Here is a 144,179-nt window from a genome sequence, read left to right as displayed (position 1 = left end):
AGCTCAGTGTCTGGTGAATAGTCCATCTTTTTCAGTTAATTTTCCTACAGAGCTGCCCCCAGAAAGCTTGCTCATGTCTAAAAGGTTCTTGAAGGTTGCTTTTAATTTCCACTGTTGATGAAACCACTTTTGGCAATCAAAGACTTCCTACAGATAAAGACCTAAAGGCACTCTTAAAGATACAAAAATGCTTCATGGCAGTAACTGCAAATACTGCTGAGCATTTCTGTATTTGGGGAAGAGTGAGATAATGTGAGAAAGTTAGGATGGCATTTGCATACATATGGTTAAGTTAATACTTGCCATAATTATCTTTTCCAGGCATAAAAATTTTTTACATAGTATATATTACATTTAGGCATAGTATGACGTGTTCAAATATTTTGGGGATATGGAAGAAACACGTACAAATAAATAAATTATAAATCCTATATTTAGTATTATTTCACATTCAAATTTCATGCTGTGGTTTTTCTATATTTACATCAAGAAATATAGGTACTTATGTACACACACATATGTCAAAGGAAAAATGTCCAAATATGTATACCTCTTAGCTACAGTTTCCGCCAAACACTTTATAAATATCCTGAAGTTACATTGTGCAAAATGTTTAAACAAAGAATCATTTCCCTCTTTTGGAAGACAAAAATTAGGAATTGAAATTCTCCTGTTAAAAAAGTGTAGTAGCACTTTCTTATTGCTGAGCTTTGCTTAGAATGTATTCTCTCTCCTAGTCAAGAGTTTGGTAATTATTGCCTCCTAGTTATTTAAATACAATGAAGCATTGTTTAGATGTCTCATCATCTAAAAGTAGAAACATTGTGAGGAAATTTGAGTTTTGTGTGATTTGTAATAAAACATATTTTGTAATAATAAAATTATAAATTAAAATATGGTAAGTTCATAATTTTTAGACTTTTTTTCAATATTACTTTCAGAGCCAGAATGTGTAAGATGGTCATATTTACTGTGTCATTAATATTAGGATAATCAAAGAGCTTATATTAAGATGAACAGAGTTTAGATTAATTAATTTAGAGTTAACTATATATGTGTGTGAAGATATATATATATATGTACGTATCACTCAATCACAGGAAATATCTCACATGGGAAATCATCTACATAGTGGATAGAATCATTTAAATTTGTCCAGAGCACTGTTGATAGGAATCCTTTTCTGCATTTCTTGTGTCCTTTCTACGTCAAAGGGGATGGGGAGCACTATCCTATTTCCCACGTCACACTGAATTCATTTCCCTTAAATTTGTCTGTTTCACACCACTAAATGATTTGTTGAGTGCCTCCTGTCTGCACAACATTATGCTGATGCTAGAGCCTGTATCCCTCCCTTGCATCTCCTAGCACTTAAAACAGTGCCTAGCACATAGCAGGATTCAAAAAATATTTATTGAAAAAAGTATAAACGAATAGGCGATGAAACAGGAAATTAGACAGAAGGAACAGACATGTTTTCTGAATTCTGAGTTATCTAATTACATGTCCTGATTTTAGAATTGGAAAATGATTGTGGCTCAACTGCTAGTAATAAATGACTTTGGACCTCGGGAGAGGACTTATGCATACCTGCATACACCTCTTGCAGCCTACATCTGGATGGTATGGGGAGAAGGCTGTGCTTTGTATGCAAGTTTCAGCTTCTTATTTAACTGAATTTTCTTTTTCTAAGGCAGAGTGGAGACCCAAGCTACAGGGACCATGACAAGCATTTGTTCCTTCTGAATTTCTGTACTAGTCAGGAATCTTAGTTTAATGCGATAAAGGTTTATTTCTTGCTCCCTTCATAGTCCACTGCAGGCCTCTGGGGCGGAAGGCTCTCTGCACACTGCTATCGAGGGGCCACGCTCCTTCTATATGTCTCTCCCCTGAAGCCTTGAAGTGCTCAATGGATTCCTCTCTACCCAGCTGGGTAATGAGCAAAGACAGAGAACATGAAACGTGGCGTGAAAGTGTTCAGAGGTCAGATCTGGAAGTGGAGTTCATCAGTTTCAGTCACTCTCCGTTGGCCAGCAGCCCCATCCACCTGCAAAGGCTTTAAGAAATGAGTATTGCAGGGTGCCCAGGAAGAAGAGGAAAAGCATGGCTGCCAGATACGTACTAACATTCTCTGTCACAATTGGCAACATTCCAAGGTGGAACTGTACATTTAGGAGAACTACCAAATCTTCACGAGGTTTAGGGGTTTCTTTTAATAATATTTATTTGTCTTTACTAAGCTTAGAAAGAAAAAGGAGAGGAAAGAGTAAGGAGAAAAAATATACAAACTGTCTATTGGCAAATGAGAGCTGATTTTTCTCTTCCCTGATGAAATAAACATTGATCCTAAAATCCTTGGGAAGAGGATAGACATTAGACTTACATAGACTGCTGGAAGGAAGTTCTCCATAGGTTTATAGCTATGAAAAAACGACAAAGTAGTTTATAATATGTAAGTGTTTATAATGAATCATACATATGAGTATATGTGTGTGAATATATATCTATATCTATCTCTCTATCTATATCCACACACATCCCTATACTTCCTCCTAGGAGTGGGCGTACTTCTCGTCTTACTTAAGGAACCTAAGTGCAATGGATATTTTCCACATTAGGAATCAGCAGTTGGAGTGGGAGCTTTAACTCCCACTCAAAAGCAGTTCTTTACTCCCTTCCATTCTGGTGCAAGCTCTCCACAAAGACTAACATTTCTCTTTGAATTCCTTTTCCTTTTTTCTGTGGAAGAATGTGTCCCCTGGAGGCATTCTCACAGGGTTAGAGTAACAGCCGGAATGTCTCCCCATTGCCTTTGGAAGGCCCTTGAAATCTCAAAGGCGAGCAGAGTCAACAGAGAGGTTTTGTTGCCTCTGGTTCAGTGATCTCATCCTTGCTTTGGGCAGGCCATGGTGATAGGAGGAGTTTAAGCAGGCAGGTGGTGGTGAAAGTTTTCTAGCACCGGACAGCTAGGAGAGAATTAGGTAGAATGTCATCTGCAAATAAATCAATGCAACATTTGCCTAATATATGACATGTCTCTTTATAAGGGTTCCCTCAGATGTTGCATGGTTTTATTCTAAAATTGTATCATTCATTTTCAGAAATTTCGTCTTATAATTCATTTTTAACTTTTATTATTTCTCCTATAGTTTTCCAGAACTTGTATTTATTATAATTTAACCTGTAAAAATAACGAGCTATGTAATACCAAAAATGATTCAAATAATCCTTTTAATTAGTTTGCAATATATTTGCTTTCTTTTTCTTCTTTTGGTTATAACCAAATTTCAAGGTTTAACTCTAACCAAATTCAATGTGGAATAAAAGGATATGCTAAGAAGTGTTTATTTATTCGTGTGTGTTTTCATATAGGTGAAGTCATAAAAGACTATTAATACTAGATACTCTAGTAAAAACCCAAACATCTCTTAAATCAAAGCTATTGAGTTATTATCAAGTTGATCTGAAATTATCTCACTATAAAATTTAATGCAATATATATACTTTAAGCATATTATAAATACTTAAAATAACATTTATAAATATATTCAATGAAATAAAAATAGCCTATTATGTGATCTAATGAAAAATAAATTTATAGTTCATCTTATATAGGACAATTACAAATTAGTTATTAAATTCCCTATAGAGGGGCCAGCCCAGTGGTGCAGCAGTTAAGTTCCCATGTTCTGCTTTGGTGGCCTGGAGTTTGCCAGTTCAGATCCCGGGTGTGGACGTACACACCGCTTGTTAAGCCCTACCACGGTAGGCATCCCACATATAAAGTAGAGAAAGATGGGCACAGATGTTAGCTCAGGGCCAGTCTTCCTCAGCAAAAAAAAGAGGAGGATTGGAGGCAGATGTCATCTTAGGGCTAATCTTTCTCAAAAAAAAAAGAAAAGGGAAAATATTCACCTCAGAAACCATTTTATCACCTTTTCTAAGTTTGAATGACACATCTATTTACATAATATTAAATATATTAACTAAATATATTAAATATAATATATTCTAAATATAAATATATTTAATAACTATAAAAGAGCTATTATGAATTTATCCCATTTATTCATTCATCAAACATTTATCAATACCCTATTATATTCTAAGTATTATACAGTTATAATTTAGAAAATGACATGTTGATAACTATTATGTAGTATAGTTGCATTTTATAGTGTTCAGAGAATTTTCTTGTATAGTATCTTATTTGAGTTTCAGAACAACCAAGTGGATTTCTTAAAGAAAAATTCTGGGACCAAAATCTATGATTCTTTCCTCTGGTATGTCAGTCTGGGCTGACTGTCTATTGAAAAACCCCAAATTTTAGAACATTTCATACAAGTAATCTTCCAGTTAGACAATATTATTTAGACCATAGTTCTTCTTTCACTTGTCTAGACAATAAGTTTTATGGATTTGAGACAGGATGGGGTTAAATAATACCACTCCTACCAGCTGGTTTAAGTTAATCGCAAAATCTGTCTTCTACTATATACTATACGGTATCACAAAAGTTTCATCAGGTGGCAAGTAGATGAGAAACAGTTTCAGAGTTCATTTGCTGCTTCAATATCCATAGCATGCAGTAGCAGAAAGAACACTAAGCTTGAAATCAGGTGGCCTGGATTTGAGTCCCCTGACACTTACCAGCCACAGTATTGGGCAAGTCACTTGATCAGTTTCCACCTCTGTGAAAAAGGTTGTTTCTGTCAATGATAATGATGGTGGTGCTAGTGATGATGATAGGCTAATAATTATTGAGAGCTTACTATCTGAAGTCCTTCACCTTGATGCTTAAAATGTATCTCATTTAATAAAACATTGCATAATGATTTTGCGAGTATGTATATCATATACATATGTAAGTGCATTTTGACACACATAGATCCAATGTCACTATATCCGAAGGTGTAGTAGAAAAAAAAGTATTGATGTGTAAAGTTTATATAAAAAGACAAAAGGTCCAGAATACCTGACATGATATTGAAGGAGAGTAACAAAGTCAAAGGACTAACACTACTCAACTTCCAGACTTACTATAAGGCCACAGTAATCAAGGTAGTGAGGTATTGGTGACAGGAAAGACAAATAAATCAAAGGAATGGAAGAGAGAGCCCAGAAAGAGACCCACATAAATACAGTCAACTGGTCTTCAACAAAGGAGCACAGTGATACAACAGAGCAGAAACAGTCTTTTCAACAAATGGTGCTGGAACAACTGGACATCCACATGCAAAAAAAAAAAAAAATTACAAAATTCACAAAAATTAACTCAAAATGAATCACACAGCTAAATGTAAAAGGCAAAACTATAAAACTCCTAGAAGATAACATCCGAGAAGATCTAGACGACCTTGGGTACGGCGATAACTTTAGATACGACACCAAAAGCGTGATTCATGAAAGAAAGAATTGACAAGCTGGACTTCGTCATAATTAAAAACTTCTCCTCTGTGAAAGACACTGTCAAAAGAATAAGACAGGCCACAGACTGTGAGAAGATATTTTCAAAAGACACCCCTAAAAGAAATATTGACTTTTTTTCCTGATAAAGCGCTGTTATCCAAAATACACAAACTCAACAATACCATTCAAATAAAACTCAACAATAAGAAAACAAACAACCTAATTTAAAAATGGGCAAAAGACCTGAATAGATACCTCATGAGAGAACTTACATACAGATGGCAAATAAGTGTATGAAAAGATGCTCCACATTATATGTCATTAAGCAATTGCAAATTAAAACAACGAGATACAACTGTACACCTATTAGAATGGCCAAAATCCAGAACACTGACAAAACCAAACGCTGGTGAGGATGTGGAGCAACAGGAACTCGCATTCATGGCTGGTGAGAATGTAAAATGGTGCATCCACTTTTGGACTAGAGCACTACTAGAGTAGTAACAGTGGAAGTAGAGAGAAATGAATATATTTAAAACGTCTGTTGGAAGTAGAGTGAATAGGACTCGTTGCAGATAACATGTAGAGGGCATGGGGAAGGAAAATATCAAAAATAATGCCTAGGTATTTCTTAAGTAGATAGTTGGATGTGAGTCTGGTTCAGGCACAAGTTTGTCAATATACAGACATGTGGTTCACAGCAAGCACTGCCATCCTAGCAGGTGCGGAAATTTGATGGGAGCATTTCTCGGGTGTCACAATGATTGGGAGGTGCTACTGATTTGGTTGGTAGTGGCTGGGAATGCCAGATGATCTGTAGTGTGCATGACAGTTTAGCAAAACAAATTATTTTGCCATATCGTGCACAACTTTTCAATGTTTCCCTCAACCAAACACTCTATAAAGGTAAATTGGTAGTAGGTGATAATCCTGAAATCTTTCACAAAAAAGTTACTTTTTGTAAAGAAACTGCAAAATCCTTTTTTAATTGCAAATTTAATTTTAAGTTACTTTATGTAACTTGTTAAGCCCAATAATATATGAGAAGGTTGTTAGGGAGAGGGAACTTTAAATAAATAAAATGTCTGAAAATCGTGAAATAAGTTTACTCACTCTGTTTATTTGTCTACTCAATGTGCTATTGTATTTCCAACCGTATATTTAGCAGTAAGGGGTTCAGTGCTGTAGTGCGGCTGTTTAAATCCATGAGACCAGCTAACAGATGAACCTTACAACAGACTCACAACTGAATATCGTTTAAAAGGTGCAGTTGTATTAAGGAATTTCATTAATCAAATTTCTTAACGATATTTCATACCACTGCCAAGATAAGAAATCTACGATAGTGGAAATTACATGTGGAAATGTTATATTTGTTTTGGGCTGCCTGTGTTTCTCAGCTTTGCTCAGATTCTGCCCCCAGAGGCCTAACATAAACTTCTCTATCACCTCTTAAATTCCTGCTTCTTTTCAAATCTATCCTCTAGCCCCTGTTGCCTGTTGAACTGGAGTTCTGGGTCTCTTTGAGTGTAGAGACTAAAGGCATGCCTCCATTTGTGGCGGGATTTCAAGATAGGAAATATATTTGAGATTTTGAGATGCTTTATCACTACCCTGTACTAGGCAAAAACATAGAAATTATTTTGATAGTAAGAAAAAAGACACAGCTCCTTTATAGAACATCAAATTTTCATATTGCTTTCACTTCAATAGTCTGAAATTTATCTTGCCCAGTTTTCTTCCTTCCATTTGGGTTATTTCCTGCTTCTTCTTATCATATACAAATAAACTGTATTTATTATAACTTATTCTAAACTAGTTTTTATTCTCATGCCCATTTCCGCCTCTCTGTACTTTCATTTTCCTTTACTTCTTGTATGGAATGGCTTCAGATTTTATCACTTCTCTTAAATCCAAACATATTCATTATAAATAGGCACAGGCATTACCTATGCTATGTCTTCCAATAAATACACGCTTAAACATTTACATGTCATAATGGTTTATTTTATTTTAAATTAATTTCCTTTTATTTTTCTTTTATCTTTGAGTTAGTTACTATAGTGACTTTTTTTCTTATTCTGTCTGTGGGTCATTTATATCATCTATAAATTTCATGTGAGGATAGCAGAGAAGGCAGTGTTATAAAATATTTCATCTGATAGAAAGCATTAGGTCCAACAGGAATGACATCTACTGATAGATGTTATTTTAGCCATATTACTAAGTGAGATCATCCAGGAAATAGCCTAGCCAGGAAAGGGAAGAGGGCCTGGGATACTGCTCTAAGGCACACCAACACGCAGGTTTGGGGAAGAAGGAGAGGACCAGACAAAGTGATGGGGAGGAGCAGCCAATGAGGTAAGGAAAAAAACAGGAGATATTGGTGTAATGGAAGCCAAGAGGAAGGAGTGTCTCGAAAAGGAGACTGGGTTTGCTTTGCTAAAGCCTGCTGTAGAGTCACAGATGAAGAAAGAAGTATCCTCAGGATTTGTCAAGATGGAGGCTGTTGGTGATCTTAAAAGCAATTTCAATGGAATTGTGGGAAGGCCAGATTGGTGTCATGTGAACAGTTAATTGGAGGTAGAAGCAGAGAAAAAAAAAAAACCTCTTACAATTAAAATAAAAAGTGCATCCAGTGAGAATTTCAGAACAAGGGAAGAATCTTTTAAGATAAGAGATAGAACATGGAGAAAAGAAAAAAAAAGATTAAATTTTAACAGCTGAGTCTTTTGATTACAAATTTAGCTTATAAAGGAGAGTATGTTTGCTATATATATTAATTAAAATTTTGAAGGTAACACAATTTTAACGTCTGGTAAAATAGGCACAAATACCAAAATGGAAAGCTTGGAATTGAAATTAAAAAACAACCCAAAACCCTGGCACACAGAAGTCACTCAGAAGATATTTTTAAATGAATAAATGAATAAACAAATTATTTGTAATGTATTTCTGTTCTTTGGAAAGGATGTAAATCCTAAGGCTACTTTACATGTTTCCAGAGTTCCTGTTGGGACTGTATTTAACTTTACTGCTCAAAGAAAGGACAGAAAGTCTCCCGCTTTTCTCCTCCAAAGGAAATTATGTACTTGGTGGATATTTGATTAGCCATCTATGTAAACATCACAGCCTAAATATTAAAACATTACATAGAAAATCTATTTAAAACTGAGAGTGAGAAAAATATCTGATACTTCTTTTGTTTGAAGCACTTTGCTAACATTTTGTGTAAAATATTTTGTTTTTGTTATAACGATATAAAATACAAAATTCCAGGAGAATTTTTACCCAATGCGATTTTCTCTTTAGGCAGAATAATTCAAAATACAATGATAGAAATTGTCTTTCCTGGCAAAGCAGTTTCTGTTGATCATCACAGGGCAGCCGCAGGGGGAATGGCCTTTTTAAGACACATGTGTGCTTGAAGTTATTTGAATATGTAAAGCCAGGTCAGCTTGGAAAATGGAGGCTTAGATGAAAATTGATGGAGGTGGGAGCTTCTCCAAATGCTTTTGTCATATTTTGAAGACAATAATTCAAAAGCTAACATAGTAGGGAGCAACGTAAGTAGTTAAATAGGTAAATCTTTGTCAATAGAGGGTTTTCCTCTAAATGGTAATTATTGGAACACGTATTTCACAAGTCACTTTTTCCTAATACAAAGTAATTTATCAACAAAACAGTTTTAGTTAGGTCGCAGGGAAGCTTGTGCCTTATTTTAAGTTGTTTGTGTCATTTTCTTGGCCTGATCATAGTATTTACTGCTGGCTAGAGGTTGGTGGGGGTGGGAGGGTGGAGGTGAGAATTGAGCTGGATTCATGGTTCTGATGAGATTGTGCTTGTTACATCCTCATGGGAAGATCTTTAACATGTATGGCACTAAAGGTCTTTCAATCAAAATCATAAAATCTGTTCACTATTTGGCACACACTCCCAGGATTCTCCACATGGAAATGACCAGTTTATTTCCAAAAGGAATTTGACTTAGACTGTTTTTGTGTTAGTCCAATGAACTAGTTAAAGAGAAAATTATTTTTACAGAGAAGATTATAAACTCAAACATAGGGGAAAAAATTTCCTCAATGGCTAATTTGAAAAACTGTGATGAATGCTAAATACTTTTAAATATAATAATAGTAATTCTCATCTTATGTGTAGATCCTATAATAATTCAATTGTACTCTTTGCTAGATTTTACACACTTAAAAGCATCCTTACAATGTGCATTATCTCTTCTAACATTGGGGTTTCATGTGTCTCTTTTCCCATCCCTGAGATCACAGACATGTCATCCATCATTAGACATTCCTTGATCTGAAGAAGTTCTCCCCTTCTGTCCTGCTGTCTTTCTCTCTCCGAGGGGTACTATAGACTCCAGCATATAATGTACTACCTCTTGAAGAGTTCTTAATTTCAAGATCTCACATAATTGAAAATAAATTAGTTCCCTTCTTTAGCAATTTTTAAGCTTCAATTTTCTGCAGTTTAAGTTTGCTTATAATGAGTAATAGCTGTATTTATAAACACACTGGAGAATATAATCCATTCTATTTAGAATGGTAAATTATTTCTAAATTTATTCCAGAGACTGTGTTGATTCTTTTCTGCTCTGGGATAGAAGCATATTCCCTATGTTTTTTACGCTAGTGCTTGCAGTTTACGTTGAGATTTTCAAGTTCCATCCTCAGAGGTTGCTTTTTGGTTTCCCATGTTTGAAAAAGTGGTTTTTTTTTTTCTATCAGTAAAAATAAAAATCATCATTCAGTTTGAAGTTTTTCCTAGCAACCTCCACTGTTTTGACCGCACGTAGCAGGCGTTGCGTGAACGCAGGTCTCTGCAGTACTTGGAAAGACTTCCAGGTCCTGCTCCACCTCTTCACTTGATGGATAAGGAGACTAAGGTTCTGAGAAGTGAGCTGATTTCTTCAAGATCATAAGACTGGTTAATCGAAAGAGAATTTCACAAAATTAATTTCCAAAAAGAGTATGTTTTGTCACCTGAACAAAACCGCTGAAAATTTGATAAATGAAACAAAAGCATTTTAAACAAAATGAAAGTCATTCCATTATAGACACATACACTATTTTAGGAAGTAAGATTATTGCTAGTTCAAACATATTTATATGAGCTTGAAATTTTTATTTCAAGTAATCATGTCAACATTCTTTTCCTTCTAAAATTTTATAGGAGTAGTGGGCTAATTGTGTTCTTAAATATGCCTTTGGCTGCTTCTGCAGCAGAATCATTACGTAACAATCCTTACTCCAACTGTGATCAGATGGATGATCTTTGCCCACTTTACCGCACTTGGAAAATATGTTTATACTGAGTTCCCATGTTGCAGGACATTGATGACAGGCCTAGATGAAACTCAGAATAGCACTTCAATGAATTTGCTGCTGGCTATGAAGGAGTAGCCTTGAATTAAATGAAACATATTTTTGGTCTGACTGTGAATCAAGAGGAAAATTCTTACATGGGTGCTTACAGCTTAATTTAGTCTAAAAAAAGAATAAATTTCCAGGTACTCTCTGTATTATAAATTACCACTGCTACTTCTTTATTTCCATGCAACATGTAAATCACTTTGTTTTATGATTGAAATAGATGCTTTAGTATATAAATATTTCAGGTCTTGCTAGAGTATTTCAGAAATGCTCTTAAATGTAGAATTTCATAGAACACTAGCAAGTTGTGATTTAATCTTTAATAATGGTACAACTTAAATTGAATTCATCTAGTTGCTGAGTGGCCCAGTGCATCTTACACAGTTTTAGTATTCAGTGAGTAGTAATGTAAATTTTATTAAGCAAATGATCTCTGGGATGCAGAGTGCTGTCCATTATGGAAGCAGCATAAATCTGATAGCTACATGGACCAAGGGCAGAATCAGTAATGAAATATATGTATCAAGCCCTGAATAACTTTTTGAAATAAAATTTTAGAGTTTTTCAGCTTTATTCATGACTGGGAAATTTTACTGTATTAAGTTTAATGGACAAAGTATGAATGGAATAATAGCAAGCTATGTTACAGATGTGTTTTGAACAGTCAACAGTTTGAAAGAAAAACAGGAAACTAATGCTGATCAACTGCTGATGTCTGTAATTTTTTTTTTTTAACAAACAGGAAACATTGTAGTCAGTTTATTTGACCTGTCTTCTGTGTAGCACCACAGCTCTTAACTGCTTCATTCCCAGTTTTAGTCAAAGATATCATGTTGTCCCATCCAACTCTTCCACATTATGCTGTATCCATTTGATGGCTTGGTTTATTGTATTTCCACAACTCTTGACTATCTTTAGCTAGATCTTAAACATAAATATCATTATCATTTTAATGGGTTTATTGCTTAGATACTGGCAAATACACCTAAAGCCATTCAAAACACACAAGCAAAAACTACATTATTTAATGGTACTTAACAACCCTTAGCTGGATATATAGATGACATCTTACCATTTTAATCTTTTTCTAAAAGGACAAAAAATAAACTTTAAAACTTTCCTGCCATTTTCTTCAATTGCATTGGGACATTAATTAAAAACAGAAACCAATCTTTTTTTTTTAACAGCAACCTTGATAAAGCAGATAAAAGTGAATGCTAGGTAGTTTTTCAAATGTGTGTGTTTCTAATCTTGGTTTAGTCTATCTGTAGTGTACTTCCTCTGGAGACCATTACCAGAAGTGGCTAGCCTATGCACTTTAATCTTTCTAGTTTGTGAAATGGTATAACTGAACGTGAGATTAAGTCATTATATTATCCTATCTTCATACCAGCAATATCTCATGACAATTAACTTTGTACGTAAATAGCTTAAAAATTTAACCCTTTCGATGTAACTTTGGTTCAAAATTTCGGTAGGCTTTCCCATATATCAAGTATGAAATGTAATGAGTAATTTAATCTTGTCTAGTTTAATTTCTACTCATAGATATGTAGACGTATGTGGAGGATTAAACATATTCATAATTAACAATATTAGCTATAGGAAAATTGCAACTTATCTTTTATATTTCTGTTTCTTTGATTTATTGATATATCACTTTGAATAGATATCCTCAACTGTGGGTAGCTTAAACTGACCTTACAGAGATCTCGTCAAGATGCGGCATAAGCAGACTCTGAACTCATCTCCTCCCTCGAACACAACCAGGTTACAACTATTTTTTGAAAAATTACCCTGGATAGAAAACTGAAAACAGGATAAAAACAACCCCCACAACAAGGGACAGGCCTGACTAAGGTGGAAGAGGCAGAAATTTCTGCTGGAGAGAAAAAGTCACCTTTGGCAGCAGTGCAGTTTCTCAGCTGGCCAGGTGGGAGCCACCCTAAGGTATGCAGCCCTCCATGGAGGAATGAGGTCCGGAGCATGGGCAGATACTGCTATAAGCATCCTTCAGACTCAGCACAACTGAGACGAGGGTCTTACTATCTGGCTTCACTGGCTATTAACTGCAGCAGGGAATATCCCCAGAAAAGCTATTGAACAAAAGTCGAAACGACCAGGGTCTTAAAGGGCCCACACACAAACTCACCCATCTTAGCAAACTAAAATCACCAGAGAGAAGGCTGACTAGTCCTTTGGTAAAAAGAGACTCATCTGTTGGGCTCTGGGGGCATCTCAGTGGGAGGAGGGACCTCTCCAGGGACTGTGACATTGGTGGGGGCCATTGTTCTGGCCTGATCCAGGCTGCTGATGCAGACCCCAACTGACACCACTGGGGTTCTTCCCCTGGCCTGTTAGCCCAGGGGTCTGCCATGCCCACTAGAGCACAGATTCAATTCAGTTCAGCCAGGGCAGGCAGCCCACCCCAGGGACCTGCCCTGCCCAACCACAAGCCTTCAGGCTACTTGTCAGCCTGCATTGACTGGGTGCCTTGATCTTCTACAGGCAGGCAAGGGTGTCTGCCTCTGTGGGGCAGGGCCTGTTTGAGGACCAGGTGAACCATGGGGGACATTGGTGGAGAGGTGGGGGCCTCTGCAGCGTGGTGTCGGTGTACGCTACAGGAAGTTGAGAAGTGTGCATGGACCAGGACTGTGTTAATGGTGTGCGTGGTCCTGTTGGGGGTGAGGCTTATCAGTGGCAGAAGACCTGTGCTTCACAAATAGCCATAAAAAGGATCAGCCCCACCTTCCAAAGCCTGAAACAATTGAGTGCTCCCATGCCTAGGGCCAGCCCCACTCAGCTGCACTCTTAAGAGAACTGACAACAGCCTTGTAGGCCTGAGGCCTATAGCAACCATAAGTCCCTGAGCCTAGGAACCAGCTACACTGGGTACCTACCCAATTAACAGGAAAACTGAAACAGGAGTGTGCTGTTAGACTTTGTAGCTCAATGGTGCTGAGGCTCCCCAAACCAGATTTACAAACAGCTGGCCAGGGAAGAAAAGACTAGACTCCTTGGGTTCCTGCATTAAGAGCAACCCTGCCACAGCAGAAGGACACAAGTAGCCCACAAAGTCGTCACGCCTGGATCTTTTGGACTGGTGACAAGAGGGAAACACATTCCTGGGCCTCAAAAGGCATCTCTTACATAAGGCCACTTCTCCAAGATCAGGAGACATAGTTGACTCACCTAATACATAGAAATAAGCACAGAGAAAGAGGAATAACGAGGAGACAAAGGAATACATTCCAAGCAAGGGAACAGGACAAAACCCCAGAAAAAGGGCTAAACGAAACAGAATTAAGTGACCTACCTGACAAAGAGTTCAAACAAAATCTCATAAGGATGTTCACAGATATTAGGAGAAGCCTGGATGAACACAGTGAGCTCATCAGCAAAGACTGGAAAATAAAAAAAAAAAAATCAGAAATGAAGAATACAATACTGGAAATGAAAAAGTTCACTGGAGGGACTCAATAGCAGAGTAAAGGATACAGAAGAATGGACCAGCAAGCTAGATGAGAGACTAGAGGAAATCACCCAAGTAGAACATAAAAAAGAAAAAAGAATTAGACAGAATGAAAACAGTCTAAGTGAACTTTGGGACAATATCAAGCACACTAACATTTGTATTATAGGTGTCCAAGAAGGAGAAGAGAGAGACAAAGCAGAAGAAAATCTATTTGAAGAAATAATAGATGAAAATTTTCCTAATCTAAGGAAGGAAGCAGACATTCAAGTACAGGAAACACAGACAGCTCCAAACAAGATAAGCCCAAAGATGCCCACACCAAGACACATTATAATTAAAATGACCAAAATTAAAGATAAAGAGAGAATCCTAAAAGCAGCAAGACAAAGGCAACAAGTGACATACAGAGGAAAGCCCATAAGTCTATCAGTGGAGTTCTCAGTCGAAACCCTACAAGTGAGAAGAGAATGGCATGACGTAATTAAAGTGCTAAAAGGAAAAAACCAACAGCCAAGAATACTCTATCCATCAAAGTTGTCATTCAGAATCGAAGGAGAGATAAAGAGCTTCCAAGACAAGCAAAAATTAAAGGAGTTTATCACCAAGAAACCAGTTCTACAAGAAATGCTGAAGGGACTTATTTAAGTGGGAAAGCATGACCACAAATAGGGATAAAAAATTATCAAAACAAAATAATCCCTCCCCCCAAAAAAACCTAGGCAATAAAATCATTGGTAAAGGTAAAAATATAGTAAAGGTAGCAGATCAACCACCTGTGAAGGCAACATGAAGGTTAAAAGACAAAAGTCCTAAAATTGTCTATTTCAATGATAAGAGGGTAATGGATAGACACACACTAAAGAAGAGATTATATATGATTTCAGAAACATAAAATGTGGGGGAATGGGAGTGAAAAAGTAGAGCTTTTAGAAAGAGGTTAAGCTAAAGAGTCTATCAACTCAATATAGACTGTTATATACATAGAATATTATATAGGTTCCTCATGGTAATCACAAATCAGAAACCTATAATAAGTAAGCAAATAAGTAAGACAAAAGAAATCAAACATATTACTAAAGAAAGCCAAGAAATCACAACGGAAGAGAGCAAGAGAAAAAGAAAGAAACAAAGAAGAACTACTAAAATACCCAGGAAAAAAAGTAAAAAAATAGCAATAAATACATATTTATCAATAGCTACTTTAAATGTCAATGGACTAAATGCTCCAATTGAAAGGGATAGGGTGGCCAATTGGATAAAAAAGCAAGACGCATATATATGCTGCATACAAAAGACACACTTCAGACCTAAAGACACTCACAAACTGAAAGTGAAAGGATGGAAAAACATATTCCATGCAAATGGCAAAGAAAAGAAAGTGGGGTAGCAATACTTACTTCAGACAAAATAGACTTTAAAACAAAAACTGTAACAAGAGACAAAGAAGGGCACTACATAAGGATAAAGGGAACAATCTAACAAGAAGATATAACACTTCTAAATATCTATGCACCCAACATAGGACCACCTAAATATATAAAGCAATTATTAACGACATAAAAGGAGAAATAGACAGTAACACAATAATAGTAGGGGACTTTAACACTCCACTTACACCAATAGATAGGTCATCCAAACAGGAGAGCAATAAGGAAACATTGGCCTTAAACAACACATTTGACCAGATGGACTTAGTGGACATATATAGCACATTCCATCCAAAGCCACAGGATATACATTCTTTTCACATGCACATGGAACATTCTCCAGGAATGATCACATATTAGGACACAAAAGAAGTCTCAATAAATTTAAGATTGAAATAATACCATGCATCTTTTCTGACCACAAAGGTATGAAACTAGAAATCTACTACAGGGATAAAACCAGAAAAGCCACAAAAATGTGGAGATTAAACAAAATGCTACTGAACAATGATTGGACCAATGAAGAAATCAAAGGAGAAATCAAAAAATTCCTGGAGACAAATGAAAATGAAAATACAACATGCCAAAACCTAGCGGATACAGCAACAGCACTTCTAAGAGGGACGTTCATAGCAATTCAGGCCTACCTCAACAAAGAAGAAAGATCCCAAATAAACAATCTAACAGTGCATCTAAGGGTACTGAAAAAAGAACAAACAAATCCCAAAATTAGCAGAAGGAAGGAAATAATAAAAATCAGGGCAGAAATAAATGAAATAGAGACTAAAAAAACAATAAAAAAAATTAATGAAACCAAGAGCTGGTTCTTTGAAAAGATAAACAAAATTAACAAACCCTTAGCTAGACTCACCAAGAAAAAAAGAGAGAAGGCTCAAATAAATAAAATCAGAAATGAAAGAGGAAAAATTACAATGGACACCTCAGAAAGACAGAAGATAATAAGAGAATAGTATGAAAAGCTATATGCCAACAAATTGGATAATCTACAAGAAACGGATAAATTCTTAGAAACATACAAGCTTCCAAAATAGGACCAAGAAGAAGTAGAGAATTTGAATAGACCAATCACCAGTAAGGAGACTGAAACAGCAACCAAAAACCTCCCAAAAAATAAAAGTCCAGGACCAGATGGCTTCCCTGGTGAATTCTACCAAACATTCAAAGAAGACTTAACACTTATCCTTCTCAAACTCTTCCAAAAAATTGAAGAGGAGAGGAGGCTTCCTAACTCACTCTACAAAGCTAACATTATCCTGATACCAAAACCAGACAAGGACAACACGAAAAAAGAAAATTCCAGGCTGATATCATTGATGAACATTGATGCAAAAATCCTCAATAAAATACTAGCAAATTGAATACAACAATACATTAAAAAGATCATACATCATGATCAAGTGGGCTTCATTCCAGGGATGCAGGGATGGCTCAAATCTGCAAATCTATCAACGTGATACACCACATTAAGAAAATGAAGAATAAAAATCACATGATCATCTCACTAGATGCAGAGAAAGCATTTGACAAGATACAGCATCCATTTATGATAAAAACTCTAAATAAAATGCGTATAGAAGGAAAATACCTCAAGATAATAAAGGTCATATATGACAAACACACAGCAAATATCATTCTCAACAGAGAAAAACTGAAAGCTATCCCTCTAAGAACAGGAACCAGACAAGGATGCCCACTGTCACCACTCTTATTTAACACAGTGTTGGAGTCCTAGCCAGAGCAATCAGGCAAAAAAAAAAAAAAAAAAAAAAAAAAAGAAAGAAAAGGGATACATATTGGAAAAGAAGAATTGAAACTGTCACTCTTTGCAGATCACATGATTTCATATATATAAAACCCTAAAGAATCCACTAAAAATCTTTTAGAAATAATAAATGAATATAGTCAAGTCATAGGATACAAAATCAACATACAAAAATCAGTTGTGTTTCTATATACTAACAATGAAGTAGCAGAAAGAGAAATTAAGAGTACAATCCCACTTACAATCACAACAAAAAGAATAAAATGCCTAGGAATAAACTTAACCAAAGAGGTGAAAGATCTGTATCCCAAAAACTATAAAACATTGTTGAAAGAAATCGAAGAAGACACAAAGAAATGGAAAGATATTCCACGCTCTTGGATTGGAAGAATTAACATAGTTAAAATGTCCATACTTAATGAAGCAATCTACAGATTCAATGCAATCCCTATCAAAAGTCCAAAAACATTTTTCACAGAAATAGAACAAACAATCCTAAAATTTATATGGAACAACAAAAGACCCCAAATAGCCAAAGGATTCCTGAGAAAAAAGAACAAAGCTGGAGGTATCACACTCCCTGATTTCAAAATATACTACAAAGCCATAGTAACCAAAACAGCATGGTACTGGCACAAAAACAGACACACAGATCAATGGAACAGAATCGAGAGCCCAGAAATAAACCCACACATTTATGGACAGCTAATATTCAACAAGAGAGCCAAGAACATACAATGGAGAAAGGAGAGTCTCTTCAATAAATGGTGTTGGGAAAACTGGACAGCCACATGCAAAGGAATGAAAATAGACCATTCCCTTACACCATGCACAAAAATCGACTCAAAATGGATTAAAGACTTGAATGTAAGACCCGAAACCATGAGACTTCTAGAAGAAAACATAGCCAGTACGCTCTTTGACATCAGTCTGAGCAGCGTATTTTCAAGTCCCATGTCTGACCGGGCAAGGGAAACAAAAGAAAAAATGAATAAATGGGACTACATCAAACTAAAAAGCTTTTGCACAGCAAAGGAAACTATCAAAAAAACGAAAAGAAAACCTAACAATTGGGAGATGATATTTGCAAACCATATATCAGATATGGGGTTAATATCCAAAATATACAAAGAACTCATACATCTCAACAACAAAAAAAACCCCAACAACCCAATTAAAAAATGGGCAAAAGATCTGAACAGAGATTTCTCCAGAGAACATATATGGATGGCCAACAGGCATATGAAAAGATGCTCAACATCATTAGATATCAGGGAAATGCAAATCAAAACTACAATAAGGTATCACCTCACTCTGGTCAGAATGGCTATAATCAGCAAGACAGGAAACAACAAGTGTTGGAGAGGATGTGGAGAGACGAGAATCTTTGTACACTGCTGGTGGGAGTGCAAACTGGTACAGCCACTATGGAAAGCAGTATGGAGTATCCTCAGAAAATTAAGAATAGATCTACCATATGATCCATCTATCCCACTGCTGGGTATTTATCCAAAGAACCTGAAAACACAAATGCATAAAGATACATGCACCCCTATGTTCACGGCAGCATTATTCACAATAGCCAAGACTTGGAAGCAACCTAGGTGCCCATCAAGGGCCGAATGGATAAAGAAGATGTGGTATTTATACACAGTGGAATACTACTCAGCCATGAGAAATGATGAAATATGGCCATTTATGACAACATGGATGGTCCTTGAGGGAATTATGCTAAGTGAAATAAGTCAGAGGGAGAAAGTCAAATACTGTATGATCTCACTTGTAAGTAGAAGGTAAAAACAACGACAAACACATAACAACGGAGATTGGATTGGTGGTTACCATAAGGGAAGGGGGGGGAGGGGAGAGGGCAAAAGAGGCAATTAGGCTCACATGTGTGGTGATGGACTATAATTAGTTTTTGGCTGGTGAATATCATGTAATCTACACAGAATTCGAAATATATTGTGATGTACATCTGAAAGCTATATAATGTTATAATCCAATGTTACTGCAATAAAAACAAAAAACGGACCTTACAAAGGCCATCATTCATGCTGCATTACTAAAGCTGCAGACCTGATAATTTGTTCCAAACGTGACTAAAATGTTAGGAGCTTAACCAATAGTTTCTTGGAAGTTAGAAAGGACTCCAATAATCAGCCTCCATCTGAATTCAGAATGTCCCATCCTGTAAGAAAGATTACATATTCTGTTTATATATACTGAATACATTTATCTCCGCTTTCACATAAGAACTTTGGAAATAATCAATAGTAGTTATTATACTCATCATAAATATTTATTTAAGGTTGAACAATCCTGATTCTTCCAAGCTTTTCTCTATGACAATTTTTCTAGGATATCTTCATTCTAGTCATCCTTCTCTAGATAAATAATAGTTCAAAATTATGTTTCAAAACCCTTTCAAGGAAACTAAACTGTAAACAAATGCAGTATTTGTCATTTCCCTCTAGCTGTGGAATATAGTTCTCCCTTTAATTGAACAACCTATTGAAGTTTGAATTTTTTCCTTAATGTCCCCCTTGCATAAAAAAAACATGGCTCCTAAAACACTTAAATCCCAGTGTGACAAGACAGTCACATTATTTGATGTCATAGCAGATGTCTGTCCCCCATGTCACTTACTCAGGGAACATATTGAAAGTGGGGAATGGTGAACAAGATCATCCAAACTGTTCAAAGTTTATTTTCCTGCTCCATTACAAATTTGAACAAGGTTCCAATAAATGTCTGAATGCATGTTTCCTATCAAATGTGACACCCTGAGAAGCTGTTATGAAACAATGTACTCAATGCTTAAAACAAAATCAAAATTCCTCCAGGAATATGTGGTCCTTGTCCCATTTTAGTGAGGTAGTTTCTCTATAATTTCTATATCTCTCCACCAGAAATTTATCCTCCTTCTACTTCCCTCAGTCCCCTGTGTTTCATGGTAACCCTTTATTTCTTTTCCGGAGCCCCTTTCAAATTATCATTCCAACATAATAAAACAAGGAGGGGACTCTCTTTTTTTCAATGGGATTTTTCTAACTCTACATTTCCAAATCTTACACCATCACTTCTATCTCATGATTTGCATAATATTTATCTTAACACCTGACTAATCATTTTACCTTCTACTCTGTTTTTCCTCTAACCCTGATTTTGCATGTTAAACATACATGTTAAATACCTAGCTGAGGGGTAATGATGGTTAATTATAAACAATCTGCTACTTATCTTCCCTCCAAAAATCTCACTAAAATAAAAAATAGAGTTTTAATGTGGAAACCTATAAGAATAATGACGAGACTAGAGACAACTACAACTAAATTTGGAAGACAGAAAGCATATGGACAGATACTAATGCATTTAGCTTAGCAATCTGGGAAAAGTGAATCCTAATCTGTGGTGGAAAAGCTAAGAGATAGCCTAATATACATTACAAAATACCTCTCAAAAATTACGAATTTTCAATACCAGTTTTCTGTGAAAGTAAGTGTAAGGTGGACTAAAAAGGGGATGATCAGTTGAAAACTTCAGAAAGAGTTAAAACTATACTGCCATTAGAATAGCTAAAATTATAAATACAAATAACTCCAAACGTTGTCATGGATGCAAAGTACATATAAAATGGTCCAACCACTTTGGAAAACTGAGAATTTCTTAGAAATACAAGCATACACCTAGGTATTTATGCAAAAGAAATGACAGCATATATCCACACAAAGACCTGTATATGAACATTCACAGCAGCTTTATTCATAACAGCCAAAACCCAGAAAAAGCTCAAGAGTCCATCAGTAGGAGAACAGATAAGCTAAAGGAGATACATTTATACAATGGAATATTTCTCAGTAATAAAAGCAGCAAACTGCTGTAAATGTAAGAAAATGGATGAATCTCAAAATCATTATGCTGAAATAAAGGAGAAAGCGGCAAAAGACTACAAACTGTAGCTCATTTATATAAATTGCAAAACCATCTATAATAGTTGCCTGCAGTAATGACTGAAAGAGGGATTGGTTGCAAAGTGCCATGAGGAATCTTCTGTGAATGACGGATATATCTTGTATCCTGATTGTGGTCAAGAGATCATGGATGAATTCACTGTCAAAATTCATGGAATTTTACACTTTAAATAGATGTGGTTTATTATATGTCCATTATTCCTCAATGAAATTGATAAGCAAAAAAGTAATTTTGAAAAGAACAAAGAAACAATTAGAACCTCAGATCTTCTCAACCACTGCATGTTGCCAAAGGACTCATTTTCTTTTGTGTTAGCAAAATACTGAAGGTAAAGTAAGATAGGAGTGCTCTGGACTGGGTGATGCTAGACATGTTTGAGGGTGGGGTGTTCTTTTGAGTATAGGAGGATTAAGCAAACATTTACAGTAGTGAGTATTAATCCCCCAGCTTTCTCTCCAACTTAGTTTCTAGAACGACAGCAGCCAGGATTCCATCTTCTAGGTAGGCTATCAGAAGGTGAATATGTAGGGAATGTGCTCAGCCAAGAGGAACAACATGAACACACTTACATTTGTTTCCCATGGAAACGACAAAAACCGTAGTGAATGACTGAAACCAGCCCTATCTAGGGGCCCAATGGGCCCACTCTCCCACTTTTAAATATTATCAGACACTCGAGGATCACTAGCCATCTGTAAAAAGCCTCCAAATTAAAAGAGATCAAAGTAAACAAAGAAAGAAAGAAAAGAAAGAAACTTTTGGAAGTAGAGATTATGCATGGAAAAAGATTAAAATCCTTTATTGATACTCTTAGAGAAATAAGGTATTTTTTCATGAAAAAAGAACAAGGCTCCACAAAAATTCAACAAAACTGAAAATTGTGTAGAAATTTTAAAGATAAAGTTCAGGAAAACTCCTGCAAAGTAGAGAAATATGAACTAAGAAAAATAAAAGGGATGGAAAGTTAACAGAAAAAAATGAAAATGAGAGGAACAGTAAAGGAGATACAACATCCCAATAATAGAAGTGTCAGAAAGAGAGAATAATAAAAACTGAAGGGAGAAAACCATCAATTAAATAATTCATGAATATGTCTCACAACTGAAGGACATGGGTCAACAGAATGAAACAGGCCCACTGTGTGTTTAGCAAAATAGATGAAACATTGACCCATATCAAGGCACATTAACATGACATTTTAGAACACTGGGGGCAAAGATAAAATTCGACAAGCTTCCAGGAGGGGAAAAAACAATAATGGGTTACATGAAAAGGATCAGGAGTTAGAAAGGCTTCAGGCTGCTTAAGAACAGCTCTGGAAGCTAGCGACAGTGAAGCAATGTCTCAGTGAAGATTCTCAGGGGAAATTATTTGAAACCTAGGGCTTGATATCCAGCCAAATCATCAATCAAGGGTGATGGTAGAGACATGCATTAACTCCTTGTACCCTTCCTCAAAAAGCTACTATCAAATATGTTTCATTAAAACAAGGGTATGCACCAACGAAGATGGAGGCATGAGATACAGAAAATACAGAGGCAAGTAAAGGGGATCTTTGAGGTGGTGATAAAGGGGAAATCCCAGGGAGACAGCTGTGTACCAGGCATGAAGGAAAATTAGTCCAGAATAGGCAGGTCAGAGGTCCTCAGAACAGATGTTTCAAAGAATAAATGCATCGCTTAACTGATGAGCCCTAAGAGGAGATTTAGACAATTGGTAGAGAGTTTGGATTTGAATTAGTAAGTATACGAAAAAAACACACATCCAGAAGTAGGACAACTATTAACTCCAGAGGATGAAAAAATTGTTTAAGGAAGGAAAAACACTTTTAATGTCCAATATGGGTCAGAATATCATTTACTTATTCATAATTATGTAAACACTGATCTAATGAAAATTACATAAACTATATTAAGAGGATAGGAGAAGATTTTGTGTGTGTGTGTGTGTGTGTGTGAATGTGGGTGTGTGGTGTACATTTACGGTAAGAGCTGAGGGTATGAGAGGGAAAGAGAGCTAAAACTCAACTTTTCTAGAGTAGAAAATAAGTAGATAATACCCAAAATGGAACAAAAACTCAGGAGGTAGCAATATAATTCTCTACTTAAAGTATGAAAGTAGTATCAAAACAAGCAGCTAAAAGGGCTGAGAATGGTTGCCTCTATAGATGGGTAAACTGGAGAAAGAGGGCACAAGGAGTTAGTGTCTATTTTGTTATAAGCCTGAACGAACTGCTTGACTTTTCAAGATTTGTGTGTGCATATATGTTTGATAAAAACTAAAATGAAAGCAAATTTAAAAAATTAAATATTTTATCCTGGTTTCAGATTCCCCAACCATATGAAATTTCAATGCCTATCATCTCTACTCTACTTTAGCCATAGATCATCATATAATCACAATTTTTACTTGGCCATCAGGTGGGAAAAAGTATTTATTTTCAATGTTTTGATTCTAGATCTAAATACAAGATCACCCTTTTAACTTTTTATCTTGTATCACCTTCTAATATCTGAACTTATTTTATCCTCATTATGATTTACAGTACTTTCCTATCCTCTATCCCTCAGAGCTTTTCTGCCTTTTCTTGACTCCTTTATCACCCTAAGCTACATATTTGGCCATTTATTTTTGCTTCTGTAAGAGCCAAGGCTCCCTTATCTGCTTGAATTTTCTCTATTGTAAATCTCTAACTCCTCCACAGCTACCTTCTTGCTAGGTTCCAAAAGAAAAGAAGTATGGACTTGTCTACTAACTTATTTTGATTACCTATTCTATTCAATAGTCTTCAAAATACCAGTTTCATTCCTGTCATTCTCATACTCAACTGATAATTTTAATATCTCAACTTCTCATATTCAGTTGACAATTTCTCAACTTTCCTCCTTTTTCTATAAAAGTATCCCTAATGTTCCATCATTTTCTATGCAATAAAATATCCCTGACTTCTTTTTCTCCATTTTTTATTAGGACAGTTCCTTTTGTACTGTGTGGTGGGCAGAATTCTAATATGCCATCTCCCCAACTCCAGGGGTCCTGGTCCCTAGTGTGCACATGTCTTCTCTCAGTTATTCAATCATACATTAATTTAGGTACTTCTGTGAAGGGATTGTGCTGATGTGATGAAGTGTCTTTGGTCTTAAGTAGTTGATCTTAAGCTAAGGAGACTGTGTGTGGGGGTGGGAGGGTGGGTGGCTAACCTAGTCACATGACTCCTTTAAGAGGAGAGAGGTACCTCTAGCTGGTTGCAGAAGAGAAGTCAGAGATTCAAATCAACATAACTTGCTTCAAAATGGAAAGGGACACATGGCCAGGAATGCAGGTGACCTGTTGGGCCTCGGAGCAGCTCCTGTTAATAGCCAGCAAAGAAACAGGGGCATCATCTGTAAGGAACTGAATTCAGCCAAGAAATGAATGGGCTTCTCAGCTGATTGTTCCCCAGATGCTCAAGATGAGAGCTCAGCCCAGCTAAAATACTGACTTCAGCTTTGTGATACCCTGAGCAGACAGCCCAGCTACATCAGGCCAGACTTCTAACCTACAGAAGTGTTCGCTAATAAATGATCATTGTTTAAAGCTGCTAAATTTGTGATAATTTGTTAAACGGCAGTAGAAAACTAATACTTACTGTAAAATTACATTCTCTCTACTTTATTCTGAAATTTGCTCCAACTATGCTTCTGTTTTGTGTTTGCATGTTTAAACCCCATTTCTCTCTCCATGAGCTCCTTTTTTCTTTTTTCGACAATTTACATGTTGATATATTGAAAAATAAACCAATGAAACCAGTAAGATCATTTTGATATCCTATTCTATCAGTATATTATTCTGTCTTCTAATTTTACAACCAAGTTTCCTGTAAAATAAGCTACAGCCACTATCAACATTTTCTCCTTAATTCTTGCAAATAGAGAGCCAATGTCCTAAGAAGCATGAGTGATATTCTAATTGGCAAATCTTATTCTCTTTCTTTGCTCTCTCTATTTCTCTGCAATATTAGTTACTGGTTGACTCATCTGATCATCTTATCCTACATGATTCTCTCTCCACTTGTGTCAATGTGGGATTTTATATGCAGCAAACAATCTTTCAAAATTGAGGATCAAATAAAAACATTTTCATATCCCCCCAAAAAAACCCCCAAACAGAGAATTCATTGTTAGCAAACTAAAACTACAGTAAATGTTAAAAGGCATTTTTCAGACAGAAGGAATATGATATCAATTGGAAATGTGGGTTTCCACAAAGGAATTAAGAGCAGTGGAAATTTTAAAAATGTGGTAAGTATAAAGTAGGTTTCTTTTCCTTGCTTTCACTCACATTGAGTAATAACTGACTGTTTAAACTAGTAACAATGTATTGAGAAGTTCATAACATGTGTAGCAGCAGAATGTCTGACCAAAAGCACAAAGGGTGAGAGAAAAGGAATAGGAACAAATTGTTGACAGATTCTTATAGGTGAAGTGGGGTAAAATGACAAAAATGAAAATAAGTGCTAGGAAGAACATGGAAAAACTGGAAATCTCATACACAGTTAGTGTAAATGCAAAATGGAATTACCATTTTGGAAACACTTTGACGATTTCTTATAAATTAAAACATTCACTTACCCTGTAACCCATCAATTCCACTTCCAGATATTTACCAAAGAGAAATAAAACATACATCCACACAAAGAACTACAGGAAAATTTTCAGAGAAACTTCATTTGTAATAACCCCAGACTGGAGACACACAAATATCCATGACTGGGTGAACAGACGACAAATTGTGGCACACTGATGCAGTGGAATACCACTCAGCAACAAGACACAAACTACTGATCCATGCAACAACATAGATGGGTTTCAAAAGCATTATGGTAAGTCAAACAACCTAAACATAGAAGGCTGCATGCACTACGATTCCACTTATATGATGTTCTGGAAAAGTCTGGCAGGAAATTCTACAAGCAGAAACCACATCTGTCGTTGTCAGGAGCTGGGGACGGGGAACAGAGCATTGATTGTAAGGACTGAAATGTTTGGGGTAATAGAATGTTCTATATTTTTAATTATAGTAAACATTTGTCATTGAACCAAAGCTCATTGAACCAAAGCTCATTGAACCATATATTTTTAAAAGGAGCGTTTTATTGTATGTAAATTACACCTCAATAAACTTGACTTTAAAAATTATTTAATATATTCAGAAAGTGCACAATTCCACTTTTACTCATTGAGCCAAGAACTGTGACCCTATCAGCGCATTACTCTGGCCTGTCTAAATTTGTTACTAAAATTAGAAATGCAGAACCTTGAAATGAAAAGGTATTCAGAAAATTGCTTTTCCTACATTCTCTGAGGAGGGATCACAGTGCTGTCAAAAGCGTCATATGCCAGCATTATTACTAATATTGGACAAGGTATTATATAAAACCCATGGTTTTGTCTTTAGATTTCTACTTTCCAATATATTTACAAATATTGTGAGGTTTTTTCTTGTGGCATCAGGTATTGGTAGCGTATACTGGCACCTTATTTTTCAAAGTGATGTTGACATGTCTCTGATTATTTCATTTCGACTTCCTCTTTTGGAAGAACATGACTGCATTTTATTACAAATAAGGGAGGAGGGAGTTCAAGAAGAGAAAGAAAATGGGAGAACCATTTTTTCAGGATATGAACGCTGGCAATTAATTTTCCCAATGAAAAGGACAGATCCTTAGAAGTGCACAGATAAAAGAATCTCACTCATCTTCCTCCTGTAAACTAACAAAAGCAAACCAGCGTTTTAGCTCCGTGCTACCCTAAAGTCACAAATAAGAAGCATCTAGTGCTTTTGAAAGGTTAGCTCCTCACCTAAAAACATGGCTTCAGACCCTAAGAAAATCAGTTGTTTTCTTGAGCACATAGAATAGTCTTTCTAAATATATATCTTTGTGAATAAAACAAGGTAATGGCTCACTTCTCTCATATAAATTTCTGCTTAAGTCTCTTCCTCTTTGAAATATTTCCCAATTCATCTGACGTCACAGTACTTTAAAATTATTTTTTATTCATTTTCATGCCACTCTCCACTCTTGATTTATGTTCATTTAAAATGTAAAAACTAAATTCTAACTTATTTGATTTAACTTTTTGATAGTGATATTGGGTTGAACTAATTCTCCTTTTTAAATATGCATATATTCCTAGGGATCTAGTCTGTATTTTGTATATGGAACGTTGACTATTGTGATGTTTTAAATTATCATTATCTGGATTAGATAGTCCAGAAATAAAAAAGTATCCCTATTTAGGCTTCCTTATTTATCAAACGAGCAAAATTCAAAAACATTGTCTTCATGCAAACAGGATTTTCATCAGTCTTTAGCTGTCAAATTTCCATCCGTTTTTCAAAACAACTCTTGGCTTGTTTCAATCATATGTACATTCAAAGGCCTTATTATTCTGTCTTTAACATTCATCATACATTTTCTTTATTACATTGCAGAAATATGAAAATAAATGATCACCACATGTTGCTGCGTTTTCAAACCAATTGCCTCCTTGATTTGAATATTCAGTTAAATCGCTACATTTCAACATTTCATGCAAATAATCTTTTGATCAACTGAAAGAGTCTGCAGTGACTGATTCTATCACTTCACATCACTTTACCGCAAGAGAGGGGTTCCACACATGCAACTTTCGAGCATTAACCTCAGTCACTGCATCAGAAGATTTAAAGAAAACTGGGTTCTCTAATACAGGAAATAGATGGTTAATTAAAGATGATTTCTTCCATTGATTAAGCCATTCTTTACAGAGTAGTAGAAAACACAGTATTCTCTTGTCTCTCTATAATATTCACAGCAATATTTCTCTCCTCTCGAATTTTTAGCTTTGAACTCTTCCTCTGGAAGTATGGTATGTAGACAGTAAATGTTACGTGACTTTGAAATTACCAATACAACTAGTTTGGCTGGCACCTTGCTCCTCTGAATTAGAACTGTTTGAAATCCCAGAACCTTGTAGAGTCTCTACGGCTCACTCATTTGATTGCAGCCCAATTTTCCCTCCTACTCCTTTATCACACCCATCCTTATGCAATAGTCTCCAAAGTCAATGAGATTTTGGCCTTTGCACGCCAAAGCGAGTCTTTACACATTGTTCTCTTGTTTCTTGCTCTCAGATTGATGTTAAAACAAATATGTGCAAAGAAAATGAACCCAAGGCATCCAAAATATTGGTGGTGGTTGTTTTCCTCCAACTTCTACAATGTATTGCTTTTTCTTTTCTTTTTTCATGTAGTCACTTTGAGCTTGTGCTCAGCAGATATATTCCTAGGACATCTCCTGGAATAAATGGCTTTTTCATTATTTTAGACATGTATAGATTCACAATTCATAGCACTTTCTTTCACAGTCTTCAAGTTTTATAATCTGACTTTTGAAATAAGCTCCAATTCTAGTTTATTATTTTGCACATCAACACACTGTAAAAGATCATAACATTCCCTTTTAAATAGATAAAGGGAATAAATTATTCTCAATCCATCATTAAAGTCTAAAGTTCTTTCAGTAGTAAATATTTGAGAAACTACTTATGTGCAAAGCACTATGCAGCCTACAAAGAATTTTAAATGGTACCAGACTAGCTGGAAAATAAAATATGTACAAATAAAATAAAATAACCAGAAAGTAAGATAAAATTTGATAATAGTAAATGAGTTTACAGGCCAGAGAAAGATTTTGGCTGCCAAATTCTTACCACACTTGTCATTTCACCAACGTTACTAAAACCCTTGAAAATGTAAAATTGACTCAGGACTTGAGCTTGTTCTTCTTAAAAAAGAAAATCTATCCATGTTTTGTATTCCAATTGTGAGAAAGAACTTTATTACAGCAAAGGAACAGCCACAGGACTGAAACTGCTCCTTTATAATCTACTGAGATTCACAATGCCTACCATCTCAGAGGCAAAATGTGGGCATAACTCATGACCCTTTTCACTGGCCACATTTCTATAATAGAAGCCCGTGTCAATTACAGGCACCAAATTAGTAGGAGGGATAACCAGAACGGAGTCAGCAAGGCATACCTAACAATTTCAACTCCATTCCCAAACTATTTTTAAAATGTTTACAAGTAATTAGGCTCCTAGTTTTACCACACTTTACTCAACAAAATTCAAGACTAAATGTCCCAATCTCCATTTACAAACAAGTATGAACAGATATTAATAGAAATTTTTGCTAAATGTATAAGATTTCAGGTAAATTCTCCAATAAAAGCCTTGGAGAATTTTACTAAGAGACAACTACCCCTTTTAGAGCTCATCTCACATTTAAAGGACACATATGGTGTCACTATGTCACCAAGGGGGAGAAGTGTGGCTTTCCTGAGGATTACTTAAGCAGTTTTCTGAAGCATCCTGGTTTAAGTACACTAGGACATCATACCTTGGATTTTCATTTTTTCTCAACATTCTGCCAACTATTTTCCAATTTAAAATTCAAACTCTCTGTAAATTCTCATCGTCACTCTTTCTTCAATCTATGTTTTGGGTGTATCTTTGACAATCTTTATAATAATTCTACAATTGTACCCAACTCCTCCCTCTCATTTCTTACACTAGAAGCTCCTATTTTTATATTTCCCATATTTATCTATATATCTGTGACTTTGGGAAAGCTATTTAATCTTTCTGAGTTTTCTTTCATTTGCTAAAAAAATTAACTTAATAATCTCTAAACTACAAGGTTTGATGAAAATTAAGGAGTTAAATGAGATAACGCACTAAAAACCCTAAGCAGAAAACTTGGTCTGCATCTTACAAGCCAAACAATATTTTCTTAGTATCTTCTTTCTTGCTTTTATTTTTTCTTAGTTAGGATATTTTCTTTTATAATACATAATTTAAATTTACATTTCTCATTGGTGCAAAACAGAATCAGATCAACTAGGTTGCACTCCGAGTTCCCGTTTTATATTTCTCCTATTTCTTTATATGTCTGTGGCCTTATTTGTCTTACCTCCAACAACTAGGAATTCCAGAAGACCAGTATATTTAAAATAGGCTCGATTGTAGCCAGGGCTGGTCGGTGGCCACAGCCTCGGCTCCATCTGTTTCCAAAGGCCTTTGGTAGAGCTGGGTGTTGCTGACCTCCCCAGTTCCCAGAGGAAGGGAGGGGAGGAAGGACTGTCCAGCGCTTCTGTGGGATCATGGTCAAAGGCATATTCAGTTTCCACTGCTCACACCTGGCCTATCAGTCCTTCATAATCCTGATCTTTGCCAAGCGACCAGCTCAAAATTACCTCCTCCCGCCTCAGCAATAGTTTCCCAGCTACTAAGGCACTGATTTTAGCTGTGTGGGAAGAAAATGTGACCACATCTTAATTCCATAATAGATCAAAAGTGTTCCTCGGCCATGCTATGGCGGTGCAGTTGCCTTTTTCTTTCACAAGAAAGATGCAAGGCAGCGTGCTGTGTTCATGGGCTTCGTCCCATGGATTCCAAAGCTCTCTTTCGAGTAAGAATAAAAGCTCAAGTGTTTTTTTCTTTCTTTCTAAAGAGTTGCCATCTCATCCCATTCATTAAAGAATACTTGGTTTCATAGATTGAATCTAAAAATATGGACGCTTGCAAAGCATGAAACCTATTTATCCTGGTTAAATGATGGGATGCCACTGAAATTGAAGTGGTATTGTGCAAAGTTTTTGCTGGATGGTTGTGTTATTTATTTTATTTTGCATGCAGCTTCTGAGAAGTCTGAACAGTAGCAGTTTGTGATGTGGCAGTCACTCTTTCCAACAATGCTAAGAATTAGTCTTTTGTCCCCACACACGGACAGCAATGCAGTCTCTGTTCTGGTCCACACTGATGCTGTTGCCTATTTTCAACTGGGTTGATGACTACATTCCAGGCTCATGAAAACTAAGCACTGCTGTTAGGGTACAAACCCTGGGTTTTCCTCTTGGCTGACACTAAAAATAACCCACCAAATTTGTAATTTTCAAGATAATTTTGGCGTTGGTTTTCTAAGTGATGGCAGGCATCTGGACTATGTCTCCTAACCCTGACATTGCTTCAGGCACTATCTCTGAATCCATCAGCTCTTAGTTCGGACTAAATAAATTTATATTATATTAGTTTGGTTTAGCAGGAATGTGAAAAAAATTTGTGCAGATACTTTGAAGGGTACTCAGCATATAGTTTACCTAACTCTCATTTCATTTAGAAAATAATGTCTATATGAGTAGAATATATTAATTTACTGAATTATAACAGATTTTTCTTGTGCTTTAATACAGTATTTTATTTTCAGCTACTTGCCTTCTGCTTCAGACATAGAAAAAAGAAGTGTAGTTGAAAAGCAACTTAAGACATTTTAAGACTCTGCCAAATTTTCAAACTTTCATTCTCGTAGGGTGCTAACTATATGCACAGAAGGGTGAATAGTCTACCTTTGCCACCCTTGGGATCTTGTGACAACTGGGAAAGGTGATTTCCAGCAGTCCTGCAGCCTCAGCCCAGCAGAAGGACGGCATGTTGTTGAATAAGAAACTCAGAGCTTTTTCCTGGGAAGCGAGGGAGGCAACTGATGCAACTGGTAATTGCCTTCTGTCCCTGTGACCACAGTCTCTACATGGATATGCTCCTACCAGGTCGTGTATTTAGACTGTGGTGTCACATATTTAGACTGTGTGATTAGAACTGCTGGGGACAGGAGGGGAGAGCTACACAGCCATGGTCTCTCCCTCAAGACCTCACAAAAACCCTATTCCTGCCCTTGTTGGCCTGATGTTGACCTGGAACCTTTCAAGCTATCCATTTAATGTAATAGATACTTATGCCATTAACAAGGAAGGTCAAACTATACAAGAAATGAATTCGGAATTTCAACTTGGTCAGAGTGTGTCACGAAGGACAGAATGCCGTATTCTGACTTAAGGAAAGATTTATTATCTACAGAGAAATCTTCAGCAAGACTGAGAATTTCCTCCTTCAATAACTTCTGTCTCTCAGTAAGCTGGTCAAAGCACAGAAAATGATCATTCAGCATTTTATCAAACATTTAAATTACATTTTGTTGTATTTGGTAATGAATTCTGTGAGTAGGTTTATCAGTGTCTTTGTTTTCAAGTTATCTGGTGAAGAGTAACAAATATGGAGTGGGAACCATGACCCTCAGTCAGTCATTGATCCCCTCACTAAGTCAGAGAGAGATTGGTTAGAAAACCTCAATGCCAAGGTGAAGAAGATAAGTGGGAACAAAAGGGAATGATAAAAGGAGGAGAAAACAAGAAAAATACATACCATGTAGGAAGGATCTTCCTGGTGACATTTCTCTGCATAGGCTCGCTCATCACAACTGGGGGAAAGAAAGAGTACATTTGTCTTGCATTGGCTCCCTAAAGAGCAGTATAGATAGAGTGCATTTGCTTCTTAGGCAACTTGACAACAGAGAAAGTTTTATTATGTCCTTAAGTATGATGTATATTTCTCAGATTAATTAATAATATCAAGTTGTTTGTGTTAAGAATAAGAGTGCTGACCCAGCCCAGATGGCCTAGTGGTTAAAGTTAGGCACTCTCATTGCTTCGGTGGCCCAGGTTCATTTCCAGGTCATGAACCATACCACCCTGTATGTCAGTTCCATGTGGTGGCGGTGGTTCACGTAGAGGAACTAGAAGGACCTACAGCTAAGATATACAACCGTGCACTGGGGCTTTGGGGAGGGGGAGAAAAAAAGAGGAAGACTGGCAACAGATGTTAGCTCAGGGCAAATCTTTCCCTCAAAAAAAAAAACAACAGAAAAAGAATAAGAGTGCCACTGAAATGGCTGAGAATGAGTCAGGCCACTCAGGCCCTCTGGAGGGGATGTCTCAGTGGTAGTAACAGGCGCCGATCACCACTCACTGCACAGAGAAGACAAATGGAGGAAAGTGCTCTGCACTGTCCTTGGAATGGGCCTCACTGTGCATAAACTTACAGAGAAACGGCTGCTGACTGTTTATTATAAAATTACTGGAAAAATTAGAAGACTTCAGGGCATCTTCCAACCCTCCAAACAGGCTCAAGTGTGTTCTCTCAGCACTTCCTCCCACGCCCTGGTGGGCAGCACAAAAAATTCCAGCCAGGAGGATCTCAGTTATCCTCTAGACAGGATCTCTGAATAAAAAGCAAAAAGAAGGGAGGAAGGAAGAGAGAGAAAGGAGAAATAGAGTGGAAGAAGGATGGGAGTCAGAAGAGAAAGGGAAGGAATAGTAAGAAATCAACAAAGTTGAGACATTTTCTCTCTTCTGACTACAAGCAGGGGAGAAAGACAATTAGTTAAATCATCAAATCTCTCATTGAATAGAGGCCTCTCCATTGAAAACAGCTCGGTAGGAAGGAGAATTCTACATAGTATCAATTTTTTTTTTAACTAAATTCAAATCCCCAAGATGGCAACCTGATTATTTGGGGGCAGGGAAAGTGGCCTAGGCTTTGCTCTTTACAGAGACAACTGGAAAGGGTGATGCGCTGCCATGGACAGCTTTCAGACTAGTGGGCATGACATCAATGCCATCCATCCTCCGTCAGAACACCAGTGACTGGTTTAGACTGACATTAGATGCCAAATGTAGTCCAACCTTTCTTGAAAATTTCAATCCAGTTGGAAGGGTATATAAGATTTCTGACTTCTTAAAAAGACCCACAAATAGCATACACAGAGGGTCAAAATTCCAGGCACTCAACTCCGCAGACTCTACACATCCATCTTAAGGAACAGCCTCCTGACCAGGAAAGAATTATGATCTTTCCTGGGCCCAGAATCCTCTGCCCTACTTCTTCCTCAAATAAGAAGGCCCCTCTAAGTCAACATAGGAGAGCCACTTCTTTGATGTCATTTCCTAATTCCAGAGCAGAGATTTTGGCTTCCTCTGTGAGTCTCACAACATTTTGTAGAGGCATCATTACACCCTGGCCTCTTGACACTGACATTATTTTGTCCTCTGTCTCTCCTCTGGGCTCCTCTAGGCTAACACCTATGCCTATTGATCCTTTTAAAAATTGTTTCTTGTGCTTAGGCACTCAGTAATTTTTCTCAAAAATAATATGGTGAAAAAATTATTGCAGAGGCTTAGGAGATGCAGAGGGGAAAATATCAAGAGACTTTAGAGATTATCAGATAAAATTTACAGAATAGAAAGGAAGGGGAAGACGTAAATTAAGAGAGATGTAGTGGGAGTATGTTTAGGGAGAGGGGTAGGCATGTAGGTAAATGAAGCAGAAATAGGGAGGTTGAATGTGGGAAACACAGAACGAGCAATGTGTGCGAAGCTGAGAGATAATGTTGGGAAGGCTGTAACTTGAAACTGTGGGAATTAAGTCAAGAGGGAAAGTTGGTTACTTTGTGTGAGGAGGGACAAAAGAATTCATAGGAAAAACATTGAAGGTTACAGAAAAATGCTTGGTTTGAAATGGAGTCAATAGCAATGTACCGAACAAGACACTACTGGATATTGTGGGGCAATACCAATACATATAAGATCTAAAAATGCCTAACATTTTTACTAGGACTTTACAAAGTGATCAAAGGGTTTTTTGAAGATTATTTCATTTGGTCCTCATAATGACCCTATAAAGAAGGCAGAGAAATTATCACTTACCTTAATTCATAAATGAAGACATTGGCCCTGTTCTCAAGGAACTTACAACAAGTTGAAGTGAGAGAACACAAAGAATAGGAGTAAAAAGATAATGGCAAGCAATGGCAGGGGATGAATGAGAAGTGTCTTCTACCTTCACAACTGGGGGGCTGCTATCGGCATTTAGTTTAAAGAGGCCAGGATAGAGCCAAGCATCCTACAGAGCACGGAACAGCCCTCACCACGAAGACTCAGTCAGCCTCCAATGTCAATAGCGCCATGGTTGAGAAATCTCAGCGTCTGGAAATCCATTAAGGATATTTATTTAGACAAATTGTTTATAAAAGTAGATACTTTTGGTACACAAGCATTAGCTATTATTAGCACAAATTTCAAATGCTGTTCTTCACTTGGGTAACTGCTGCTTTCTTCCACTACCTAAATATCCATACATTAAAAAAGTCTTGTTCCAATAGGAACTAATTACTGCTTAAAATAACAAAATCCAAAATATCAGGCACTCTAGAGAATGAAAGAACCAGTTTCTTCAACAAACACATTACGTGGAAAATACACAAAAAGAGAGGGAGGAAAAACCTGTTGATTAGAAGAGACTGAGAGACATATCAACCATTTATAATGTATAAATTTTGTTTCAATTCTAATTTAAACAAAAACTTCCTTAAAAATTTATGAGACAATCAGAGAAACTGAACACTAAATGGACATTTGATAATATTATGGAGTTGTTGGTTTTTAGGTGCAATAATAATATAATAATATTACAGCATGCTGTAAAAAGAAACTATCTTTTAGCAAGATCTACTGAAATATTAATGGATAAAATGATACTTTATCTGGGATTTGTGGGAGGAAGTAAGGCCTGAGGTACATGAAAAGTAATTGGTCATGAGTTGATAATTTTGTTTTTTGGATTTCTTTGTGAGGGAGATTGTCCCTGAGGTAACATCTGTGCCCATCTTCCTCTATTTTGTATGTGGGATGCCTCCACAGCACGGCCTGATGAGCAGGTGTGCATGTCCACACCTAGGATCTGAACCTGCAAACCCCGGGCCACCGAAGTGGAGCATGCAAACTTAACCACTATGCCACTGGGCTGGCCCTGAGTTGATAATTTTTGAAGGTGGGTTGTGGGCAATACGGGTTTACTATACCAGCTTCCCTAATTTCGTGTTTGATATAATCACCAAAAATAGTTTTGAAAAAGCACTTTTACCCATATAGATGTCAAATTAATTTATCATAAAAGTAAGACTGCAGGGGCTGGTCCCGTGGCTGAGTGGTTAAGTTCATGCGCTCTGCTGCAGGCGGCCCAGTGTTTTGTTGGTTCGAATCCTGGGCGCGGACATGGCACTGCTCATCAAACCATGCTGAGGCAGCGTCCCACATGCCACAACTAGAAGGACCCACAACAAAGAACATACAACTATGTACTGGGGGGCTTGGGGAGAAAAAGGAAAAAAATAAAATCTTTAAAAAAAAAAAAAAGTAACACTGCAGTGCTGTGGGAAATGCATGGTTTTGTCAATAAATGGGGCCGCATCAACTGATTATGCATTTGGGGAAAAAAAAGTATTTTAACCTCTACTCACCCAAGTCACAAAAATCAACCAAAATTGACTGAGATCTAAGTGTGAAAGGTAAAACAATAACAGTTTTAGGTGAAAACACAGATGACCATCTTCATGACTTTGAAGTAGTCCAAGTTTTTTTAAACAAGGCACAAATAGCTTTAAACTAAAAAACAAAGATAGATTGATAACTTTTGTTCATCAAATAACAAAATTAACACCAAAGAAAGATATTTACAAAATATTTACCTACAAAAACTCTATCTAGACTATGTAGAGAACCCCTACAAAGCAACAAAGAAGAGACAGAAAACCTAATGGGAAAATGAGCAAAACACCTAAACAAGCAAGTCACATAAAAGATATCCAATTGGCCAATAAATATAGGAAAAGGTAGTCATATTTTCTGTTTATTGAGAAAATGCAAATTAAAACCACCGTGAAATGTCTCTACTACCTCATCAGAATTGCTGAGATGAAAAGATAAGACAATATCAGATGCTGGTGAGGATCTCTAGCAGCTGGAAGTTTCACACATTGCAGGCATGAGATATAAATTCGTACGTCTTAGGAAAGCCGTTTGGTAGCGCCCTCTAAAGTTGCATATATGCATACCATATCACCCATTACACCCAAATTCAATTCCTAGGGATGGACCCAACAGAAATGCATACACAAGCTTACCAAATTCCTGTACTAGAATGTTCAAAATTCTAGTGAAACCCTATATATCAATAAAATGAACTAATTAGAACTATAAGCAAAAAGTTATCCATCTCCCAAGCATGGTGTTGAACAGGAAGCCATACGCAACAAAGAAATACAATTTCTTATTAATAAAGTTTTTAAAGGCAGGCAAAACCAAGCTATGGTTTCAGAAGTCGATAGGAGGAGAACAGGAACTGGAGGTGGTGTCGGGGTTTTCCGAGATGCTGCCAATGCCCTCTTTCTTGGTTTAGGTGATGGTTACAGATGTGCATTCAGTTTCTGAAGATTTATCAGGTAATACATCTAATATATATGCATGTTTATATAAATATGTTATACTTAATAAAAACTTGCCTTAAAAACACTACTAGCTCTACTTTATGTTAAAGCTGAGAGCTTGCTATGGAGTAATTAAATATCCTAGAGGAAGTACTTGGTCGGTCAGTTCACAATAATATTTCTTATGATATTTCTGACAATGTGATGTGATGACAGAATAAATGTGTCCTTAAAAATAGAAAAACTAAATCATGATAAAAAAATCAAATATTACCACAGACTGATGACGGATATTAGTTTTGATATAATATCAAAGAAACTGGAATGAGAATTATTGTTGTATTTTCACAATTTTAAAGTAATATTTCCAAATAAAATGAATTGATCAAGATGTGCAAAGATGTACTTGATTAAACTATGTAATATCCTATGTAATTTGAAATATTAAAACCTGGAATATTTTTTCTTAACAAGTTCTTGCTAAAAACAAAGTAGGAAAGAAAATATTGTTATTGAAGTGGCATTTCCCATAAATGTCATTATTTACAAACTATGAATTACTCTTTTGGGGGGGAAGTAACACTTTGATATCTATCAGTTGGTTCTCAATAATATTTGTAATATCAGCAGTGTCTTATCATGGTGGGAGAACAAAGAAGTACACATTAAAAAGTATATCATTAAGAAATAATTTCTCTTTAGAAAAAGACTGATTTTCATAAAGCTATGCAATGGAAGGCACAACAGAGGGAAAAAGATTAAAATACATTGAGTGCTTATCGTGTCTTGGATTTAATTCTTGGCTCTGTACGTTTTCTCTTTTAATCCTCAAAACTATCCAGTGAGGTTGATAACATTGTCCTATTTTACAAATGAAGAAATTCAGTAAGTTGCCTAAATATGAAAAGACAGTAAATGGTTGGAATTTTAACCCAAGTTTGAATCGTGCAGGAGGGCATGATTAGTGTGGACCAGGATGAGTGAGGGTTTTTTTTAAGGTGGGCTTTTTGGCGAGGAAGATTGGCCCTGAGCTAACATCTGTTGCCAATCTTTCTTTCTTTTTTTCTCCTCCCCAAAGCCCCAGTACATAGTGTGCATTCTAGTTGTGAGCCCTTCCAGTTCTTCTATGTGGGATGCCACCACAGCATGGCTTGATGAGTGGTGTGTAGGTCCTTGCCCAGGATCCAAACCAGCGAACCCAGGGCCCCAAAGTGGAGCATGCGAACTTAACCACTACCCCACCAGGCCAGCTCCCCCAACAGTATTTTTATAACTATTGATTCTGAATTGGATCCCGAAGCATAGGTGATATTTAATTTTGGAGAGAAAATTTCAAAGTAGAAGTAGGAGTTACAAAATTAGATATAAGCTTTATTCATCTTATCATTTTTACGGCAGGGTGAAAAATAGTCCCCAAAGATGTCCAGGTCCCAATCTCTGGAATCTGTAATTGCTACCTTATACGGAAAAAGGGTGTGTGCAGATGAGATTTAAGTTAGAGATCTTGAGATGGAGAGATTATCCTGGGTAATCTGGGCGGACCCTAAATGTAATCACAAGTATGTTTCTAAGAGGGAGGCAGAGGAAGATTTCACACAGAAGAGCAGATGGCAATGTAATTAGGGAGGCAGAGGTTGGAGTGAGGCAGCCACAAGACTCTTTATTTCCCTCAAATACTGCTCAGGGAAGGCAGCTGTAAAGACAGAGCATAGGGCATGCAACAACAGCAAGAAATAACACAAAAGCCAGATGACAACCACAAACATCATGTGATCTCTCTCCCTGCCCTGGCTGCAAGGCGGGGAGGAGGCAGATTAGGGACTAAGCGGGGAAAGGCGAAGATGCCCATCAGGGTCCTGGTCCCTGTCCTCGCAGTTCTCCAGCTGGAGGCCGCAGGAGTTAGGAGAGGAGAAAAGGCTTTAACCTGGCTGAGAGATTCAACCTTTGGGGCTGACCTTTCTCGACACCTGAAAGTCTATGAACGTCTATGCAACTTGTCCAGGATTTTGTCTTGGGAGGGGAAGAAAAATGTGACAGTTTCTGTAAAGAAGCAATGGAGCAAGAATAAGGTTTGTTTATCAGCTTAACCTATTACAAAAAATTATTACTCTCAAATACCTCATTTAATTTGTGCAACACTGAGTGTAAAAAGTTACAAAGTGAGCAATGTTAAGTAACTCAAAGTCACACAGAAAGCAAAAAGTACTAAGAGCTATCATATGCTTTCTTAACCTGTTCTGTGCTTTGTTTCCAGCAGGGTGCTGAGGGCATTATGTACATTATCCCACGTAATCCTCACATAACCCACAAGAGAGATTGTTTATCTCCAGTTGGCAGATGAAGAAACATCCTTAAAGAAATTAAGCGAATGCTGACTGTCCATACTCTACGTCTATCTAACGCCAAAGAACATATGCTTTCTGCTTTGAAATGTGTGAAAAAAAGTTAGCCAAATTTGAACTTTCAGCAGAGAATGGTCATCCTTTGTCAATGGATAATCTTGATGAGATTTATAAAAGAAAAAGATTAGGACCTGTGAAAGACTATGTGAGGAAGACTTTATTTTATGACTTTCAGATAAAACGACATCAACTTTCATCTGGTTCTGTTTAAAAGGAAAACAATGCATTTATTTCAGACAGGGAAATTAATTTAAAGCCTTTTCATGGTTACCTGCAAGACTGCTACAGAGGTTTTGATACTGCTGCAACATGCTCCTGCAATTTACTTAAAAGACAAGTAAGGGCATTAATGTTCCAGCTGCAGGAAACTGGTGGGAATTGGATGATCCATCCTGCATAAATATCCTCCCCCTTAGATACAGGTCAATGCATCAATGCAAACGAGGAGGATTCTATGTGCAATCTGCAAGCCCCTGGACCCTTGTTGTTGGGGTGTAACTTGCTCGGAGAAGAGCTGGACTCCAGCTTTTCTGGGCTCCCACAGCAGTTCAGGGTTGAAGCAGCTGCTAATGAAGGCTTTGGAGAAAGCATTCCATGTGAATGGCATGAGCTACCCTCCACGTGGACGGAGAATGCCTGGGTATTTGCTACTTAGATAGGGAGCAGATGGGAGTTTAGAGGAGGGAGATTTGTCACAGTAGAGGTCTACTGCAAATGAAGTAACATTTTGTAGCAATACTACGACAGATTCATCCATTTTTATGACCCAGCAATATCGCAGTTAATTTGCCCACAGATAGTTTAGTGTGGAGTCAAACTACCAGCCACGGGATCAGAAGATACAGCTTACTATTCTGCTTTCCCCTTCCTAGCTGGGTGATTTTGACCAAGTAGTTTGTATTTTCTGAGTTTTAATCTTCTAAACTGAGGACAATATTGCATATTTTCTATAACTGTGAATAATTGCCACATCAGGTACAGATAGATTATTTTTTTGAATGATGATGTAGCTGTTAGTTCGATATTCTGTATCTTTCTGCAGAATGTTGCTTTTCTATTTCCCAAAACATGAGAAGAAAATGTAAATGTGACAAGATAAAGGGAAAGAAATGTCCTTGATGCATCAATGAAATGTGAATTCTGCCTGGGATATGATCACGCCTGAGGTGATCACAAGCTGCCTTGCTACATACTAAATTCTGCCGAGGAGGCTCCGTCAACGTTGATTTGCTTGTCTGCATTTGCACTACTTTTTTAATAGCAATTACTACACATATAGCATAATTTTTCCTCAATATGTCATACATGCCAGTTCTCCTTTCTAGCTAAATTGTTAATCTTTGAAGCCACGTACACTTGTTAGACTTCTCTCTTCCTGCTAGGTGCTAACGCAGTGCTAGGCACACAGAATTATGCAATAAATGTATCATTATCTAAGAAATAACTTTTGAGGAAAAGCAGTATATACAGAGGATAAGGGCAAAAGCTTTGACATTAGATAAATCTGGGTTTAAATTACAACCCTTCCATCTTCCGGACCTTAGATAAAATACAAAATCTAAACAACTCAGTTTTCTCATCACAAAGATGGGGATAATAATATCATCTAACTATTACTGTTACAATGAGGAGTAAGTAAGATAATGAGTATCAAGCTCTTAGCCAAGTGCCGGGCATTGATGTAGTTAAATGCCCAACAGATGTCGGATATACCTGCATTGCTTCTGCCAAATTTGGCAATGAGGAATGGCATGGTCCAGTTTCACAGTCTCTTTTTGCAGGAAGGAAAACTGAGGAAAAAAATGACTGAGACCCACCAAGATCAGATGGGAGATTAGAAGCAGTTTTAGGACTATAATCTCTTCTAATTCATGTTGTCTTCATTTTTTAATGATTTACTCACAACCATAGTCATAAAGATAAATGTTAACATTCAATTAAACTAGTACTTTTGAGCTCCTAATTTCTCTAGGAGTCTTGTATAACGAAAAAGAGGGTTGATAAGACATTATTTATCATCACTTGAGACTATTTGTTGGCAAGTAAGGAGCCATCGAAGATTCCTTGTCAACAAAATACCTTCCTACCTGCCATACCTCCTGAAATGTTATTATTAAAGAATTATCTATTTGAATTAAATAAACAATCTAAAGATCTATTAAGATGCAAGAATTGATTACAGGAGAAAAAGCTATATGTACAAGGGTTATCTGTCATTTACATTTGAAAGAACAAAGATAAAACTGGATCCATCAACTATATGGTCACTCCTGTTATGCTTGTCTATCTCTACTACTGGACAATGGGCATTTTTGAAGGCAGAGATCAAACTTCATTTATTTTCATACCATTTCTGACTCTTAGTGCCTTGGACCAAGTAAGAGATTAATTGTTGGATGAATTTTTTAATTGATATTTATTCAGCCCCTACTATGTGCAATTCACAGTGCTTGGTATTTTTCAGTACATCGTCTCTTTTAAATGTAACAATACTTTGAGGTAGCTATGATTTCCCCCCATTTACATGAGAGGAACCTGAGGCAGAGAGATGATAGACACCTTGTCTAAGCTTACACAACTAGCAAATGGAGGGGCCAGAATTTGAACCCTGGTCTTTCTCTTAAGAGGCAGTTCTTTCGGTACACCAAGAAAGGCCATAAAATCCAGAGAACCATGGACTGTTAGAGCTTGGAGAGATCTCCAAACAGCTCTCAATGAGTCCTATGAGTCTTGTTAGTGAATTATGAAGCCTGAGGATGGTTTTGGGGAACCCTCAATTTGCTGTTTTATGAGGTTTGGCCTCAGACTTGCTCCAAGACTCTGAGCCATTATTAACTGCCCTAATCACCCCAGGGCCAGGTACCAAACAACTTGGTATAGCCCCTATGCAACAGAACCAACTAGAATTGTTCAAAACAGCCAATCCTAAACCTGCTTACACTGTCTGGCCTATGCCTCCCCACAGAAACCTCAGTGCAGGCTCTTCCCACAGTTTCTCCTTCTCCCTCTGCCGCCTGACCAGCCCTGGCACTTTCCTGTACTCTCCTCTCCCTGGATGGAGTGTGCTCCCTCCTCTTGGGAACCACGAGTCACAAACTGTCTTTTCACTGGCGGTCATCTCCTGGTCTGTTGGTTTCACCATACCTGAATAATAACAAAACCTATTAAAACAGGAAGCTCAGCTTTCTTAAAGCAAAGGAATACGTTTATCACTCTCTTGCCCAGAAATGAGCAATGGCTCCCAATTTCCCAACAGACATGCTCCTAATTTTGACACCCTCCATTATCTGTCCCCATTTTCCTTTTCAACCTTAGAGCCAAGGTCCAACCAGGCCAGCCTATACTTGGTCCTCTGTGCAGTCTGAGGAGAGGAACAAAACCCAAACTAAGGCTTTAGCAAGGCATCCTAGAGATAACACATAGATTGAAACTTAGAGGGTGAGTACGATATGGCCATGTAGGGAAAGAAGGGTGGACCTGGCAGAACATAAGAACTGAGGGAGGAAGAAAGATATACACAGAAGACACAAACAGCTCAGTATTTCTAATGTGAACTAGGAAGCAGCAGAAAGGGAAATATAGGGAAAGGCCAGATCATGAATGACCTAGTATGACCTTCATATGACCTTGGCCCATATTCATAGGAAAAGGGTACCCATTGTAGAGTTTTATACATTAAAGTAACATGGTCAGATTGGCATTAGCTAGTTGTACTCTGGAGTTTTAATTAAACAGGGACAAGGCTAAATGCCATGAACTAGTTAGTAGTTATTTCAGGAAAAATATGTTATGACAAGTTATGTCATAAGTTATGACAAAGTTGTCAAGTGGGGTAATTGTCATAAGAATAGAGAAAATATGCTGATAGAAATAGACTCCTCTTTCAATAAACTTTTTTGAGATGCATTAGAGAGAGAGAGCAATAAAGTGGGATGCTGGGAAAGATTTTTTTGCCTGGGTGAGAACTCAGAGTGTTAGCACTGTGAAGCAAAATTCCAAAGGATGGAAAAGTTGGGAATAAAGTAAGAGACGGGAGGCACCTGCGGAAAAGGAGGAGCAAGAGGAAGAAATCAAGAGTATAGACTGGGCATTTTGAGCAGTAGTATTCACTCCCTCCAGAGGTTGTATGTTAATTGGTCTGAGGTGGACACTGGCATGGGGTATTTTTAAAAGGCTCCCCGGGTGGTCCGAATGTGCAGCCAGGCGGAGAGCCACTCGTGTAGTTTATTCAATTGTTATTTATTATCTACTGTGTGCAAAGTACTGTGCAAATCATTTGCATAAATTCAACCTCCGGCTCACACAAAATGTTTATTTTTATTTTGCTTCGGTCTCAACAGCAATACAATATTTTACCTTAAAGAAATACTGTTTGGTAGTGAGAGCAAGACTCTCAATGTTACGATTTTCCATTTCTGCTCCTGGATTTTTTTCTGCAGAATTACTGAGTCAATAGCTGTGGGCAAATTACTTAACTTCTTAATGTGTCTATTTGTTTCCTTATGAATCAGGCACATGTTCTTTTCTGTTCAGTAAAGATTTTGAAACAATTTTAAGCATTTCATCATTTATGAATGAATGAAAACTTGTAAAAGGATGACATCTCAAGACTTCCGTTCTTAGAAACGAGAACTTCATCTGTGGGTTATTATTATTTTTTTTAATTGCAAAATGAGGAACAATGTGACTTGTGATAAGAGATGTCAGAGCTAACATCTCAGGACTAATAGAACAGGCCGACGTCAGATTTGTGCCTCCCTACCGGACAGTCTCCATTGTTCCAAAGTTGCCTTCTTGCCTTGGTGCTCTGCAGTTGTGGCTACGGAGTTAATCTCTGTCATCTCCACAGCTGCTGCACCACTGCTAGAGTTTTTCTGTGATGTAATGAATTAACTAAACAACTTTCAGTAAAACTTTTCAAAGATGGTGATGGTACTGCACAAGATATAGTCATTCGAGTGATGATAATTTTCATTATTTTCCTTTCTTTCAAGACTTTAATCAAGTTTGATCAACCCATTAACCACATTTGTCAAATATTCACATGCATGTACAGAGATAGGAGACGAAGTAATCAGCCCAAGGTAGCTAACGGATAGAGGCAGAATTCCAATCCAACTGTGTCTGATTCTAAAAACTAAAACTTTTCTCATTATGTAGCCTCCTTGAGTAAGATATTTGAAAGTATCCCACAGGTAGTGAGGGTAAAATAAATGTCATAGTTCCTTCTTCTTGAAAAAAGTAATTTACGCACGAACTTACAGGTTACTTTATAGGATCCTGGTCTTTATCCTGTCTTTATTCCTAGTGACTAACACCCCTCACGAAGCCAGGTATCTTTACCATTTGTTACCGCCTCAAGCTGCCATTTATAGGAACCGCTCTTTCCAGTCTAAATAAGATTATACACATGTTCACAAAAAAGTAAAAATGTACTCTTCTAATTCCTTCTTAAACTTGCAAGCTTCTGTATAAATAACAGCTATGAAATTTTTACATGGATTATTTGTGTACAAAACAAAACACATGGGTTTTGCTTTATTTAAATAAACCATCTATTTTTACTACAGCAAAGGATCAAAAACATTATGTTGCTAATACGGACATGGGAAGGGATCAAATCATGGGTTAAGTGGAAGAGATTAAAGTGGGAGACACAGATTTGTAGGCTCATTGGCACCGAGATTCTGTGGTCCTATGTTTCTAATGGTAATACTGCTAAAATTCTGCAAAAAGCTTCCAAACGTAAGGTACTGGAATGAAACTATGTTATTTCCTTTTCTAAATTGCCTGTTCTGCCTCTCAATACAGAAGCTAATGAAAGCTAACAGCATCCTAGTGGGATACCTACACTAGGTTTTTAGGTTTTTTTTCTGGCCTGGGCCTACTCAGCAGTAAATCAGAATAAAAACAGCTATTCTGATCTACATTAATAATCTACGAATGTTAAATTTTAAGCTTTTACATAAGTTCAAGTGTAAAAGGTGATCAGAGAGCAGTAACTATGGAAAAACATAGCTGAAGAGTACTATTCTGTACTTTTCCATACAGTTGCCCAAGCTGCTACAATTTTAACCTATTAAATGATTTCTTTTTAACACTTAACCAAAATCCGGATTCTTCTGTTACACCTACTTACGGAAAGTCCTACATTAGTAGATGAAAACTGTTCTTGACGGAGAAATTATTTGTGTTGTTAATTCTCATTTTGGAGTTAATAAAAGTTATTTCTGCACTTCCACGTGGATTTCCTAGTTTACACTGCCGTTAAACAGATTAATCGGGGTAGATTACTAATTCCCTAGGAAAGAGCCAGAGCAGATAAAGGCACTATAAGCCTCAATCTTGCCGCTTATCTTTCTCCCCAATCTTGCAAAATGAAATCTACCCTTAACTCCAAACAGCACTAAATAAATTAAAAAAGTTGAATTATACATCAGACTAATTGGAGCATAACTTTCTGATCAGTTTAGTTCAATATGTATTTGTTTTTGTGGTACGTAAAATCTTTCATAAGAAGGTTACTTTGCTCATTAACATGTTAACACTCTGTAGCCAGAGCCTTCTCAAATTTTTAAAAAATAAATGTAATAAACAACTGTTCTTGGCCTACACCCTGCTATTGCTAAGTTGCTTTTACTTTTCAAAATTAAGTTTATTATTTGTGTCATGCCCAAAGTGGCTTTGAGAGAGCAAATGTAATAATCTATTTGGAAATGAGCCAACTACTTTAGACACTGTGCTCCCAAATGGCCAGAGGAGTCTTTGCTCTCTGTGGGCATCTTGCAAGCAATCTTCAATGACAGGAGGTATTTTTGATTCTGTGGCTATTGAAAATCTTCAGCCAAAACCACTTTTTGAAAAGCAAGAAGAGTGAGGAAGCTAATTTTTCACATTCTATACTGTATACTAAAAATGATTTACTCTCCTTTTTCTCCACTAGGGTGACAGACACCTACTCACCTCCCTTTTAACCCATTGGCAGATTTCTCATGAATCAATACTTTTTAATGGATGAAAATTGCTCACTGTGGTTGTTGGGTTAGTAATTTGAGGCTATCTTTCAGATGCATTGAAACAATATATTCTATTTCTTAAATTAATTGGAAAAGTCAGAAAAACTTTCTACAGCGTTCTTTATATACATAAAAAATTGACAAAACACTAAACTAAAAATGCAAATCACTAAAAACAATCAAAAAGAGAAAAACCTGGATTAAAAAAACAAAAGCCTGTTTTTCAACATTAAGCATTTACTAGGGACATTCCAGGCACTTAAGAACCCACTACATCATTCATATAAAGTACCTCAGCTCTCGGGGTCACAAACATTGTGGACATAATTCTTGGTTGTCCGGCCCCTGCAGATTCCCTCTCCTAAGTAAAGGGGGCTATCTTTTCCAAGGTAGATGTTCTTATTCAGATGAAAACTAAACTACTAGCAAAGGGGAACCCTTAAGGATTCTCGTTAAGAATCATTCCTCGCTTTGAAACTCCTAGAGCTGTGATGAAGCACGATGGAGGATAACAATGAGAATCTTTTCCTAATTCACTTGCTGGCATACTTGACCTTGAGCAAATCGCTTGCCTTCATTGTTCTTGGTTTCTTCTTTTTTTTTTTTTTTTGAGGAAGATTAGCCCTGAGCTAACTACTACCAATCCTCCTCTTTTTACCGAAGAAGACTGGCCCTGAGCTAACATCCATGCCCATCTTCCTCTACTTTATATGTGGGACACCTACCACAGCATGGCTTTTGTCAGGCAGTGCCATGTCCACACCCGGGATCTGAACTGGCGAACCGGGGGCCGCCGAGAAGGGGAATATGCGAACTTAACTGCTGCGCCACCAGGCTGCCCCCGGGTTCTTAGTTTCTTCAACTATAATATAAGGAATGTTGAATTACAAACCACTAAGCTCTTCTTATCTCTCAAAAATTCTAGAAACCCATGACTCAAAAATTTGCTATTCAATTTACTCTCTACCTAAACTTTTTGAGCACTCATTAAGCGCTAGACATTTTCCTAAATGTTTTGCATGTAGTAAGTCATACTACCCTCACAAAATCCTTATCAGGCAAGTTATATTTTGATATTCATTTTATAAGTAACCTGAAGCATACAAAGCTTAAGTATCATGCCTGAAGTCACAAAGTTACTTTGACATAAAAATGGGATTTGGACTCAGGCAGTTATGTCTGTGCATTAACTACTTGACCATACTTTCTCTAGATTTCTCCAAAGCATTCTGTGAAACACAAGTTCTCCAAAATTATTGTGGAAAAAAAAGGATTTATGGTCTATTAGTTACGACTGTTTCAGTTTTACATAAGAGAAATATTAATCCAAACCTATTTAAACAAAAAGAAAATTTATTAGCTCATGAAGCCGAAATATCTGGGGTGAGGGTGATTCTGGTTTTAGGAATTTTAACTCTGATTACATCGTCATGATTTGATTGCTCTGCCGTTAGCTGCAGTGGCTCCTTGGGCTCCAAGCAGCAGAAAGATGGTGGCAGCCACTTTAGCCTTCACAGCCTCGGCCCTACTCACACAGGGAGTGACAGACTCTCCCATAAGTTACAATAGAAATATATATTTGTGTCTTATTTTCTCTGATTGCCTAACACGTCCATCTCCAAATCAATCGCTGTGGCTAGGAAAATTTCATGTGTTGGTGGGTTTTAAGCCTGTATCTCATGCCCCACCCTGGGATTCTTGGTGAAATGCCCATCACCAAAATCACATGGATGAAGAGCAAGAGAGGGAATGTTTTCTCTGATAGAAATCAGGGTGTGGTTATTAAAATTGGTTGATGGATGTTAATAAATCTCAAAAACATAGTTAAGCTTACTTTAGAAATATTTCACAATACATTTCTATCTCAGAAGTTATGAATGCATACAAGCATCCTAAAACCTCCAAGAAGTTCTGCAATAAAGAAGTTGTTTCAACTCACCATTTCCCAAATTTATTTGACCTTGGAACAAACTATTCAAGAAAAATTTATTACCATCATTTTGAACTAGTATTCTGCAGAATATATTTTCGGAGATGCCACCGAAGACTCAGCTTCTGACATTTGGAAACTAACCCAATACATAAGTCCTGCAAATAATCCCTTGTTTCATGTTTCCTACATCATCGACTTGCTCTGACTCACACAAATCTGCGTTATATTGATCAGCATTAAAAAATAAAACTCAGCCAGCACACGATATTTTTAACAATACAATTCATTGAACTCTTCCAAGATGTGCCTACGTGATTATTAGAATATCTGGTGGAAAGCAGAATCACAAGTTCAAGTGTCTGTATAATTTATAAGGAGTTTGTATTAGCTTTTGCAAAATCTGAACATTTAGTGGTTTAAAACCACAAATATTTATTATTTGTTATGATTCTGTGGATTGGCTAGGCCGTTCTTCTGGACAGGGTCAAACCAGCTGGGGCTGGATGGTCTGGGATGATCTCACCGTCTTGTCTGGTATTTGGTGTTTTGGTTGATCTGCAATAGCTTATCTCTGCTTCATGTGGTTTTCTTGCCCAAGTAAGCAAGCCAGGGCTTCTTAATATGGCTGTTTCATGTTTCAAAAGATCAATAAGTGAGAGCAAACATCAAAATGAAAGCACATTCCAAACCTCTGCTTTCATGAACTTTATCGTCTTTGTTAATATCTCAATTGCTAAAGCAGGTGACATGATCAAACCCACCTTTTGATGAAAGAAGCTGCAATGGCACACTGCAAAGTGGGGCATGCAGAGCATACATAGAAAGATGGGAAGAATTGGTGGCCATTTGTATAATGGGGCTCCTAAAATCTGCTTACGCAAATCTCAGATTTAGTTATTGATCAAATGGGTTAACTGCTTAAATGAATGGCAAATATCAAGCTATATCCTGAAATGATATTTACATAGAAAAATGAAGAAACGACCTTTGCCCTGAATATTTAGGAAATATTTCGGAGGCTGGAAATCTGGCTTGGAATAATGTCCATTGAGAAATGAAGGGGGATTATGTGCTTAAATGATTGGACCTGTTAAACAAGATCCCACGTGTACATCCTTGGGAATGGTAGTGGTTTGGTTGAGTAAGCTTCCCTGAAAACAGACTCTGAGATGCAGATTTGCAGGCAGGGATTTCACCAAGGAGTATGTGTGGAAAAGACTTGTAAGAAAGTGAGGAAAGCAGGAAGAGGCAGCAGGAGAAGGTGAATTGTAAAGTATTTGCAAATTAAGCCTAGTTCATTCAACTGGGATCGCAGAACTGAGATGGCCTTTCAGAGATGCCCAGAAATAAAGTAGCACCCTCCTTCCCCCATGGAAGAGTCACTGGATCGGGAAGCCCTGGGAGGAAGATAAGTTTGAGCAAGGTGGATGCCTCCCATCAGCTGTGAGTAATTTCTGGGGAGAGACATAGTGGTGAGCCAGCAGCAGCCAACTACAAAAATGCACTAAATCAACAGTTTATTTTTGTAGAATCAAATCATGGGAATTTTGACTAGTTAATCTTAAGCTCTCTCTTCAAACCATGAGATCTTCTGATTACTTATGTCTTACAAAATGAGTTTTAGAATAATGTCAGGACCATTGTTAAAAGGAAGAAAACAGTAGATGTATTGGGATGTATGTAAAACGTCCTTTTTGAAAAACCTTGAAGAACATAGGCATTCAGTATTAATTTAAACTACAGTATTTCATCTGTTCAGTTCTATTCAACTGAATTTAAAGAGAGCATTCGGTTAAACACAACTCACTGATATCCTGGGTACATTTCATCTATGTATACACAGACTCTTCCTCCAAAATAGTCGAATATGGGGCTGAGGAAACATGACACCAAGACATCATTGCTTGCAAGTGTGCCCGGTGACAAGATGAGAATATGTATCTTCAGGATCCTCAAGGGAAATCTGCAAATTATAGAGTGATGTATATGCTCTTAAATATTGAATATACAGAGTTCCTGACCCAGCATGCAATTATGTATAGACAATCAAACCATATGTGAAAATATTGAGGGTGAATTTCCATTTAAAGAAATATTGAATATTTTGTAAAACTTTTGAAAGTTAAAAATCCTTGAAATATTTCTTTCAGAAATATCTATTCGTAAAATACTTGGTTTACTTTTTGCAAGACACATTATATTGATTCCTTGTAATTTTTGAATTTTACTTTATTTTATGATAAACAAAAACCTATCCATCATGAACTTTTCCAGAAAAACCTGCTTTTAAATATTGCCTTATTGTCTACATAAAAGTTAAAAATGATCTACTCCTTCCAATGACTCATTGGAGAATACATCTCCAGTGTGTTTTTCAATCCAGAAATGGCTGAAAGTAACTACTGTCCAAAGAACCAGCTAGCCCAGTTCTTAATTTGAAATATAGGTATGTCATTCACTTCCAAACTGGAAATACTTACAAAGGTAGTAACTCCTTTGCCTTATTTAATTATTTTAAAATTTTATCTCCTATAACCTAGAAATGCTCGTGTCTTTTACCCACCTAAATCGTTGTATCCAGGTCAAATCTTCATTGCAATGCATAAGTTATAATACCTGTGAAACAACTTTTCTGGCTTCTGTTTTTGCTCAGTGAAATGTAAGTGCAATAAATATCATGCATTATCATTTTACTAATCAATGGTCACTTGAGCGGTATTAAGAATTTGGCATTAGTTCTTGGCACATAGAACCAATAGTTTTAGAAAATATTTGATACCATGACCAATTAACAAATCAATATTAAGGATGAAAATAAACCATAAAACACTGCTAATCTTCAGTAGTTTTTAAAATATTATTTACCTCAGAATGCATTTAGTTAGTGTGGACAAACATCTTTACCACATGCAACACTCATTTCAGATGAATTGTCATAAAATTAATCTTACAGAAAGACAGACTTTAAAAAATGTATTTTCATAACTTGAATATTTCTAAGATGCTTGATACTTGACTCCTTAAAGTATCAAGCTTTATTTCTAAAATTATTTGTATATCTTTAAAATGCCTCTTGGTGAATCTATTTCATTATGGTTTTGGCATGAATTTGGAGAATTTTAAATGCTGCAAATAAAAACATATGACAGAGTAGAGGGTGAGTCATAAAAGCATAAAGAGCTTTTGAGGTTCGTTCTGTTCCTCATGCCCCCTCTTCACTCCATTCTTTCTAGAAAAAGAAGCTTCTCTCTGGATAAACGCAAAGAGCCTTTAAAATTACATTATTATGACTTGTTCTACTTTATTTTCTCACATATTTCTTGGATTTGGAGAAATAATTTAATCTAGAAAATAACAATCAGAGAAGACATGGAACATCGTATTCTACCACAATTAAATTATGTAACTAAGAAATGAGAAAAATGTGCATGAAAAATTACGTTTGGGTAATTTATAAATAATCCAGTAAGATTTTATGTTGCCAAATGACAGCAACTTTCAAAAACTAAAAATCACAGGGACACTGAATAAACTCCATATCGTTTATTAAAGAATTTATTTAACGAAGAAATAAAAATGAATGTACAAGAATATGCTCAAATTTATGTATAAATACCCAAAAAGTAAAGAAAAATATCAATTTACCCATGAAATTGCTGAATATTAAAAGAAAGATAACATATAGTGTCATATATGTTAGAAAATGGACACACATATGCTGTTGATAATAACAGAACAATTTTCTGAGGAGCAATTAACTGTATCTATCAGAAATTAAAAGATGCATAAATTTCTACCTGAAAATTCTACTTCTATGCATCTATCTTTTTGAAATACACTACTACTCAGAAAAATCTGAATCTGTCTTAAGATGCTCATTGCAGAATTGTTTATCACAGCAAAAACTGGGAAAAACTAAATAAAGAGATTAAAAGCATGGACTCCACGATTATATAGACTTGTATTAAACTTTTAGCTTTAACTCTTACTAGCTTCACAACTCTTGGAAATTCATTAACCTTTTTAAAACTCAGTTTACATATCCAGGAGTAATAGAAATAGTTGCCAAATAGGATTGAATGTGAATTAAATGAGATAACACAAATTAAGCATTCAGAACATTTAAATAATCAATGTCTATAAATAGGCGATTTACTAAATAAAGTATGGTACATCCACCTGTATGGTGGAATACTATATAACCTATAAAAAGGATGAAGTAGTTGTAGTTTTGTGTTCTGACATAGAAAGATACTATTAGGTTAAACAAATAAACAAAAAGTGCCAATTAGTATCATGCAACTTCTATAATGACTACATATATATATGGTATATATAACACATGTATAATATTAAATATATATCCACTTACATAAAACACGTGAAAGAACAGATAAACTTTTAACAGTGGAACTCTTTATCTCTTTTTCCTTTATATAGTTCTGTATCTTTGAACATTTTACAACTAACATGTATTACTAATGTTATAAACAGCAACGATACATACAAATTTTAAATTATATTAAAACAATCATTTTTGGAATATTGAAAGGAATGAGAAACACAAATAATATAATCACAGATTATTGGGGTTGGAAGGGATTCTGGTCTCTATATGATCCAACCCTCTAATTGATGCTTGAATCTCTCTACAGAACTCTCTCAACAAAATCACACAGCCCTTTCTTGACTGCCAGGTTTTCCAGAAAAGCAAGTGTTCCCACTAGAGGTGAGATTCAGAGACTGCACGGTTGCTCTCAAGCGTATGCCCAAGGTTTTCCTTGATTTAGTGATTCTGTGGAGATACATAAATGCTATGCCAAAACAATGGCTATTTGAGCATGTGACAGTAACTTGCTAGGCACCAGGGGAGCTTGGCATAATATATTGTCAGCCACGGTGAAAATTCTGAGCACATTTCTACAGTCTAAAAAGACTTTTTCCCATTTAAATGATCAGTGATATATCATTATTTTAGTTTCTTTTCATAATATTTGAAGAGGAATTAAAATGATTATTTGCGTAATTCAAGGTAGGTGATTTTGCTTAAAATATTCTAAGTAGTAAAAGTTTCTTAAAATAGAACATTTTGATAATAGCATAATTTTTCTTGTTTTTTTTTTTTTTTTTTTTTTTTTTAGGAAGATCAGCCCTAGCTAACTACTGCCAGTCCTCCTCTTTTTGCTGAGGAAGCCTGGCCCTGAGCTAACATCCGTGCCCATCTTCCTCTACTTTATACGTGGGACGCCTACCACAGCATGGTGTGCCAAGTCGTGCCATGTCCGCACCCGCGATCCAAACCGGTGAACCCGGGGCCGCTGAGAAGTGGAACGTAGGAACTTAACCGCTGCCCCACCAGGCCGGCCCCTTTCTTGTTACTTTTTGATGGAAGAGTATGAACGAGTTCAATGAAATACCTGGAGCTAATGAAGCAAACATTCCTTCATAGAACATAGACAGACAGATAGATGAGCGAGAGAGAGAGAGAGGGAGGGAGAGAGGGAGGGCAGGGGAGAGGAAGAGAGGAAGAGGAAGGAAGACAGAGAAGTGTGTTCAAACACATGTATGTGTCAGGCCACAGGATCCGTCCAGGCATAAGGAAGCAGGATGCTATGGCTGGAGTTTAGGGTGTAGGAGCAGAGGGAGAGGCAGGTGATTAGACTGGAGAGGGAGACTTCAGAGGAAGAAGTGACAAAATTAAAAATACTGAGAAGAGTAAATTCTGGTACTTAGGATGACTCCTATGCTTATAAACCAAGCCGTGGAGTGGCTGATACTTTTAAAAGAAGACAGAGAGTTTGGGAAAGCATATAAACTCAACTTTAATATGTCGGTTTGAAACACCTACGAACCATCCAGGTGACAGTGTTTGTTATGCAGCTGGACGGATGAGCCTGGGACTCAGAGGAAAGATTTGTGTTGAAGTTAAAGATTTGGAATGCTGAGTGCTAAGAGGATTATTCACTCCCAGAAAGTACGCTAAATGACAAGGAAGAGCAAGAAGATTGAGGATAGAACCCAAAGACTCCTATTGCCGTATTCTTTCTTCTCTGGTCTACTACACAGAATTTCTTTTCTTAAACTCTGAAGAATACTGGCATTCTCATACACCTCGTGGCAGTGTGGGAAGCTCTTTTATAATCTCTCTCCCTCTGTCTCTCCTCTTCTCACTGAGTTGACAAGGTACATTGTATCCAAGAATCACATTATTTAAGAAAGCAAAGTATCAGAATTATTTTTCGCTACGTCTTCATCCATTCAATTTTGATTGTTTTGCAATGGGACAATTGGGAAAAGTAAGAATCTGAGATTTTATTCTGTTTTAACAAGAAAATAAATATACAAAATATGTAGTTAATTTTTTAATTGCTTGTTTATAATTTAATAATAAAAACAATAATTGTGTAATAATTAGTGCAAATTTCTATTTGTCATCCTGGGAATTCTAACATCTCACCTTCCTGGACATGGAAACAAAAGGAAAACCCTTCTGATGGCTTATCCTGCTAGCTGAATTTATGCCTAGGAAGACCATGAGGAGTCACAATGCACTGACATAAAACACTAAATTCAACACTCCCAAGGGACCACTTCCCGTCAAGTTCTGCTGCACTCTATCTAGGGCCACCTGTACCATAACCACATCACTCTAGATATTACCCTCTATTGCTGTGTGCAAAATTGCTTACCTGATGCTAGATGGGGACCATCTACTCTGCATTGCTGCTCACCATAAGTCAACAAGCACCCACCTGGCTTCTAGATTGGAATCAGTGGAAACTATAGTGTGCTAATTCTGCACATAAAACTTTTTTCTGCATTAAATAGCAAAGAATTATGTTCCTCTTGAATTGACATAGGTCAATGATCTAACATGTCAAATGAAGGAAAGAGTTACAGCGAAACTGTTGGATTTTTGCTTTTCTCTTTAAATAGCTAAATTATGAGAAATGTACTTGAGCTTCATGACCTATTTTTGTTCATTTCTCCTTTGTTGACTATTTATAGCACCTAGTCCATTGCTAGTTACATAATTACTGATTAAAACAATAACGTTCCAAAATTCTTATTACTCTAGGAATGTGGACACAGTCACACATTTTGATAGCACAAATTAAGCAGAAATTCAACAAAATATAGTCATTATGTCTTCTTTCGTTTATTATCAGGAAATATTTATTCAGTACATATTTGTCTTTCTTCTTGTGCTGATTTTCAAGCAGATAACTACAATAGCTAAAATAGTCTTCATTGATCTGTGTTTACAAATAGATACTACTTTATGCAATGTTGATTTGTTATGTGGATTCGATCAATTTGTAGCTAAAGCAGTAATTTTAAACAATATCACTAAGTACTTACTCATCAATATAAGGTTGAATAGTTCATCTGACAGTTTTGTCTTAATGACTAAAACGTCTATTTGACCAATTCAATTTGGCCATTTATAAGGTAATCAATTGTTCTAATTATTGATCTGTAAATGACATATCCAGGAAATCACAAAAATCTAGTCTCAGACTCTTTAGAATATAATTCAAATGTACTTTAGTCAACTATGCCTCTGATTTACAATGTACCAGTGTAGATGTGGGTCACATGGATAACTAAAAACAAATAAAAGTTCTAGTCCTTTGGTTTGACTGTTAAGGTTGAATGTACAATTGAAAGTATTTTTGTTATTTTTTCCTTTAAATGCTTATAAAAGACTTTGAATTGAAACTCCAGGGACACAAATTGACATTGTTCTGGTTTGGCATGGAAATTCAAAGTTACTTTCAAAACTGAAAAATTGCATGTTTCTATCCCTATCTTTAGCTTATAGCAGAAGTGTAAATGTTTAATTATAAATCATTTATTCACCTTTTAAAAAATTAAATGCTAAGTATGTTTGACTATAACTGATCAAAAAATAAGGGAAAAAATTCTATATTCTCATTTAATTAATTAACCTAAAATTTTATTTATATTAGCAAGAAACTATTATATACCAAATAACATTTTGGGAGATGGGGAATTACAAAAAGAGTAAGGGCAATAAAAGTCTATCAAAGTGTTTTTCTTAATAAAAGGCAGCCTTCTTTCCTTAAGAATATTCTTCTAGCTTCCTAAAGCAGTCAATTAAAACTCTAGCCACAATTATCCTTTTTTAAAAAAGGGGGCCTTTCTTTCTGCTATAATGGGGGAGGGAAAGAGTTCTGGATAGATATATCTTAAATTTTTTTCTTTTTTTTGCTGAGGAATATTCACCCTGAGCTTACATATATGCCAACCTTTCTCTATTTTGTGTGTGGGTCACTGTCACAGCATGGCTGAGAAGTGGTGTCGGTCCAGGCCCAGGATCTGAACCCGTGAATCTGGGCCTCCAAAGTGGAGCATGCCAAACTTAACTACTATGCCATGGGGCCAGCCACTACACTAAAATATTTTTTAAAGTTTAAAACTTTATTTCTGGGATGGAGGTAAGGTTATGGAAGTTCTTTAGGTATTGCCTCTTTGTTTCGCATTTTCTGAATTTTTTTGCAATGAACACGTATTGATATATAATTAGAAAAGGAAATTATTAAAGTACCAATGAGAATTGGATGGATGATACATTTGAAAGAAAATTTACATCTTCATAATAATAACTTGCATTCTTTTTTCAAAATTACTTGATGTTTTCTTTTGCAATTTCTCTGTGAAATAGATATGGTAGGTATTATTAATCTCATTTAATTTGTCAGCACATAGGAATATTAGCAATTTACTCAGAGTAGAACATTGAATTGGAGGTGGACTTGGGGTGGAACTGAAGCACTCAGTGTTTATCTCTCCCTAAATATTGAGATAAGAATTATAATAACTGCTACTTTATCTCACTTATTGAGTTCTATTTCTTCAGTGATACAAGTTTTCTTTTAATACAATTTTTTCTTTTTCTATTTGGTCATTTTAGTTGTAAAAAAAAAATTGAGAAGATATTTGTGAGACTTCATTAAATTCTAGGCATACCAAATCCACTCAATCCATAGACTCTAGTGATTCTTAAATTTATTATCTTCAAGACTCAAAATCTTATCAGATACATAATTATAATGATAAGGAATCTTTCAGTCTGACTGGAGATCACAGTTTAGGCTCTTCTATACTCACTCACCCTTATTGTTACAACTGTATGGTTTGTGATCAACAAATCCACTGTTTCCTAAAAGTGGCTGGACTATCGACCTAACCACAGTCTTGCATCTTGGGTCTGTGACTTCTAAGAGAAGAGAAGAAAAAATATTTAATTAGCGCCTATTCCATGCCCAGTGATTTATATTCATTATCTTGATTGAATCTTAATTTGAAACTATGAGGTAGGTACTGAAATCTTAATTTTTCAAACAAGGAAACTGATGCTCAGAGAGGCTAATTAACTTGTCTGAAGTCTTGCTTATAAATGGTGGGGCTGGAATATGAAACCAGTTCATTTGTCTTTGAAGTTGGTGACATTTTCAATATATCAATGTTCCACAACATGGCGGACACCTCACCATCTGCATCACAATTGCTGGGAAACTTGTTAATTTACAAATTCCAATGCATCAGTCCAAACTAAGTGAATCAGTCTCTGAATGTGGTCCCAGAAAATTCCAGTTGAAATAATCACCCCACTGAAGCACACATCCTTGACACACGAGACTGCCTCTCAGTCACAGTGCATCCCCTTCCATAAGCCCTAATGCAGATGCATCTATCAGTAGTTGATTACATGTTCCCAGCGTATATTTTTCATTCCTTTTCATCACCTTTTCATTCTTAATGATAGAGACCACAGATTTCCTGGTAGAGACAGTATGGGCATTTTATCAATGATTGGATGAAGATATAGATATCGTGTTGACCAAACCAATTGTTGCTACTGAGCTGGGAGAGATAGTCAACACGTTGGACGAGAGTCAGTTACAAAATCAAAGTAGTCCTGATGAGAGAACAATAAGCCAAACCAAACATTGGAAAACATAGGAGGGACAAATTCTATATACTGCAAGGAAAGCCAAAAAACGTGACCACAAGTGAGCAGTAGAAAGAGGACAGGGCTTAGCCTAAAGCCATAAGGAAAAGACCACTTTTTCTTTCAGTAACACAGAAAAAAAAAAAACAACCCTCCAAATAAAAAATAAAATTTAATGCAATCTTAGGCTTTATTAATAGATTTACCAAAATAAAGGGAGGCAAAGTTTTCCCACCTTGCATTTTGTGCTGATTGGACTGCTTTTGATGTTTGGTAGAAGGTTCTGAACACCACAGGTGAATAATGACATTGACAAATTGCACTGTATACTGAGAAGATTACTCCAAAAGGCGAGGAAATGTGACACTGTGTCATGTGAGGAATGGAAGAAGACAAAGGGTATGTTTAGCCTGAGAAAGAGAAGTCAGCAGACACAGGATAGCTATCTTTTTAAATCTGAAAAGCTACCCTTTAAAAAAGAGATAGATTTATTCCAGGGGGTTATAGAGTCTGAATTAAGAACAAGGAGTGGAAGCTTTAAATATTTCAGAGTGACATAAGGAAGGAATTTTTTAATAATTAGAGGATTTATTAAACACAGGAAATAGCAGTCTCTACAAATATGCTTGTTCGTGGTATTGTAGAGAGTGTACCTGATCCCTTTTGCCCCATCCTGGCCCAAATTTTGCCTGTCTTGATCGCCATTTTACCCCAAGCACCTGACACAAAGTCATCTCTTAATAAACACTTTTTAATGAATCACTACCCAAGATTCTATGATGCTGACTTGTCAAATGCCTATTCCATATCTACTCATGCTGTAAATGAAGAATTACATTCATTTTTCTGCCAACCCCATCCCAGTGTCCCAGGCTCAACTATCATCCACTTCTAGCCAACTAAAGAAAACCTGCCTTATTCTGGTTAACTGTGAAGATAATTGAGAATTTGCTTTACCAGTAAAACTGTGCTACCTAGAAATCTTGAGTCTTTGGATCCTGAACGATCCAAAGGAGATGGTCACTTGACTAAACTTCAATAAACTACCAGTAAGAACACATGCCAGAAAAAGGCAGATTTCAAAAAAGAAAAAGAAAATGATGTGATTACAAATACTTCTTTCCTGGTTGTGAGAAGAAGGTTGAGATGCCTGACCTAGAAAGGTGTACATGAGTAGCTTTAAAATGGATATCCAAGGCCATTGGAAAACTATGCCTAAAAATAAAAACCAATAGTGACCCCCCCCCAGTCAAATGATGTGTAAAGCTGTACCATTAGAGTTTAATTTACTTTAATTATTATTATTTTTTATCTGTGTTGAAGTCTTGGGCAGGAGAAGGAAAGAAGTTTTTCACTTTAAGCCTACATAAAATATCTACTGTATTGTTTTATATAGAATACACCACTGCTTCAGTCAATGCATAGCAATAGGTGGTTCCAGCCAACACTGGGATCCAAAAATATTGTAATATCTCATGGTAAACATGCATTAGACTATCCCAATAGGTAACTGGTTTGGAAGCTCAGAGTATTGATTGAGTTACATAGTAACTCAGATTTTTTTTTTTCACTAGGTATTGTATTTTTATCCAATTCTCTACAACACTGGTATGCAAGGTTCTAGGATTTAGATCCAAGTTATAGTACTCATTAAGTAGTCATTAGAGGTGTATATAAAAAATGATTTGCTTTCTTTTTTCCCACTAGGACGGCAGACACCTGCTTGCCTCTCTTTTAACCCATTGGCAGATTTCTCAAGAATCAGTACTTTTAAATGGATGAAAACACTTCACTGTAATTGTTTGGTTAGTAATTTGAGACCCTCTTTCAGATGCATTGGAACAAGTATATTCTATACTTGGAAGAAACAGCTCTAATTGGTATTCTTTCCAAATTAAATCATTTCAGTTGTTACATATGCCAAGGTCCTCAATTTCTGCTATTTATATGCTCTGTTTAACTTTTCTTATGCATAGAGTAGTATAAATATACACAAGATCCCTCTGCATGTTTTATTCCAGTGATTTATCTTCTGTAACATAGTTGTGGTGGGAAAGAAATAATAGTAACTAGATAGCAAATCATAAATCTCCTGTAAATATCTATACATCTTAAATCATAAGACATTCTTGAGTGCAATACATATTGAAAATAGGTAAATTATTCAGCAATAATTTGATATTCACGGGTAAGCAAAAGCTTTTTCCAATTATTTGATCACATAGAGTTTGTCATAATCATTAGAACAGTCTGGGGAAACATAGGGTAAAGGCATTTTCCCTTCTATTCAAAAGTTAGGGAAGTTGTGGAAATGAACACTTCATCTTTAGACATGCTTCATCTTCAACATTAACAACGCATTTTTACTGTACATAAAAAATAGCAGGTAGTATATAATTCAGTATTTCTTTCAACAAGCTTTATATTATTGGACATTTATTTTATCAGCTTATGAATCAAGAATGTTTATTAGTTTGTTCACACAATTTCAACTCTTCTTGCTGCCCGACTACACTGGCATCCAACTGAGGTTCTAACTGCCCTTGTATTGGATCCCGTATATTGCAGGAACTCAGACCACTGATGTGAAGCCCCCAGGTTCAAGCACTCCAAGAGTTTATGTTTTCTAATTAGCATCGATTTTACAGCTGGCTCTGTATTCCGTTTCTTAGGAAGACTCCCACCCTTGCACACACACATGCATGCATTCACATACAGATGCACACTCACACTCACACATCCTGGCTGCCCAGATAAGTGGTTGAGGTATCAGATTCAGAACCCAGTGATCTGCACTTGCAGCAGCATGTGGGATACACCAGCAGTGAAGAGACACAAAAGAGAAGGAAGAATTTCTTCAAAGCAGGAGTGATTTGCCTTTTGGGGCCAAAATATAACAATCTGAAAGTTAGGGGATTGTCATAATTGCATAAGAAGTAGCATGGTGAGGGACTGACCCAATGAGCAGGAGAAAACTAAGAATCATATAGGTGGTCAATTGATCCACTTTAGTGATCAACTGCAGGTGGGGATCCATAACCCTCTCCCTCCATCTCAAATTTCTCTCCCTTGATTATTCTCTCTTGGATCCTAACATTTTGAGTGATTGTGTTTTTCTTTCAATTAATTGATGTACTATGTTTGTCCTATAAGTATTGATATTTTCCATGGATTTTTCCTCACTCTGAATTATTCACTTATGTATTTATTCATTAATTCATTCATTCACTCATTATTCACAGTTACCGAGGGCACATAACCCATTTTCCACATAAGGCATTTTGAAATACAAAGAATTATAATATTCACTCTCCATCCTGAAAACAAGCATCTAGCCTCATAGGTGATAAAATCAAGCAAAAAATAAGGTACTTGCAGGGGCTGGTCAAGTGGCATAGTGGTTAAGTTCACGTGCTCTGCTTCAGTGGCTCGGGGTTTGTGGGTTCAGATCCTGGGTGTGGACCTACACACTGTTCATCAAGCTATGCTGTGGTGTCATCCCACAGACAAAACAGAGGAAGACTGGCACAGATGTTAGCTCAGGGACAATCCTCCTCAAGCTAAAGGATGAGGATTGGTGACAAATGTTAGATCAGGGCCAAACTTTCTCATCAAAAAAATAATAATTAGGTACTAGGTAAACATGAGCTTGCTCCCAAAATACATCTCTGCTCCTGCTTCTCCATGTGTTCCCTGAGAACAAGGATTACACGTTGTTTTTCTTTTCAGCCTAAGTGTTAATATCATGCCTGATATGTAAGAAACTAAAAACTTTTGCTGAATTATTCACAATTTAACATTTTATTTTAATTAAATTAACTCCTCATCCCAAGTAACCTGTGAGTTGCTTAAGTATTAGTAAAGCTAAATGTCATTTGTCTTTATTAACTCTTCATGCTTCCTGGGCCACTTTAATCAATCTAATCATAATGATACAAAAATAAGATGCCCATTGGATGTTTTTCTATTAAAATATTTGAGGGTATTATTTTATATTTTTCAAATAAAAATATGATTAGTACAATTATTTATGTAGTTATTTACATGTTTCATTATTATATCATCTTAGGGTTGTGTGTTTTCTTAAACATTGAATCGATTCTCAGAAGCCAGTACAAGAGCCTATTAAGTGGGCATTTGGCCACTTGCCCAGTGGCTTCATATTAGTTTGCACTTGATGAGTAAAAATGGAAAAAGAAGGATAGTTTACTGTGACTGAAGGTTGGTTGATTTATTTCTTCACTTCTGTCCCTTCTCCTTAGTAGTTTAAATATGGATACCAATGGTCAACATGCTTTGATTGACAAATAGTGCACTGGATAACGCACTATGAAAAGGAACTATTCCTTTGAGCACCTTTCATGTCTGAGACACTGTATTGGGCATTGCAGAGGTTTAAAAAAGTCTTGCATGTTATTATACATAGGCACAAACTTAAAGATTTCTGAGGTCTTAATAAAAGATCTTACAGCCCCATCATGGACTTGGTCTCTGCTCTAAAGCCTTTTCTCAATTTGAAAATCTCTGAGAGACTAATAATGAGACTATTTTGTTTCAAACCTAGCAAGCCCTGGATCTTTTATATTTAAAAGTCCTACCTTTAGCTTACGTCTCTTCTCCCACATTTTATCTACTGTAAGCAGCAAGAAGCCAGTGGCAACTCCAATACGCTGCCCGGAAATCTTAGCTACAGCATTCCATCTATTAGGTTCAATTTTTTACTTTCCTTGTAGCCACAGGCAATAGTGTTGCTAAACTTTTGCCACTACATACTAAAGATTCTCTTTCTTTCAGCTTCCCGTTGATATTTTCCTCACTTTCCTTTCACCCCTTACTAGCAGCTTCCTTGAGGGCCATCAAACTTTAAGTAACAGTCTCTTCATGGCCTTTTACAGTTTCTCTAATATTTTCTTCAAGGTCCTTCCAGCTTTTTCTCACCTGCCTCATGGTCCTGAAGTTATATATTTTAGATTGTATTATGCAGTATCCTACTCCTAGTACAAAAATCTATTCCAGTTACTATGATTACATACATTACCACAAAACATAGTGGCATAAAACAACCCCATATGACAATCCTCGTTTCTCTGGGTCAGAATTTCAGATAGGACACAGAGGAAAAAGCTTATCTCTGCTCCATTCAGCTTCAGCTACGGCTGCTCAAAGACGACAGCTGAGATCGTCTGAAGGCTCACTCACAATTTGGGCAGGTGATGTTTGGAAGACTCAAATAGCTGAGGGCTGGAATATCTGCACTTCTTGGGCATCTCTCTCTATCTCTATGCGCCTAGTCCATGTGAGCGCTCCATCATGGTGTCTTCAGGGTAGCCACACTGCTTACAGGCTGGCTCAGGGCTCCCAAAGAACACGACCTGAGAGAGCTAAGCAAATGTTGTATTACCCTTTTTAACCTATACTTCACTTCTGCCACATTCTATCTATTAGAAGTAAGTCACTGAGGCTGACCTGTACTCACAGGAAAGAGAATTAGACTCCACATTTTGGGGCAGAAATGACAGCAAATTCGGAAACATACATAAAACTACAACATATAGGTATGATGCAGAAAAAAGTATTTGAGAGAAAGAGAGAGCACAGAATTATAGGACACAGCATGGGAAGTCATGGTTCATAACTGGGGATCAATGACAGTACAATTTGGCTGTACATGGCATGCCCTTTGAGAAGTCTTGAGAGATATAGTCAGAAATTCTGGTGTTGTTAGGCAATGTCTCCCTTACCAACCTCTCTGTCTCTCATTCCCCAGAACTTGACCTATTTTTCCCTCCACCTATAGGCTCACTCCTATGCACGTTCACAGATCAAGGCTGCCTTAGGGCAAGAGGTACTTAGACCTTGCATTGTTAGCAGCTCTCTCTCCTCACTGTTTCTCTCCTGAGTTAAGAGTTGCTGAGACTGATTCCCCAACCTTTATCTACAGTCTCAGTTCTTATACATGGACTCCTGCTTTTATTTCTATTGCATCATTTTCTGGAGAATTTTTACTCTGAATTGTCTTACCTATAGGCATGCTGGACCCTCAAATCAGACTTCTAAGGAAGAAAAGTAGTTCCAGTGGAGAGCATAGGAAGAAAGGCTGTTAATGCTTCTTGAGTTTGTTCTCTGAAGTAGACACTGTTAGATACTATGTATGTGGTAGGTCCCTTCATTTAGGCTAAAGAAGAGGGAAGTAGTCCATCAGTCCATCTTTTTGGGTAAGGTTCGGCAGGGCTCGGATATAAAAGAGGCAGGCTGGATTAACAGAAAAGGCTGCAGTATCTGCAAGGATCATGGCAAAATGGGAGCTAGGACACACACTTAGTCACAAAGACTGGATAAAATGGGAGATGTGTGGACTGGACGGGTGTGTGTGTGTGTGTGTGTGTGTGTGTGCAAGCATCTCTATATGTGTGTGTGTGTAGATCTGTAGTGTACTACACTTTGAAATCCACAACACTGTTGAGGTCATATTCATATCCCCAGTGCCTAGTTCTGGCTTTCAAGAACTTTTTACGGAACTGAAAAAGCCCCTGAATTATTGGGCACATGGGTGCTGGTTCAGAGAAAAACAGAGAGAAGGGGATCTATCTAGGGCAGACAGACACAAGACAATGCTGAACTCTAAATCTAAACTGTTGGGAGAAATAGGCCCCTTCCATATTGTTAGCATTGTTTCTCTCTGCTTCAGAAAGTCGGGGGACCGTGGTTGTAGGTTGTAGGGCTACAGTTCCTGCAAGCAAGCAGGAAGAGGCCTACTTCATGAAAGATCAGAGTCCTTGCCTTTTGCTTGTCATTTTCCTTAAAAACTAACTTCTCCCAGAAGATCAGGGTCCTGCTTCTTATGGATGGAACCAACGACAAGTAGCACGGGACATTACTCTTTCTAACATCTTGCTGTCACAATGTGCTGAGAAGCTGAGATTGCTCTGCCTGTCAACTGGGGCCTCTATTCCACTGTTGACCTGGACTGAGGTCAGAGATCGTGATAGTTCTTAGGTACATAGAGAGGCCTGCTTGCTTTCTTCAGCTCCAAGAATGGAAGGACCAAAGAGAGTTTCAGAAAGACAAAGGAGAAATCATACCCTGGGAGAAGTGACAGAGATGGCAAGCTGGTACAATTTCCCTCCCACAGGACACAGGGCTAGATTCCATCTCTCAGCCTCCCCTGCAGTTAGGCGTGTCCACATAACTAAGCCTAGCCAACAGAAGGAACAGGGATTCATAGTGAAACTCCTTCCACCTTGAGTTTGTCTGACACAGTGATCTTGGACAGATGTTGAAGATGGCAGAGCCACAAATGAAAGGTGACTGGGCCCCTGGATTGTCACTTGTAGGAGAACCACCCCAATAATTAGAATCCCTGCTTGAGATATTTGTAAATTATCAGTTTAAATTATGTGAAGCTGCTGACATTTTAGGAACATCTTTCACATCAGCACCCATACCCTTAACTAATAGAGAAGGTATTCTTCGGTTAGGAAAGCTACATACGTAACTTCTGTCCTCAATGAGCTTTTAATATGTTCTGGGAAGATAGGCATGACCACCTGGCAAGTTAATGAACAACTAAGGAGTATTAATATATATATATAAAAGCCCAATACAAGTTCTATGGAGATACATTACTGTATACTTAGAAATTTCTCAGGGAGATAGGATATTAACTTGGCTTTGAAAAATTGGTAGTTTTTTAATAGTAAGAAAGAAGGAGAGGAAGAGTATTTTAGGACATGGTACTGACAAAGGCACTTAACAAGAAGGGATGCATGTTTCAGAAGACCATAAATAGATAAGGCTGGCTGGAGCTTATAGTGTGTGCAAGATATTAGAGATCAGTTATTATATAAAAGTATATTGAAAACAGACTTCAGAGATGCTTTAATACAAAACAGGGAATTTGTAATTTAATTTGTATGCAATAAAAACCATTTTAGATAGGACTGAAATGGCGGAGGCAACATTTTGGGAAAGGCGAGGCATGGGATAAGTGGTGTCTAGAATACCAGTGAGAAAAATATGGAAATACTTGTAATATTACCAGTTAGTGCCTAACTAAGATGGTGACAATGAGAATAAAGATGCAGGACACTTCCTCTTTTGGCTATATGGAGTAATCTGCGTGAGACTAAGCCTCACACTATAAAGCTTGGGAAAAAAAATGTGGGAAGTGACTGTTTTGGGCATTAAGACAACAGAAAGAACAAGACAGAGGTTCCCGTAAGAAGGGAAACGTGTGCTGAGGGAGTGCCCTGGCTCTCTGCCTAAGTATATTTCATCAACTATGGCATAACAAGCTGGAGTCCAAGAAGAATAACGTGGGACAGCTGAGAGATCAGAGGCAGAAATCGAGAATGGGGCTGCTGATGTGGATGGAATCCATGGAACGAGGAATAGGAGGTGAGGGGGTTACACAGAGGAAGGACCTAACACGTCTGCAGGGAAGTTCCTTGAAAAGCACAACTTACTGACATTAACTCAAGAAGAAATAAAAAAATCCAAATGGCTCTCTATCTATAGGGAAGTAGAATTCATTACCAAGCCTTCCCACAAAAATAATGCCACGGCTCAGGTGATTTAATTGGTGAATTCTATGAACATTTAAAAAGCAAATATCAGACTTATATAAGTTCTTTCAGAAGGTAGAGAAGGAGGAAATTAATTAGGAAAAACCGTAATCCTGATAACAAAACATAAGAAAGGTGTTATAAGAAAAGAAAATTGAAGACTAATATCCATCAAGAAACAGAACATGCCACAACTAGAAGGACCCACAACTAAAAATACACAACTATGTACCAGGGGACTTTGGGAGAAAAAGGAAAAATAAAATCTTTAAAAAACAAAACAAACAAAAAAAGAAAAAGATTCTGCCAAACTCTTCAACCAAATATTAGCAAAAGGAGTCCACCAACATAAAAGGATAATAAATAACAACCAAGTAGAATTTATCCAGGAATATCAGAATGGTTCAACATTTGAAAGTCAATAAAATTCACCAAAGTAACAAAACAAAGGAGAAAAAATCATGTAGGTCAATGAGAAAAACAACGTTGATCAATAGAATCCATAAATGGACCTGTATGTATAAAGTCAATTGATTTTTGACAAAAGTTCCAACATATCCAATGCTAACTATCTCATCTTTTTCAACAAATGATGCTATTTCAATTATTCAATATTTCAATTGAATATTCATATGGAAACAAATGAACTTTGACTACTAACTTACAACATAGGAAAAATTAATTTGAAATGGACCATAGACCTAACTCTCAAAGCAAAAGCTGTAAGGCTTCTAGAAGAAAACATAGGAGAAAATTTTTGATTTAGTGGTAGATAAATTCTTAGATGTTAAGGAAAAAAAACAAAGAAGCAGCATTAACCTTCAGTGGCATATCAAAGTTAGGGTGGTGGAAGGAATTGCCCAAAAAGTAATTCAAGGGCTGCATTATTTGTAGAGAATTTAAAAACAATAATAAAACTCACTAAATTTAGTCTGCTTTTTATTATCATCATATATTCATGATTCCAATAAATGTCTGTGAAGAAATACTTCTCCTGGGGGGAAAAATTCCTTTTTATGGTTTAAGTTAAAAACAATTGCTATGGTTACTTTGAGTTTTAATAATACATATGTAAGCTTCATATTAGCAATTCTAATTATGTATCTTTTAGCAAACATTATATTCTACATGAAATTTAATTCATGCAATTCCCAGTTATCCAGTCAGCTCCCAATATGCCCAGAATCACATGTTCATTTCAGGAGCGAGTTTGTTTGGTTTCACAATTGTTCCAGTTTGCAGTGGGCTCACATTATGCCTCTAATCCTTTTGATACTACATACTCCTGTGTCTAAACAGCAGCTTTGAAGAAAAAATGATAGTGAAGTGATTGAAAGACCAAAAATCACCTGAGCTAATTCAATTCTATCACTTCATTTGAACATTTGGAACTTTATTTGTGATAAAAATTTAAAATAGCAACACATTGTGAATTGTGAGGTGTAATATTTTTGTTTGTAAGTGAAAAATTTTAGTTGACAAATAAGATATTATCTGAATTTGAATAATGTCCTTAAAGTTAAAAATTTCTTCTTTTAGTTGCTAATAATTTGTAGTAAAACAGAATGATAAATCAAGAAAATGGAGATTGTAGTATTATTATTAATTTCTGTGACAGACTAATAGGTTGATGTAAATTATTTTCCTTTTGTAGAAAACCTACTTTTATATAGTTAGAAGTATTGAGGCATTACTCTTTCCTTTTCCACACTGTAATATTTATTTTATACTTTATTTCTAATTGATTATTTTTACGAGTATATCTATATATAGCAGTAAATATATATATTATTTGTAACTACATATATACACACACACACACACACGCACACGCATATACTTTGCGTGTGGTACTGTGCTAAAAAAGAGTACACTAGGATAAATAAAACATAGTCTTGCTTATAAGAGATAGATGGCAGCTCTATATTCCAAAGAAAATAGCTGTTCTTTTTATCTTCCCCAAGCAGATACGTAATAACTTCTTTAAATGCTACCTCTTATGTGGTTCACATAAGAATATATCACCTTGTGCTTAATCACTTCCTTTATCCAGTGGACTTCATGTTCAGAAACTAGTTGTTATGCAAATGAACAATGAAAGCTTGGCAAAAGCATAAAAACTTAGGTTTGGAGACTTAACATTTTAAAAGTATAAAGCAATCATGTTAAGTAGAAAACGCTTTAAAAATATTTGTTCTTAATTCATCCTGTCTGTAAACTTGGTATATCAGACAGGTCTTTGTCTCTACTCACACCTTCTTCACATACCTGTTTACTCCATCAGATGCCATGGCAACCAGCTGTGCCTAAGGGGATCCAGACAGCACCTCAGCTACTCTAACCATCGAGTAGACATGGAAATGAGACAGTAAACACCCCATGGGTCAGTACTTGACCAAGGACAGCACCTGGTAACACTCCATTCCCTTTGGGTTGGCAATTCATAGGCATCTTCCACTTGGCTCCTCAGAGGGTCTCCAGTGGGACTGGAATCCCTGTTGTCTATGGTAGTGACCAACTCAGGCAATTGTGATCAACACACTCTTATATTGATTCTCACCCTTCCCTTGTTCCTAGCACTTGCTCTTCTGATCACTTCTCAAAATAAATTACCTGCGCGCAAACTCTGGGCTCAGGCTCTACTTGTTTTGAAGACTCAGCCTAAATCATTTAGTGAAAGTATTTTTATGCTTTTTCTTATTTTAGAGGCTCTGAACAAAGCTTTGCTCTACATTTACACAAGATACTTTTGTCTTATGTCACAAAGACCACTTTCTTTATGTCACCTGCCCACCAAACACTGACAATACAAGTATATGTTTGTCTGTGTATGTGTGTATCTACACATGTCATGAAAAAAAGATTTTGTTTGTTATCCTAGCATTGAAGACCCTCTGTATTCTGCTCCCAGTTACCTACCCAACTCCATTGGCCATTTACCCTAATACAAAGAGTTAATTAAATTCAAATTTTTTTTCTTACTCTCCTTCCTCAAATCCAAAACTCTTCATGCTTTAAAATATCTTTTTCCATGTCTTCAATTTATCCAGTCCTACCTGTTTCTCACCACTTAGCTGTGAGATTAAATATTAAAATGTTTAATATTTATCAGATATTGCATTTTATTATTTTCAGAATAAGTAAAAGGCTTCATAAATAAGAATTTTCCTGGGAGGCAAAGAATGAGGTGGAGAGGAAGCAAAGCCATTCTAGGCAGAAAAATCTATTTATACAAGGAAAATAAAGAAATGTGTAAGAATGGGTTATTATATAAAAATCTGCCTAGAAAAGGAAAGAAAACAAAGAGAAAGGCGCATTCAGTGAATTTCAATTTTATTAATATGTTTAAAGAACAGAGATCCAAGAGAGACTTGGGGTAATCAATCTTAAAATTTTTTACTGTAACCACATTAAGAAATACATTATAATTTGTGATCCATTCTTAGTGTAAACACGTATTTTCTCATCCAACCTGCGATATTATTGAATGTGAAAGAGACCACTAGAGATAATTAGGCTGAGAAAACATATAAATGAGGCTTGTCCTAGGCAAACCAGGATGCATATTTACCCTAACCAGTGCATGCTCAAATGTCTTCAGCTTTACAGTGAGTGATGCACACTGAAATTTCTCCTCTTCTCTTTCATATTTTCAAAAATTCTGTTGTGACTCATTTTGTTGATGTCATGCTCACCAAGGGTTAAAAAACCCGGGCTTAGAGGGAGACAAAGATATACTCAAAGGCCCGTACATTTCTTCCCCACCAAGAACTGCAGATGTAGATGCAGGTGACAGGGACCCTTTCAAAAAACGTGAGCACTGGAGGACCTGACTCTGTGTGCTAGAAAGACTCTTCTTAAGGATGGTGGGGGAGCCCTGAAGGTGACAAAATTAGGGTTAATCACGGAGCACACTCTTTTCACTTAATTCTCTATTTAGATAATTAAGCATAACACTTAAGATTATTTATTCAGCTCATTAAAGACAAATTAGAATTTTACATAAATAAAAATATAAAATTTAATTTTAACACGTCTAAGAAAAATATAATAAATAAAATGGAGTTTAACTAAATGTATCTAAAATTTCTCCCCAACAGTCCATTTTCTTCAGTCAGTGTTAAGTGAAAATGCACATTTCGTGTTCTCTTCAGACTGCTTCAAGGAATATTTCTGAGTTTTCTTTTACATCCTACTTTCTCCTGCTTCCAAATTTAGTTTAGGTTTTGTTTGTGAAGTCTCCATCTTATCTCCGTAAATCAGAATTCAAGAATAAGCATCAAGAAAATTAATATTTTATGAAATTGTGTTCCATTTGTTTCCAGGGTAAATGAAAAAGTTTGATTTAAAGACTTTAAACTTTATTTGGACAATCGAAACAATTGCAACTAAAGTGCAAGGCATTCCATAATAACGGTTCTCAATTATGTGATCCACTCCACGATTTCTATAGGAATCAGAGAAAGAGACAAGTATGAGCTGATATATTCCAGGAAGTCATTGTAATTGTCACATTGCTTGAACCTAAACCTCGCAGAGTAAGATGTTAACGTGGTCATTCCTGGGAAGACAATCCAGGAACATGCTTGATAGACAATGATTCAATAGTATCATCCATGTCTTTTTTATTTAAATTATTTTATTGAGGTCATAATCATTTATAACATTGTGAAATTTCAGGTGTACATTATTATTTATCAGTTTCTGTATACACTGCATCATGCTTACCACCAACAGTATAATTTTAACCCATCATCATATATACTTGCCCCTTTACCACTTTTGCCAAGCTCCCAATCCCCTTCCCCTCTGGTAACCACTAATCTGTTCTCTTTGTCTATGTGCTTGTTTATCTTCCACATATGAGTGAAATCATGTGGTGTTTGTCTTTCTCTTTCTTGCTTATTTTTCTTTACATAATACCCTCAAGGTTCATCCATGTTCTTGCAAATGGTACAATTTTGTCTTTTTTATGACTGAGTAGTATTCCATTGTGTGTGTGTGTGTGTGTGTGTGTATGTATATATATGTGTGTGTGTATATATATATATATATATATATATATATATATACCACATCTTCTTTATCCATTCATCCATAGAAGGGCACTTGGGTTGCTTCCATGTCTTGGCTATTGTGAATAATTCTGCAACAAACATAGGGGTGCACAAGTCTCTATGAATTGGAGACTTTCCGTTCTCCATTGTATGTTCTTGGCTCCTTTGTCAAAGATTAGCTGTCCACAGATGTGTGGTTTTATTTCTGGAATTTCAATTCTGTTCCACTGATCTGTGTATCTGTTTTTGTGTGAGTATCATGCTGTTTTGATTACTATAGTTTTATAGCATATTTTGAAGTCAGAGATTGTGATGCCTCCAGCTTTCTTCTTTTTCCTCAGGATTCCTTTGGCTATTCGCAGTCTTTTGTTGTTCCAGATAAATTTTAGGATTCTTTGTTCTATTTCTGTGAATAATGTCATTAGCATTCTCACTGGGGTTTCATTAAATATATATATTGCTTTAGGTAATATGGACATTTTAACTATGTTTATTCTTCCAATCCATGTGCATGGAATATCTTTCTATTTCTTTATGTCATCTTCGAGTTCTTTCAATAATGTCTTATAGTTTTCAGCATATAGGTCTTTTACCTCCTAGGTTAAATTTATTCCTAGATATTTTACTCTTTTTTGTTACGAGTGTAAATGGGATTGTATTCTTGAGCTCTCTTTCTGATATTTTGTTGTTAGAGTGTAGAAATGCAACTGATTTTTATAAGTTGATTTTGTACCCTGCAACTTTGCTGTAATTGTTGATTATTTCTAATAGTTTCCTGATGGATTCTTTAGGGTTTTCTATAAATGGAATCACATCATCTGCAAACAGAGAGAATTTCACTTCTTCCTTTCCAATTTGGATTCCATTTATTTCTTTTTCTTCCCTAATTGCTCTGGCCAAAACATCAAGTACTATGTTGAATAGGAGTCATCAGAGTGGGCATCCTTGTCTTGTTCCTATTCTCACAGGGATGGCTTTCATTTTTTTCCCCATTGAGTATGATGCTGGCTATGGGTTTGTCATATATGGTCTTTATTATGTTGAGGTACTTTCCTTCTATACCCATTTTATTGAGTTTTATCATAAATGGATGCTGGATCTTACCAAATGCTTTCTCTGCATCTATTGAAATGATCATGGGATTTTTATTCCTCATTTTGTTAATGTTGTTATAATATATATCAATTTGTGGGTGTTGAACCATCCCTGCGGCCCTGGTATAAATCCCACTTGATCATGGTATATTGATCCTTTTAACATATTGCTGTATTTGGTTTGCCAATATTTCATTGAGGATTTTTGCATCTATGTTCATCAGTGATATTAGCCTGTAATTTTCCTTCTTTGTGCTGTCCTTGCCTGGTTTTGGGATCAGGGCAATGTTGGCCTCATAGAATGACTTGGGAACTGTTCCGCCTTCTTCAATTTTTGGAATAGTTTAGGAAGGACAGGTGTAACCTCTTCTTTGAATGTTTGGTAGAATTCTCCAGAGAAACCATCTGGTCCTGGACTTCTGCTTTTTGGGAGGTTTTTGACTACTGTTTCAATCTCTACCTGTGACTGGTCTATTCCAATTCTCAATTTTTTCTTGATTCAGTTTTGGGAGGTTGTATAAGTCTAAGAATTTATCCATTTCTTCTAGGTTATCCAATGTATTGGCATATAGTTTTTCATAGAATTATCTTATAATTCTTTCTATTTCTGAGGTATCTGTTGTAACTTCTCTTTCATTTCTAATTTTAATTATTTGAGCTTTCTCTATTTTTTATTTGTGAGTTTGGCTAAGGGTTTGTTGTTTTGTTTATCGTCACAAAGAATAAGCTTTTAGTTTCATTGATCCTTTCTGCTGTTTTTTTTTGGCTTCTATTTCATGTACTTCTGCTCTAATTTTTTTATTATTTCCCTCCTTCTGCTGACTTTGGGCTTTGTTTGTTCTTTTTCTAGTTCTGTTAGGTATAGTTTAAGATTACTTATTTGAGATTTCTTGTTTGTTGAGGTGGGCCTGTGTTGCTATGAATTTCCCTCTTAGAATCGATTTTGCTGCATCCCATAAGAGTTGGTATGATGTATATTCATTTTCATTTGTCTCCAGATATTTTTTGATTTATCCTTTGATTTCTTCATTAATCCAATGGTTGTTCAGTAGCATGTTGTTTAGTCTCCACATATTTGTGACTTTCCTAGCTTTGTTCTTGTAACTGATTTCTAGTTTCATAGCATTATGGTTGGAAAAGATGCTTGATATGATTTCAATCTTCTTAAATTGATATAAATTCAATCTTCTTGTTTCCCAACAAATGGTCTATTTTGGGGAATGTTCTATGTGCACTTGAGAAGAATGTGTATTCTCCTGTTTTGGAATGGAATACTTTCTATATATCTATTAAATCCATCTGATCAAGTGTTTTATTTAAATCCACAATTTTGTTGTTGACTTTCTGTCTGCATGATCTACTCATTGATGTAAGTGGGGTGTTGAGGTCTCCTACTACAATTGTGCTGCTGACAATTTCTCCTTTTAGGTCTGTTAATAGTTTCTTTATGTACTTTGGTGCTCCTGTGTTTGTTGCATATATATTTTTAAGCGTTATATCCCCTTTTCTCATTATATACTGGCCCTCTTTGTCTCTCATTGCCTTTTTTTTATCTTGAGGTCAGCTCTGTCTGATATAAGTATGGCAACACCTACTTTCTTTTGTTTGCCATTTACTTGGAGTATCATCTTCCATCCCTTCACTCTGAGCCTGTGTTTGTCATTGGAGCTGAGATGTGTTTTCTGGAGGCAGCATATTGTTGGGTCTTGTTTTTTTAATCCATCCAGCCACTCTGTACCTGTTGATTGGAGACTTCAATCCATTTACATTTAGAGTGATTACTGATATATGAGGGCTTAATACTGCCATTTTATCTCTTGTTTTCTGGTTATTCTATATTTCCCTTGTTTCTCTTTCCTTGTATTTCTGATTGCCATTTCAGTTTGGTGGTTTTCTCAGTTTTTTTCTTTATTTATGATTTGTTTCTCTGCTCTGATTTTTTGTTTAGTGGTTACGATGAAGTTTGCATAAAAGATCTCATGGATGAGACAGTCCATTTTCAGATAGCCTCTTACCTCCAGTAGCCTAAGGAGGTTCCACCTCATTCCTTTTCCCCTTCTGAGTTATTGTTACAAATTTTCTATTTTGTGTTGTGAGTTTGTGACTAAGTTGAAGTGTTTATATTTACTTTTGATGCTTTCCTTCCTTTTATGTTTAATATTATAATTAAATGTTTGCTAACTTGTTCTGATAGAGAGCTGAAATTTTCTGATTTCTGTTTATCTATTTATCTCCTTGCTCAAGACATTGTAAACCTTTCCTTTTTGTTTCAAGTATGAGGGCATTCTTGATCATTTCTTGAAGACGAGGGAGTCTTGTGGTGATGAATGTCCTCAGTTTTTGTTTACCTGGGAAAGTCTATATTTCTCCATCACATCTGAAGAATAGTTTTGCTGGATAGAGTATTCTTGGCTGAAAGTTTTTGTCTTTCAGTATTTTGAATATATCACTCCACTCCCTCCTAGCTGGTAAGTCTTCTGTTGAGAAGTGCACTAAAAGCCTGATAGGGATTCCTTTGTAAATTCTTCTCTTCTGCCTTGTTGCCCTTAATATTTTTTCTCTGTGATTGACTTTGCTAATTTTACTAACATATGCCTTGGAGAAGGTCCTTTTATGTTGATGTAACTAGGCATTCTATTGGCTTCATTTACTTTTAATTCCACTATTTCCTACAGTTTGGGAAGTTCTCAGCTATTATTTATTTGAACAAGTTCTCTGCTCCTTTCTCCCATTCTTCTCCCTCTGGAATACCTATAATGCTATGTTGCATTTCCTAATTGAGTCAGATATTTCTCAGAGAATTTCTTCATTTTTGTAAAGTCTTAGTTCTCTCTCCTCATCCATCTGAAGGTTTTCTATATTTCAGTACTCTAAATGACTAATTCTGTCCTCCATATTATCAGCTCTGTTTTTTACAGTCTCTAGGTAGGTTTTTAAAATCTCATTCATTGTGTTCTTCATCTCCAGCACTTGTTTTTTTTTTTTTTTTGAGTTTCAATCTCTTTTGTGAAGAATTTCTTCTGCTCATTAATTTTATTCCTGAGTTCTTTGAACTTCTTTCTGTTTTGTCGTAACTCACTGAATTTCTTTGTGATAGCTATCTTGAATTCTCTGTCATTTAGATTGTAAATTTCTGTGACTTCATGATTGGTTTCTGGAAACTTGTCATTTTCCTTCTGATCTGGAGTGTTAATGTATTTCTTTGTGGTGTTTGATGAAGTGGACCTTTGCTGGCACATAATGGTAGTACCCAGGCTGCTGGGGGGTGTCCATTCAGTGGCTGAACCACCTTGGTGTGGAGTATTCCCATGGGCTGAGATGCAACTCTGAAAGCAAAAGCATCCATGAAGATGCTTGCCCATTTCCCTGCCTCCTACCAGAGTCATGTGTCAGCCACTGCATGAGGACCCGCAACCTAGTCTGCTACTGCTTGGGAGAGGGAGGAGATCTGCTCATCTTCCACTGCTTCCCAGGGAACCAGTACCCCTACCTTCAGATGCATGGCTGTGTGGATCTCTTGGACATCCCATTGTGCTGTGTGGATATCCTCTGTTGGTTAATGAATGTCCTTTTGGTTGTATCTTAGGGAGGAGAGACTAAGGAAATAGCTCACTCCATCATCATGCTGATGCCACTCTATCCATGTCTTAATTTATTACAGAAACTCTAACAACCAATAGGTCTTGTCATTTTCTTGCACATTTTTGTTCCCTATAGCATTTCTCTAACTCATGATTTATGGACATTTTGAGGCTCTATTTAGGTAAGTAATTATCACTGATAATTTTATAAAACACAATATATGAACAATATTTAAAAAATCAAACTCAGACAGAACCCAAATTATAATTAACAATTAGCTGAAAAGCAAATTTTGAATTTTGATCATGCAGAGAAAAATTTAGTTAGCTGTATTTTTTTAATTGGATTATGGGAATAGTGTTTATTAGAATTCATTACATTACCAAATTTGAATACTATTTTAAAAAATAGTTAACCTTTATTTATCTGCATACATTTTCAAAAGACTGGAAGGCCTATGAAAGCAGTCAATAGATTAAGTTGCGGCACATGTCACAATTCTGAATTAGAAGTGAAATGTTATAATTACAGTGGGTTTAACCCCAAATGGCTAGAATGGGATAAAAAAAAGAAATGGCATCATTCAGTAAATCAGGAAACATTATTAACCTTAAAGGCATGATCTAGGTACATGGAAAATGGACAGAATGAAAGAATATGACCCCTAAAAAATTTCAGAGGAAAACAATAAGGAATATTTATAGGGATATAAAATTTAATCTTACTGTTATAGGAACTCTGTACACAATGCCAAAAATTAATGTATCAAAAAGTAACGGAAGGTTTCCAGTTATGCATATAAGGAATTTGGAAGTCAACCCTGTGTCCTAACAAGTGAAAAGTTGAACAGACTGAAAAATCAACAACTCTTCTTGGATCATTAAGAGAGAGGAGGAAACATAAAAAAAAACTGCCCCCAAGATTAGAGAGATATGACAGGAAAATATAGAGAGTCACATTTACCAGAGCAGAGATTTAAGAGTGGAAGCTACTGTGGGAACCAGTGTGGGGGCAGGAAAACTGCAACTGTAATTGACAAATTGCTGGAAGCTCAGTGCACACAAGCCTTAGAATTAAAAACTCCAGGGGGACCCAGTCACAGGAGGACCCCCACAATACAGTAAGATTTACTTCTAGGAGTTTGAACAGGTTCCCACAGTAAATATTAGAGAAAAATCCCCATGTGCTTCCAGCAGTGAGAGAGGAAAAGGAACCATTTTGAAATGTAGCAGAGTCTAGCCTGCTGGAGTATTATCAAGGCTTAAGTGACCAGGGGAAGAGAAACATCCAACCCAATCAGTTCTAGTCATCCTGTCCCACCTAAGCTGTGCAAAAAAACTGGGAAACTCTTGTGAAGTTCATGGTCCTGAGGCATAAACTCACTAAAAGACTGAGACCTAACCATAGGACTACAGAATGAATCTCCTCCCCCAACACCTCACTACCACATCACTAAAGGACTATTACAGCAGTTCCTTTTACCCAGTACAACATGTATGGCTATCAAGAAAAATTTACAAGGCATACCAAAAGGCAAAAGACACAATTTGAAAGGACAGAGCAAGCGTCAGAATCAGACATGGCAGAGATGTTGGAATTATCAGACTGGGAATTTAAAACAACTACGAATAATACGCTAAGGGCACTAATGGATAAAGTAGACAACATGAAAGAACAGATGGTTAATGTAAGCACAGACATGGAAATCTTAAGAAAGGACCAAAAAGAAATGCTAGAGATAAAAATCACTGTAACAGAAAGAACAATGCCTTTGATAAGCACATTAGTAGACTAGACATAGCTGAGGAAAGAATCTCTGACTTGGAATACATATCAATAAAATCCTCAAAAACTGAAAAGCTAGGAGAACAAAGACTAAACAAAACAGAATATCCAGGGACTTTGGGACAACTACAAAACATGTAACATAAATTTCATGGGAATACCAGAAGAAGAAGAGAGAAAGGAACAAAAGAAATATTTGAAACAATATTGACTAAGAATTTCCCCAAGTTTATGTCAGACACCAAACCACAGATCCAGGAAGCTCAGAGAACATGAAGCAGGATAAATGCCCAAAAGAAATACACCTCGGCATATCATTTTCAAACTACATAAAATCAAAGATAAAGAAAAAAATCCTAGAATAATCCTGAGGAAAAAAATCATCTTACACATAGAGAAACAAGGAATTACATCCAACTTCTCCTAAGAAACCATGTAAGCAAGAAGAAGGAGTAAAATATTTAAAGTGTTGAAGGGAAAATCCCACTGACCCAGAGTTCTGTACCCCGCAAAATTATCCTTCAAAAGTGACAAGGACATAAAGAATTTCTCAGATAAACAAAAATTGAGGGAATTTGTTGCCAGTTGACCTCCCTTGTAAGAAATGTTCAAGAAGTTCTTTAGAGAAAATGAAAATAATATAGAACAGTAACTCAGATCTACATAAAGGAAGAGCATCAAAAAAAACAATAAGTGAAGATAAAAAAACCTTTATTTTTCTTAATTGATCTAATAGATAACAATTTAAAATTATAATACTAAAAAGGCATTCCATCATATATATGCTTATGCATATATCACATATACATATATGTTTATATGTGAATGAATGACATCAACGATACAAAGGATGGGATGGAGGAATTAGGATTATTTTGTATTACAACATATTCACACTACCTGGAAGTGCTATACTGTTATTTGAAAGTGGACTTGGATTAGCTGTAAATATATTGCAAATACTAAGGGCAACCACTAAAAACAGTGAAAAAATAAGTATAAGTGATATATAAGAAAGGAGAGAAAACAGAATCATACAAAGTGCCCAATTAAAATCACAAAAGGAATACAGTGGAAGACAAAAATAGGAACAAAGAACAAAGGCAAGAAATGGAAAATATTTGCAAATATAGTAGATATTACGCCAACTATATCAATACTCACTTTGAACATGAATGGTCTAAATGCACAATTAAGACACAGGGATTGTCTTGACTGAATGGGATCAAAACACATGACCCAAGTATATGTTGTTTACAAAAAAGACACTTTAAATATAAATAAACATATAGATTAAAAGTAAACAGATGGTGAAACATACACCATAATGACATTAATGAAAAGAAAGCAGGAGTAGCTATATTAATTTCAGACATAGACGACTTCAGAGCAAGGAAAGTTATCAGGGACAAATAAGGGCATTATATAACGATAAAGGAGTTAATCTTCAAAAAGTCATAACAATCCTTAACATGTATATGCCTAACAATAGAGTGTAAAACTATGTGAGGTAAAAACCAATAGAATCGAAAAGAGAAATAGATGAATCCACTATTATACCTGGAGACTTCAACACCCATCTATCAGAAATGGACAGATCCAACAGTTAGTATATTAGTAAGAACATATCTGAACTCAATGGCACTAGCAATCTACTGGATAGAATTGACATCTATAGACTACTTCATCCAACAACAACAGAGTACACATTCTTCTCAAGCTCACATGGAACACTTACCTAGGTAGACCACATTTTGGGCCTTAAAACAGACTGTAACAAATTTAAAGGAATAGAAATTGTACAATGTTGCTTTCAGACCACAATAGAATTGAACTAGAAATCAAAACAGAAAGCCGGAAAACTCCAAAATGTGGAGATTAAACAATACACATCTAAATAACACATGGGTCAAATCAAAGAAGAAATCTTAAGAGGAAATAAAAAATATTTCAATCTAAATGAAAATAAAAATACAACTTATAATTTGTGGGATGCAATGAAAACAGTGCTTAGAAGGAAATTTATGGCATTGAATGCATATATTAAAAAATACGAAAGATCTAAAATCAATAATCTGAGTTTCTACTTTGGGAAACTAGAAAAAAAAGAGCAAATGAAACCCAAAGTAAGCAAAAGAAAATAAATAAAAATAATTTGAGCTGAAATCAATGAAATTACAAACAACGAATGAATATAAATAATCAATGAAACCCAAGGTTGGTTCTTTGAAAATATCAATGAAATCGAAAAGCCTCTGGCCAAAATAACTAAAAGAAAAGAGAAAGGACACAAATTACTAATATCAGCAATGAAAGCTGGGACATCACTACAGATTCCATGGACTTCAAAAGGATAATAAAGGAATACTATGAACAGCTCTATGCCCACAAATCCGATAAGCTAGATGAAATGGACCAACTCCTTGAAAGGAACAATCTGCCAAAACTTACATAAGAAGAAATAGACAATATGAATAGGCCTGTATCTATTAAAGAAATTGAATCAATAATTAATTACCTTCCAAAGTAGAAATTACTAGACACAAATGGGTTTACTGGTGAATTCTACCAAACACTTAAGGAAGAAATTATACCAACACTACAATTGCTTTCAGATGATAGAAGCAGAGGGGATACTTTCTAACTCATTCTATGAGGCCAGCATTACCCTAATTCCAAAACTAGATGAAGATATTACAAGAAAAGAAAACTACTGACCAATATCTCTCATGAACATACATGAAATATACTCAACAAAATATTAGCAAATCAAATCCAGCAATGTATCCAAGTAATTATATACCATGACCAAGAGGAATTATCCCAGCTATGCAGACTGGTTCAATATTTGAAAATCAATTAATATAATCCATCATATCAACAGGTTGAAAAAGAAAAATCACATGAACATATGAATAGATGCAGAAAAGGCATTTGACAAAATCCAACACTCATAATAAAAACTTTTCGTAAACTAGAAATAGACAGGAATGTCCTCAAATTCATACAGAATATCTACAAAAAAGCTAAAGCTAACATCATACTTAATGTAAGAAACTCAGCTTTCTGACCAAGATCAGAAACAAGGCAAGGATGTACCTCTTCACAACTCCTTTTAATTATCATACTGAAAGTCCTAGCTAATGCAATAAGACAAGAAAAGGAAATAAATTCATACAGATTGGGTAGATAGAAAGGAAAGTGTATTTGTTTGCAGATGACATGATTATCTACACAGAAAATCCAAAAGAATCTACAAAAAAACCTCCTGGAACTAATAGTATATTATTATGACACATTATATAATTGTAGAATTTTAATTTATAATCATATATATTATATTATTAGTTCCAGAAGTTTATAAATATTAAATGTAACATGTAATATTAATATAAAATATGTAATATTTGCATATTATAATATATAGTATATATTATATAATAGCAATTATTGCAAGTATGCAGAACACAAGGTTAATAAAACAAAAGTCAATCTCTTTCCTATATACCAGCAATGAACAAGTAGAATTTGAAATTAAAACACAATACCACTTACATTAGCATCCAAAATACTGAAATATATATTAAGTAAATATCTAACTTGATATATACAAGATCTATATGAGGAAAACTGCAAAACTCTGATGAACAAAATCAAAAAAGAACTAAATCAATGGAGAGATATTCCATATGCATGTATAGGAAGACTCACTGTTGTCAAGAAGCCAGTTCCTCCCAAGTTAATCTACAGATTTAATACAATTCAAATCAAATTCCTGGGGAGTAATTTTGTCAATATTAACAAATTGATTCTAAAGTTTATATGGAGAGGCCAAAAAGCCAGAAGACCCCACCCAATTTTGCAGAAGAACTAAGTTGGAGGGCTGACACTACTTGACTTCAAGAGTTAGAATAAAGCTACCATAATCAAGACAATGTGGTATTGGTGAAAGAACAGAGAAATAGATCAATGAATTAGAAAGCCCAGAAATAGACCTCCGTAAATACAGTCAATTGATCTTTGAGAAAGGAGAAAAGGCAATACAATGAAGCAAAGATTCTCTTTTCAACAAATGCTAGAACAACTGGACAGTCACATGTAAAAAAATGAATCAAGACAGACCTTACAGCCTTTACAGAAATTGACTTGAAATGGATCACAGACCCCAAAGTAAAATACAAAATTAAAAAACTACTAGAAGATAATACAGAAGAAAACATAGGTGACCTTGGGTATGGCAATTACTTTTAAAATAAAACACCCAAAAGCACAATCCATGAAAGAAATAAGTGATAAACTGGACTTCAATAAAAGTGAAAAATTCTGTTCCGTGAAAGACACTTTCAAGAGAATGAGAAGAGAAGCCACAGACTAGGGGAAAATATTTGCAAAAGACATATCCAGTCTGTGGCTTGTCTCTCATTCTCTTGAAAGTGTCTTTCATAAGAGAAGTTTTTAATTTTAATGAAGTCTAGTTTATCAATTATTTCTTTCATGGATCGTGCTTTTGGTGTTGTATCTAAAAAGTCATCACATTCGTTTGCATTTGCATCTTACTCAGCAGATTCAAGCCAGCAAAAACTCCTAATTCTATTAAAATCATAGTAGTTCGTGGCCATATAGAGAAAGACTTATGGAAAATTAAAAGGCAAATGGAGGAAATTATTGATGTTTTTAATATCATGTAACAACTGCTATAGGGTAAAGGATAATGCATAGATTCTTTTCCTTTAGCAGCAAAAAAGTTCTGCCCTAGAATATTCTTCAGCAGTATGAACAAAGCTTACTTTGTGAAACAAGTAAATCCAGTCCATTTTTGTTTGTTTGTTTTACTTTGGTGGATTTCTCACTAAAGAGGATTCCTTCCTACTGCTTCAACAAAACAAATTTCCATGATTATTAAGGGTAAGACGTATTAACCTTTTAGGCCCCAATTGAGGGCTGCTACTGTGACTAGTTTTAAGGTTGGCTTATATCAGATTTTCTTTTATCCTATACAAATTAAGTTGCAGGATTTTGCTTTAAGTTCAAATTAGGTGAACTGAGTCTAGTGCATTGAATTTGTCTAGCTAAATCTAATTAAATATTACCTAAGGACCCACCAGATAATGGTAAGTCAGTTCTGTAACATCCAGCTATTGCTCTTTTAATATTCTCTCTCTAAAAAAATTAATATAGAAGCATATTTCTATTGCTGTATATATCAGCTATTTACAGAAGACTTTCAGGAGGAGGGTTATAAATGAGGAGACCCAAAAAGGCATAAATTAGAGTTAATTATTTTATTAAACTGAAAGTTAATTTCTGTCGTGAACACCACAATAGTTTTAAGATTGTAAATAATTTTGTGGTCATCCCTCACATACCTTCCTCTCAGATGTATATACTTTCCATTTCATATCCATTGCTCAAATGAGCTCTTTTCTTTGAATTTTATTATAATAGACACATTGGGGTTGGCTAGTCCTTGTTCTATCCTTTCTTGTTAAGAACCCTGTCATCCTGGTCCAAGGGCTTTGTATATGATTCAAACGTTCCCTTTCACAGGAGCAACTTTTAACCTGCAACGCAAGCATCATCATTACGGGAGGGATGAGAACAAATGACAGCGTGCTACGGCTGTCTTCTGAACTGCGCTCTTATTGACCTATTTACCAGTTACAGCTATCTTATTTTAACATTGTGTGTTATGAGTATGCAGAAAGGACAGTAGATAACTCTTTTGAAAGTAGAATCCACATTAATATGAAGTGGAGGTTACAGTACTTTCTACAGAATTCACCAAAAGGCAAGGATTAAGAACACAGACGCGACATTGAAGGTCTGAATGAATCCATAAGTTTCAGTGGTGCGATGGTGGGTTCGATGGACCAGTTAGCATTTCAGCATGCATTCAACACACATTAACAAGGCTATTAATACTATAGACCTATGTTTCTGTTATAAAATGAGGGATGCTTTCCTTCATTTTTTCTCAATAGTTAACTGATTAGAACTCCAAAAATATCAAAAATACTTCAGAGCAATGTTATAGGAGCCATTTGCCGCTGGCAGGTACCATTTTACCTTCCGTGAGTGGTGAGGCAACCATGTCAATCCACAGTGTCACATCTTTGCCATTTCAAATAAGACAAGTGCAAGTAGTTGTTTACGTGTGTATATGTCTGTGTGTGTCAAAAAGGATTAAATGCCCTTTGTACAATTAAGCTCAGTGAAGTCATCAGACGATTTGAAAAAGGATTAGAAATCAAACCTTATAATTCTCAAAATTTAAAACTATATTCATAGGGACCAAATTTAATTTAATGACTTTTACTTAGAAAAAGGCCAATAATACCTTAAATTAGTTCAGAATTTTTTATACTTTGAAGATATTTCGACTTATACATTCATTCTTATTTTTTATTCTTTTCAGAGGTAAAAATGGATAGAAATAATTGATGAAATAGATATGGACAATGTTTCTCAATAATAGAGAAATATGAACAATTCATTATTTTATTATAAATATATAAAAATATTCCATAAGTAACATATAGCTTTATAAATCTTCCAGCTAAATTATTAATAATACCAGGCAAGGAAAAACATCTACCATCAAGGAAAAAATAAACCTTTGATTTTTGCCTAGAAAGGTTAGTCACTGAAAAAGTAGGTCAGTGAAATAGCTGGATTACTGAAAATAATCAGAACTGACAGCTAGACTACTAGAAGTCCATAGGCTATAGATTTTTGGTTTGAATGTTTTTATAAAGATGACATTTCTTAGGAGATAGATGAAAATTAATAAGATTATGCTTATTTACAGCATAAATTAAAATGTTTGATAAGACTAATACCATTGGAGACTTTTGCTGGGCACTGGTAAAAAGTTAAGAAAATTTAATCATTTTAATTGTATATTCGTTTTGTATTTTTCAAAATCAGTCACCTTCCAAAATTTAGTTATATTAATGCAATTATTTGTAGATACAAGTGTAATAGAGATATGATATTTTCTAATGCTTAATCTCCAAACGATGGCAAAATTTCAAATACTACATTATATTTTTAAGTTTATGCAATAGGAGTAAGTAGGTCTAAGCAAGTGTACATATAACATTTTGTTTTTTAAAAATTAGTTCTATGTAGATTTAATAGTTCTGTATTGTTACAATTTATAAATTTAACATATCAAAACTGTATTCAGAAGGCTAGAATTTTAGACAAGAGTGGTAATGGATTTATTTACGCAGGTCAAGTTTTAAATTTTGCATTATTCTGAAATGGCTTCTTATGTTACTTGATGTGTCACTACATTCTCTGGATTTGAAATTGATGGTAAATGTCTTTGCCTCCAGTTGAAGATCCCATGTCAAATACACTGTCTGCAAGAAAATTTATCACTCTAAAGCATATTTTAAATCTATTAGTAAAGGCACTTTCCACCCTGGTAGTTTGCATAGAACACAGTGAAGCAAAGAAGCATGCAATGCCTTCCAGCGAGATGCTAAGAAGGACACAGGGAAAAAAAGTTATTTCAAATACATTCTGCATAGTATCCTGTGTCTTTCTCTAAAACAGGCTGAAGATACCTCTATTGCTTATACTGCAAAAATTTAGAACACTTTCAAACAAAATATATCTTTATCACTTTTCTGAAGAAAATTATTACATGTTGCTCTAAACTGCTCTATTTTTAGGAGCCAAAAGCAGCAGGGTATGTCAGAAAGGGCTGCTTCATGAATTATGTATTTGTCCTTTTTCCACTTGACTACATTCCTTTTATTTTATGAATCTTTGAAATTCTGAGAATGGTAAGTTTTAGGCTGAAATTTTCTAAATTTCCTAGCCACATGCTTAGTTCTCCAGCTACATCTTTCTGCTGGTCACTTGCTCCCAAGAGAGTCCAATTTCAGACCTTTTTGTCATGAAGTATACTAAATAGATGCATTTTCTTAAGTGGAGGTTGTAGATCACTTGAATTGCTTTTGATCACATCACAAAGTTATTCATTGCTACTGTTATCATTTTCACTTTCCTGAAGTTGTAGTTAAGGGTTCATTCAAAGCGTATGAGCTTTTCAAAGCTTCATTATACAATATAGCTCGTATTTTATTATCAGCTTACTGCTTTACCAGAAAATAGAAGAAATTATTGAAATTAAGCAAAAATGTAAAGTAAACTGGTCGTACAAATTCTACAATTCCCCATTAGGAAAATTTTGTACCTACAAAATTATAAACCCCATATGAACAAAATTCCTCTATAAAATTTTGTTTGAGTACCAAAAATAATTCTGCTAACATCTGTGACTAATACTCCTGAAATAAGAGAGGCTTTTTTTCTGACCCTGAGCTGAATATCGAACATAAAAATACTGATTTGCTCCTCATTCTCACAAGAACATTGACTCAGATGTGAGCTTGAGGGACTGTCCTACTGAAAGAAGCTCTCCCTCTGCCCCTGCATCCTTTTGTCTTTACCTGATTCCATCATCTCAGATACCAAAGACTCCCTTTCACAGTGGTTTGCAGTTGCTTGTCATGCATGACCTTCTGTATTTTGCCTTCTTTTTTTTCCCCTGGAAAAGCTGAAAAGGAAAAAAACGTAGTAGTTTTACTGCTTTTCCCAAAGCCTGTTCATGCTCAGTGCTCTCACTGGAGCAGGTCAAAGAAGGTGAATTCATAAAATGAACACAATTTTTTTCTTGCAGCATTATTTTTCTCTTCTCAAAAGTCATTAAATTTATAACAGGTAATTATTAAATTTCCAATAAAATAATTTTTTGGAATTGCTTTCTGATAAAAGTAAAATTGGCACACAGTTTTTTTTCTATTCAAAGTATTAAAACATTTGTAATTTCTGGTGACATTAAAATACAGTAATAATATGTCAAAATGAGTATTAAATGTGAGCAGAAGTCAATGATATAAAAGGATGGACTGGAGTGTGTAAAGAGGAAATTTACAAATTATGCACTTCTATAATTTAAAAATTATTGTTGGAGAAAAGGAAGTTATCACTTGTACATGTTTATTTTGTCTGTTAACTAATGTTTACCGCTTTTAGGATTTCTTCAAAGTATTTCTCTATTTGAAAATCACATATAGTTCTTTGTGAATTTATCATACATTTCCTATCTATAAAGTTAAAACAAAATTTAAAACCAGGATGGGCTATTTTTCAGACATTATAGGTGAATGACTTGCAATAAGCACTTATTTGATGGTTTTAGAAACTTTTTATCTACTTTTATTTGTCAAAACACAATGTTTGTAGCAAACATGAGAGAAAAGTATCACTCCTGGTCCCAATCTCTTATCCTTATGGTAGTTATATTTAATGTATATGATAAAGTTATGAGATATTTACACATGATTTATGGGCCCAAAGCCAGTTACTAACCTGATGTCTACTGGCTCTTATCACACAATATATATTCCAACGGTGCTTAACATTTTTAGTTGAAAGAACACTGAAGTTTCCCAAATCTACATAAGTAACAACATAAGTCTTCACAAATACACTCTATGAATTATTAGGTTGAGAGATTATTTTCAAACCGATTTTTAAATTATACATTACTAATTGATTCAGAGAATCCTATTTCTAAAAGAATAAAACATCTGTGGTTTACTAAATTATAAGAATTCATTATGGACCGGTGGTATGGACTTCCTTCTCCATGCTATGTTTTGCTAAATTAAAATCAGTCAGAAAAAGAAACTAGGTGGATAGTTGTAAAAATGTTTCATTAAAAAAAAAAGCCACACTGCAGCACATTAAAAGATCATTCACCATGATCAAGTAAAACTTATCCCCGGGATGCAAGGATGGTTCAACATACACAAACCAATGAATGTGATACATCACATTAATATAAAGAAAAAAATCATATGTTCATCTTAATAGACGCAGAAAAAGCATTTGACAAAACCCAACATCCACACATGATAAAAACTCTTAACAAATTACATATAGAAGGAATATATCTTAACATAACAAAAGCCATATATGACAAGCCCACAGCTAACATCATACTCAAAATGGTGAAAAGTTGAGAGCTTTTCCTCTAAGAATGGGAACAAGACAAGCGTGCCCACTACATCTACAACTATTCTGGAAGTCCTAGCCAGAGCAATCAGGCAGGAAAAAGAAATAAAAGACAACAAAAGGAAAAGGTAAAATTTTCTCTATCTGCAGATGACATGATATTATACATAGAAAATCCTAATAACTCCATCAAAAAAGTGTTAGACCTAATCAACAAATATGAGAAAGTTGCAGGATACAAAATTAACATACAAAAATCAGTACCATTTCTATACACTAACAACAAATTATCTGCAAAATAAATAAAGAAAATCACCCCTTTTACAACAGCATCAAAAACAATAAAATACTTAGGAATAACTTTAACCAAGAAGGTGAAAGATCTCTACACTGAAAACTACACAACATTGATGAAAGAAATTGAAGACACAAATAAATGGAAAGGTAGCCTGTGTTCATGGGTTGGAAGAATTAACGTTGTTAAGATGTCCAAACTACCTAAACCTTCTCTAGATTCAATGCAACTCCTATCAAGATTCAGTGGCATTTTTTACAGAAGAAGAAAAAACAATCATAAATATGGAACCACAAAAGACTCCAAATGGTCAAAGCAATCCTGAGAAAGATGACCAAAGCAGGAGGTATTATATGTCCTGACTTCAAGCTATATTATAAAGATATGGTAATTAAAATAGTATGATACTGGCATCAAAATAGACACATAGACCAATGGAACAGAATCAAAAGCCCAGAAATAAATCCATGTATATACATTCAACTAATATTTGACATGGGATCCAAGAATACTCAATGGAGAAGAGACAGTCTCTTCAATAATGGTGCTGGGAAAATTGGATATTCACATGTAAAAGAATGAAACTACACCCCTATTTTATACCTCTCACAAAAATTAACTCTGAACGGATTAATGACTTAAATGTAAGACCAGAAAACATAAAACTCCTAGAATAAGACATAGGTAAAAAGCTCCTTGACAGGGATTTTGGCAATGACTTTTTGGATATGACATCTAAAGCACAAGCAACAAAATCAAAAATAAGCAAGTGTGACTACATCAAACCAAAAACTTTCTGCACAGCAAAAGAAACAATCAACAAAGTGAAAAGGCAACCTATGGAATGGGAAAAACATTTGCAAATTATATATCTGATAAGGGGTTAATATCCAAAATATATAAAGAACTCATACAACTCAAAAGCAAAAAAATAATCCACTTTAAAAATGAGCAAAGGACCTGAATAAACATTTTCCCAAAAACATATACAAATGGACAATAGCTTTATGACAAGGTGCTCACAATCACTATTCATCAAGGAAATGCAAATCAAAACCACAGTGAGGGGCCGGCCCCATGGCTGAGTGGTTGTTAGTGCGCTTGGCTTAGGTGGCCCAGGGTTTCGCTGGTTCGGATCCTGGGTGCGGACATGGCATCACTTCTTAGGCCATGCTGGGGTGCGTCCCACATGCCACAAATGGGACTCACAACTAAAATATACAACTATGTACTGGGGGAATTTGGGGAGAAAAAGCAGAAAAAAAATATTGGCAACTGTTGTTAGGTGCCAATCTTTTAAAAAAAAAACACACAGTAAGATTTCACCTCCTGCCTGTTAGAATGGCTATCATGAAAAGGACAAGTGATAGATGCTTGTGAGGACGTAGAGAAGAGGAAATCTTTGGGCACTGTTGATGGGATTCTAAATTGGTACAACCACTACGGAAAACAGTATGGAGATCCCTCAAAACAATTTAAAACATGCTAACATATGATCCAGCAATTCCACTTTTGGGTACATTTCCGGAGGAAAAGCACTATGTTGGAGCAATATCCACACCCCCCATGTTCAATGCAACACTATTTACAATAGCCAAGACATGGAAACAACCTAAGTGTCCATTGATGGATGAATAGATAAAGAAGATGTGGTATATACATGTACACTGGAATATTATTCAGCCATAAAAATGAAAGAAATCATACCATTTATGACAACATGGATGGACCTTGAGGGCATTACGCTAAGTGAAATAAGTCAGACAGAGACAGACAAATACTGTATGATCTCACTTATATGTGGAATTAAAAAAAAATCATAGAAGAAGATCAGATTTGTGGTTACCAGAGGCAGGGGACAGGCAGCGGGAAACTGGATGAAGGTAATCAAAAGATACAAATTTCCAGTTATAAGATAAATAACTACTCCTGGGGGGTAATGTACAACATGATGACTATAGATAACACTGCTGTATGGTACATAGGAAAATTGTTAGGAGAGTAGACCCTAAAAGTTCTCATCAGAACGAAAAAAACCCACTTTTTTCTCTTTCTTTTTTGTATATATATGAGATGATGGATGTTAACTAAATTTACCATGTCAATCATTTCACAATATATATGTCATTAGGCTATACACCTTAAGCTTATACAGTGCTGTATGTCATTGTATCTCAATAAAACTGAAAAAAAAAAAACAAGGAAGAGCCACAGTAACCAAAAAGAACATTATGCTCTTTGAGTAGAAAGTTCAAGATTGTCCAGTGCTCAGACTTCTGCTCAATCTTAGGCTATACAGAATGCACGTGACAGAAATAGGTGGGCTTGCAGTAAGTTTGCCCATCAGCTCAAAACAGAAAGCCCTATTTTTCCTATTTTCTTAATGATATTCTTTATTATTCACCATCAATTGTGAAATAAGATTCTTTTTTGATATGCTTTTTTTAAGTTATAGTTTCTCTCCATTTGCTTATGCAATCCATTTTTGTATACTGATTATTGCAATATGTTCCTTATTATGAAAATATAGAGACAAAACTATTTATTATGCCCAAAGAATCTATGTTTTAAAGATTATATGGATTGTTATTTAAAGCCATTGAAAAAATTTATAAGGAAAGAGCAGCATTGTCCTGAGAGTAACACTATCTACTTTGTAGTTCTTACTATCATTTTTAATAAGAGCAAATCATGTATGTATGTAGTTTAAAATCTTTAAACTAAAAAAGCTAGAAACCAAGTAAAAGAGGTGTAGTTTAAATGTTGAATCCAGTTCTCACTAAATATTGAAGAAACAGCACAGAACAGGTAGAGAGGAGGCATGAAACCAGCACTTAGGGAATCAAGTTGGTTTTAAACTAGCCATAAGAATGGGCGTTCAACCTCTTGTAAGGTCACCTTCTCTCTTCATGAGTGGCAGCTATGATCACAATGACAAATGCCCAAACATAGGAAAATAATAAAGGAATTATTCCTACAGAGTAACAAAAATCCTGATGTAGGAGGTATTCTGTAGTATAACACCGAGGACCCTTCATGCTGTGATCTTGCCTTCTCCTTTCATTGGGAGGCACTGGCCATATTCTTTGGACTTCAGATCCATGGGCATTCCAGGGAGTTTTGTTTCCACAGGGCTTTGTTCATGCTGTTTACCGGTCCTCTCATTGCTCACAAGTCTTCTCCAAGGTCCACTCACAATGAACGACCAATTCAAATGGTATCTTCTCTGTGATCCTTTTCAAGTCTCCATATGTCAAACAAATCACTCAGCTGATCATACTTAGCTCTTTATGCTAATCCTGTAGTCACTAAGTGTGCTTGTCTCCTCCATAAGTTTGTCAGCATCTCAAAGAAAAGGACTATGTATTAGTCTTGTCTTTTCCTTTTAGGACCTAGCACAGGGTATTGCAGTGCTCATAAAGATATAACAATAGAACAGAACTGAAAAGATATTATTATCAACCATTCACTTGGGCATGGGAAAATTTACTATTCTTGAATCTTATCCAAAGATCTATTTTAAAATTAATGCTTTCTCTCCATTCTTTATGGATTTATAATCAAATATTATCTTCAAAGAAGAAATAAGGACTTCAGCAATAGTAATTTAATTATTGCAAACTTCTTGGGTCATGAAACAACTTCTCTGCAAATTGGATTTACAGACTATAAGGAAATTTGGTCTATTTGATGATACCAATTTAGGTAAGAACAACTTACTTAATGTTGACATTGAAAAAAAATTCCACATAAAAGTCATGAAATCACCCCCTTTCACCTCTGTGCCAATGGTTCATGGTGTTTCTAAAACGAGAGGAAGGAAATAGTTATCTCTAATTATGTCTTGTTCAATTGTGTCATTTAAAGCATTAACCTGTTTTTAGCAAGGCTGTTTTTAGATATTCTGTCTTTACTAAGCAAAGGCTGCTCTTTTTGCAGTCTTTTCCCTATGGAAAATAGTTTACACTATTTTCAAATCATTAACATTAGGGAAAATTAAAATATCTATTAGGCTCAATTGCGAAGGATTAGAAAGAAAATGTTTGAGACAACAAATTATAGATAAACTCAGTAAGCCTGGTTCTTCTAGAAGAGCGTACATAAAAATCTGCATCTTAGAACTCCAGTGTTTTCAAACATGTATATAGATACAAGTAGATACAGTAAAAAATATATATTTGATTTGATTTGATTCTGCATTTCTCAACTTTGGCACTATTGGCATTTAGGGCTTGATCATTCTTTGTTGGCAGGGATGAGGGGGTGGCTGTCCTGTGAGCCATATATGTTTAGAGTATCCTTGATCTCTTCCCACTAGATGCCACTAGCACCGTTCCCCCTCACCCCTGGTCATAATGTCTCCAGACATTGGCAAATGCTCCCTGGTGGACAAAAATCACCCCTGGTTGAGAACCACTGATTTAATCCAAGCCTTTCCGAAAGGCTTTAATCCAAGAATTTCTCATAAAACTCATAGTAACACCTACATAAGGCAATTGGAGAAATGTTACTGGAAATTACATTAATTCCTTTTGTACTAATAACAATGACTAACTCTTCTATCTACCATTAACTATGAAGCATGCACTCTTCTAAGCACTTTTCACTAAAATCATGAAAGTAACACCACAGTAACTCAAATATTTTAGTTCCTATCACTTTTGGATAGTTGTCTTACACATGAAGGTGAACACAAAAATGTTTCTCTTTTTTTTCAGCTTGTCTTAGACAGAAAAAGTAGAGGGATCAAGAGAATGAGAACACAAGCCACAGACTGAGAGAAAATATTTGCAAAAGACACATCTGATAACGACCGTTATCCAAAATACACAAAGAACTCCCTTAGAACTCAACATTAAAAAATGAATAACCCAATTAAAGAATGAGCAAAATGGGATCTAAACAGACAGCTCACCAAAGAAGACCTACAGAGAGCAAATAAACATGTGAAAAGATGCTCTGCATTATATGTCATTAGGGAATTCAAATTAAAACAACAATCAGATACCACTACACACCTATTAGAATAACCAAAATCTGGAACACTGACAACACCAAATATTGGTGAGGAGGCAGAGCAACGGGAACTCTCATTCATTGTTGGTACAAATGCAAAATGTAACAGCGACTCTGGAAGACAGTTGGGCAGTTTCTTCTTTTTAAAGATTGGCACCTGAGCTAACAACTGTTGCCAATCTTCTTTTTTTTTCCTGCTTCATCTCCCCAACCCCCCCCCCACCCCCCCTCCCCCCCGGGTACACAGTTGTATATCTTAGTTGCAGGTCCATCCAGTTGTGGGATGTGGGACGGCACCTCAACGTGGCCTGACGAGCAGTGCCATGTCCGCGCCCGGGATCCGAACCCTGGGCCGCTGCAGTGGAGTGCGCGAACTTAACCACTCGGCCATGGAGCCGGCCCCTGGGCAGTTTCTTACCAAACTAAACATACTCTTATGATACAATTCAGCATTTGGGTTCCTTGGAATTTACTCAAAGGAGTTGAAAACTTATGTCCACATAAAAATCTACACATAGATGTTTATAGCAGCTTTATCCATAATTGCACAAACTTGGAAGCAACTAAGATGTCATTCAGTAGGTGAATAGATAAATTATGGTATATCCAGATAATGGACTATTATTCAGCGCTGAAGAGAAATGAGTTATCAAGCCACAAAAAGATATGGAGAAACCTAAAATGCATATTACTAAGTGAAAGAAGTCAACCCAAAAAGTTATATACTGTGTGATTCCACCTATATGATATTCTGAAAAAGGCAAAACTATGGAGGTAGTAAAAAGATCAGTGGTTCCTAGGAGTTGGGGGAGGAAGAAATGAATAAGGGGAGCACACAGGATTTTTAAGACAGTGAAGCGGCCGGCCAGGTGGTGCTGTGGTAAAGTGTGCACGTTCGCTTTGGCAGCCCAGGGTTCGCTGGTTTGGATCCCGGGTGCAGACATGGCACCACGTGGTAAGCCATGCTGTGGTAGGCGTCCCACATATAAAGTAGAGGAAGATGGGCACGGATGTTAGCTCAGGGCCAGTCTTCCTCAGCAAAAAGAGGAGGATTGGCAGATGTTAGATCAGGGCTAATCTTCCTCGGGAAAGAAAAAAAAAAGACTGAAAACATTCTGTAAAATACAATAATGGTGGATACAAATCATTATGCATTTGTACAAACCCATCCAATGTATGACACCAAGAGTGAACCCTAATGTGAAGCATGGACTTTGGGTGATTATGATGTGTCAATGTAGGTTCACCAATTGTAAGAAATGTACCACTCTGATGTAGGGTGTTGAGAATGGGGAAAGCTGTAGGTGTGTGAAGTCAGGGAATACATGGAAACTTTCTGTACTTTCTAGTCAGTATTGCTGTGAATCCAAAACTTCTCTGAAAAGTAAAGTCTATTAAAAAAAAAATCCAGGGAGGGGATAATTTAAGCATGAAATCTTCAGGGATAATTATTGTGCATCATTGTAAATTAACCTTTCTGCATAAAAGTTGTACCAAATCTGCTTTCCATTTACAAGGCTCACAGGGAGCAGGTGGCAACTCTCAGTGCATGCAGAAAGGACCAGATGATTTCAAACTCTTCAGTCACAGAGGCCTAGGATGAATCATAGTGAAAAGAAAGACAGAGACAAAACTAAGCCTATTTCCCAGGAACCCCCTGGCTCCCTGCAAATATCTCTTCAAAACATCACCTTTGCCTCCTTTATTGTTTTTCTTTACCTATTTCTATCAAGTGCTGAAAAAGAGAAGAATGAATCTAGGCTCCATAAAGAGCAAAAGGGAAGAAATCTATGGCTGGGAAAATGATAGGTGTAGTTGAAATGTGGAGAGCTGTTAAATTTTTAACTCTGTCTCCTAATTATAGCCCTCCTGACACTTCTGTTTCTGAGCTCCATCGATGTATGGTGGAAATGACCTCGATGCATTTAGTTAACCAGATCTCAGATTTTTTTCCTTATTTAGCCACTTAAGCAAAGCATCTCTCAACCCTGTCTGTCCTGTAAAAGGTGACATCTCCTTCTTGAGTCTGAATGACTCTCTTGGGGTTTAGGGTCAGTTACCTTTGGTTAGTACAGCAGATGGAAGGTTGCATGCTTGGCTCAGGGCTCCTGGCTCAGTGCCCTGGGCTGTGAGGCCAGTTGCTTAACTCAGAGGGTGGCTTCAGATTCAACCCTAGACCATCTTTCCAGGGCTCCAGATTCCTTGAGAAAGCTATGAATTACTGTTATTAAAATGTAGGTAGAGAATTCTAGCTCTGGTGTGTATTCAAGAAGTGATTTCAATAATAAATTGTTTCATTTCTACAACTTAGAAATGGTGGGCCAACTTCTTAGAGAAATGAGAAGAAAAAAAGAAGAGTACCTTATTCTGACATTGATTTCTTCTGCCTTTAATTCAGTTACATCGGAACACTGGTACTAAAAACCACAGGTTTACCGAATAACTTAACAGTCCATAGAGAACATAATGTAGGCCGGACAAATTATCAAAATCAGTTGGGCTAGACGAGGCGACTGCGTTTACTGAGTGCTTGTCTTGTGCCACGGGTTGTGCTAGGCTGTCTACAATGTGTTATCATGTTTATTTCTCACAGCCACTCTGTTGTTACCCTTTCTTGGGCAAGTGAAAAATTGGAGAAAGAAATGAGAAGAGTTTGCCCAGGTTTACACAGCTGGAAAGCGACAAAATTGGGATATGGGCTCATCTGCTGTCTCTTACTACCAGGCTCTTGACAGAAAAAGGCAAGATGGCAGAGTGTGAACACAAGTCTCCTGACCCTGACGGCATGCTCTTTTGACTATGCCTCACCTATTCATGTAAGCGCTGGAGAACTTTCTTGTGGAGTTAGCCCCAAAATGGCAGTGAACATCAAAGTGTACTGAAAAACTCATGGATCTTTGGAGCAAGACTCACCTGAGTCTAAATCTCAATGCAGCAATTTAAGAGAGGATTGATTTGGACAAATTATTTAATCTCTTGAAGCCTCAATTTCTACCTCTGTAGACCAATAAAATCCCCTTCATAGGGTGAAATGGACAAAAAATCTATAGCATGTATTTGGTATTGTGAAAAAAATGCACACAAAATTCATAACATGGTATTTGGTGTTCAATTGTGAATACTTAGTTGTAGATAATGAATAATTTTCAAAATATCATTCTAATATTGGTAAACTATGAAAACATCTTGAAAATATAGTCAGTCTTTCTGGGTCTAATGATTCAAGTTTGGGCCCATAGCCTACCAAGATGGAGGATGATCTGCAAGCAAAGATAATATAATAAAATAAAAAGAAAATTTTTTGTTTCTCAAGTGCAAAATAGGAGGTATAGGAAAGGAATGTGGGGGATCAGAATTGACAACTTCAAAATATGTCTCTTTGGCTTGATTATTTTGGAGAACAAAAGACTGAAAGAAACTTTGAGTTTCCTCCTATCTAAAAAATTTTAAGACAGTAGGCCTGTTCCAGGAAGGAATTAGTATCATAAGATAACATTGTCTATAGCGAGCCCAGCAAACACTTGTTTAACAAACATTTACATTTCCATCCCCATATAAATTGCCTTCCTCCCCTTTGAAGCCCCAAACCACTACCCCCATCATCCTCCTTTGTCTTTAGCTGAAAACGGTATTTAAGGTGGCAGTTTTCACCATTCTGGAGAGTTACTCAGCTTTCCTGGGTTTCTCCCATGTACACACGTTATTAAACTTTGTTTAATGTTCTCCTCTTATTCTGTCTCATGTCAATTTAATTCTTAGGCCAGCCAGAAGGACCTAGAGGGTAGAGGAATTATTTTCCTTCCTTACAGTAATAACATTTTAACATAGGCTAAGAAAGAGAAAATTATCCAAATTTCTTCATCCTCCCTACCCTCTCCCATTTGAATATATAAATCAGTAGACCACCCTTAGTACAGATAGAGAATACGCCTCCATGCCTATGATAGCCAAGTAACACCCAACAGTAAGATAGCAAGAAAACTTAGAGGGGGATATCACATAAGTGAGGGGAAACAAAGAGCAGAGGGAGTCCTCTTGTACCTCCTCTCCTAGCCCCAGCCTAGAGAGAGAAAATAGTGATCTGGATTTGAAACGCTTGTGCTCTCTTGATTCTCCTTGCACTGCCCCAGGGCCCATAAACTAATATTGTTAAGTTACTTTTTTTATCTTTCGTTTTTTGTTTGTGTGATTTTTTTTTTTTTTTTTTTTTTTTGTGTCCGGTGTTAACTACTTGAGCAGACTTCACTACCAGGTTTGAATGACTTTGCCCTAGGTTGGTGGTTCCTCCCTCAATGGCCACAACAACAAAAACTAGCAAGCTGTAGGGGGCCTGGGGCCTGCAAGTAAGCTCTGATTGGTCACAGATAAAATAAAGAAATTACATTTTCTCTGCACAGTCTGGTTAAGTATGAGTAAATCTGAAAGTCTCTAGGAGAATCTCTCTTCCCACCCTTCCCAATTCTCCAATTCCATATTTCATATGTCTTTTAAATCAACTATACATTTTAATATAAATACTTTATTTAGGTAGCTAGTCAGTAGTATTGGTTTTAGATGATGATTTGAAATAACTAGCCTGGCTGGATTATTTCATATTTTAATTATTCTTTTTCTTCCCTCAACTTTTTTGTTTCCTTTCTCTTCCCTTCATTCCCCATGTAGTCAGCTCTGTGCCCAGTGGCTCCAGGGAGGGATGTGGCAGAGAACAAACAAAAGTAAGCAGCCATAGCTTCACTCATTTTTTTAAATTCCTTCACTCATTTACTCCTTCAATATATGGAACTCCTGAGAGAATTTTAAAGTGATAGCATCTTTTACCTCTAAAATACGTTAGAAGAATAGTCAGCTGGTAACATATTCCTTTATTCAATAAACAAATTTGTATGTGTGTGTGTTTCTACTACATGCCAGAGCATTCTGGATGCTGAATGCCAAAGATAAAATAGCTAGGAGAAGAAGTCCCATTTCATGGAGAGGGAGAGACCAGATAGTAAGAAATAAAAGCAAATAGATATATTATAAAATATGAATATCAAGTAAGGGATTGCCTTGGTACATTTTCTTTAGCAAAACTAAACCCCAGGGCAGAGAAGAAAACTTGGGACATAAACATATGAAGACAGACAGAACTGAAAAGAAAAGAATTTTCCTCACAGAATTCTCTCTCCTCAGATTAAGAGAAAAAGGCAATGATAAGAGGGCTGGTCTTGATGGCAGATGCCATCTCTTTTCCTGTTTCCTAGGAGAGCACATCGAAAGGAGAAAAGCTTTGTGTTGCTTCTAGGCAGAGGAGAACATAAGCTCTCTCCCCAAGTTTGTTGATGAACTCTGCTTGTAGTCCAGGATGACACCAGTCACGGCAGCTACCTGTGTGGCCTGATGACCAACAAACAAATGGGCCATCCCCAACTCCTTGACATTAAATAAAGACCTCAAAACTATAGCACAATCCCCAGTAGAGGGACCTCAACAAGGACTGGAGTTTTGGAGTTACGACATTTTTTCCCCCTAATAGTCTAGTGGACCTGGGACTGGAGTCAGAAACTAGTTTATAAAAATAAAGTTATGTATCAGTGCTCTTGATTTCACAGACTGAGACGCAAATCTTTTATACCAGTATTGTGCCTAGGTAATCTGTCTCGACATCTTTCTGTCTCTCAATGCCATGTTAAAGCAGTCATCAAGTCCTGTGCACTTATCTAAATATTTCTCACAACCACTGCTGCCTATCTTACTATTTCCTTGATTCATCTCTGTGAATTGCTACATCAGCTCCTTGACCAGTGTTTCTGTCTTAACAGCCTTCAATCAATACAATACCCAGAACAATTTATTTAAAATTCACGTCTCACAATGTTACTTCCCTGTTTCATACCCTTCATGGTTTCTATCTGCCACAGAATCAAGGACATAACCCAAGTGCCCTTGATGGACTGGTTCCTCTATTCTCCACTCTTCTCTAGCCTTACCTCCTTCTCCATCTTTCATTGTGGTTTCTGATCCAGCTGATGAGGATCCAGGCTGCCCAGGAAGAGAAGCCCAAGGCGTCCTGGCCTACATACAGATCGATATCATCCTCCAGGAAGTACAGATCGTCCTGACCTGATTCGACCTAATTTGTATCCAAAGTTATACGACCACCTGATAGCCAGATCCCACCTGCACTGATGCCATTTTAATGACTTTTTTGCATGACCTTTCCTTTTTCTTGTAAGAAATAACTCACTTACCTATGCCTTATAAATTTAGCCCTACCCTCAACCCAGTGCAGCTCTTCACTACCCACGGGTCCTGTCTCCATGCTTGCAGCTCTTCACTGCCCATGGGTCCTGTCCCCAAGCTATTCTCTGAAAAAGAAAGCACTACTACCAGACCTTGAGAGTCCAAGAAATCTTTCTTTCGACTCCTCGGCTCATGGAACCCGCATCACAGTGACAATGAATGGCCACGAATTTTTCCTAGTTTCAGTTTCTTTGCTCACGCTGTTCTCTCTGCTTGGAATTATTGCCTCCCTCACTCATGCACCCATTTTGATTGTTTAACTCCTACTTATTTTTTAGCATTCAACTCAGGCATCCCTTCCATCAAGAAAGTCTCTGACCCCACTTTAGCCTACCTCCTGCAGTACTGCTATAATGTACATAGTAATTGCATACAACTCCATTTTATATTCTGTGAACATCTAATTACATTTTATCTCTGCCCATAAACTGTGAGCTCTCTGAAGGCAGGAGCCATGCTCACCTATCTTTGAGCCTCCATTGCCTCGAACCATGCCTGGCCTATGATAGGCATTCAACTCATGTTTCTTGAACTGAATAAAATTATCTACACATAAATTTGGCGACACTTCAGGAATCTTTCATCAGGAATCTAATTTTAGAGAATGCAGATGTTTTCAGGCAAGCAAATTAATGTGCCAGTAATTCTTCAGGGACCATCAACGTATACTTTGTCTGATGAGTTTACGGACTTATCAGATGCTGCTTCACAGACAGGAATGTCTAGAGCTGTTCCCGAGGCAAGATACTTTAATTATGTGGATGCGCTCTTCAGATCCATGTTTAGTTGTACTATCATGATTACCAGAATAATCATGGTCAAAATAATAGCAAGAGTTCCTTGCATTTAAACAGCATCTTATAGCATGAAAAGAATTTTCTTACACATAACAGCCCTAAGAGATAAACAGGGTAGGCATTATTATCACCACTTTACAGATGAGATAACTGAGATTCAAAGAGATTAAGTATGTGGTCTAAAACCTCAAGCCTATTAAATTGCAGAGACAGGACTGAACTGACTTGTTAATCTTTGATTCATACTGACTTTTGAAATTCAAGTCAATGATCATGTTTTCCAGAGGAATGAGGAATTTCCAAAGCAACTGACTTTTTCAAATTTCAAAACTAGATGCAGGACGAGCCTACAGAAAAATGGATAAACAGGTAAATATTTCTGCTACATGCCAAGGCTTCAAAGTTCTCCAAGTAAATCAGTTAAACTCAAGTCAACTTCTAGTAAATACCTGAATAATATACGATAATTGCTACTGAACATCTGAAGGCAATGTAATGGATAGCTAGCTGCTTTCAAACCTGAACGTAGGATTTGCACAGCTAGATTGGGAGGACAAAAGCAAAGTCTTTTGAGGACTTCTTGATCTCATTTTTTTTGTGTCTTTTCTCTAATTCACTACTCTACACAATAAACTTAAAGCAACTAATCTGTTCTGTGCTCATGTTTTATTTCTTGTCTTAGCTGTCAAATACCATAAAGGTAGCATTAATATCTCATTCAGACTTATTAGTTCATTCGACAAACATGAATTGAATGCCAATTACGTGCCAAGATTCTGACATACTCGGGCATTATCAAGATGAGTAAGAACTAGCTAGTCTCAGCTTCTGTGTAGAGCACACAATCCAGTGAGTGAAACAGGCAATAACAAAAGCAGTGTTCTTGCAGGTTACAGAAGTGTGTGACATCACATCTAAGGCCCAAAGAAGGAAATAATCAGTTCAGCTTGGAGAATTCCAGTAAAACATCAGAGAGGATCCATGTGACCCTTGAGCTTCAATTTCACCGTATCTCCCAAGCAGATGGCATATAGTAGGTGGTCAATAAATATCTACTGGTTGATCAATAACATAACCTGGTCCAAGTTCCTCATCAAATCATTATATTCCCTCTCCTGGAACATTCACCTTGTAGCTTTATCTGAGTGTGTGAAACTAAATTTCTTTTTCTATTATAGAAACTTCAAGCATCTGCAAAAGAGTAGGTATAACGTTTTAGGGAGGGCATCCTTCCAGCTACATTCAGCAATCACCTCGATGTCTGTGAGCAAGGTCATAAGCCTTTTCTCACAAGTCCTTCACTCTGAATGTTTTGTCCCTTTGGGAACTGAGCACCTCCTACACAAAAGAGCTCCGTCTCTTGCCTGATTTAGGTCTTCTGTCTACTCTATGTTCTAAGATTAAAAGTGTAGTAAAGAGATGTTCTTCCAACTACCCATTTCTAAGTCAGATGAATCAATGCGAAACAAGAAAAGACTGATGATTACTTAAAATATTCTGTGATCTCTCAGAGTTGACCACAAAATTAACATATGGCTTCTTTAGGTGAAGGCCAGTAAACCAAATTAACTGTCACCTATTATATTTTTCCTCCTTGGCTGACACTCCGTGAACATCTGCTTTAAAGAAATCTTTTTGGTAATGTTTATAAAAAGACAGTAGAAGTGCAAAACCAATTCTAATTTTTAAAAGCTGCATGTTTCCCAAAATGGAGTCAAAAGTTTTTGACAACATATATTTGTGGTTCCAGGAAACTTAAACAAATATATAAGTGTTTGAAGACTTCAATAAATCCACAGTGGAGCTATGGTCTTCTAGAACAAGTATTCTTTTGCACAATTCCTATTTTAAGTATTTGCTAGTGACACTGACTGTAGTGCTATACACTAGATTTCTAGTATAAATAAGTCTACAGACCCAGCTCACAAACAAACAATGTGCTAGATGCTTAAATGCTAAAATTAAATAAACCTCTATTCATCATTTTTCTTCATCCTCCCTATTCCCTCTCATCCTACCCTCCAACCCGTTTCTCAGCCTGAATAGCAAGGATCAAAAGACTGAAATATTAGTGACATTGTGGAAAGAAGAATACGTGGAATCTAAATGGATGGAAACCTTTATCTGATTCCGGCAAACATGACCACATTAAACCATTGCACTAATTTCTGTCAATGGTTTCTTTGTTCTTTTAGTTTAATGACTTATGCCAAAGTATCTATCCAAAAATGGGAAAATTCTTGCAAAATAATTAATGTGGTACTTACATAGAAAAAGCTTCATAAAAACACTCTTCCCCAAAAAGTTTATGTGAAAATCTAAAATACTAACTTGTTGAGTATTACTCTAAGCCAGTGAGGTAAATGGCACATAAAATAGCACTATTTTCAGTTTTTATCTAGGCAAGGTGAAAGCTGAAATGATTTGCTTCAAATCAAAATGTAAGTTAGTGACATGACAGCCAGGATGTTCTTTATTTTCTTCTTTTTTATGTGAATAAACATTAACTCCACATTATTATTCTATGACGAGTGAATTGGAAACAATTCAATTGTGCTTTCATCTTTTAAATAAGGATGCATAGTTACTGCATATTAATTTACAATAAATTCTCCAGAAAAAACACAAGAGTTTAACATTAAAGATTTAGAGTATCAGTCTTCAGAAGTAACATATAATATCATGGAAAGAATAATAAATGACAAATCAGAAAGATGAAGATTTTAGCTTTTTAGCTGTGTGGCCTAAGAAAATTACTATCCATTTAAAAACGAAGGAAAACAAGACTTGAGCACAGTTATAACTTCCCCGAAAACCTCATTGGGTTTTCATGGGATGCCAGGGTGATAATGTATTCCGAGGAGCTATTGTTTACACTTTACAGATAATGGAAGGAAAATCTAAATTCATTTATAAAACTTACGACTGATAGAATCAAAATGGGACATATTGTCCACAGAAATAATGGTTAAGACTTATTCAACTCTTCTATATGCCAATTATTAAGCACTTTACATCTACTAAATTATTATTCCTCAGGACAACCTTGATTCTCATTAAGAGATGAGGAAACTGATGTTAACAGTTCTTTTGTTCTTCTTGCTGTCTCTTCTGTTTGCAGAATTTCTACTTTTGAGTACAGGTGACAGATTTTCAGTCATTCATCCATTAACACCAAGGTCTTCCTACAAAATAATCTCTAGCTGAATGAGGCTAGAGGTTTCAGGTAACAAAATGCTTGGTGTTGTTTGTCAGTTTTATTCCATACTACTTCTAGATATCTACTTATTTCTCTCTCTCTCTCTCCAGATATATATATATATATATATGTACAGACTATTTCTATAACCAACTGAGCTAACCATCCTTGAAGAAACATCCTTGAAATATATGTGAGTGTATTAGTTAAGTGACTTCCAATTTCTTTCAAGCTAAAAGTTAATTCATATACATAATGGACTAGCATGACGTCTAAGAACACTTTTTCTATAGAATTTTTATAAATTATTGTTTCTATAATTTAGGAAATGGGAAGGATATTTTTTCATCAAGAATACAATGTTATTGGATAGCTTACATCATCGGGTACATTTTTCCTTGTTGAAAAATGCACGAACTGATTATAGCAAAAACAGGAGATTCTACTGGCTTTGGTTAATGCCTTATTATACTTGGCATCAACATTCTGAATTATAAATTTTCTCTGTACTTATTTCAAGGTATCTAATTTTGGTTATTTAAATAAAAGCCAGCTATCCAGAAATTTTGAAATGAATATATATCATGCTCTTTAATACTTATGCTTTGAGTAGTGAGAGGACAATTGAAGTAGCCACTAAATACTTTTTAAATGTTATCTTATTTTGAATAAGTAAAGTCTTCAATTTTTACTCAGATCTCTTGGTTCCAAGGAGATCAAAGTTAAAGTGAACATGTAGGTTTGGATAAATAAATTTCACCATAATATTTACAGAGTGTTAAATCTCTGCATAGTCTAATTAAAAAATATGTTCAATACTTATAGTTTGTATTATAATATCAATATTATAGCAATACCAACTTGCTAAGAATCTTACACAAAACGTTCAATCAACTAACCTATGTGTATTCAATAACAACTCTCTAAGAGGCCAATATTGTGCTAAGTGCCATGAGGACTATACAAAAAATTTAAAAAGCCCCTGCCCTTCTGAGCTTATTATGGAAGGAGGAAACATTATGCACGTGAAATCATTTCAGAACCATACTAAAGTGCATACAATTAAGTGTTAGCCCTAAAGGAGTTGTCCATAAATAGAAAACAGAGACAAGAAGCTAGGATGGAATAACTTTTCAGATACATGTAAAATTTATGTCAATTCATTCTACAGAGTTTCTAAGAGAAATAACTTATAAATTCTAGTATTTTTCCAATCTGAATTCATGCATTCAAGAAACACTTTTAAAAATCTATTACATGCTAGGCTTTATGTAATGTACTGTGGGGAATACAAAGATAATTAAGCTAACAAGCTATTTTGGAGGGGGAGAAAACATGTGCAGCAGTAGGTATCACACAAGTCAGAATGTGTCAGCTGCAACAAAAGGCCTATGGAAGTCAGGGAAGGGAAAAATCCACCTCCAATTGAAGAAGAAGAAAGTTCCAAGGACATTTGATGGAAACCTGGAAGTGATGGGAAGGGTACACCAAGAAGGAAGAGTAAGAGTAAAGATACAGAGGCAGGAAACAAACTTATCTGGGGGAAGTGAGAGAGCTGACATTGGGATGTCTTTCCATCAAGGAACCACAAGCACAAAACTTTGTCCTTTGCTAGCCAACTCTTGATTCCCACAAGGTCACCAGAAGACACGTACGCACTGAGGCATTGACCAACCAAAGAATAATCTTTATTTCTATGAAGCTGTGACTGCAAACACTGATGTGAGGCCTTAGTGAATACGTTGACCTAGGTGGAGAAACCTTTCCCCGAGGCTACAGGCAGCCTCAAACCTAGGGCCAAAGTATGCAAAACGACGTACTCTTACCTTTTCCCCAAAAAGATTATGCTCAGGATGTGGGTCCTTCAGAGCTGCCCTGGTCTGAGGAGGCCTGAGACGGACTGTCATAAGCACTGGTTTGTGCTTTCCCTCTGACGGTTTTCCCCTCTCCCAATTCCTTACCCTACAGGTGTATTCTGTCGTCTCAGGTGGCATTCATAGTTAGAGACTTAAGCAAAATTAAGGCTTCTGGACTTACACTGTCCCCTAGCCCTTGCTAGTCTCCACGGAGGTGTCTTACTCTGCTCACTCTCAGATTGTTGACTGTTAGCCCTGCTGAACACGCTGCTGAAGCAATTCACCACCTTCTCTGTCGGCACGGGGAGTTCACAGTAACCACTTCACGAGGGGCTCAGCAGCCGCCTCCCACTCAGCCAACCATCTAAGAACAGGTGGGAAAACTCTTATCAATGGAAGACATCTTGGCTTTTGAAGATGATGTGAGTTTCTAAGACGTGGTCTGACTCCCATTCAGTGCCTCAGTGGTATGGTCCGCTGTGCAGCTCTCTGCAATAGTGTCATTTTCCTCCTCATTTGAGCTCCCATTCATATCCTTCACTGGGACATTTGAGACATCTGGGTCCTCTTTACACATCATTGGAACTGAAGGAGATGAAAAGAATCTCTGTCTCTCTCTCTCACTGGTGTAGAACATTCTTTATGGCTGCTTCCAATCAGATCATAACACTTTCTTTAGAAAACTATGTATGAACCAGGGAGTGCAAAGATTAAAGCTTTGTTCAATATATAATATGGATTGGAAGGAGGTAGATAAGAAAACAGATGCAGATTAACCAAATACGTATTGACTGCGTCCTCCATGAAAGGCAATATAACAGAAGACCAGTAAACTAAGGTACTGGCAAACAAGAGCATGATGGGGAAGGCTGTAGCTGAGGCAAAACTAGCAGGACCTGGATCACTGTTAGATATGGGAGAGAGGAGAATCAAATGACTCAGTTTCTCCCCCAAGTAACTGGGAGAAGGGTCATGCCTTTAGCAGAAACATAAAACCAGGAGGACAAGGAGATTTGAGTTGTGTTTTGGGAGTGTAGAGTAGGAAGCATCAGAAGAGCAGCCAGCAGGCAGTGGAAATCAGGGGCTTGGGGAGGTGGAGACTAGCAATCCACACCTGGCAGTTCTACCTAGAGCAGCGTCATCTGAAGCTGTGGGAGCAGATGCGATCGCTAAGGGAAGAGAGAGCTGAAAGATAAGACCAAAGTCAGAACATTTGGGACCCCCTATATTAAGAGGAACAGGAGGAACAAAAACAAGTGAAAAAGAAGGAACAATATAAAGTTCGCATCAGAGCCATTTTTATGGGAGATATGCTAGAAAACCCCTTCAGGGACCTTTTCTCAGACTTATACGAGCTGGACTGCATTCTGCAAATCAATTTTTAGCAGACATGTTAAACACAAGATACATACCAATGAAATGTCTTGTTCTTGTTACATAGTAACATGTGTCTATATAAATTTAATACTCATGTTTATGACAAATAATAGGGTTTAAAAAAAATAATTTTCTTAAATCAGTGGGTAAATTACTCCCATTTTTCTTAGGGGCATGAAGCCAGCTTATTTCATCATCAACATCACTGGAAAACATGGGAAAGTAGAAAAAAAATGGAGAAATCTAATTTATTATTTACAGTTTGTGGTACCATGTGGTGAAAGGATAATTCTACTATCTCTCCAAGTTATCCTATATCTGACAGAGGAGTGGTCAGGGAAGTAAAATGACTCATATGATTTAGTTAAAGGTACGTTAAGTAACTTTCTCCCTTCCCTATTTATATTTACACCAAATAAGCAAAATCGTATTAATGAAGAACAGGAGGTTATGTTGCATTTAGAATGGTTCTCATCACTATGCTCCCAAACACTGAGCAAAATAATAAAATATATCATAGAAATTAAAAGGGAATATATATACTAACAAGATTGGTATAAATATTTCATTGAGAGCGATAGAGATCAAATGTGAGGGCTTCAAAATAGAATTTTTTAAAATCTAGAAATTATTGGAAATCTTCAAAAATAATATTCTCTAGATTTGAGGGTACAAATCAGATTATGATAGGATTAAGCAGTGGATGGGGATAGAGAAAGTGGAGGCAGAATCTCTAGACTTTTCTTTTATGTGGTGTAACAGTGCAAGAAAGGAAAAAACTGGGGATTTTAACTTAATGAGGTGACAGGGTAAAAAGATTGTTTTTTTTTTTTAACATAATAGAGATTTTTTAAATGTTTGTTGAGTGAATGTCTGATTGAACGGATGGAGCAAATAACTATGTGATAGAGACAGTAAGATCCAGAGAGAATTACATGCCTATTTCTCCCAGCCACCCTAGCGGTTAGGTTTGGTTCACATGACTAGTTCTAGCCAATGAACTGTGAGTAGAAATGATGTGTGTCAGTTCAGGAGGGGATTCTCCATGATCTCTTTCCTACAACAAGGGTAATTTTGAAGTCTCACGTTGCTGTGGTGATATCTCAAGATGAAGAGTCCCTGGATCCCCAAGCTGCCAGATAAATTAGTTATCTGTTGCTGCATAACAAATTGTCCTCAAACAAACAGTTATTATCTCACAGTTTCTGTGGGTTAGGAACCCAGGCACAGCTTTGCTGAGTGCTTCTTGCTCAGATTCTCACATGAGATTGCTTTGGACTGTTCTCTAGGGTTGTGGTCCACTCTGAAGGCTCAGCTGTGGTGGGGGAAGCTCTACTTTCCAGCTCACTTATGTTTGTTGACATGCCTTGGTCACTCGCATGTGTGCTTCTCCATAGGGTTCACTTATAACATGGCAGTGGGCTTCCCCCAGGGATGTCTTCCAAGAGAAAGTGAGAGGCAGTACCTAAGATGAAAGCCACAGTCTTTTTATAAACTAACCTTGGAAGTGATACTCTATACTTCTGCAGTGTTTTATTTATGGAAATGAGTCAGTAAGTCCAGTCTGTATTTAAGAATAGGAGATAACCCAAGGAGATGTAGAGGGGATGAATACAAGGAAGCAGGCATCATTGGAGACCATCCTTAAGATTCCCTACCACACTAGATGAAGGAGAATACCCAATTCTATAGTCTGAATGTTTGTGGCCACCCTGAAATTCATATGTTGAAATCCTAGCCTCCAAGGTGATGGTACTAAGAAGTGGGGCCTTTGGGTGGTGATTAGGACATGGAGGTGAAGTCCTCATGAATGGAGTTAGTGTCCTTATAGAAGATGCCTGAGAAGCTCCCTTACCCATTCTACCCTATGAGGTTACAGGGAGAAGACAGTCATCCATCAATGAGGACGTGGGCTCTCATCAGACAGCAAATCTGCTGGCACCATGATCTTTGACTTCCCAGCCTCCAGAACCATGAGAAATAAATTTCAGTTGTTTATAGGCAACCCAGCTTTCTAGTACTCTGTTATAGCAGCCCAAATGGACTGACATCCACCAACATGCAACTTTGTAGGAGTAAGAAGAAAAGATAGAGAAAATCTCTATGCTATTGAGATTTTCGAAGTTATTTGTTAGTTCAATATAGCTTCATCCATCATGACCAATGAAAGCTCTAATAGGATACATAATTGAATTGAACCACATAAAAGCAAATGATGAAAGTAGATAGAGATGATAGGACATAATAATACATCAAAGTTGTATTCAAATATTATGTTCACTAGAGACTTTTAAAAATAATTTGGTGTACTACTTTAGACATGACTATGTATATCTTTCCTTTTTTATAGTATCAAACACCATTAGTTCTCCTAAATGACATTAGTATGATAGAATCTTTTTCAGTGGTGAATATCTACGGTTGCTTGTGTGTATGACTGTTAAAACACGTCTAGAGACTTTACAAACAGATGCTTCTTTGGATACAGACTGTCAGCATAATAGTGCAACTAACAGCTTTCTGGGATCTTCTATACCTCTATTTCCTCCTTTAGTTACCAAAATTGATTTTAATTTTTTTTTCACACCTCAAGTTTTGATAATCTAAAGTAGGTCACTGTGAAGCATCTAAAAAACTCACAGTAGCTCTGTTCACAGAGGGTGTGAAGTCAGACACTTTTAAAGCATTCAAAGTGAAAGCCAGCAATGGGAACAGAAACATAAAATGTGCGCAAGTAGTTCTCTAACAAGGCAGATACAACCTAGTTCCTTTAATATAGTACAATATGACGGTAATTTTCAATGTGATTTCCACACAGCTTAGGACATACGGTCTATTGAGTCTGGTCATTATAAGGCGTCCTAGCACTGTCTTCTTGTTGGTTAGCTGTTTTCCTCACCTGTCATATTCTGCGTGCTGGAACTTCAGTCTGAGCCCCAAAGATCCACCAAAGAGGTGTACTGGGTTGAACAGCATTCCCTCCAAAATTCATGTCCAGCTGGAACCTGTGAATTTGGCCTTATTTGGAAATAGGCTCTTTGCAGATGTAATCAAGTTAAAATGAGGTCATGCTGCATTAGAATGGGCCCTAAATCCAACATGAACGTTGTCCTTATAAGAAGACTGAAATGTGGAAACAGAGATGCACAGACACAGAGGGAAGGTGCTATGTGAAAACAAAAGTAGAGATTGGAGAGATGTATCTACAAGCCAAGGAATGCCAAAGAATGTCAGCAACTCCAAGAAGCTAGGAGAGAGGCATGGAACAGCTTCTCCTCAGGGCTTCCAGAAAGAACCAACCTTGATGACACTGTGATTCAGACCCGGCCTCGGGAACTGAAAGAGAATAAACTTCTGTTGCTTTAAGCCACCCAGTTTATGGCACGTTGTAACGGCAGCCCTAAGAATCTAACACAAGAGAGGAGGAAGAGCCTTACGCCTGGGAAGTTTGGCCGCTTTGTCTCACCCCAGCCTCAGATTCAGCCCCAGTACCAGCCTCACCTCCAGCTCCAGCTCCAGCTGCAGCTCTATGTCCAGCCCAACCCAAGCCTCAGCCCGAGCCCCAGCGGCCAGCACGATACATGGCTCCAGCAGCTTCCCTCCCTGATTCACATGGTTGGCAGGAAGAACAGCGAGAAAAAAAAGCTCCAGGCACAGTTCCTCTTCTCTAACATCCTCTGAGCCTTTAAAAGCAAGTTAGTGGTTGTTCCATAAAAAGTCCTATCTGTTACATAGCTTCAAAATGGTCCCACAAAACCAAATGTCCAGCATTCAAAAGGCCTATAAAGTCTTTCCTTCCTTCCTTCCATTTCCCATTTATTATCTTTACCTTTAGTATTTCTCTTCCTTTCCTTTCAAAGAAATGCTTATCTCTTTCATCTTTGATTTTAAAGCAAAATCAAGAGATTACAAGTCTTAGAAAAAAACACAGGAGTAAATTTTTATGACCTTGGGTTAGGCAATGGTTTTTTGGATATGACACCAAAAACACAAGTGACAAGAGAAAAATATAGATCAATTGAGCTTCATCCAAATTAAAATTTTTTGTTTTCAAACTACACCATCAAGAAAGTGGGAAAGCAATCCATAGAATGGGAGAAAATATTTACAAATCATGTATCTGATAAGGAACTTGCATCTAGAACATATAAAGAACTGTTACAACTCAATAATAAAAAAAAACAATTAAAAATGGGCAAAGGATTTGAATACATACTTATCCAAAGAAAATATACTAATTGATGATAAGCACATAAAAAATTGTTCAGCATCATTAAACATTAAGGAAATGCAAATTGAAATCTCAGTGAGATACCACTTCACACACAATAGAATGGCTATAAACAAAAAGACAGACAATAACAGTGCTGGAAAGGATGTGGAAAAATCGGAACCCTCATACAGTGCTGTTGGGAATGTAAACTAGTGCAGTCGTTTTGGGAAACAGTATGGTACTTAGTCAAAATGTTAACTTAGAGTTGCCATATGACCCAGCAATTCCTGTCACAGGTATATATGTATGAGAAATGAAAAATATGTCCACACAAAACATATACGTGACTATCCATATCAACATTACTCATGACAGTCAAAAAGCAGAAACCACCCAAATGTCTATCAACCAATGAATGGATATTTAAGTGATGTGGTATATTTATCCAATTGAAAATTATTAGGCCACAAAAAGGAATAGGAATCAAGTACTGATGCAGGCCACAACATGGGTGAACCTTGAAAACATCATACTAAGTGAAAGAAGCCAATCACAAAACGGTGCATGTTGTATGATTCCATTTATATGAAATGCCCAGAATAAGCAAATCCATAGAAACAGACAGTAGATTAGTGGTTGCCTTAAGGCTGGAAAGGGTGGGGTTTGTGGGAATGGGAAGTGATTGTTAATGGGTACAGGGTTTCTTCTGGGGATGATGAAAGTATTCTAAAATTGGATTGTGATGATAGTTGCACAATTCTGTGAATATACTAAAAACCACTGAACTGTTTAAAAAATCAAGAGATTACAGCTGAAGATCTTTATTATTTAAATTTAAACACTACAGAGCAAAATGAATTGTGAATAATGTTCAAATTAAAAGTTTTGTGCAGCTCACGATATTTTAAACATTATATTAAAGAGAAATTATCTAAAGGGTCTTATATTATGCACGTTTTTAGAATTAATAGCAAAAATAAATTATTTTAGTAAATATGTTTAATGTGATAAAAAAAAGCATTTTTCAAGCGAAAATAATTTTATAAAAATTACCTTTGTTTAGTTTAAATTTTAAATCAAGCTTTTCTTTGCACTTATCTCTTGGACATGACCTAACTACCAGTTTGTGCATCAGCTGGTTTCTGCATGCCAGCCTTCTCAGATTCATAGACACCTATGTGTGAAAGTTTTTGTCCCAGCTTCCCTTTCCTTTTTCTGTCTTTCTTACTTTACTTTTGCCTTGAGGTAGGGGATGCAGAACAGAGAAAGACTATTTGTTTCCCCTGTTTTAGCAATGCTTGAAAAGAAGCAGACCCGTGTTATGGAGTCAAAACTATTTCATTCAGAGTGATACCATACTTTCTTAGGGGCTTCTGAGGTTTTATGCATGAAATGGCAATCTGGAAACCAGAGTCCTCTGTAGTACTCCTACATTTAAAAAAAATTGTGATGTAGTGTATCTTTATTTCAGGGTATTAGTTCAGTTTCCCTAAATTAAAGCATTTTTGCATTCTTGAGTTTTTTAATATGCCCCTCCAAGTTGAAGAGCATTTTTGGCTAATGATATGTAAATTTTCGTGGCAATAGTAAATATGAATCGAGAGAAATCATTCTTTTTAAAAATCAAGTCCCACTGCCTTGTGTGATTTTAAATGTATGCACAATTTAACAATACCCAGAGAGCAGCATTTGTAATGCACTTGTGGCTGAACACTATATTTATGACATGCTAGAGTTAGTCCCATGGAAAGCTGAGAGTATGTATATGTAATGGAAAGAGAAAAGGAAAAACCAAAATCTTTGATAAAGATAAAGAAAGAGGCTAATGTGCTCAGTATTACGAACTCTCAAATTCCATAAAAACATACAAATAAATTATTTTCCTTTCCCTAAGAATATGTGAAACACTTCCTCCTTAGTTCGTCTGAAGTGCTATTTTGGAATTTTCCTTTGGACACTTAAGCACCTAAATTTTCCAGCAGGAGAATCCCTTTGAAGTCAATCTGAAGCAGCGTCAAAACATATGGGAAACAACCTAAAACACTGAAAACTCTCTTTAAAAAGCGTATAAAGTCCCCTTTTAAAATAATGAGTTGAAATGTGGTAAGATGTTCACACTGCAAATGCTGGTATTGTTTTGATTTTTTTTTGGTTGGGGGGGGATACTTACAACCTGTATTACTTTTCTTTTTAACTTATCCTACCAAAGTGGTGATCTCATTTAGCTCTAGTGTAGACATAAGCATTTTCAGATTGATGCTGTATGTGTTACTTATTATAGCTTTTTCATTCTGAAAACAGAAGATTTCAGGAAGTGTTTAAATGTTTGCACACATAATAAAGATTACATATTTGATTAACACATTATTTTATACACTCTACCTCCAAATATTCTATAAAATTAAGAGAACAAAAAAAGAGGAATAGCCATTAAAATCAACTAGAGCCTACATAAGTTTTACTAACATACGAATGGTAGTCTGAGTTGGTTGAAAAGGAGTGCCTTGGAATTTTTAATAATCATAAGCTCTGCTTTCGTATAGGTATTTGGAAAATTCACACTCTTATTTACTCTAATGAAATCTCCATTTGGGACAGGTCATTCTATAATCTCCATTTGCTGATTTGGAGAGATAATTGAGTAAAAAATGCAAAAGAATAAATGACTGCGTAATATATTATTATCACCAGGCATACCCAAGTCTTGTTGATTATTTCCACTTCCATATTTCACTGGCATCTGAAATTCAAAATATCCCAACGTGCTATATTTTATATGCTTGTCATTTCCAATCCCTAATCTTTCCATTCTAGTCTTTGTCTCAGCTAATGCTGCCATTTTTCTCCAAAATATCAAGTCTAGAAACTTTGAATCATCATTAATTCTTCTTTCTCTCTCACCCACTCTACTTTCCCAATCATTCACCAAGTTCTACATACTCTACTTATGTGTATGTTTCATCTGCATATCCATCTACACATTCCCACTGCCATAAGTATGTCTTGCTCATACTATTTCCAATCTCTCTTCTCAAACAAAATTGACATTTGTTTTCTTTCCAAATATGTCAGAGATTCCTGCTTCAAAAACTAATAATTCAAACAAATCCTTTAATTTCCAAACAAATCCTTAAGGCCTTCAGCATCTGGTTTTATTGTATCACTCAAGCCTCATACTCCTTTGAGTCCCACCATGTTCTCTATTTTTGCATTCATACCAGAAAATTCAATTCACTTTGAGCCTATCTTGCACTTGCATGTCTCTGTGCATTTGTCGATGGTGTTCTCTGATCCTGGAAGTCTGCCTATCAAAGTGCTACCATACCTTAATGCCCACATTGGACAAGATGCTTTCATTGTCAAAAAGCAGAACACAAGCTAAATATGGCTTTAAAAGTAAGGACATCTCTTTCTCACATATCAAGAAATCTACAAGAAAAGAAAATCCAGAGTTTGTTAATTTAGTAGCTCAAGGTGTTGAAATGCTAAATCCTTCCAGTTTTTCCTTCATGGTGACAAAATGGCTGGGGCTCTCAACATCACATCCTAACACAACCATATCCAAAGGCAGGAAAAGTCACATTTGAAGCTCATATCCTTTCTCAGGGTTCCTCTTGTAGTTTATTCACCATGGTTGCCTTACGTGCTCTGCCTAAGAACAAGGAATTACCAGGATGAGCTTTAACCTTTCTGCATCCATGCAGCTCTGTCATAGCACCTATTTTGGACCACTGTTGTTGTATTTATTTTATGCTGCTCTGTATTATAGCTGGCTTTCTATAGAAACATCCCATTCCCACTCCAACTGCATAATAAGCTATCTTCTAAGAAGGTAGGGTGTCTTAATAATTCTTTTAGATCTCCTAAAGAATCTTGAACTAAGAAGCACTAAAATGTCTATGGAATTGAATTAAATATACACACAAATTTATTTAATATTAACATAACATAAATATGTGTATATATTACCTCCTAAAGGCCTCCATCATCAGATATCATCACATTGAAAGTTAGGGCTTCAACATATGAATTTAGTCCATACAAGAATAGATATGGACTGGAGTGATGTCAGCAACATGGCGGAGTGAGCTGTTCCTTTTGTCTCTCCTCCTTTTGAACTACAACTAAATGGACATTCACTGACCAACAGAGGAAGCCCACACAACACAACAGGATGCCTGAGAGACACACAGCTATACATCTGAGGGTGAATGGACTGGCCTCCCAGGAAGTGGCAGAGATAGATGAGCATGGCTTGCTCTCTTCTGGTAGCCCTGTACACACACACAAATGCTCTCCAACCTGGTGCAAGTGCCCAGAAAGTGGGAACATGCACCAGGGCGACCATAGGAGGAGGCCGCAGTAACTCTTAGCCTGAGCTCATGGTCACTTTCCTGGTGAGGAGGGGGAGCCCTCCACACCCCGGTGCCGCCAAGGAGCAGCCATAGCTCAGGTCCCAGTGAGGAAGCTCCACCCGCCAAGCACAGCAGCCCCACAGACTGTGAATGGCAAACAGAGACCTCAGCAGATCTATGTAATGGGGCAAATGCTTCCCAGGCACACGCATGAGCGCTCACAGCGCTGCTGAGCCCCCAGAGAAGGAACGTGTCCTGTGTGGCTTCAGGAATAGAAGTGGAGCTTTGAGGCCACTCAGATTCACCTTCCTGGCGGGGAAGGGGAGCCCACCATGCCCCTGTGCCATCAAGGAGTAGCCATAGCTCAGGTCCCAGTGAGGAAGACCTGACTGCCAAGCACAGCAGCCCCTTGGACCGCAGACTATAAACAGAGACCTCAGCAGATCTACATGCTGGGGTAAATGCTTCCCAGGTGTGTGCGTGAGCGCTTGCAGTGCTGCTGAGCCCCCAAAGAGGGAATGTGTCACAGGAGGCTGCAGGAATGGGCGCATTAGCTTTCAGCCCACTGATGATCACTTTCTGGCAGAGATGGGGAACTCAGAGTGCCCCTGAGGCACCAAAGAGTGGTCTTAGCCCAGTAAGGAGCCCTGCCCAACAAGGACAGTCCACACAAGTGCCTGAATGCACCCCAGGCTGGGGCAAGCACCCATAATATTCCCAAACTTCCAGCAGATGGAGTAGGGCCAGAAACACTGCTCCTGCTTCCCCCTAGTGGTAACAGGGGCAATCTGCATCCTAAGAATACCACAAATGCCCCGACAAAAGATTAGTTTGTCAAACGCCATGAAAAACTGCAAGAACAATTCAGATCAGATGGAAAATGACAATTCTCCAAAACCCAACACAGAATACATAGAAATACACAACCTAAATGACAGAGAATTCAAAATAGCTGTCATAAGGAAACTTAATGACTTACAAGAAAACACGGAAAGACAATTCAAGCAGCTTAGCAATAAAATGAATCTCTTCATCAAAAAGATTGAAATTATAAAAAAAGCAGAATTTCTGGATATGAAAAACACAATGAAATAAAAAATAATCTAGAATCATTAAGAAATAGTATTGATCTTATGGAGGAAAGAATTAGTCTTCTTGAAGACAAAAATGTAGAAATTATACAGATAGAGGAGGAGACAGAACTAAGATTTAAAAAAAATGAAGGAATTATTCAAGAAATATCCAACTCAATTAGGAAAAGCAACATAAGGATTATAAGTATTCCAGAAAGAGAAGAAAAGGAGAAAGGAGCAGAGAGCTTGTTTAAAGAAATAACTGCAGAGAACTTCTCAAATCTGGGGATGGTTTCAGAGTTACAGACAAATGAAGCTAATCAAACGCCCAACTTCATCAATGCTAAAAGACCTTCTCCAAGGCATATAATAGTAAAACTGGCAAAAGTCTGTGATAAAGAGAAAATATTAGGAGCAGTAAGGCAGAAGAAAGTAACCTACAAAGGAAACCCAATCAGGCTTTCAGCAAATTTCTCGTCAGAAGCCCTACTGGCCAGGATGGAATGGAATGATATATTCAAAATACTGAAAAATAAAAACTTTCAGCCAAGAATACTCTATCCAGCAAAACTTACCTTCAGATACAATGGAGAAATAAAAGTTTTCCAAGATAAACAAAAGCTGAGGGAGTTTATCACCATGAGACCTCTCCTACAAAAAATAATTAAAGATGCCCTCACACCAGCAACAAAAAGTCAAAGGTCTACATAGATCTGAGAAGGAGATAAATAGACATGATCAGAAAGCTGAAGCTCTCTACCAGAATAGGGAGGCAAAGACTCAATTACAACTTAAAAGAGAAAGGGAAAGAAAGCATCAAAAGTAATGATAAACACTTTAACTTAGCCACAAACTCACAAAATTAAAAACAGAACGATTTGCAACAGCAATTACTCAGAAGGGGAGAAGAAAGGGAAGGAACCTGCTTAGGTTAGTGGAAATAAGAGGCTATAAGAAAACGGACTACCTCTTCCTAATATTTTTCATACAATCCTCACAGTAACCACTAAACAAAAAATCAGAGCAGAGCCATAATTCACAAAAAGAGAGAAAATTGAGAAATCTCCCTCAGAAAACCAACAAAATGAAGTGGCAGTCAGAAATACAAAGGAAGAGAAACAGTGCAAACATAGAACAACCAGAAAAAAAGAGATAAAATGGCAGCATTAAGCCCTCATATATCAGTAATCACTCTAAATGTAAATGGATTGAATTCTCCAATCAAAAGACACAGAGTAGGTGGATGGATTAAAAAACAAGACCCAACAATATGCTGCCTCTAGGAAACATATCTCGGCTCCAAAGACAAACAGAGGCTTAGAGAGAAGGGATGGAAGACAATCACCAAGCTAATGGCCAACAAAAGAAAGCAGGTGTTGCCATATTCTTATCAGACAAAGCAGACTTCAAGTTCAAAAAGACAATGAGAGACTAAGAAGGGCAGTCTATATTGATAAAAGGGACATTCCACCAAGAAGACATAACACATTAATATATATGCACCTAACACAAGGGCACCAAAGCACCTAAAGTAATTATTAACAGACCTAAAGGGAGAAATTAACAGCAACACAATAATAGAAGGGGACCTCAACAACCCACTTACTTCAATGACAGATCATTTAGACAAAAAGTCAACACGGAAATAGTAGATTTAAATGAAACACATGATATGATCAGATGGACTTAATAGATATATAGAGAGAGCATTCCATCCCCATACAGCAGAGTATACATTCTTGTCAAGTGCCCATGGAACATTCTCAAAGATAGATCATATGTTGGGTCACAAGGCAAGCCTCAATAAATTGAAGAAGACTAGAATCATCTCAACCATCTTTTCTGACCACATGGCTATGAAGCTAGAAATCAAACACAAGAAAAAAACTGGGAAAGTAAGAAATGTGGAGGCTAAACAACATGCTATTGAACAACCATTGGAACATCGAAGAAATCAAAGGATAAATTAAAAAATACCTAAAGACAAATGAAAATGAAAATACAACATACCAACTCTTATGGGATGCAGCAAAAGCAGATATAAGAGGGAAATTCATAGCAATACAGGCCCACCGCAACAAGCAAGAAAAATCTCAAATAAATAATCTTAAAATGCACCTAACATAGCTACAAAAAGAAGAACAGACAAAGCCCAAAACCAGCAGACAGAGGGAAATAGTAAAAATCAGAGCAGACATAAATGAAATAGAGACTAAAAGAACAGTAGAAAGGATTAATGAAACTAAGAGTTGGTTCTTTGAGAAGATAAACAAAATTGACACACCCTTAGCCAAACTCACCAAGAAAAAAAGAGAGAAAGCTCAAATAAATAAAATTAGAATCAAAGAGTAGAAATCACTATGGATATTACAGAAATACAAAAGACTATAATAGAATACCATGAAAAACTATATGCCCACAAATTCGATAACCTAGAAGAAATAGATGAATTCCTAGACTCATACAACCTCCCAAAACTGAATCAAGAAAAAATGGAGAATCTGAATAGACCAATCACAACTACAGACATTGAAACAGTAATCAAAAACCTCCCAAGAAACAGAAGTCCAGGACCAGATGGCTTCTTTGGAGAATTCTACCAAACATTCAAAGAAGATTTAGTACCTATCCTTCTCAAACTGTTCTGCAAAATTGAAGAAGATGGAACACTTTCTAACACATTCTATGAGGCAAATATCACCCTGATACCAAAACCAGACAAGACCAAGATGAAGAAGGAAAACTACAGGCCAATACCACTGATGAACTTAGGTGCAAAAATCCTCAACAAAATATTGGCAAATGGAATACAGCAACACATTAAAAGAATCATATACCATGATCAAGTGGGATTCATTCCAGGGATGCAGGGATGGTTCAACATCCACAAATCAATATGATACACCTCATTCACAAAATGAGGAATAAGGGTCACATGATCATCTCAATAGATTCAGAGAAAGCATCTGACAAGATCTAACATCCATTTACAATGAAAATTCTCAATAAAATGAGTACTGAAGGAAAGTATCTCCACATAATAAAGGTCATATATTACAAACCCACAGTCAACATCATACTTAATGGTGCAAAACTGAAATTCATCCCTCTGAGAACAGCAACAAGACAAGGGTGCACACTCTTGCCACTCCTATTCAATGTAGTACTGTAGGTATTAGCCAGAGCAATTAGGCAAGAAAAATAAATAAAAGGAATCCAAATTGGAAAGGAAGAAGTGAAACTTTTGCTATTTGCAGATGATATGATTCTATTAATAGAAAACCCTAAAGAATCCACCAGAAAACTATTAAAAATAATCAACAACTACAGCAAAGTTTCAAGGTACAAAATCAATTTAAAAAAATCAGTTGCATTCCTATACACTAAAAATGAACTAGCTGAAAAAGAAATCATGAATACAATCCCATTTACAATCGTAACAAAAAGAATAAAATACCTAGGAATAAACTTAAACAAAGAGGTGAAAGACCTGTACACTGAAAACTACAAGACATTATTGAAAGAAATTGAAGACAACATAAAGAAATGAAAAGATATTCCATGTTTATGGGTCAGAAGAATAAACATAATCAAAATGTCCATACTACCTAAAGCAATCTACAGATTCAATGCAATCGCAATCAAAATCCCAATGACATTCTTCACAGAAATAGAACAAAGAATCCACAAATTTATATGGAACAACATAAGACCCCAAATACCCAAAGAAATCCTGAGAAAAAGGAACAAAACTGGAGGCATCACAATCCCTGACTTCAAAACATACTACAAAGCTATAGTAATCAAAACAGCGTGATACTGGCACAAAAACAGACAAACAGATCAATGGATCAGAATTGAAAGCCCAGAAATAAAACCACACGTCTATGGACAATTAGTCTTTGACAGAGGAGCCAAGAATATACAATGGAGAAAGGAAAGTCTCTTCAATAAACAGTGTTGGGAAAACTGGACAGCTACATGCAAAAGAATGAAAGTAGACCATTATCTTGCACAATACAGAAAAAATGAACTCCAAATGGATTAAAGATTTGAATGTAAGAACTGAAACCACAAAAATCCTAGAAGAAAATATAAGCAGTAGTCTTTGACATTGATCTTAGCCACATCTTTTCAAATACCATGTCTACTCAGGTAAGGGAAACAAAAGAAAAAGTTAACAAATGGGACTACATCAGACTAAAAATCTGAAAAGCAAAGGAAACCATCAACAAAATGGAAACACAACCCACCAAGTGGGAGAAAATATTTGCAAATCATTTGTCAGACAAGGGGTTGATCTCCAAAGTATATAAATAACTCACACAACTCAACAACAAAAACAAACGACCCAATCAAAAAATGGGCAGAGTATATGAACAGACATTTTTCCAAGAAAGATATACAGATGGTCAACAGACACATGAAAAGATACTCAACATCACTAATGATTAGGGAAATGCAAATCAAAACTACAATGAGACTTTATACCAGTCAGAATGGCTATAATTACCAACACAAAAAAGAACAAAAGTTGGAGAGGATGTAGAGAAAAAGGAACCCTCATACACTGCTGGTGGGAATGCAACTGGTGCAGCCACTATGGAAAACAGTATGAAGATTCCTCAAAAAACTAAAAATAGAAATACCATATGACCCAGCTCTCCCACTACTGAGTTTCTACCAAAACAACTTGAAATCAACAATCCAAAGTAACATATGTACCCCTACATTCATTGCAGCACTATTCACAATAGACAAGACATGGAAACAATCCAAGTGCCCATCAATCGATGATTGGACAAAGAAGTTGTGGTATATATATATGATGCAATACTACCCAGCCATAAAAAAACACAAAATCATCCCATTTGCAACAACACGGATGGACCTGGAGGGCATTATGCTTAGCGAAATAAGCCAGACTGAGAAAGACAAACACCACATGATTTCACTCATACGTGGAATATAAATAAACACGTAGACAAAGCAAACAGTTCATTGGTTACCAACGGAAGAGGGGTTGGGGTGGGCACAGGGTGAAGACGAGCACTTGTGTGGTGACAGACAAGAAATAATGTACAACTGAAAGTTCACAATGATGTAAACTATTATGAATCTCAATAATAAAAAAAAGGAATAGATATGGACTGAATTCATATGTTGAAGCCTAACCCCTAATGTGATAATACTTGGAGATGGGGGCCTTCGGGAGGTAATTAGGGTTAAGCATGAGAGTGGGGCCCTCATGATGGGATTAATGGCCTTATAAGAAGAGGAAGAGAAAAAGGGAAAGGCCAAGTGAGGACAGAGCAAGAAGTGTGATGTCTGTGAGCCAGGAAGAGAGCTCTCACCAGGAACCAAATTAGCTGGCACCTTGATCTAGACTTCCCAGCCTCCAGAACTATGAGATAAATCTCTGTTGGTTAAGCCTCCCAGGCTATGCTATTTTGATATGGCAGCTGGAGCAAACTAACACACACATACGTATACACACATATCATACCATAAAATTACGCATAGTTATGTTCATTTATAAGTATATTAAACAATTTTACTATAATCCAATCATTTAAAGTAGGCAGAGCAAGTAGCATTAGCTGTATTATTTTTCTAGCTGAGAAAACCAAAGCTCTGAGAAGCCAGGTGACAGAGCCAGTTAATGGCAGAGTTAGGACTCACAATACTAATTGAGTTAAATCCTGAGAAAAGCCAGGTCTCCTCACACAAACGTCTATATCTTCTAAAATACTGTCCTTTAATTACTAATGATATTGTATCTGAAAGCAGTGAATATCTGAACTGTGTATTAGGGACAATAAACTAAATGGCATAATTAGGGAGAGGAGTGGTCTTTTCAGTAGCATCTTTACATCCATCATAAGACCAACAAAATGTAAATACTCAAAACTGTTTACTTCCTGAATTTTCAATTAAAACAAAAATTTCATTTTCTAACTTCTCTTAGTCTCATATTACTTCAGACTTATCCCAGTTGGTCACATTGGATCAGGCAAAGGCTCAGAAGTCAGACAGTCCTGAGCTCCACTGAGCATCACCACTGATAGCTGTGGGACCACAGATGTGTCAGGTAAGCGCTCCATGGCTCCTGAAGGACATAGGCAGCACAATCACAAAAGCACCTTGTTTTTACCTCCCCTGTCCCATTAAGCTTCTTCTGTGGGAGTAGAATCTTTCTTCCCTCTTGGAAGAAATCTAGAGTAAGTTTAATGACTTTTCTTGTACTTTCAGTTCTGTAATTATAATGCCCTATCCCATGTAATAGAAATTTCCAACCTCATTTGAACAAAAAGCTTCTCCCTTTTCTCACCTCTGGCCGTTTTTCAGCCTGGCTACCTGCAGTCGGACAGGTGATGTGGTCACCTCCTAGTGTTTCTCCTCCTTCCTACTCACTGGGCTGCCACTTGCTCCTACAGGGTTGAGAAGCCGAGGGGAGGGGTGCAGTGGAGAGACAGGCTGGCTCTGTCCCTGTGGTGTGGGCGCTCTTTGGGCATGGGAATAGCTGAGGGGCTTCACTGGAGAACCGCCCACAGTCACTGAGGAACTCTCACACAGGATCCCCTTCACAGGAAAATAAAACTCTTCTGGCTGTCACTTAAGGCTCCTCTTGCCCCCAGGCTTTCAGCAGTACACCTGAAACTCTTTTGTCCCTCTAAGCAGGAACCAGGGAGAAGGACATGAAGCAGCATTCTGTGAATTTTTTTCTTTTTCTTTTTTGGAATAACTGAAACTTTGTCACAACGGTAAAAATTTAATGGAGGCTTGGTTACATCTGTTGACTCCTTGGAAGCATAAAAACATTGTAATAAGGTGGCCTTGAAAATGCTGTAGAAAACAATAATGAATTCGTGGGCATGTAAATATACCTTTACAAATTAAGACTAAGCTTTCCTGGGCTAAGATTTTTTAGTACATCAGCTTGTTAATAACAAATTCTATTTACCTTATGCCTTCAAGGACTGGCACCACAATTCTTTACACATTAAGATTTTACTATGTAAAGTTCATTATAAAAGGGCTTACAAGAAAAAGACTGGAAAGGCCAAAGGTCATGCTGTATTGTTGACATACTACTCCTGCATGTTGGCTTTAATTACCTCCTCAGCAAAGGATGATTGTAAGAAAAAACAAACTTACAGTATTTTTCTAAAATGATCACTCCTAGATGAGAACAATTCTTGGTGAAAACAACTGTGAGAAAGCAAAAGTATTTACAAGCTTTTTATTGACATTACTGAATGTATTTCTCCTGGATATGGGGTGGGGTAAAATAATGTATTTTAAAGAAGATAGCCTAAGAAACATTCATAAGAACTAAGCTTGAGAATAAGGAGGGAGCAAGATGAAGCAGAGCAGACGTGACCACTCTCAAGTTTGTCGCATTCGCAAAGGTGCCTGACCACTGTCTTCTGATCTCCTTTCTTGATAAAACTGGCGTCTGCATAAAGCTAGTTCTGAAGCTCGGCCCAAGTTTGCCATACTATCATTTGGAAGGGATAAAATTAGATTAAAATAAATGTACAGATATTGTGTGGACAAAAAGTCTTGACTCTGAGAGTTCATTTCACCTGTCTGCAACTCACCTGGGCATAGTCAACCCTCCCTGGTCCATTTTTCTGCATCAGTTGTTGTTGGTGTATTTTAGTCCTTAACACAAGGCATTACGTACCTTTTGGTTTATCTTCCTTACTAGACTATGAGCCAACCAGTGTGGCAGCACACAGGTGTGTCAGTAAAATTTTAAGGTTACATATGTTTTATAATTACAAAAGAAGTTTATTTCTAAAAGTATATAATAAACGCATACAATTCAATTAAATGATTAAAGTGAACTATAAAGCCCTTATGTTGTCAAATTATAGATTTTTAAAATATTTGATCATACATGAATGAAAGTAATATTTCTATTTTGTGAAATTTTAAACATTTGATTGCTAATTTGATGAAAATTAATGTTCTAATATTATCTTGCTTATTTCATATATGTGTTTGAATTTTCCTGCATTCTTTTACAATATTCTTAAGAATGTAGAATATTTTTAACTCGATTTTCTACCACAATAATGACCTACATCTTTCTTAAGTACTTTATATTTAAATCTATATATTTCACAAAGGTATTTATTTTCCAAAAATAATGACGACTTTCTGATTAAAGGCAAAGAGTCATCAGATTCACAAGAAAGACATGGTAATCTAAATGAAAGAAAGTTAAATTCACTAAATAAGTTACCTAATGAAGATTAGATGAAATTTGGACTTATGTGCCTGGTAAATATTCTCTTCCTCAGCCTAAATATCTGTTTTCTCATTTGCAAGGGAAAGTTATCAAAAAAAATTAATGGGACCAAGAAAACTATATCCACATTACACAGAAAATGATGACAAGATTTTTTGGAAGTTGGAAAATGCAAAATAAGAAAGTTCTTTTCTAAAATAAGCTTAGTTATTTATAACACTATTGGAGTGAGCCCAAGAAGTTGGATACAAGGTCATTCAATTAGTATCTGAAGTCAAAATGCCTCACTCAGTTGCGGAACTGCTTATTTTACAGGCCTGCTGGGAAAGTGTCAACAATGTAACAAGGGACTAATAAAATAACGGAAATAGAATAGACGATGCTCAGGTAACAGCACAGCAAGTTCAAGTTTCTCAAGTAAATTTTCAAAAGGGTTTTATCTGAATTTGTTAGACAAGTTCAATATTCAATAATCCCCTAAGGGCTTGAATTTTTGCTCCCTTTTCAAAAATTATTACTTAGATAAAATACAATGATTTTTTTCCCAAGCCTCAAACAGATGTTCAAAATCTATTACAATTTAACCCCAATGTGCTGTAGAAATATTTCTACTTTCTCTATGGCCTGAAAAAAAGTTCATGAATCACTGGACAAGTGCTTCTCAATGATAGGAAAGTAGCTTATTGACTAATCCATGCCTAAACCACCTGCAACTCCTGGAACATAGTAAATAGTCAATAAATGTTTGATGAGTAAACGCAATGAATAAACAAATGAATAGAGGAACACATCCTTTTATCTCTATAAAAAAGGTATTTCCAATGATCATCAGCTTTGGATAGGGTTCTTTATTCTTTTAACTTTTTATTACGAAAATTGTCAAACATACAGTAGAAACAAACACCCATATGTGCACCACCTAGATTCAACATTTGATAACAACTTTCCAGATATTTTTCTTTTATGTGTGTATTTAATGATTACTCAAAGCAAATTACATGAAATTTTGACACTATCTCCCATACCCCACCAAACACCAAATATGTCTGGGTAAATCACAGATAAGTGAAATGAACACTTAGAATCAGGACTTAGTAAAGAGTTTTGTTTTCTTCACTTTTACTATATGGCATTTCTCTCTCTAAGTATTTGAATTTTTCTCAGTACAAACATCTCTACATTTGTTTTATTCTAATTTTACAAGTTTCAAGTTACAGGGATATATGGCAAAATTAGAGTGAGCTTCAGAATCTCCTGCACACACGTCCAAAAAATAAGGATGTTCTCTTCCATAATGACAATATCATTTTCAAATTTGACAAAACAGTAATTCCTAGAATTTAATATATAATCAATATTAAAATATACCAGTTATCACCAAATATGAATTTTATGGTCAATTAATCAAATCAGGATCCAATCAATGATCACAAATTACATTTGATTATGTTCCCTAGATCCTTTTGTTTTTTAATTTCAGCTTTTTTGAGGTAAAATTGACATAGAAAACTGTAAGATATTTGAAGTATACATCACGGTGATTTTATATATGCATACATTGTGAAAGGATTCCTTCCCGCCATGAAGTTAATTAACACTTCCATCACCTCACATAAATCTTTTTCTCTTATTTTTGGTTAAAACATTTATGTTCTATTCTCTTAGCAAATCTCAATTATACAAACAATGTTAGCAACTACAGTCACCATGTCTTACATCAGATCCTCAGACCTTATTCATCTTACAGCTGAAAGTCTGTATCCTCTTACCAACTTCCCCCTACACCCCAAGCCCAGGCAAACACTTTTCTACGCTCCATTTCAATAAATATGTCTTTTTGTTAATTCCACATTAAGTGATACCACGGACTATGTGTCTTTCTCTGCCTAGTTCATTTCACTTAGCATAATGCCTTCAAGGTCCATGTAGCTGCAAATGGCAGGATTTCCTTCTTTCTCATGGTTGAATAATATCCCATTTGTATACACATCACATCTTCTTTATGCATTCATTCACTGACAGACACTTAGATTGTTTCTCTGTCTTGACTATTGTGAATAATGCTGCATTAAACATGGGAGTGCGAATATCTCTTTGGTATCCTGTTTTCATTTCCTTTGGATATATACCCAGAAGTGGGATTGCTGCATAACATGGTAGTTCTATTTTTAATTTTTTGAGGAACATTCATATTGTTTCCATGGTGGTTGCACTAATTTACACTCCCACTAACAGTGCACAAGGATTCCTTTTTCTCTTCACATCACCAAAACTTGTTATGGCTATTCTTTTTGATGATAGCCATTCTCACAGGTGTGAAGTGGTATCTCATTGTGGTTTTGATTTGCATTTCCCTGATGATTAGTGATGCTGAGCACTTCTTCATGTACCTGTTGGCCTCTTGCACATCTTTCATCTTTGAAAAAGTGTCTATTTAGTGCCTCTGCTTATTTTTTTAATTAGATTGATCTTTTTTCTTTTGCTATTGAGTTGTAGGAGTTCTTTATATATTTTGGACATCAACTCCTTATGAGATAAATGATTTGCAAATATTTTCTCCCATTCTGTAGGTTCCCTTTCCATTGTGTTAATGGTTTTCTTTGCTGTATAAAAGTTTTTCAGTTTGATGTAGTACCACTTGTTTTTACTTTTGTTATCTTTGCTTTTGGTGCAAAATCCAAAAAATCACTGCCAAGACAGATGTCAATGAGCTTATCCCCTAAGTTTCTTCTAGGAGTTTTATGTTTTCAGGTCTCGTGTTCTACTCTTTAATCAATTTTGAGTTGATTTTTATGTATGGCATAAGAGAGAGGTCTAGTTCCATCCTTTTACATGTAGCTGTCCAGTGTTCCCAACACCATTTATTGAAGACTATAATTTCCCCATTATATATTCTAGGCTTGTCATAAATTAATTGAACATATACGTATTGGGTTAATTTGTGTGTTCTTTATTCTGTTCCATTGAGCTATGTGTCTATGTTTATGCCAATATCATGCTGTTTTAACTAGCATAGCTTTGTATTATGGTTTGAAATCAGGAAGCATGAAGCCTCCAGTTTTGTTCTTTCTCAAGATTTCTTTGGCTATTTAAGATCTTTTGTGGTTCCATACAAATTTTAGAATTTTTTTTTCTATTTCTGTGAAATATGCCAATGGGAGTTTGATAAGGATTACACTAAATCCACAGACTGCTTTGGGTAGTACAGACACATTAACAATATCAATTCGTCCAGCCCATGACCACGGAATATCTTTCCATTTATTTGTGCCTTCTTCAATTTATTTCACCAATGTCTTATAGTTTCCATTGTACAGATTTTTAAGTTCCTTGGTTAAATTTATTCCTAGGTATTTTATTCTTTTTGATGAAATTTTACATAGGATCACTTTCTTAATTTCTCTATCTGATAGTTTGTTGTTACTATACAGAAATGCAAATGATTTTTTATGTTGATTTTGTATCCTGCAACATTACTGAATTCATCTATTAGTTCTAACAGTTTCTTAGTTGAGTCTTTAGGGTTTTCTTTATATATCTTGGCATCTGCAAATAGAGACAGTTTTACTTCCTCCCTTCCAATCTGGAAGCCTTTTATTCCTTTTTCTTGCCTAATTGCTCTGGATAGGACTTGCAGTACTATATGGAATAAAAGTGGTGAGAGTGGCCATCCTTGTCTTTTTCCTGATCTTAGTTCAGCTTTTCACCACTGAGTATGATGTTAGCTGTGGATGCGTCATATATAGTCTTTCTTACGTTGAAGTACATTCCCTCTACACTCAGTTTGTTGAGTTTTATCATAAATGGATGTTAAATGATGTCAAATACTTTTTCTGCATCTATTGAGATAACCATATGATTTATATTCTTTATTTTTTTAATGAAGTATATCACATGGATTGATTTGTTAATGTTTAATCCCTGGAATAAATCCTCCCATAAATCATGGTGTATATTTTTAACGTACTGTGGAATTACTTTACTAACATGTTGTTAAGAAGTTTTTCATCTATGTTCATCAGAGATATTGGTCTGTAATTTTATTTTCTTGTAGTGTCCTTCTCTGGTTTTGGTATCAGGGTAACGCTGACCTCATAAAATGGATATGGAAGTGTTCCCTCCTCTTCAATTTTTGGAAGAGTTTGAGAAAGACTGGCATTAATTCTTTAAATGTTTGGTAGAATTCTCCAGTAAAGTCATCTGGTCCTGGGCTTTTCTTTGTTGGGAGGTTTTTGATTATTGATTCAATCTCCTTAGTAGTAAATGGTCTGTCCAAATTTTCTATTTCTTCATGGTTCAGCCTTAGTAGTTTGTATGTTTCTAGTAATTTATCCATTTCTTCTTGATTGCCCCATTTGGTGTACAATTGTTCACAGTAGTCTCTTATGATGCTTTGTGTTTTTATGGTGTCAGTTGTAATGCCTCCTCTTTCATTTATAATTTTATTTATTGAATACTCTCTTTTCTGCTTGGTAAGTCTAGCTAGAAATTTGACTATTTTGCTTCTTATCAAAAACCAGCTATTAGTTTCACTGATCTTTCCTATTCTCTTTATAGTCCCTATTTGATTTATTTCCACTCTGACCTTTGTTATTTCCTGCCTTCTGCTAACTTTTGGCTATATTTGTTCTTTTTCTTCTAGTTCCTTTAAGTGTAAAGTTAACTTTTTTTTCCCTTAATGTGGGCATTTTATCAGTATAAACTTACCTCTTAGAACTGCTTTTACTGCATTCCATAAGTTTTGGTATATTGTCTATTTTCAATTGTGTCAGCAGATTGATTTCTCCTTTAACCCATGGTTATTCAGTAGCATGTTGTTCAATCTCCACATATTTGTGAATTTTCCACTTTTCTTTTTGTCATTGATTTCTAGTGTCATACCACTGTGGTCAGAAAAGATGCTTGATACGATTTCAATTTTCTTAAATTTATTAAGACTTGTTTTATGGCTAACATATTATCCATCCTGAGAAACGTTCCATGTGTGCTTGAGAAGAATGTGTATTCTTCTGGTGATGGATGAAATTTTCTGTAAATGTCACTTTAAGTCCATCCAGTCTAACATGTCACTTAAGTAAAATGTTTCCTTATTGATTTCCTGTCTGGATTATCTATCCATTGTTGAAAGTGGGGTACTGAAATCCCCTACTATCATCCTATTTCTATCAATTTCTCCCTTTAGGTTTGGTAATATTTATTTACATATTTAGGTGCTCCTATATTGGGTGCATAAATATTTACAAATGTTACATCCTCTTGTTGGATTGACTTTTATCACTATATAATGACATTCTTTGTCTCTTATTATAGTCTTTGGGTTAAAGTCTATTTTGTCTGATATAAGTATAGCTACCTTCACTTTCTTTGGGTCTCCATTTGCATGGAATATCTTTTTACATCTTTTTACTCTCAGTGTGTGTGCCCTGAATCTGAGTGAGTCTCTTGCAGGCAGTATATAGTTAGGTCTTGTTTTTTTTTTTTTCTTTTTTTTCAATCTATTCAGTCATTCTATTTCTTCTGATTGGAGAATTTAGTCCATTTATATTTGAAGTAATTGTTAATAGGTATGGACTTACTACTGACATTTTGTTAACTGTTTTCTGGTTGTCTTATAATTCTCCTGTTGTTTTCTTCTCTTTGTTTCTTCCTTTGTGATTTGATGACTTTCCTGTAGTGGTATGCTTAGATTCCTTTCTCTTTCTCTTTTGTGTAACTACAATAGGTTTTTGCTTTGTGTTTACTGTGAGGCTTACATAAAACTTCTTATATTTATAACAGTCTATTTTAAGCTGATAACAACTAAAGTTCCAATGTATGCTGAAGCTCTAACTTTTCCTCCTCCCCCCACATTTTATGTTTTAGATGTCACACTTTATATATTTTTACCATTTGCGTATTCATTAACAAATTATAGTGGTTATAATTATTTTTACTTTTGTTTTTTAACCTTCATTCTAGATTTATGTGATTTACCCACCACTATTACAAGATTAATCTAAACTTACCTATATATTTACTGTTACCAGTAAGATTTATATTGTCATATGTTTTATTGTTCCTAATTAGCATTCTCTAGTTAGCTTGAATAAGTCCCTTTAACATTTCCTGTATGGTCAGTTTAGTGGTGATGAACTCCTTCACCTTTTGCTTGTCTGGAAAACTCTCTCTCTCCTTCAATGCTGAAGGACAACTTTGCCACATAGAGTATTCTTGGTTGGCAGATTTTATTCTTTCAGCTTTTTGAATATATCATGCCACTCTCTTTTGGCTTGCAAAGTTTCTGGTGAAAAATCTGCTGATAATCTTATGAGGGTTCCCTGACATGTAACAAGTCATTTTTCTCTTGCTGCTTTTAAGATTCTTTGTCTTTAACTTTTGACAATTTAATTATAATATGTCTCTTTAGATTTATCTTAATTAGAACTCTCTAGGCTTCCTGAATCTGGGTGTCTGTTTCTTCCCCCAGGTTAGGAAAGTTTTCAGCCATTAGTTCTCTGAATAAGCTTTCTACCCCTTTCCCTCTCTCTTCTCCTTCTGTGACCCCTATCATTTGTATATTGGTCTGTTTTACGGTGTCCCATAAGTCCCTCAAGCTATCTTTCTTCTTTTTCATTCCTTTTTCTTTTTGCTGCTCTGATTGCATAAATTCCACTACCCTGTCTTTGAGTTTGTTGATTCTTCCTTCTGCTTGATCTAGTCTTCTGTTGAACCCCTTTATTGCATTTTTTAGCTCAGTTACTGTATTTTTCTGCTCTGTGGTTTATCTCTGGTACTATCTTATATTTTCTTTCTCTTTGTTGAAATTCACACTTTGTTCATGAATTGTTCTCCTGATCTGTGAGCATCTTTATGACTAGTACTTTGATCTCTCTATCAAATATAGTACTTATCTCTGGAAAACTAAGATCCATTTATGAAGTTTTCTCTTATTCTTTTGTTTGGAACATACTCTTTTGTTTCTTTATTCTTCTTGTCTCTCTGTGTTGGTTTCTGTGCATTAGAAGTAGATAAAACAGCAAGCTTTTCCACTCTTATGTTTTTTGAGATCAATGCTTTTTTATTATTTTTTTTTAAAGATTGACACCTGAGCTAACATCTGTTGCCAATCTTCATTTTCTTTTTCTCCTCAAAGCCCTCCAGTACATTGTTGTATATTCTAGTTGTAGGTCCTTCTGATTCTGCTACGTAGAATGCTGCCTCAGCAAGGCTTGATGAGTGGTACTAGGTCTGTGCCCAGGATCCAAACCAGTGAAGCCATGGGCCACTGAAACAGAGTATGCATACTTAACCACTTGGCTACGGGGCTGGCCCCCACTTTTCCACTCTTGACAGAATGGTCTTATGTAGGAGATGAACATCACTGTTCAGCCTGGCCCACACTCTTGGTTGCCTCTCAAAGCTTTGTGATCATCCAAGCTGCTTGCTTTGTTCTCAGTGACTCCCAGTAGTTGAAGGTGTGCTAAGATCTACTGGTATCCCAGAGTGGAGAATCTCAGTCAGCACCTAGATGCAGACTGATTGGTAGCCAGACCCTCAGGCAGCAGCTTTTAAAATATGCAAATAGACCTCTTTCAGGGAAAGACTGGGAGCTAGGCATTTCTGCTAGCCTGCTCCCTCTGCGTGGAGCCCTATGTAGATAGCTGGTTCAGAACTGTTTGTCTTTGCTACATCCTGTGAGACTTGTGAAAGCAAGCCCCAGTGGCCACCAGAGCCAGGCAATCAAGAGGTGTGTCTCCTGGGTGACAGCCACAAAAACCAGGGTTCCAGATAGCGTACAAGCTTCTTTCAGGGAAACACCAGCAACCTGGAGTGAGCCAGAGGGAGAATATGGAGATGGTGATCTCCAGCCTCCCTTGTCTCCAGGAGGATTGCAGTCAGCTCCTAGATGTGTGCTAAATTGGAAGACTAACCCTCAAGCAGCAGCTTTTGAGTATGCAAATATGCTTCTTTCAGGAAAAGACTGAGAAATGGGCTTTTCTACCTGTTCCCTCTGCAGTGAGCCCTGGGGAGATAGCCATGGCTTGTCCTCACAAGCCCCTTAAAAAGCATTTGTTTACTATAGTTTTGTAGTTCTCATGAATGCAAACCCCACTGGCTTTCAGAGCTACGTGTTTTGGGGCCAGTCTGTCAGGCAGAAGTCTCAAAAGTTGGGGCTTAGATGAATCTAAACCCTTTGCTCTTCGGGGAGAAGCTGAGAATTGGGAGTCCCTTCCCTGACTGCATGTCACTGTGCTGGGGGTAGAGTTTACAGCAAGAGTGTGTCTCAGCCTTTCATAGCCATTTCAATGTGGGTATTTTCTCATTTGCCCAATGTGTAGGAGTTGCTCAGCTAGTTTCTAGATTTCAGAGAGAATTGTTCCACGTGTAGCTGTAGATTTGGTGTGTCCATGGAGGGAGGTGTGTTCAGGAGCTTCCTATGTTGCCATCTTAAACTGGATCCCAAGTCCTTAATGGTGTGAAATTTTAAGGGTATTCACCCTCTATTAAAAAAAGTAACATTCGTAACACATTTAATTCTGAAAATCATGTTTGTTTTCTAGAGTCAGTTTTTAATATTTCTGTTTAGATTTGTCACTTTTAAAGATCATGGTTATTACATCAAATCACACCAAGATTTTATTTCCTATTTTTCCACCAAATAAGAATAAACCTGAAAACTTACATATATTTTTATAAAAATAATGCAAAGAACCCTGGAATATGTATTTTGCATGGAAGTAACTCTACTGTGAATCTACTGTGCAATAGGGTTTGAAAATTACTGTCCTACAACACACATGATTCCATATAAAAGTACTGTATTTGTGTAAACATAATATAACAAAGCATAATAAAACTCAGGTCCTCAAAGTAGATGAATTGAATTCAACTTATAATAAAGAAAGGCAAGATTGTGAGATGCTAATTAAATAACACAACTGATGTTAAAGCCCCAAATATCCAAAATATAGTTTAAACAACCAAACCCAGGATGTGGATTTACCTGGTGCTTTCAGCACAACAAAGTTTTTTATGATTTGTTAATAAATGTTAGTCAACCTATAAGACTTTATTCTCTACCTACGAAGTATTTTTGGTGGTTAGTCAAAAGTGGAACAGTTTCAATAACTATAAATGAAGTGCCTGCAATGAGAAAGAGGAAAAAATAAGTTGTAAGAGTTTAAGTCAAAAGAAAAGGTTAGTGAGCCCCATGGTCCACAGCATCATTTATCAGGTGAGTTTATGCTGTGAATTCTGCAAGTTAGATTTACAATATTATGGGTAAGTGTAAGAGGACCAGAAAGCAAATTTCCTTCTTTCTGTCTCTAATCCATCATGGGTCTAAGAACTATACAAAAGAAGTCAAGATAAAGTATGAAGGATTTTGTTGTCATTTTTTTTTCCTTTTTAATCTACAGACACTTAAGTCAGGAAAGCTTTTTGGAAGAATTCAGTGAATTAATTCCTGATCAAGGACTTTTTTAAAATAACATTTTGCTTAGAGACCCAAAATGTCAGCCATTTAGCAGCTTTCAAGACAGAGCATTCTTAGTGATCTGGCATAACTCTCCAAACACAGGAAACTTGAACCTGCAGGGAAAACAAGAAAAGGGCATTGTTGACCTGTATGAGAAAGTGCACGTATTCATATTCAAATGACACGGCAGATTAAACAGATGTCACTGAATCACGGATTTTGTAGAATGTCGATCTATTTTGGTGGAAATGAGGTCAGAGTTTCAGAACAGATTCAGAGTTTCACGAGTATAATCATGCTTCAGGTTTCTGAGCCTTCATCTGGGATAAACCTTTAGGATAATTCTGCATTACCATTATATACTTCAACAGTGTGATCTAGTTTCAAATTAAGTACATAAATTAAAAGCAAAAACTCGTCCTAAAAAAGCAAAAGCAAATCATAACTTCACTTGAATTTGGGAAATGAGATTATGAATTGCAGTGTGGCCTCACTGAACATGCCCATTATATTTTAAGATTGATTCTGTCGCTTTTGTATTATCTTGAGAATGATTCTGTTTGTTCACTGCTACCCCAGCACCTAGCACAGTTCCTGTAGTAGGTTCCCATGAAATGCCTTTGAAATGAAGGAATGAATAAATAATTTATATTGAATATATATTTTCCCTAACCGTATCAAAATTATTCAATGACCAACTTTCTCTCCTTAACTATGCATTAAAGTATAAATAATGTTGATTTAATTATTTTACCCATATTTTGAATAGTTGAAAGGCTACATTTCACCACTACTATAAGCAAAATATGCATCTGGCACATATAGTTAAAATTTATGGTCACAATGCCAAGTAAAAGACATGGAATCCTTAATGGAATTATTTACTTAGAAAATACCCAATAAAATAATTGGATGAGAGGGAATCCATAGAAAAGACCATATATAGGAAGCCAAAAAAAGATTATATGAAATAATTATCGCCACAAACATAGTATTTTTTCTATTCTGATTCATTATGTATCTTTTTTCCTAATCCTGGGTTTCTAAAATTAGATCTCTCTCATTTTTTTAGTATAATACATATAGTTATAGTTACATGTATGTGTATATATTAAATACATCTATACACCTCTATACACAGATAGATAAATAGATACAAGTATATATATCTTACCATGTACCAAAGTATATTACAAAAGAAACTGATTGCTATCTAAGACCTCAGAGAGGGCCCTTTGGTACCAGGATGACAATAGCTAAGCTGATGGGAAGACAATGTTCTTTTAAAATGTTCCAAAATTTAAATAAAATTCAGCAGTTCTACACACGTAATAAAATTCTGACCAATGTATATACTGGCTTGGTCTGGGAATAAGTCTATATAACTTGCCATTAATAGATCACGTTAGGGTGTTACAACATTCCAAATGTTCAATGATTCTAACTTACCACCACTGTAGCTGTTCCACCTGGACCTTATAATGGGATTAGAATCTGACTTGGAAATTGTTTTTTGGTAGGATTCCAACTGTAAGTAAAATCATAGCAACCTCTGAGTGCTGAGATATATTTTTAATGGGGATAGGTATGAGATATTTAATAAAGAAAGAGCACGAAACAGTTGTGGGGGTAGGCCAGAACTAAAGAATTCTTAAAAAGAGCAACCTGCCTCAGCCATGTCCAGATAAACTCACCAGTAATAGGTTTCCTTCTAATCACAGAACTTATTCTCTCTGTATGAGATTTTTTCAAAATAATACAATTTTTCAGAGGATAATAAGAACCTAGAAGAATATGAATCAATTAATCTTTGCCACATTACACCTATCCAAAGAGAATGAAGAAAAGAGTAAAAGCTCAAAACAACCAAAGCTTGGTAACATAAGACATGAAAAAAAGCTAGTTTATAATTAAATTAATCTGCTTCTAAACCTGTCCTGTAAGTCATTTGTCAGCACCCCTTTCCCACTCCAGAATATGCGTTTAAAATGAAAACCAAGAGGTATTTACCGTATCAGGGGCATACTGGGAAGAAAATAATCACCAAAACTTTCAGAAAGAGAATACATTTTCTACTGAGAATAACACACACTTACTTGAGTCTTTAAGCGATTTACCATTACTAAAAATAAGGTCTCAGAGAACATATAAGCAAGAGGATATGAGGACAGACTTTGATCCCTGTCAATGTGAATTCTAGCTCAACCAACAACTTGGATAAGGTATCTAACTTCTCAATGCTCAGTGGCTCACTTTCTTGTCTGCTAAATCGGGATGCCAATAATCCGACAGCAAAGAGTCTTACAGGGATTAAATGAACCATCACGTGCTGAGTATAGTGACTGATATATAAGTAACCAGTAAGTGTTATTTTTATTATTATTGAAAGTGGAAGAGAAATGATGGGTTTTCTTTATTGAATACGACGTAGTCACTTCTCTAACTAGCTGGGCACCATAGGCAAATCTATTATCTTCTCTTTTTCTTAGTTTTTGCCTTTGTAAAATAGAGGCATTTTACACAAACTAGAGTTGTCAGGAGACTCAAATGACATGCTGCATCTAAAATTAATTTGTAGAATTTCAAGTAATCTACAAATGCCAGTTATTATCTCACATTCAATGTCCACTGCCCTGAATTTAAGTTACCTTGGATTAAAGTGAAGGAAGAGAAACTTACAAAATACAGAGTGACTCTTTAGAAAGGAATGTGAGAAAAGACCCCAGTCAAATGCTGAGTTATAGTTATCTTATTTCTCAAAAGATCTTTTCTTTAATTACAATTAAATGGCTACTTTTGTTTGGAATTAAATTTAATTGGAATGTGTAGACATAGGCCCCATATATTCTGGATTATGCCTTTCTTGAGGTTGCAGAAAATACACTGGATTCCATATGACAAATAGACTACTGTTTTCCTTCTCAGATCAATTTATGCAGCTTTCCTGTTTTCTAAGGTAATGAGGAGAGGAGTATGAATTATTTCACATCTGCAGATAACATTAAGTTGCTGAATTATTTTCAATCTCCTTCCCACCAAGACCCTTATCAGACTTGAACACAAGTAAAAAAATGAGCTTAAATTTAAGTCTGTTCCTTTCATTCTCTTTTTATGTGAGGATGCTAAAGAGCAATGTAAGAATCAAGTGAGTGAGTAAAATACTAGTGTTGAAATATTTCCAAAACTGAGCAATGAGCCCCTGAATAATTTGAAGTGTACCATCTTTATTGTTTTGTTTTATTGTTGTTTACTTACTTTTAGTTTACATTACAAAAGGTTTAAAAGTTATTAAAGGCCTAATCTCAGTACAAAGAATAGGATATATTCAGATAATATTCATTGTTTTCTCAAGTGTTCCAAAGTAAAAGCTGTTGATGCTTGAATCAGCCATATTTCGGCATTATGGATATTTATATAGCTTGGTGCTATGCTCTTTATAAGAAAAGGAATTAAAACTTCAAAAGAGCTTAAGCTCAGCACTTGTAATTCAAGCTTCTTGGGACAAAAAGTTTGTTCTGTGTGCCATTTTTTATTTTAAATGAAAATACATATTTTCCCAACATGCCATTTCAGTTCCACAAAGAGAAGCAGTCAGCAGACTTTATGGTGAAATATTTAAAAAGAACCTTGAACATTAGCCAAAAAAATGCCTTTAAGCTCTCTTAAAACAACTCAGATCTAGGACTTTATTTGCTCATTAGGCTTGTAAGGGGCTCAGGCAGATTTTTATAAAGAAAGAAAAATTCCTTTCTGGGTTATGACTCTAATGGCTTTGTGAATTATTTTAAAACAAAAGCTAGAGCAAGAGGGGCTGGTGGTTTTGAGAATGAACCTGGAAAGACAGGTGGCATGCTTTGGAAGAGAGAATTCAGCAAGAGTATGGAAAGAGAACTTAAATCTAACATAAATAAAATATATCCAATAAAAGAAATTATTTTTTCAGACAATGAATTAAAAATAAGTCCCCCAGAGACTCCTTGTAGGACCAGAGCTCCGTAAGAGCGGCAGATAGATAGGGTGATTCAGCATTGGGAGAGGCACAGTTGAGTCCTTGGCCTTGGCAATCATTATGACTGACCATTCCTTGAGGTCAACATGCTGTTCCAGGTAATGAATACACTCGGATTCCATGGCCTCTGAGACAGCAGAGGATCCCATAAACCCAGTGCAGTATCATGGCTTTGCTCACTCTCGATTCAGTGCCTCAACTCCACACACTCAAATTCTTTCTTCCTCAAGGCTAACTCAGATGTTACTTCTCCATGAAAACATCACTCTTTTCCTTATAAAGTGTTAGCCTCTGACCTATAAAGTCTTACTTCAATTTGCTTGTATCGCTATATAGCATTAGTGCTTCATTAACTGTCAACGCCCTTAGGGCCTGGACCTATATCGTCATGTTTTCATCATTTTCCCCCCACAGAGAGCCTAACACAGTACCGTGCATAGAATAGGTACACAACACACTTTCGTCTAATCACATTAAATAAATTCAAGCCAAATTTAGATAGAATAGAATGTTATATAATGAATCATTTGAATATAAGCTCTATGAGGATAGGGGCCTTCTGTGCCTTATTTAATTCTGCACCCCCAGTTCTTAAAGCTACGTCTATCCTATAAGAGGTATTCTGTAGGTATCTGTTGGATGGATGTCATTAAATGTGTGAAGAATATTTACCTAACTTTTCCTGCATTCAGTCAGAACTTAGTCCCATAAGGAGATTCTGTAGGAATGGAATATGGTACCTGTTCTCAAGAAGGCTAAAAGCCCAAGAGTTGATACACATAAAAAACAGCAGAACGAACGTGGTGAGGGAAGGTAACAAATGGTGGGAATTAAGGATGAGGTAACTGCCATGAAAAGAAGGAATGTAAGATAGAGATAATAGGGCCTGGTTTTCTGAAGGGAGTCTCACAGCTTCTAACCCCACACCCCAGAGCTTAAAGAAAATGAAAGAGAGAACTGAAGGAAAGAAAAAAGAACAAAAGCCAAGAAGAGAAAAGAATATGTTCAAACTTGCAGAAGGAGAAACTAGATTACCATCACTATGCAAGTGCTTTGAATAAAGCAGGAAATATAAAGAACGTGTGTTTGGGTAATTCTTTGTTTATAATTTGATGGAAAGACAGGAGAACTGAAGTTTGTTGTTAGATAAGTGAAAGACTGGAGAGAAGCTGAAAGCAACACTTAATGATTATGTCACAGGTTTTATCTAGATTGACTCTAAAACAATAAAAACGCCCCCTCTAATCAAGAGATTCTAATGAATTTGTGACCAGCAGTAAACGTAAATGGAAGAGTATGGCAAACGCACACAAGAAGGAGCATTAAGGGCTCACATCCAAATGAAGGATGGGCCATCACTCCAGATAAAGAACACTGACAACTTGAGAGATTTTCTGAAGGCAAATGGATCACGAAACAATTAGTGGAGAAAGCAAGCATAAATATCAGCTGCAGCCTTTTGACCAGTTACAGAAATAAGGATAGTAGTGTCTACCCAATATCCTTTTGGTGAATTAATTTCCTAATTAATAACAACAACAATAATAAGCTGAAGTCAACTGAAAATATCAAATCAATGGAGATAAAAGCAACAAATTTTTAGATGGAAATAACTCTCCAGGTGTTAAACAGAATTTCATAGTAAAATTTTATAATATGAATAAAAAAGATACTAAAACCTTCCAGAGGAAGAGAGAAAGGGACAAGGATCATTCTGGCATCAGTCCTCTCACCAGCACTATGAGAAGCACTATTAGAATGCAAAGAAACACCACCACCACCACCAAGAACGACAACAAAATAGTCTTCAAGTTATTTTGGAAAATGATCATGAGTGTAGAATTCTATGCCCAGGCAAAGCATCAATTGTGAGGGCCATATGAAGACATTTTAAATCAATCAAGGACTCTGTAAATTTACCTCCTACACATTAGTTTTTAGGAAACTACTTAACGATGTATTCAGGAAAATGAAGATAAAATTTTGAGAAGAAAACTATTTGGGGCTGGCCCCATGGCCGAGTGGTTAAGTTCGTGTGCTCCGCTGCAGGCGGCCCAGTGTTTCATTGGTTCGAATCCTGGGTGCGGACATGGCACTGCTCATCAAACCACGCTGAGGCGGCGTCCCACATGCCACAACTAGAAGGACCCACAACGAAGAATATACAACTATGTACCAGGGGGCTTTGGGGAGAAAAAGGAAAAAAAAAATAAAAATCTTAAAAAAAAAAAGAAGAAGAAAACTATTTGAGGTAGGGGCTGGCCCAGTAGCATAGTGGTTAAGTTTGCATGCTCTGCTTCGGCGGCCCAGGGTTTGCCAGTTTGGATCCTGGGTGTGGACCGAGCACCTCTCATCAAGCCATGCTGTGGCAGCATCCCACATACAAAATAGAGGAGGACTGGCACAGGTGTTATCTCAGTGACACTCTTCCTCAAGTGAAAAGAGGAAGATTGGCAACAGATGTTAGCTCAGAGCCAATGTTCCTCACAAAATATATATATATTTATATATTTGAGGTATAAAAGCAGGAGAAAGCAACTTGGCAAGAAGTTAGTGAGCTATAAGAAGATTTTAAGGAAGAAGAATTGAATGGATTTTAGAAAAAAAAGAGAAAATAATCAAGGTTCTGGACAACTTTAGAGGCAGGGTGAAGAAAGTGTGACGTCTTATATCAGCCAATAGGGAGAAAGCAAAGGAAAACCCTAGAGGAAAAGAAACTTTAAAAGCCTATGTAAGAACTGAAAATATGGAATTAACTGAAAGAAGAAAAGAGAATTCCTTTCCACTAAACACTAGGAAAAATCTTTCAATTGGCAGAGGAATGGTGGCATTAGACAGGTGTTGTATTCCTAGCATACTACCTGGCTTTTCAATAAACAATATTTATCTAGACATAATATTATGTCTAGGCAATATGTATCTAGACATAATAATGTAAATGTTATTTTCATTTTCTGCCTTTACTTTCTAGAATCAGTACATCACCAGGAAATGGGAAACTTAAGTGTGGTTCAGAACAGAATGAAAATTTTAACTTTCTTAAAATATACAGCTGCCTGAAAATGGGAAGTGGAATGTAGGGAGGTGTAGTGGGCTGAATGGTGGCCTCCAAAACAACATGTTCATGTCCTAATCCCCAGAACGTCTGAATATTACTTTATATGGCAAAATCGGGGGTTAAATTAAGGATTCTGGGAGGAGAAGCTTGTCCTGGGTTATCTGGGTGGGCCCTAAATGCAATCACATGCATCCTTATAAGATGGAGGCAAAGGAAGCTGAGAGACGGAAGAGGAGAAGGCAATGTGACCTCTAGAGGAAAAGACTGGACTGATGCAGCCACAGCCAAGGAAGAGATGGAGCCACCAGAAGCTGGAAGAGGCAAGGAACGGATTTTCCAGTGGAGACTTCAGAGGGAGCACGGCCCTGCTGATACTTCGATTTCAGACTTCTGGCCTCGAAAGCTGTGAGAGAACAGTGTTCTGTTGTTGTAAGCCACCAAGTTTGTGCTAATTTGTTACAGCAGCCAGAGAAAACAAAGACAGGTGGAGAAATGTGTACCTTGACATAAATCAGACCCAAATGTCACATGTTTAATCAAGAAAATAATAAGACACACACCACACACATAAATCATCAACGTCGAAAGTGAGGAAGGGTCCATAACTATCATTATGGAAGATATTTTAAAATAAGACAATACTATGTATAAAGTCTATATGGATAAGTTTGAAAATTTGGAAGGATTGGATAATTTTTTAAAAGCTATATATTTCCAAAATTTTGTGAGGAAAAGAGATGAAGAGACTAGTACACATAAAAGAAATTGAAATGATAACCAAAGATTTGCTCCTAAATAAGCACCCGTTCTACATGCCTTTTAGGAAATTTCTTACAAAACATTAAATACAGGTAATACCTATATAAGCTAAACCAATGCTTAAAAAAAATACATAGCAAGTTTTCTAAGGGTCTAGCAAAGCTACTCATGGTGAATATATTCATTCATTGTTTACACAGACACTAAATCCTTAAATAAAAGATTATTAAAGGGAATCTAGCAGTGTATCATGATTCTACCACATCCCATTCAAGTAAGGTTTAATCGCAAAAATAAAAAGATGGTTCAGCAGTACATAATAATCACTAGATTAAAATATTTTAAAAAATAAAAATTGGAAAACATGCCAAAGTTAGATAAATTTAACAGTCATTTCTGATTCCAAATTAGTAATATACAAAGAAGGAAACTTCCTGAGATTAAAAAAGGATATCTGGAAGAAACCTAACGCAAACACATTATAATGGTAAAATACCATGGTTAAAATAAGGCAGAAGCTACCCTCTCTACTGTCGACTTTGCACTAAGATTCCATAAGAAAATGGAAAGGAAAGAAATGACTATTTTAAAGGATGAGACAAAACTGACATCATTTTCAGAAAATATATTTATTTTGAAAAATCCTAAAGAATAAAATTTTTAAAAAGTGGAGTTAATAATGAGCTCAGTAAGTTAGCCAGATGAGCACAATAAAACTATAAAATATTGGAATAAAACTGGCAAAAATATGCAGGAGATATACATAGAAAATCATTAATCTTTATCAAAGTGGATAAATGAAGAACCACTTATGTTCCTGAATTGGATGACTCAATATTGTTAAATAATTTTTCCCAAATTGTGAATGTGGATTTCCCAGATGTGAATCCAATGAAATCTCAATCAAAATTTCAACTATTTACCAAACATCACAACTTGATTCCTAAGTGTATCTGTGAGAAGTAATATAATTAAAGAAAAATAATTTAAAATAATAAAGAAGAACTTGCTTTACCAGATATCTATCAAAATAGATCAGAAACTCTATTCATTAAAACAGCATAGTACTGTCACAGGTATAGATAAAT

At 36.3% G+C, this 144,179-nt stretch overlaps 1 long non-coding RNA gene across 2 annotated transcripts; it reads right to left on the bottom strand.

The window, feature by feature from the left end:
- Positions 1-26,245: 26,245 nt before the first annotated feature.
- LOC123282299 (uncharacterized) lies at positions 26,246-118,273 on the bottom strand. 2 transcript variants are annotated; one of them, XR_011499473.1, is made up of 5 exons: positions 118,124-118,273; positions 87,516-87,622; positions 32,742-32,796; positions 30,457-30,636; positions 26,246-28,777 (listed from the first exon to the last, which is right to left on the bottom strand). It is a non-coding gene; the product is annotated as an uncharacterized lncRNA (long non-coding RNA). The 2 variants fall into 2 exon arrangements; XR_011499472.1 differs by lacking the exon at positions 118,124-118,273 and adding an exon at positions 111,409-111,530 and having other exon boundaries at positions 26,247-28,777.
- Positions 118,274-144,179: the final 25,906 nt, after the last annotated feature.

This window comes from Equus asinus, chromosome 30, assembly GCF_041296235.1.
Source record: "Equus asinus isolate D_3611 breed Donkey chromosome 30, EquAss-T2T_v2, whole genome shotgun sequence".
NCBI lineage: Eukaryota > Metazoa > Chordata > Mammalia > Perissodactyla > Equidae > Equus > Equus asinus.
This window is presented reverse-complemented; position numbering and strand designations above follow the sequence as displayed.